Source organism: Talpa europaea (genome assembly GCF_964194135.1).
Source record: "Talpa europaea genome assembly, chromosome: 2".
NCBI lineage: Eukaryota > Metazoa > Chordata > Mammalia > Eulipotyphla > Talpidae > Talpa > Talpa europaea.
In genome coordinates, this window is record NC_140068.1 from 10,569,872 (window position 1) to 10,680,392 (window position 110,521).

At 51.2% G+C, this 110,521-nt stretch overlaps 1 protein-coding gene across 2 annotated transcripts; it reads left to right on the forward strand.

The window, feature by feature from the left end:
* Positions 1-4,820: 4,820 nt before the first annotated feature.
* Positions 4,821-99,922, forward strand: TULP4 (TUB like protein 4; the record flags this gene model as incomplete). 2 transcript variants are annotated; one of them, XM_084229063.1, is made up of 14 exons in its annotated part: positions 4,821-5,072; positions 50,495-50,623; positions 56,979-57,140; positions 69,318-69,498; positions 71,878-72,012; positions 75,304-75,470; positions 85,488-85,712; positions 85,875-86,109; positions 89,295-89,439; positions 89,830-89,974; positions 91,116-91,209; positions 93,740-93,901; positions 95,921-98,379; positions 99,806-99,922. In XM_084229063.1, the coding sequence occupies 14 exons, from the start codon at positions 4,821-4,823 to the stop codon at positions 99,920-99,922; spliced, it is 4,608 nt and encodes a 1,535-aa protein (XP_084085189.1). The 2 variants fall into 2 exon arrangements, with proteins under 2 accessions (XP_084085189.1, XP_084085190.1); XM_084229064.1 differs by having other exon boundaries at positions 93,740-93,883; positions 95,942-98,379.
* Positions 99,923-110,521: the final 10,599 nt, after the last annotated feature.

Genomic DNA, 110,521 nt, shown 5'->3' on the forward strand with positions numbered 1-110,521 from the left:
ATAGTGGAGACAGTCTGACCTCACCCAGGTATGTAGTGGGGAAAGGAGGTGTCTTCTCAGATAATCATGGAGCTTTTTTCTCTGATACTGGATCCCAAACCCGGCAGGTGGTTAGTATCATGAAGGTTAGTAGCAACATGGAATTTGTACCACATCCTGAAATTTTTTTTTGTTGTTCTTGTACCTTGAGTGGTTCTTTCACCCAAGCATACTTTGTATCATCATCCATTGGTCATTTTGAAAAATACTAGTCCACCAAAGTATGAGAAGCTTCCAAATTTTGCCACGCTGTGTGCTATGAAACACAGTGTGAAAGCATCACTTTTTACCAGTGCCCCCTCTGGCCGCACATGGAAGGTCTAAGTCATGCGGAGCCATCAGACTCGGGGATAGAGGTGCTTTTCCTAAAATTCTGATTTTAACTTGAAAGCTCAACTTTCATCATCACAACCAGTGCTGCCCGTGGTTCCCCTCTGCTGACCGGCTCACTTGGGGCATGTTGAAGAACTGCCTGCCAGAGAGAGACCCAAACTGAAACCCCACAGTCTGCTCTTCTCTCCAGGGCACGTGGGATCCCCCGAGAAAGTACCTGTTGAGCTGGCAGGTCACAGCTGTGACAATGCCCCCCCCCTCCCCCACTCGCTGGACGGCTGGAGTCCAGGACATTAAACGACTGTTTACTTAAGGATCTAGGTTAAATAAAATTATTGACTCTTCCTGCTACATCGAGAACCTTCTCATGTGAAGCTGTGTTTATTTTAATCCTGCAAGCACGGCAGCTGGGCCCCTGCCTGGCCCCTCTCAGAGTGCTGCAGCCTGACTCTGACTGGTACCTGCCGTGCGGCTGTCACACGGCCGAGAAGAGCATGACGTCTCAGTGTCTCCGGGAAAGGGATTTTGACCTTACAGGCCCCCAGGAAGGCTTCGGGGACTGAAAGTTTACTGCTGTTTAATGAGGATGCTGTAATGGTTTTAAGGCCCAGGTGTCTTAAGCAGCCACGTTTGTCTTCCCCGCGGGGACACTGCCCCGAGCGGACGGGGCCCTGGCGGTGTAGCCTCCTTGGCTTTTAGGAGAAACAACAAGGCCTTAATGTGAATTTCACAGCTTTTGTTTTCACTTCTCCCCCAAGTCCAAGTGCTTCCTGAGAGAATGAGTGTTTGGATTTGTAGGCACATGTGGAAAATATGCACGGGGCCTCACCTGCATTAGGGCATCTCGAGGGAATTGTGTGTGACTGCTGCCTTGGTCCCGCCTGCCACCACCTCCAGATACCTGTTGAAAACCTAGAATGTGCTGGGCCCTGGGCTGGGGGTATGAGAGGCCGAGTCCCCGGGGCAGGGGAGATTTTGGGGAGCGAGCCACCAGGGTGGAGATGTGAGGGGAGGGAAGGACACAGTCCTCAGGGCCCCAAGAGAGGGGCCGGCTGTGCTGTGGTGACCCCGCTGGGCGAGGGGGGTGGTGGGAAAGGCACACAGGTGCAAACCACTTGTGGTCTTGCTTTGACTCGGCCCTGCAGGCTGGGGCTCCCAAAGTCTGGTCCCCAGGGCAGCTGCCTTAGCATCTCTTGGGACTTGGTTTGAAATGCAAGAATCTTGACTCTGCTTCAGTGTCAAGTATTTTGGGGTGGAATTGGTTCACTAGCCCTTCGGGGAACTGGGGAGTCCCTGCCCAGCCTGGGGGACAGCATGCCAGGCTCTTCAGACAGCCTCCAGGTTTGCTTTTTTTGGGGTAAGTTTTATTTTTACATTGGAAGATCCTCGGTTGATGACACTGCTGGGACTCAGAGGTATTGGTTCACGCTTCTTCAGGTGTGCTAGCTGCACCACGCCCGCTGCCATCCTCATAATACCCACCCCCGCCCACTGTGGCCCACCGTCCTTCCCCTTCTGGTAGCCTCAATTCTACAATCAGATTTCTTGGGTTGGTTTTGGTTTGATTTTGTCTGACCCTTTATTTTGTTTCTTGATATTTCACACATGAGTGAAACTATTTGTTTTTTGTTTTGTTTTGTTTTTTCTTCTGATTTATTTCACTTAGCTTCCTCTCATTCTATCCGTGTTGTTGCAAAATGGCAAGAGTTCATCATTTTTTATAGCTGAGTAGTACTCCAGTGTGTATACATGCCCCACCTTCTTGGTCCACTCCTCTGTCTTTGGGCAGCCAGGTTGTTTCCATAATGAGCTATTGTCAATAGTGTCAAGCCTTCAGTTTTAGAAAGATCATTTTGAGGGCCCTCCGGAAATTGGGGTGCTGTGGGGAAGTTAAGGACCGTGCCGTCCATTGTCTTTGCTGATAGGCAGTGGTCTTGGACCAAAGATGGCAAAAAGGAAGAGAGGAGGGCTTTGTTGGAGGGAGATTTTCTCGGACTTTATTGCTGGTAGAGGACTTCAAAGCTGAGAGAGCAGCTGTGCCTCACTGTGCCAGCAGGTTCCGGGGGTAGGATGGCCCTGCCACCTTGCGTCTTGAGGATTCCCTTTACTGACAGTGAAAGCTTCAATTCTGGCCACTTGCCAACTTGCCCAGGCCTCCTGTGTCTCCCTTTTGGGGATCTCTGCTTACACCAGGATGAAGGCCTTTCCGAGTCAGGATTTAGTCTTTAAAAGGGCAGTGCTGTGTGGAAGAGTGGAGCCGGGGCCCTCGTTCAGCTGGGCTGCGCCTCGAGCAGGTCTCGTGAGGCGTGCGTGGCGCTCACAGTCTGTCTGTACGTCACATGTGTCTGTAAGGGCGGAGGGGGCACGTGGCCTTTCACCGTGTGAATCTGTGTCGCATGTTAGTGTAGAGGTGGGTCTCCAAGTGCACTGACAGCCATTATTCTGTGATAACCTGTGTGGAGTACTTTAAGGTGTTTTTAAAAATAGCCTGTTTTCTTTTTACAGATTTGTAAGACTCCGGGGCCTTCAAGCTGTGATCCATCAGACAGTTCCTGAGATGCCTGGGAGGGCACCCCTTGCGCCTGCCAGCTGAGGAGTGTGTCCATGCACATTTAAAGCCACCTCCTTAGACAGACACATCGACACAGAAGACGGGCTCCTTCTTGCGCACAGTGGAAGAGCTTTACAACTGATGAAAATTAATTTAAGAATCAGATGGAGCAGCACGGCACCTCCGGGCTCAGGTGCCCGGGGAGAGAATTGCGGCAATAATCACCAGCTCCCCATATGGGCGTCACGGGTGAAGAAAGTTTGTAAAAAGAAGAGAAAAAAAAACTTGCACAGACCAAGCCTCAAAAATACCTCTCCATTTTAAAGCGAGGAACTCAGTGAGAACGTGACGGGGAGGAGTGTGGCTTCCAGCTCCACAGCGGGGAGTAGGCAGTGATTTTGCACTTTATTTTTCAGTGGGTCTGGTGATTTGGACAGATTTTAAAATTCTGGACTTAAAAGTCACTCTTGCCATCTGGGTTCTGACTGGAGGAAAGCGAGTTCAGGTGTGCTGGGGCACATTTGGGTGAAAAACTGATTCCTTTGCCATTTTTTAGTTAACTGTGTTTGAGAAGTTTTAATCTGTCTCCCTTCTCCTTTCCCACATCTCTAGAATAATCTCTTGAGGCGGTAAATCAGACCGATAGTTACAAAGTAGACAGCAAAGAGAACCTGGGCAAAGCTGCTTGGCCTTGGCCTGTCCATGGGGCGTTTGGAAAGAGTCCCCGAGGGTGGGCAGGAGCAGGGCTGCCGCCTGGGCGAGGCCCACGGACTCTGTGGGGAGTAGTCGGGGCAGGGCCTGCTCTTGCCTGTGCTCTCGTTTTAATGGATTCTCTTCCCGGTTGAGTCCAAAAAGATTTGCCCATAAGAGGACTTGATGGACTTAATTCTGACGTTACCGTTTTCCCTGCAAGATGGAAACGTCTAATCCTTAGGAGCAGGAAAGGGAGAGCGTCTAGGGGAGGGAGGAAGGGACTGGAGGGGCCTGGGGCTCGGGGCGGCAGGAGGACCAGGGCGTCCTGACGTCAGCACTTGGCTGCTCAGAACGCTCTCGGCTCTGTGTGGTAAAGGGCTCTCCCGCCCCATGGCACTAAGGGGCGCTTGGGGCTGTGGAGGGGCAGTCGAGTGGGGCCCTGCGCTCTCTGGGGACACAGCCACTGGTGGGCAGAGCAGGCTGGGCTCTGAGGCGGGAAGTTTCTGGTTCTCAACAGTAGGGAAAGTTGTTTTTTTTCCTTCCTAAAATTTGACTGCTGTCTGCACAAACTCTGGCCTGTTCTGCACGATTTGTGTGCCTTTCTTCCCTTATGCAATCTTTTTCAGCTTTGGCAGCAGAAGTTTGTCTAGTTGAGAACACCTGCCAGAGGGTGGCCTCGGAAGGAAGATGCCCCGTGTGCTCCGTCTCTGCATCTGAACTCGTGAATTCCAGCTCGAGGGATTCTTAAAGCCTTAAGTTACTTGAAATCTATGTATTTGCAGCCCTCTGTCTCTGGAACCCCATTCATTCTAAACTGGAATCTCAGGCTGAATGAGAATAACCCAAGTCGAGAAAAAAAGAGGAGAACTCAGTCTTTCCGCCGCCACTTATCTCCAAAGGGTCAGCCCTCTCTTCCTCTAAGGACTTGAAACTGAAAATGGACCCCACTTTTTTTTAAGCATTGCCTTTTCTTAGCAGACTGCCATCATCTTTTATAGAGGAATTTTTTCACTATGCACTTGGTGGATCTTTATAAAACACTGACCTTCTAATTAGCTTCAGGTCAGTCCTAATTGAAGGCGGTCAGGGAAAGCAGCGCCAGCAAACCACAGAAATCAAGCCCGTTGCCCAATGAAAGGAATAGGTTTAGGGTTTTCGGCATTTGGCGTTGCTGCTTAGGTGGACGAGCCTGGTGGCGAGCAGCATGTACGCGGCGGTGGAGCCGGGACCTGTGCTCTGCAGCGACTCCAACATCCTGTGCCTGTCCTGGAAGGGGCGTGTCCCCAAGAGCGAGAAGGAGAAGCCGGTGTGCCGGCGGCGCTACTACGAGGAGGGCTGGCTGGCCACGGGCAATGGCCGGGGTGTCGTGGGTGTCACGTTCACCTCCAGCCACTGCCGCCGGGACCGCAGCACCCCGCAGAGGATCAACTTCAACCTGCGGGGCCACAACAGCGAGGTGAGCGGGGCTGGCTTCCTGGGGTCTGGGTCCCCAACCTTTCGGGGCGTGGTCTTGAGTACCCCCTCCCCGGGGTGCAGGCTCACAGCTGAGTGAATTGTGTGTCCTGCGTTCCCTGGGAAGGTGTTTGGGTGACGTGGCTCCTGGCCTGTATCCTTCCCCATGTGTGGTGTGTTTCTCGAGCATCCTTGTCCTCCTCTCCCAGTAGGTGGCGCTTCCTGGCGGGGGCAGGGGTGGGAGAATGGGGGGCTTTCGGAGCAGGGCCAGAGGTGGGATGAAAGTCCCTACTCACCTGTCACAGGCTGGACTTTGTGCGGTCCCTGGGCCCATGGCCGAGAGTCAGCAGTGGTGGAAGGGGGGCGTTGGCCCCGCAGAGCCGGCACCTGCTTTGCTCTGATGCTGCTCCTGCATGGGGCTGCGGCTCTTTTCCGGGCAGGTGCACAAAGAAAGGAGCTGGACAAAGGTGAGAGAAGTGATCCACTGGGCCAAGCGGCAGTTTTCCCAGCTGTGGGGTATATGCTATTGAGACCGCTATGCGGTGCAGATGTACACAGCCCTGTCCAGGCTTCTAAAATATGAACCGTGTCTATCTCTGTGAAATTCACGCATCGCGGCTGTTGTGGCTTTGGCATGGGGTCCCCAGCCTAGACCGTCATCGGTGTGCGGGCCTCACAGTCACTGGCTTATCTGTATTTTCTGATGAAAAGCACATCTGGACATCTCACTCGATGGTTATTGACTGTTAAAAAGGAAGCAGAATGGTTGCGAAGTGCAGCGTATAGTGAATCGCACTAGTTTTAAGTGTACACTTCAAGGCTTATTTTACGGACATGGCCGCATCGTCACCCACATCACCTCCAGCCAGATCAAGTCAGAACATTTCCATCACCCTCACTGGGACCTCGTCAGGCTCTGCACCCCCCAGACAGGTGCCCCAGCATGCTGTCCCCAGGGGTTCATCCCAGTCGCTCTGTATCCAGCTCCCCCTCTCCACATGGGGTACACGAGTCCCCCTGTCTGTAGGTCTGTGCTTGCTCCTCTTAAACGATACTGGGTTCCCCTGCAGGAAGAAGCCGATTTCTGTTGGTGGTCTTTGGGGTCACTCCTGGCCCCGCTGCTCGGGCCCTGCCTGCGATGGGCATCTGTGTGCATGTCTTGGCTCTGAATCATTGCACGCAGAGGGGAATCTCTGAGTCAGGCAAACAAGCCTTTCAGGGAGAGCGGCCCAGCTCTCCTGAGCCATGGCGTACTTCACGCCCCCCACCAGCGCGGGCAGGTTTCAGTTTTGTGAGAAGCTTCTTTTGAATTTTTCAGGTAAAGGTGGGCTTTATGTGTGGAATTACGCTCTTTAGACACTTGCCTAGTTCCTGTGCACGCCCGCAAGCACATGTACATCCGTGTACCTGTAATTTTGAAGTGGGTGCGCTCTTTCAAGGTATCTTTTTCTAATTCTGTACAGTGGTTTATAACCACACCCCCCACCTTTTACCTCCCAGAACCGGTGGTCTGGAGTCTGGCTTGGCGTGGCTGGACCCTTGCTGGGGTCTCATGAGCCCGGCGAACACGGTGATCTGCCGGGATGGTGGTCCCGTCTCCGGCTGGTGGCAGCAGTCAGCTCCTTGCCCTTGCAGCACTGAGGGCCCCCCGGGCTGGCCCCGCCACCCACTCAGCAGACCGCTGTGTTGCGGGGCTAATGCTCTGCTTAGCCATCTGCTTGTGTGGTTTGGTCACACTCCCCGGGCTTGACTTGCTTACCTCCCATTGTTTAAAATGTCATTTAGTTATTTTTATTTCCTTTAACTCCTTAGGCCACCTGCCTGGCCCCTTCCCCACCATTTTGCTGATGCCACCAGTGCCTCATTTACACCAACCCGGTGTTCCTGGAGCCCCAGGGTCTCAATTGTGCTTGGCGACTCGGCCCCCGGTGGAGCTGAGGTGCTGCTGTCTCACTTTCCCGAAGACCACGCGCCCCCGCCTCTCCCCCTCCCTTTCTGACCTCTGCTTTCCACCCTTTCCCATCGCTGCCTCTTCCTGCCTCATCTTCAAATGTCGGAGGGCCCCAGGCATGTCTGGTTTTCTGCACCGTCTCTCCAGGTTGGCGTTAAACCCGGCTACATGCTGCGGGTTCTGAGTGTGTGTCTCCTGCTGGCCGCCTCCCGGCCTGAGGTCCCACGCCAGTGGGGTACGTGGCTTCTGTCACGGAGCACCGGAACCGGGGGCTTGCTCTCCCCCCACCTGCCTGTCCACCGCTCTGTCCAGCCCAATCTCTTCTCTATCTCAGTGGGCACCGGAGACCAGCCAGGTGGGCTGTTAGTCAGATGCCATCTCCATTGTCTTTCTAAGGAAGAATTAAGCCCTCAAATTTCAGGCTTGCATGTCTGTAGTGCAGGCAGCAGGGCAGAACCGGCAGGGGAGAGTCCTGGAGCCCTCGGTGGCTTTTCCAGGCTTTTAATTATCTTTCTACACCACTTGTAGTGAGGTAACCAGGTTCAGGGCAGGCAGGGGAACTGGGGAGGGGCGGGGTGGGAGGCTGGCGCATCCCCCTCACACACCCCCCCCCGCTCCCCTGCTGGGTCCTCATCCTCTGTGACCCGGTCCTATATACCCAGCCCCCAGGCCCAGGTGCGCCCACGCCCACTCAGGCATGCCCACACCACACTCCAGGCATCCACCTTCAGGCGTGCCTGCCCCAAGCCCATAGTCCCAAGCTGCAGGTGATAGCCACAGAGGCTAGCGGTGCAAAAGCCTGAGCATCTTCATTTACCCTACAGTGTCTAAAGGTATCTTAATTCTGCTTTCATGCTTGATTGATAGCTTGGCTGGGTTTAGTTTTCTAGGTTGGTTCTGTCAGAATTTTGAAGGTACTTTTCATTGTCTTCAAACTCACGGAGTTACTATCGAGAAGCATGGGGTTTAAGAGCTCGGGTCCTGAGCTAAATTCTGATTCCCAAATTTTCACTGTATTATTTATTTATTTTTTTACTAAAATCTTCTGATGTGAAATGGGGTTTCTAAGTAGTACTTTGCTCCTGCGAGGCTTGTGATGAGGACTGAGTTAATATTTGTACTTAGAGCAGTGCCTGGCACATCATGTTGGGGGGCTTGGTGACATTGGCTGTCCTTCTTATTTTTATGTAAACATAAAAAGTACCTGGAAGTTTTGGCATCTGCTCTTTATCCTAGATACTCTGAAATGTTGTAAGCTGTTTAAACATAATGTATTATAAAACTGGAATCTCTCTGTGTGCATGTGTGCATGGGGGAGGGGTGTTCAGCAAATGGGCTTTATCGTGGAATAACCTGGGGGAGAACCAACTGTTTTGTTGCCACCTGCCAAATGCCGGCATCTAAGCATATTTTTCTGGGGTTGTTCAGTTCCCAGTTTCTTTCTTTCTTTATTTCTTTATATTTTTATATATTTTTTTAATTTTTTTTTAATAGAGGCATGTTTATTTATTTATTTATTTATTCATTTTGTTTTGTTTTTGTTTATACATGCACTGGGTACAGTCAGAAGCACGGGAGGGTGAGAGAATTCACCAGAGCCAGAGCGGGGAGCAGAGCAGGCAGAAGGACCGAAGTACACTGCTGAGGGGAGCAGCGGGCGGCAGGAGAGGTCTGCGCGCCATGTGGGACCCTCCTCCAGTGGCCGGGGAGCAGCCGGGGATCGAACCGGCGCTGCAGAGGCTGCGGGCAGCTTCGCAACCCAGCGCTCAACCGCTGCGCCACCGGGGAGGCCCAGTTCCCAGTTTCTTTAGATAAGGCCCTTTCTGCACTATGCCTGTGAGTGCGTGTGTGTGTGTGTGTGTGTGTGTGTGCATATGTGTGTGCGTACCCATTCCAGCACGCTGGGGAGAGGTAGCAAAAGTAGAAGCAAGAGGAGGCAGGAGTGTCTTGGGGTGCTTGCTGTGCCAGACTGCCTTCTCGGAGCTTTTGCTCATCTAATCCTGATGCAGCTCTGTGATCTGACCTGCTCGTGTCTTTGTCGATGGGTCAGCTGAGGTAGAGACGCTGAGAACTCACCCAAGGTCACACAGTATAAGCCCGTATAATGCTGCACTTGACAGATCTGAGCGCGAAACTGGGGACTCTCAGGTTATATGCGCTAACCTCAGAAAGTCACCCCTTTTCAGTTCAGTTCTTGTTACTGACTTTGTGGTGCCCGGTGTCCCCAAGACTGGCTTCTGTGGTTCACTCTTCAGGGAATATGTCGTGGGTGCCTGGTGCTGGGGGATCCCTCCCCACCCAGGGACAGCTGTACTGCTGGGAAGGAGGAAGCAGGGTCTGGCAGCGTCAGGGGCGTGCGTGCCCTGAGCCCTCCAGTTTTAGTCTGCACTGCCCCGGTCCCTGGAGCCTCCTCCTCTCGGCCCCTTGCTCCTGGCCAGCCCCTGCCGTGGAGCTGTCTCCACGCCCATCCACCCGCTGCCTCCGCGTGGGTGGCCTTGACGGTGGCGCCTGCTTGTTTTCATTGCTGTGCTTTTTAGGTGATTTCTAAGAAGAGTGTAGGCTCATCTTTATTTTGATCTCTTAAATCAGAAGTCTCCTCTTCAAAGTCTAGAATATAATAGATTTATATTTTATTAAGAAAATAGAATTATCAAAACAATGCCTTTTTTGGTTTTCTTGGTTTTTTTCTTCTAGCAATTTGTTTTAATTTTTCCCTCTTCGTAGAAATGAATGGTGATGTTTGCAAGTAACTTGGACATATGAAAAGCATTGTCTTTTGGGGTATTTTTGCTAGAGAGACTGAGGAATGTGGGCACAGGCTGTCATTTTTGGTAACAGCTTCCCAGGGAGGCAGCTACAGGCTGCCTGGCATCAGCATGGGCGAGAGCGGGATTTTGGGGTACTGGGCAGCATCTCCTGGTGCTCGTGATTTATTAGCAGGTGGGCCTGTGGCTTCCTGTGCCAGGCTGCTTGCATTTGAACCCAGCCTTCCCGCGTGATTTGGGACACGTCAGCTCGCGTTGCTGTGGCTGCCATCACCGGTGATGCAGCCCCAGCCGGTGTGCGTCGGTGAGCTCACAGCGTCCTAGTCCTCACTCCTTAGCACACTTCCACCCTTGGTGTTGTACCCTCTGCGCTTCCTTTTGAGTTTAGTAGTGGTGTCGGGCTCTCTCTGCTGAGAAGTGGCCTGGGGATTGCAAAGTATGGGAGTGGAATGTGAGGTGGAGGCTGGCCAGGGGTGGGCAGGTGGGAGGTGCCCCTACTGGGAGGGAAGTTGGGCTTGTGCCACAGTTTACTTACAGGTTTGGGATTCTTGACTTGGGCAGCTAATCTGTGTCCTTATCTCCCTGGCATTCTTGACATGGTCTCCAACAGAATCACCGTCCACCTCCCTCCACCCAGCCCGTGGCACCTGGTGCGAGTGGCTCCCGGGTGCATTGCGGGCTCGGGGTGGGGGGGCCTATCATATTCTTCTTGGGAGTTTTTGTCTACAGGTGCTGAAAGTTGGTTCTGGGATGTGGTCTGGGATGGGGGGAGGTTGTGAATCTGTTCTGCGCAATAGCTTGGTATTTCTAATTGGGGCCACCCACAGGCTTGACTCCCAACTTCCAAAACAAACACACCCATGCCTTTTGCCCAAGAGTGTTCTGCTGGGTGTTTTTATTGTACCTTCTGGCAACCTACATTTGGTTCTGTTCCTTGTTGTTGCTGGTTTCCAGGGTTCTTACTGGCATTTGTTGAGTTTTCCCCTTGGCCTCATTAGATCTGGTCTCTGTCCTCGGAACCTTTCTTTATCCTGAAATAATCCTGCTCAAGCTTCCTTGAGACCTTCCTCTCTGCGCCCTGTGTGTCATCCGATGACAACGCATAATGCAAAACCTATTTGAGTTTTGTGGTGGCAGGAAGGCACAGAGCAGGATCTCTATGATCCGGGCAGATGGGTAAAGGAGAGTCCTGGAGCCCTTAGTGGCTTTTTCAGGCTTTTATTGAGTTTTTTACAAGGCAGGGGGACCTGGCAGTCTCCCGGCCCCTGGCGAGTCTACTCTTTCTGGGCTCTCCAGCATTCTCTCCTGGTGGTCTCTGCTTTCTGTTCTTATTCTTCTTCTCATTCTCTGCTGGCATCCCCGTGATGCCGTCTTTATGAGCCCAGTCTCAGCCCAGGTGTGCCCACCTATGCATGCCCACACCTACTCCAGCTGCCCGCCATCAGGCATGCATGTGGGACCGCAGGGATCCATCATTAATGCTAATGGTGGGAGGGCAGAAAAGCCTGATAATTTCACTTACCCTACAATTCATTCCCTCAGGGTTTTCCGCCATACAATCTATACACAACTTTCCCTTGGCGAATATGAACACTGCAGCTATGACCCACAGAAGTAAACAATACAACTGAATATATCAATGCAACAAAATTCAACAGGATACAAATAAGCTCGGGCTGGACACCAACCTAGTGGCAAAAGAAGATTATTGGCACCAGCAGATGATCTTACTAAGTCTGCTTCCGAAGGCACTGCTCATACGAGGGAGGGAACTACTCACGGCATCTGCTGTCACACGCCAGGAACCTTCGGGCTTCCTGGCCTTCTCTGGCTGTAGTCTCAGCCACAAGCCACATACCACATCCACCCCCAGGACACGCTCACTTTTGGATTGGCAATTCTGTACTCTTTGTGGGTAATCGCCCAATGCTCAGGGTTTCTGTCTGCGGTCACTCCAACACTCGGCTGTCGTGGCCACTAGTGCGACACGCAGACCCCTGCACTCAGGCCAACCCTATGCATATGGTGCGGGTATCCGTGGACACAATCTCCACATGCGGTCTCTTGGGCCCCCTCTTTGGCTGTGGGCTTCACCATAAGCCACGTTCCCCACCCATCCCCCAAGGACAGGTTCCTCAGCTCCTCACCCAACAATGAACAGGGCATAACCTGCAGGTGATTTTAAGAGACTCACTGGCCTTCTTTAACATACCTCTGTTGCTTAACAGCCCCTCAGCACCAGCTTGTGCCTTATCTAGGTTGGCTTTTTGATACATCTCTGCCTGGCTGCAGGGAACTGGGCGAGGGCTTCCTCCCTCAGCCAATCTTGGGCTCTTCTAAGCCTGCCCCTTCTTCTACTCTGGCCGTTGCCTTTCTGGGCTGTGGCCCATGGATTGCTGGGCAGTACACAGGCTGCTTTTGGCCACGCCTTGTTTTTCATCCCCTGTGGTGTACAAACGATACCATCCTCCCCCAAGGTCCCCAAAACATAACATCAACCTGCCAAAGTTTTCCTCCACCTTCTGGCAGTCCAAGTCCATCAGTTTTTTTTCCTCGGTCAGCACTGGGCAAGCTCTGGATGATGAGTCGTGGTCCTCTTTCTCCTACGATTCTGCTGCCTTGGGGTCCTGGCCTGGTCCTCGTGGGCCATCTCCTCCTCCACTGGAGGTCTCGTCCACAGCTTCTGGACCTTGTTCACCTCCTGTGCTCCTGTAGTGTCTTTAACTCTTCTGGAAGCTCCTGGACTCTGTTCACCTCGTGTGCTGCCATGGCACCTCCAGCATTGTGTCGGGCTCACGGTCTGCTACTCCTCAGTCCCTCCCAAGGTCTTTAGAGGGCTCCATACCTGTCTGCATCAGATCATCCTGCCAACTCTATGTCAGTTAGAGGCAGGAAGGCACAGAGCAGGATCTGGGCAGATGGGTGACCTTGGTGGCTTTTCAGGCTTTTATTGAGCTTTTTACAAGGCAGGGAGTCTGGGGGTCCAGGAGGCTGGCAGACCTCCCAGCGAATCTTCACTTTTTGTGGGCTCTCTGTCATTGTCTTGGGGTCTCTGCTTCTCTGCTCTCGTTCTTCTTCTCATTCTCCAGTGGCATCCCCGTGATGCCGCCCTTATGAGCCCAGTCTCAGCCCAGGTGTACCTACCTATGCATACCCACACCCTACTCCAGGTGCCTGCCATCAGGCATGCATGTTAATGCTATGGCGGGAGGGTGGAAAAGCCTGATAATTTTTCACCTAGCCTACAAGTTTCATCTTCTCTTTCTTTACTTTTTAAAATTACAGGGCTTAAGGAAGAGTTAGAACAGGAAAATAACTTGGAAACAGCACTGTTTCCCGGTAGCAGAAATAAATGTTTAGTGACTTTACTTGCAAGATGCTATAAGTTAATGTTTGGAACATGGAATTGATTTTGTTCACACAGAGTTTGAAACCAAAAGTGTAAAAACCATCTATTGTCTTGGTATTCTCACAATTTCAGATGTTTATTTTTTTCCCCTCTTAGGAAATTTACCACAAATGGCAATTGGTGGCTAATTAGGGAATTAGACAACATGACCGGAGAGCGCTTTCTGGTCTCCTAGGCCTTAAAATTTTTCTTTTCCCTTAATTCTACCTTAAAAAAAAAAAAAAAAAAAAAAACAACTAATTATCTAATTATCTACTTATTACAAGATTACAGTCACCTTGGGGGGTTATAAATTGACATTTTCCCCTAGTGTAGGGTAAAAAGTATCAGGCTTTTCTGCCCTCCTGCCATTAGGATAGTTGATAGAACCCTGCGGTCCTGAATGCATGCCTGATGGCGGGCACCTAGAGTAGGATGTGGGCATGCGTAAGTGGGTACTCCTGGGCTAAGACTGGGCTTTTAAGGGCGGCGTCACGGGGACACCAGCAGACTCAGAGAAGCAGAGAAGCATGAAGCATGAAGAACCACGAGAGCAGCAGAGATCACTGAAGAGCCCAGAGTGAAGACTTGCTGGGGGCTGGGAGGCCTGCCAGCCTCCCGGCCCCCTAGTACTCCTGCCTACTATGTACCTGGTAAATCCCAATAAAAGCCTGCAAAAGCCACTGAGGGCTCCAGGACTCTCTCCTCCTTTACCCGGTCTGGTGTCTGGTCTGCTGGATGAGAAAACCTGCTCTGTGCCATTCCTGCCCCTATACCTAGTAATGAAATACTTGTTTGGGGAATCAACATCTCTTTCCAAAAAAGCAGTGTTATTTTGTTTTAGATCACCACTGTGTATAATAGAAATATAATAGGAGCCCACGTGTAATTGAAAAATTTCTAGTAGCTGCAGTGAAAAGTAAAAAGATGAAATTATTTTTAATACTACATATGACTCCATGTATCTAAAATATTTCAACATGTAATCACTATAAAAACCATTGTAATAATTTATATTCTTGCTTGATATCAAGCCTTTGGAGTCTGGCACGTCCCAGTTCACGGCCATATCTCAGGTGCTCACCTGCCACACGAGGCCAGTGGCTATCACGTCAAACTACATCATTCCAGATATTTCTATTTTTGAGGATTGTGGCAGGTCTGCATGCTTTCCCCAGGGGGCTTATTAATGTGTGTCTTAGGAGGTTGGGTGAAAGGCATCTTAAATGCTTTTTACTTGGAAATAATCTCAAACTTACCCCAGGCTTGACTCCAAGCTTCCAAGACACACACACCTGACCTGTTGTTAACCTGTGCTCACTGCTCAAGATTGCCTGCCTCTCTCTGTCTGTGTGTCAGCGTGTCTATCTGTCAGTCATCTGCTTACCTATCATCTGTCTGTCTTCCCTTTCCAGTCCTTTTGAGAATGTACTTCTTGATCTTTTACTCTGGAATACCTCAGCATGTGCCCTGGGAATAAGGACATCAGTCACACAAGCACAGCAGACAGTTGTCAACTTGAGGAGAGTTAACATTGACTCAGCACGTCCACGTGCTGTCTATATTCAGTTTTGTTGGTTATTTCCCCCAGTACAGAGTCTACACACCCATTGTCTATACGCCCATTGATCCGCCCATAACCTGTCACCAGCATGAACTCACAGATTTCATTTTCTTCAGTGCTTATTTTTAATTTTTCAGACCAAATTTTTCTCAGATTGCTCCAGATTTGGCCAGTGGAAGCCCCTTCAAGCTGTTGTGTCCTTTCGATGCACCCCAGTCGATGAGGCTCCCTCTTCACCTTTAGATAGAATAAGATCTTCCAGCCCCTCTGGTACTTACCTAGCCCAGATCTGCAGAAAGCCACTCCTCTCAGGACTGCCATTGTCTTTGCGGGCGGTAGCGTTTCCAGCCAGGAGCTGGCCTCTAGACATGCACGTTGCTAGGAGGTGTCTTAGCCACTGGGCCCTTGAGTGGACACACACTTTGCCCACTCTCAAGACGCTGGGCACCATGGGAGGCCTTTCCTCATGCAGTGCCCACTCAGTCTGGAGAAAGCTCTGCGTTCATAGATATAAGAGAGAAGAACTCCTTGTAACCACAAGATACAAGGAGCCATGATGGGCCCCCAGGACTGAGGTCTCGAGAGGACCCAAGGAAGGATGAGTTCCTTTCTGACCAGTTGGCCTAGCTGGCCTGGAGCGGGTCTAAAGGCTTGTGAGGAGCAGCCCCATGGTGTGCAGTTCCACAAAACTTGTATCTAGTCAAATTTATCAGTCTTCTGTTGTATCTGGATTTCGAGCCATCATCAGAAAACCTTTTTGCACAGCTGGGCTCGAGATGAATTCAGCCGTGCTTTCCGTGGGCTCAGGAAGGGAGTCCTGAGAAAACTGCGAGTGAGGAAGTCGGCTCCTGCCTTGTGGGGTCTTCCCCCAGGCTTCCTGACAGCAGGACACACGGTAACCAAGCACTCTTAGACTGCCCCACAGTTTGGTTTGAAATTTTTCTGTAAGTTGGTAAACTAAGGAACAGCGGGATTACCGTTCAGGTAAAGTTAGAATTTTAGGGGCCTCCCCGGTGGCGCAGTGGTTGAGCGCTGGGCTGTGAAGCTGCCCGCAGCCTCTGCAGCACTGGTTCGTTCCCCGGCCCCCGGCAAGGGTCCCAGATGGCGCGCAGGCCTCTCCTGCCATGCCCGCTGCTCCCTTCAGCAGTGTACTTCATCAGTCTGCCTGTTCTGCTCCCCTCTCTGGCTCTGGTGAATTCTCTCACCTTCCTGCACTTCTGACTGTACCCAGTGCTTGTATAAATAAATAGATAAATCTTTAAAAAAAAAAGAAAAAAGGTTAGAATTTTAGTCCATGGCAGAATGGAGACTCTCGCCCTTTTTCCCACACCTTGATTTCCTGCTGTTTTCAGCTAGTCCCTGAGAGGGTCACTGCTAGCTGGGTGCTCTTGGTGAAGGTGCCCTTGTCTTGCTTCCAGAGCATTTGCCCCATCTCAGCCGTGTCTTAGAGCCAGGAAGGTTACAGGCCAGGGCAAGGCTTAGCCTGTCCTCCTCGACCTCTGAGCAGACACTGCGGTAGCAGTGCCATCTGTGGGGGCAGCCTCAGGCCCCAGTCTCCATGGGGTATCTGTGTATTTGTGGAAGGCCCTCTCCCCACACAGCGCACTGCAGCCCAGAGGCCGGGAGCCAGTGGGTTTCCCTCTGTGGCAGAAGAATTGAAAGCAGTGCTGTAGTAATTCATTCCACAAGAAATGAGGGTGGGCTCTGGCACCCTGCTGGCTGTTGTAAATCCCCCACCCCTACCCCCAGGATGGCCTGCGAGGAGGGAGCATGGTGCTGTCCGGCCTGTAGGAGTCTGTCTTAAAACTCAGGTGCTCTCTTAGAGCTCCCCCAGCTCTAAGGTTCTAGATTCTTCTAGTTTCTTCTATTGCCTACTGCTAAAATATATTTGTTGTGTCCCCCAAAACTGCTAAGTGCATTTGAAAGACTTTTTTTTTTCTTTTTAACCAAACAAACTTTTTTGAAAAAACATTCTTGCTCTTACAAGTATTGGTCAAGTAAGTTGAGTGGTACTTGACATTTTGTCATTTCTCTTTGAGTGTGAGCTCCACGGGAGCAAAGACATGGCTTCCGCATCTTCAGTGGTAAATCGAGGTTTTGTGACAATAGGGTTGGCCTTAACAGTTCCGGTTTATCGTCAACATACACCGGTAACTTTGCTTTGAGGGTCCTAAATTGCACCCTTCTGCAACTGTTGGCCAGAGGTCATGAAGAAGATGCATTGCTGGGTGCCGACAAGGCGGGGTCAGGGTGAGGCGCCACCTTCCATGTTCATCTCAGAGACTTGAGAGGCTCCTGCAGCTGTGGCAGTGACTTCACAGTGAGCCTGCCACCGTTCTCCTGCCCCCCAGTTAGGCTCTGCTGTTTCCCTCCCGTAACAGGATTTCCTTCGTGTCCGAAGAATGGAGAATTTAATTATTAAAAAGAAAATCCATTCTTAGCTGGTCAGACATTCATTAAGAACAGCTAACTTATTTTTCTTATGTGGGAAAAAAAGAGCCAACTGAATTTTCAAAGATGTGGCCAGGTGTGCTCTTGAGTCAGCCCATATCCCTTTGTCGCCGTCAACAGTACAGGCCCATTTTTGTTGCCACGTAGCATCAGCGGTCACAAGACAACTGAGTAGCATGGCGGGGCCTTTGGATTCCCTGGAGGCACGATGGCAGCTGTAAATGCAAAGCTTTTCCAGATGAGACTAATACCTGGAAAGTCCACTTTTTATATTTTTTCCTAGTGAAGATGAATTATGGTTGTTCTACTATTGACATTTAAATATATATATCCACGAAGTATTTTGACCCCAAATTTGAAAAAAAAAATCATTAAACCTCTTTGTGAGCTAGCTACTGTGCAGAGCACTGTAGAGATTGGGGAGGAACAGGATGAACACAGATTTTATCAATTGTAATGTATTTGCTTGTAAGCTCAGGAAACCTCGTCTTGGCTTACGCAGTCAGTGAAGGAATGTCTTGGCTCGTGGAACTAAAACCATCTAAGGGATGTCGGGTTTGAGTCACACTCGGCCCATTGGGGTCTGGTATTGCTCCATCTCTGCTTCTGTCTGAGTTGGCTTCACTGCAGTCTCATTCTGCATGGTTGCTCTTGGCAACCCCAGGCCCGTAGACCCCAGTTCTCTCTCTAGTGAAAAAGAGAGCCTGCCCTTCCCAACAAAAGTGCCAGACTTGAGTCCTAGAGTGTACACTTAGTCAAGCGCCCAAGCCTGCCCGTTTACTCTGGCCCATGGGAGATGAGGCTCTGACTGGCCAGGCCGGAGCCAGGGCTGCAAAGAGTCATCCCTTCTCCAGTGTGGTTGCTGAGAATAGGGAGTGGTGTTCCCGGGGGGACATCCTGGCTCTGCCCTGGACACACAGGCCGCAGCCTAGTGAGCTTGGGACGTCCACGGCGGGGACGGTCAGGTGTGAGCTCTGGGAGCACCGGCTGCTGGGGGAGCAGCTGGCAGGAGCAGCTCGGGACCAGCCTTTCTTTACGGTGGAAGGAGCAGCTGTCAAAACGGACACTTAAAATGACATGTTTAAAGGAAACATGGTTTGTTGAAGGAACGTGGAAATAACCTTATTTTGGACATTCTCAGGCAGCAGACCTGCTAGTCAGCGCCTGCCAGCTCTGTCTGGGCCAGGGCTGCACTGGAAAAGACTGGCTGATCTGTGAACTGCTCATCTATCTCCATATGCCCTCGTGTCCGACAGCCCGTGTGTCTGTGTAGTGGGGTAGGGTAGAGTCAGCCTTTTTCCTGGGCTGCCCCTTCTGTGGGGGGATGGTGTGCTCTGCACAGGGCTGCAGTCCTGGACCCCGCCAGGGCAGGGAGAGGGGCGGGGGGCTGGGGTGGGGGAGGGGCTGGTAATACTTCCTGGGCATGTGGCTCCTGGGTTGGGCCTTGATGGTGACAGTGGCCCTTCCTGGCTGGGGGCCCCCTCACTTGTCTGTGACACCAGACTTGGGCCACATGAGGTGCTGATGCAGCCTCTCCAGACTCAGATTAACTCACTGTACACGCTTCCTTTTCTTGTGTTTCTGACAAGTAAATACAACTAGAGAGGATCTTGATGAAGCAAAGACTGTCGGCTCTTCACTAGCCTATTTTTTGGGAGGAAGAAGGAAGGTCTGTTTGGACAAATGGTTTGACTTAAAAGGAAAATACAAATAAGATGAATTACATGGAGAAAGTATTAATAAATTAAGTGTGTGAATTATTTCTGTCTTTTTTAGCTTATCAAATATAAAAAGGATCTGTAATATCACACTTGGGCTTCTTTTACTACTGAAAGTTCAACATATTGGATTGTTAAAGATTTAGTGAGGTAGAGCATTTCAGAATTAAGGCTGCCCTGGACTTTGAGGTTCTGGAAGCACAGTTCCCCAGCCTTTCCTTCCTTCCTTCCTCAGCTGTGAACACGGCTGCGTCTTCACCCATTCCTTGCTGCTGCAGTCGTCATGGGGCTGCAATTCTCTGATCTTTGCTTCATGCCGATCTGTATTGACTTTAAGTTTAATGTGTGTGCATGTTTTTCCCCAAGTTTGAATATAAAATATGGCCATAGCTGTTGCAGATGTGCAAGGTGAAGTTCATTATGAAACTCCAGAATCTAGAAATATCAGGTAGATTTTTCTTTCTGCCAAATAACTTTTTGTTGTACTTAAAAAAAAAAAAAGCCATTTTAATAAAATACGGTTCATACGGCTTTCAGTGAATGGAAACCTTCCTTTTCTGCACTGCAAGCATAATTGATATGACTAATCTGATCATAAGGCATTAGAGTATTCCAAAGTGTCTTCTGAATCATTAAAGAAAAATTATCTTAAGCATATATTTTTAGTGCATTGCACTTTATTGCATTCTAATTAATTGAAAAGCAGAGATCTGCATATTTCACATGTAAGAACTTTATCATTTGAAAAGTAACACACAACCCATTTCCATATATATCCACGTGTATAAAACTATAAACACAGAGGTAAAAGTAAATGTGCACATTCCTACTCCAGTTCTCCAGTCGCTTTTTACCCTCCCGCTGCCCGTACCCCCACCCCTGTCTCTCTGTGGTGGGGGTTGTGGCGTGACCTGAACCTCCCCTCCTTCTCCCCTGCACTTCCCTTGAGTCTGCATGGCAGCGGGACAGCTTTCCCAGCACCAGCCAGTCCCTGCAGTGCTCTGACATGACTAGCTCTTGAACTGCCTGGCCTCTGCCCTCCCCCTGCCCTTCCTGGGGCGCAGCCCTGTGCCCTGACCTCCTCCTAGGACCTGGGGCCATAGACCCCACCTTATTTAAGGTTGCTTCCCCGATCACCAAGTCATGAGCTGACCCTTCTGTAGCCTCCTGGCCTGTCAAAGTGAGATTTTTTTCCCCTGAAATAACATTTGGATTATAGTACTCGCTGATGAGTTCACACACAGGGCAGGACAGAAGGTCTGGGGGAGGAGGGGAGGCATTGGGATGTTTGGATGATGGGATCTTTTTTTTAAAATAAGGCTATTTTTTTTAAAAAGATTTATTTATTTATTTATTTATACAAGCACTGGGTACAGTCAGAAGCATGGGAGGGTGAGAGAATTCACCAGAGCCAGAGCGGGGAACAGAACAGGCAGACCGACGAAATACACTGCTGAGGGGAGCAGCGGGCGGTGGCCGGGGATCGAACCGGTGTTGCAGAGGCTGGGGGCAGCTTTGCAGCCCAGCGCTCAACTGCTGCACCACCAGGGGAGGCCCTGGATGATGGGATCTTGATTGTGGCTATGGTTGATTGAAAGGTCCACTTTTAATACATGCACTTTATTACTTGTAAGTTATACCTCACTGAAGCTGGTTTTTAGATATTCAGGTGCAAGAGGGAACTCTGGGCTAGAGATAAGGAGACATTTGGGAGTTAGTGGGGTGTAGGCCGCAGTTGAAGTTCCAGGAGTGGATGAGATTGTTTAAGCTGAGTCTGAGGATGAAGAAAGCAACAAAGAAAAAGCCCAGAGTGCCCTGCTTATGGCCAGCGGGAGCCTCGAGGGGTCTCTGGGGTAGAGCCTGGCGCTTAGGGGTGGGTGATGGATGATGGGTGATGGGTGGATGAGAAGATAGTGGTGTGATTCCCGAGGAGACGCCCATGGGAGGAGGAAGCAGACGTGACATGTCTGTCTCCAAAAAGGTGTGGAGCTAGGGCACTTGGGCTGGGCACTTTCTAGTTTGTGGCTTTTCAGTGACGTGGGGTCAGTGCAGACGCCAAGGGTGAGGGCCAGGGCCGCTGGAGACCACGGGAATGGAGGCTGTAAATGGGGCCAGGGAAGCGGGACAGGTGCACTAGGGGCTCAGGGATTCTTTTCAAAAAGGCCAGATTTTAGTTAGAGGTAGTTGATGACAGGGTCTCAGCAGATTAGAGGGTCAGACTTTGCCAGCAGGAGGGAGGTGGAAGGTGTGCAGGTGTGGGTGTATTTACACAAGAATGAGGGGTGGGAACGGGGTGAAGGGGGAATCGGGCTCAGGGAGCAAGGCGGGGCTTGCAAATAGGAACCAGGCCGGGGTCCCAGCTGGCAAGGCTGCCGTTTCTCCAATACCCAGAGTTTTGGAAAAGCAGATTTCTCCCTCTCATTCACAAACAGGAGAGCCAGTTCAGCATGGTTTCTGGACTGGTTACAGGGAGGCTCTACTTTGGGGGTGTCAAATAGTCTCCATCTGTAGACCCCAGCTCTTGGGGTGCAGTGTCACCCCGGAGGGTGGGTCTCTAGACCCTTTGCTCCTCCCCCCCAGGGGCTCCCTCCTTCTCTGGAGGTAGGGTTAGTAGGGGTTGTATTTGTGGTGGGCTTTGTGGCTCTCCAAGTAAAGGTTTTGGGTGGTGGAAATCAGAGCCCTTTGCCTGAGGAGAATATGCCCCCTCACCCCCCAACGTTGCTGAGATGTGATTGACACATGATGTGTGTGGGTTTCAGGCGTACAGTGTGGGGCTCACAGATGTAACCCCTGTGGAGGGTCCCATAGTCAGGTCCTGAGCTCGCTCCTCCCAGGTCCAGCTGTGCCTAGGCTGTGGCAGGCGCCCGAGAGCCCGTCCTGGCAGCTCCCAGACGCCCACTCCGCGGTGCTGGTCAGAGGCAGCGTGTTGCCCATTATGGCCTCACCTCAAAACTGGAGTTTGTGCCCTTGATGACCCCCTCCCCGCAAGAATGTGCTTTCCTTGCTGAAAATACATGGATGGACTAGTGGTGGGTGTTGCAGTTGGGCCATGGCTCACATCGGGCCTGGGAGCCCGCTTAGCGGGGCCTGCAGTGGCCTTCCTGCCGCTAGAGCTGCGCTTGGCAGCTGCTGTGGGGATCCCCCTGGAGCATTCTCTCCTGGGATCCTTGCTGGCACCTGGGCACACCTGCTGCACAGAGGCTCCCCCATGTGCTTGCACCCCCAGGTGCCGGCAGCCCCCCCAGATTCGGCAAGGGCCGTGGCTTCTGCTGTTGTTTTCACTGGCTGGGCAAGCGACACCTTTTGCTGTGATCCTGTGCCCAGGACAGGAAACGTCTCCTGGAACTTGGAGTGTTTGTCTGGTGCTGAGTCTGGCCTCAGTCTGGCCTGCTGCCATTTTTCCAGGAACCCCTTGACGTCTCTGCTGCTTTCTGGACTCTCTGGCTCTTGATTTGTTGCTTTGTGAAACATAGGACCTCAGTTATGTTGTAAATGAACGAAGCTGGGTTTCTGCCTGGAGGGGCTGTGTGGTGGGTGTGGAGCCAGGCCGGGCGTGGGCTCCGGGCACTTGCCCGTGGCAGGGCCATCCTGCCCTCCCATGGGAAGGCCCTGGGCCTTAAGCAGGAGGGTTTTAGCCAGGCACTTTGACACGTGATAACGTCCTCAATTCAGAGAAGACCCCAATTTTCAGCTTTTCTTCGTCTTCTCTCTTTATTGTTAAATTGTTTATGTTCAGAAATGTAGCTCATGCGACCCGGAGCAGTCTCCCAGATAAGGGCCTCTGTGGCGCCATGGCCTGGACTCAGCACGAAGCTTCCAGGCCTTAGTCTCAGGCATCCAGCTAGGCCTCTTGTTGCCTCTTCCGAAGGCTCGTTCACCCAAGGGTGAGAAAACTGGGTCCTCCAAAAGCCCCACAGCTGAGAGTTCCCCGAGGCTTGGAGAAGAACTTTTTTAGAATGAGTTAAACCCGCCTCAGGCTGTGACTGGGGGGCTGGCTGACGGGCAGGGCCCCATGGCCTGGCTCCTCTCACCTGCACTCTGGAGATGGAGACGCAGGTGCCTTTCTGAAGGAACAGACCCTGGAAACCCTGTTTTTTGTATAGCCTCACTGCCTTCAGATTTACAGAGAGAACTGGAGTTTCCAGCCTCTGGGCCCTTCCCATGCCACCATAAACCAGTTCTCACAATGCCTATAAGGCCACATGGGGGTCAGGAGGGCCGAGGAGAGTGAGACAAGAAGGTAAAGACTGTTCTAGCAAAGTAATGACATGGCCACATAAGCTGTTCTTACAGGCAAAGGGCTCTAGACTACGTGTGCTTGGCTGTGCAGTCAGAGTGGAGCCCAGCAGCCCCCCGCACTCTCCTGAGCGTTTCTGTTGACTTAAACCAGCTGGTCAGCCCTGGCCTGGCAGGGCCCTGTGTATAGCACTTTATTTAATTGAACTGATCCATTTGGGCAGAACGCGCTGACGCGCGTGGGTGTCTGGCTTGTGCAGGCGGTGAGCGCCTGTTCTGCCACAGGAGCTTCGGCTAAAGCGTTTCCCCGTGTCTTTGTGTGAGAGAGCAAGTGGGTCTTTCAGGTCTTGCCTTATGAGTGTCCTCCCAAGGCTGCCGCGTCTCCTTAGTGTCGGGTCTACCAGGGCCTAAGAGAGATGCTCTGCACTCACGAGGATCTCACTGGAGGGTGGGGGCACAGATATCCCGAGAGCTGGCAGACGCTCGGCTCACCCCCTACCGGCTGTCTCTGACAAGGATGGCAGCATCTGCCCAGAGGGTGCGCTGCTCCTTGTTGCTCTGTGTGCCTTTGGGGTCATCCTTCCAAGCTGATGCTGTTTCTCTCAGCGTTGTAGAAGATTGGGCAAAACCCAAGGTTGTTGGCCTGCGTTGGCAGCAGCTGGGATATGGCGCTTCTGAAGAATTGGATTCTGTTGCAAAGCGAGTGGGTCGTGATAACAAAAGTCGGGTAGAAGGGAAAGAAAGAAATCCCCGTGTTTACCTGCAAATGTTTGCTGCGCGTAGGTTTACTGAATGCCAGGAGAGACACGCGTGTGAGGAGGCTCACCCCGCACAGGCGCTGGAGCAGGGAGGTAGGCGCTGAGCCCTGAGCACCCTCAGACACCACCGTCTAGCAGGACGTGGGCCCAGACCCCTCCCGGCAGACCCCGCCGCTGCCATGTGTCGCCGGAGCAGGATTGCGTCCGACCTTACGGTTGGCCTCGGGGCTGCCTTCGTGCCGTTTTCTCTTTATGAGCCCTCTTCTTTTTTCTTCATTTTTGTTTTTTTGTTTCCTCTAATCCTTCGTTCTGGCCTTCTTTTGTGTTGATTTCTCTTCATCTGTCTTTGTAACTTCTTCGTTGGTTTTCAGTTCGGTTGCTTTGCAGTGTGGGCTTCGTGGCTACTCGCTGGCCTGTTGCGGCACACAGGAGGTGAACGTGGGGTCACTCCCCGGAGGCCCCCGGTGCATGGCAGCTCCTGGCCCAGTCCTTGTGCCGCCAAAGAGGCACCTGCCTTTTGCTCTGGGCGAGGCTGGAGCATCGGGAGTTTTGCGCAGACAGGTATCAGGGGTTCCTATTGCTAGTCACTGTGCAGCCAGAGCCACTGATTATTTGATTTGAGCAGCATTTAATTATAGTTTTCATAAGGTTTAAGAAAATTAATGAGCAGAATGTTTTTCTCTATTTAAAAATAGCAAAGCGTTGCCCCTCAGCAATGAGAGACGAGGCTCAGGTCCCAGAAAGAGCACCTCAAAAGCCCATTTAATCAACGTGCCAGACTGTCTGCCTTTTCATTAGTTTTTCCTGAATCGGGGGATTAGTGTTATGTTTCATTTAATCAAAAGTGAGTCCCTAGCTTGGAGCTTGTTCCTCAACTCTGTTAGCATTTGAAGTGCTTTCTTCTCTTGGAGTGCAAGCCGCTTATCTTCCATTTAAAATGAATACACGTGCCGCCTGCTGTAAAGGCTGGTGCGCTAGAGATGTGGGGTAAATGTGGGTTTCCCTCCCAGAAGGGCCATGTCAGAGAAGTCTCGAAGCCTGTGAGGAGTCGGCTGACTGTTAGCACTTCCATGTTTATTGCTGCTTTTCTTTCTAATAAAGACTGTGTACTCCAAATTATACGACTTCCTCCTGATTTTAGAGGTTAACTTACCCAGGGCCTGTCTCTTCCAGCTATTTCTCCTTATGGCTTAGAACATTTTCCAGTCATCAACATAAAAATTTTAGGTGGCTCACTCACTTTGCCTCCAGAATAGTCAAGCTGTGTGGCTTTGAAAATTCCTGTAGCACTTGAAAGACTGCCTTGCGATCGTGTCCCCTAGCCCCACGCAGAAGGCCTCCTGGCATCCTGGCAGTGGCTGTGTTGCATAACTGTCCCGGCCTAAAAATAACAGCGGAGTCTCATCAGCTTTTGCCCAGGGGTCTGAACCGGGCGCGCTCAGTTATTTGTCCTGCCTCCTGACCACAGTCTGGCTCCCAGCGTGTCCTGCCAAGTGCTGCTCTGCAGAAAGCCCCAGGCCTGACCCAGTGAAGTCTGACACCGCCGTAGGCCCCCACGGCACAGCAGACAGACTGAGCTTGGTGTCTGTCCAGGCCTGACTTGCCAGCACTGAGGAATTTCCGTGACTGTATTTATACTTCTCTGAGGTCTTCCCTGTCTGGAGTTGTCGATGGTCGTAGCTGTGCTTGATCCTACACACAGCATGTTGTCATCAGTCTTGCTCGGAAGGCATCGGATGCAGTCACGGCCTGTGTGTCGGGTCAGGTACTGTTTCGAGCTGTGTGCCAGCTGTTGCCTGTTTTATCCCAGGAAAGCTGTAGACCCTGCCCACTGGCCGTGCCTGTGCACAGGGTTACATGGGTCTACAGAACCACCCTGCCGTGGGGGGCTCAGGATGGAACCATGCTGCTGGTGGCGTGACACACCTTGTTTGTACCTGAATCACTGCCACCCTCCAGGTACCTGATTGCTTTATTCACTTGACCACCAGCTAGATTTTTATCTATTCTTTTTTTTTTTTTAAAAAAAAAGATTTATTTATCTATGCATACAAGAGCTGAGGCACAGGCCAGAGATGTGGGGGATGAGAGGATTCATCAGAGACAGAGTGGGGAGCAGAACAGGCGGAATGACCAAAATACACTGCTGAGGGGAGCAGCGGGCGAGACAGGAGAGGTTTGCTTCACCATGGGTTTCTCTCTGGCCGGCTGGGGATCGAACTTGTGCTGCAAAGGCTGCAGATTGCCTCATAGTGCAGTGCTCAACCCTTTGTGCCACCAGGGAGGCCCGATTTTTATCTATTTTTATATCAAGTCCTATTTCCATTTCAATGAAAGATATGGTTGTAATGTATATAATTGGTTTGAAAAATCTTCCTTTATAAATGTATATTGAAATGGTGAAATAATGTCACATTAAGAGAAAAATGCACTGTTGTTTAGAGATGCACAGAATTCCCCGTCATTTAGTTAGAAATCATAGACAATTATGAAATATCACGTTTCCATTAGGGGGATCAACCGTTGTCTGTGCTGAATACGGAGGAGGTGGAGCCCAGGCTGAAGGGCGGAGGGTTTGGTCAAGGGACCATGCTGTCAGTGGAAAGACTAGGAGCGAACTTCCCGGAACTCTTCCTCCTCACAGCCACGCTCCAGGGATGCCTTTCAATTTAGAAAGGGGAAATGAGACTGAATATTGTGAGAAATATTTTGGTAATATCTGGGAGCTGTCAACTTGTGGTTTTATATCTCACTAGAAGTTAAAATATGAAAATGTGAACTTGAGCTCAGAGGCAGAGAGCTAGCTGAGAGGAGGGGCTACAGGGTTGGGAGTCAGCGCTGGGTGCCCCGCATCAGGGACGTGTGAAATCTAAAACCAGTCTTTTATCCTCTTGGCTCCTTGGGTCACTTCCCTTCCCTTTGTGTTTTTAGATTTATTTTTACTGAAGTACATGTCCTCTAGCGTCTCTGTGCTAGGTGTCTGCAGGAGGCCCATCCATGCATGGTTAGCCGTTGCCCCAGGCCCCTCGTAGAACCGATAACAGGGTCAGGCTCCTGTCCCACCCTTGGCCAGCTTGGCCTCAGCTCTGGCTGCTGCTACTCAGGGGTGCTGTGCTCCTATGGGTGTCAGCTTCGTCTCAGAGTGCTCCCAGCGTGGTCAGCCCACCGGCACAGAGTGCTTCCTCTAGCTATGTGGCCTATGCAGCCAGGGCTGCCCTGAACCCTTCGCCCCAATTCCAAGAGCCGACTGGCCCGCCATGCACCCCACCCCCAGCTGGCCCTGCTCTGATGGGCCGGGCTGTGGCCTCCACCCCTCTTGCCGGCCTACATTTTGGTTCTACGTGTCTAGTTTCTCTTGCTGGTTAACGTGAGTTCCTCCCTCCCTCCCTCTCTTCCTAAAAGTATTTGATCTATCACTGCTATTGTTTGGAGTAGTAAGTGGTATTTAAAATCTGAACTCACAAGGCATCCTGCCCAGAAAATCTTTGTCTTGACTGAGTAATCCTGAAGGTCCCTGCTAACTCCAAGAGCTCCAGCCCTGCCCACGCACCATCCCTGGCCTCCCATGGGGTCAGGTGTTTGGCCTCACTGTGACCCAGTGACTTTGCTGTTGCAGGTTGGGGCCAGCAGGTTCACAGTGGTCCTTGACACCAAAGATGCCCAAGTCCTGTGGGCCTTGCGGAAGCATTTCCAGTTGTTATTTGCCTCCCCAGTTACTGTTTTCCATACTGGCCTCTGCTCTTGCAGGAAAAAACAGAAACACAAAGCCTTTTTACCCCGCAGGAGCCACGCCTGGGCTCCTCTGGGCCAAAGCCGGTGGCTGTGGGGAGGTGCCGTGGCCTCTGCTGTGGGCCTCTCCTTCCCCTGGCTCGGCTCAGAGACCCGGGTGCTTCCAGAAACAGCTTCTTAAGAACTGAGGGCTTGTTTTCACTTCCTACTAGGAAGTAATGATAGGTTGTTCAGCAACCTGACTGTTCTGGCAGGGCCCGAAAGGGCCTGGGGGAAGGAGAGGGGCTGCTGTCGGAGGTGGAGTGTACTTTTTCACAAGCTTCAGAAGTCTCTTCGTGGGTGAGTGCTAGAGATGTTTGTTTATGTTTTACAAATAATGTTTAATAAAGAACTGCCAAAATTGCAGTTAACTTTTTTTTTAAATAAATAATTTAACAAGGAAGCAGCCATATGGTATCTGTTTAAAACTGGAGGTGCAGCCTATTTAAAAAAAAGACCTAGAAAAAGTCTAACACAAACTGAAAAACTCTCTCTACTTCCATAACAACAGTATTTAACCATTCGTGTTTAAATTTTAAAATTGGAATTAAGAATTTAAAACTTTTACAAATAGCATATTAAATTTGCAGGCAGAAATGCTGAGGAAGCACTTTTGAAATATACATTTGATCAGGCATGGTGGTTCTCAGTCATTCTTTACTGTACGTCTTCTATGGAGAAGGAAGAATTACAGGTGACTGCAGTTTTGGGGAGCCCGGTGCTACTCGGGGAGAGTGTGGGGACAGGGCTCGGCAAGAGGAAGGAGGGTCAGGAAGCAGGTGATAATGAGGGGAGAAGACGGTCCTGACCCTGGGCCTGGAGGACTGCCGTGCCCTGCGTGCCCCACATGCCCCTGGTGCAGGACTCGGGCAGATCTGTAGGCCCTCAAGACCAGTGTCCCAAGTGGCAGCTCAAGTCTCAAGTGGAAGCTGGAGCCATCCATGCAGTTCCTGTGCTGACTCCGGTTACCTCTTGACTGGCTTGTAAAATAAAAGGGCCTGAAGTCATGGAACTTTTGCATGAAAAATTAATGCTGAAATGATTTGTAATGAATTGAATTGTTCTCTACAGCTTAACAGCTTCATTGTGTCATGTCTTAGCCCCTTTGGACAGCGTCAGACAAAAGATAGACCTTTTGCCTTGTGCTTCAAGCCTATCAAGACCCCATCCCTAATTGTCTGATGGCATTTGTGAGCTAGGCTAATTAATTAGCTCAGTTGATTAAAACACTGCTGAAGAAAACAGCATATTGCTCAGCCACCGCTTCCTCATGCGTCCTGAGCACAGAGCCGTGGCCAGAGGAGAGGACTGGACCCCCAGGACCCCGTTGCTGCTGTGAAAAGACTTCAGGGAGCGGGACTCCGGATAGGGTGTGTGCGTCAGAAGCACGTTTCATTAAAACACACACACACACACACACACACACACACTTTTTTTCTTAAGTACATAAAAATTATGTAGCTGCTGTTGTTGAGATAATTTTAAATAAGTTTTCCTCTCTGCAGTATTTTTAGTGTGTAGCAGGTTATTAGTTTCTTTAGTATAGTACAGAGAACCCTTGTTATGTGGTTCTGGGTCTCTTATGATCATAACCTGGCAGAAAAGAGTGCCATGGTGAAGCTGTATCTGTTTTGAAGGGATTGTCACAATTACTTGGATTTTACGGCTCCAGGAGCTGTTCAGTGCCAAATTGCAGGAAGTGTCTCCAATCGTTTTCTTTTTTTTTTTTTTTTTAAAGATTTATTATTTATTTATACAAGCACTAGGGTACAGTCGGAAGCACGGGAGGGTGAGAGAATTCACCAGAGCCAGAGTGGGGAGCAGAACAGGCAGTGATGAAATACACTGCTGAGGGGAGCAGTGGGCATGGCAGGAGAGGTCTGCGCGCCATGTGGGACCCTCGCCGGCAGCCGGGGATCGAACTGGCGCTGCAGAGGCTGCAGGCAGCTTTGCAGCCCAGTGCTCAACCGCTGCGCCACCAGGGGAGGCCCTCCAATCGTTTTCAAAAATACAAATAGATTTTCTTTGAAAGGCTGTGGTGTCATCCACAGGATCACTCTGGTTTTGTATGGCTTTTGTTACAGTGGCTTGTGAATGTCATTTTATGGGGGAAGAAAATTTTGTGTCTGGAGATGCTGAGTTAGGTGGGGCCTTGGGAAGAGAGCCCAGCGCGGGGTCTTGAGGCTCTGGGCACCCACCTGGATGGGGACTTGATCAACAATCTGTCAGGACAGCTGAGCCAGAGATTTTTCAGAGGTGGAGCACCCAGTGAAGGGGCAAAGTGCAGAACAGAGGACACGGTCGTCTGGGAGGTCCTGACGTCTCGTTTTCGTCTTGTAGATAATAGGGGATAGGGTAGACAGGTTACTTTTGATGTCCAGTATCCATCTACCCTTCAGGCCAGCCTCCCCTTGCCTACCAGGGTCGTGTTGGGCTTCCTGTGCATCTGCGGAGGGTGGACTGAGGACCCAGGACCTAAACGTTACGTTTCCCTGCCCAGGGGCAGCAGGGGCTGGCTCCAGAGAGGGGCATGGCCTCAGTAGTGCCAGTGAATCTTGAGATGTGAGCATGTCTCAGAAGGAAATTCTTGCTTTTCCCCACTGACTTGAATGAGAAGGTGTTTAAAGCAGCAGGAACTGCAGAAAATGCCACCATGGAAGGAAGCCTGGAGCCCGAGTGATTGCAGTTGGCCTGGCTGAGGCCCTGGCTTGGCTTAGCATCTTGTCAAGTATGTCAGGAAACAAAGTCCCAACTGGGGTTGGGTGGTGGTCGTCGGGTCACTGGGTGATTAGATGGCCCAGGACCTGTGGTGAGAAGCCACTCACACGTCACTCTCGACTAGTTCTAAGGTGAAGCTGCAAGAGGTGAAGGCTGCGTTCACCCCTGAGCACAAAGGGGCTCGACTTCTATCCAAGACCCAACACTCTCGGGTAAAATACGTCTCTTTGGTGGATCACAACCAGGAGGCGCTAACTCCGCTCAGGTTCTGCAGCAGATTTCATCTCCTGTTGTTTTCTAATTGCAACAAAGAATACAATACCAGTCTGTCTGCTCCTTAAAAAAAAAAAAAAAAGAAAAAAAAGAAAGCTGTGCTGGATGACTTTAAAAAAACCCAGGGGCTCAGCACCTGCGGCAAGACCAGCACTGACGAGGCCTGCGGAAGACGCACCTCCTGGCTGGGCGCTGCTGCCCTTCCCCATCCTCCAGGCAGAAAGGCAGGAACAGGTGCGTGCACAGGTGGGAATGTTTTCTTTCTTTTTTAAAGCCGAGTTAACATTGAGCTGCAGACCCCACTGGGCCACATAAAAGAAACATCACTGTTGGTTTTCTGACATCTCAACACTCTCCTGAAAGTGCCGCATGGCATATTTTTTGAAGATGAAATTGAATTAGAAGTCAGTTTCTATTTTGAGAATTTGAGTAGTGTGAGATAATTGCAAAGGCCCTGGAGTGTTTTAATAATGGTTGAGAATCATTGTTCTTAATAACACGTGTACTCTGAAATGACAAGCATTTTATACACTCTAGCTAACCTGATTTTTAAAATAAAAGTGTTTCTAATGTGTATGAATATGGAACATGGGGTCCCCATCTGCTACAATCTAGACACCCCCCCACCCCCGACGTCTACACGATCATCTCATCCCAGACACCATTTTTCTAAAGTGTTGTCTTTCTTATTCTCAGCATATACCACATAGAATATATGGGCTTTTTATTCCCGTTTCTGCTGCTGCACAACGTCCATGTCCTGAGAAAGCAGCACACACGGCGTGGCCTATCAGTCAGGCATAAGCACCGAGAACTAGGGAGTCAAGCTTGTACTTGGAGCATGGAAACTGCCGCACATTCTGCTCAGCAGAAACAACCTGAAGGTGGCCTCGGTGCAGAGTGAAGGGAGGGGGGGCAGAGCAATGAAGAAATGCTGAATCGGGCTCTCACAGAGAAAGTTCTTCTATATGAGTGAAAACATCGCGTCTGATGGTGGCTGTAGGAGGAATTCCAGCAGCGGCGTTTGCACTTCACAGCTTTCATGTGTCCCAGGCCTTAAGTTGTTGGCTCCTCCTGCAGCCTGTGCAGCCGGTGCCAGCCCAGCCAGCCTGCAGTGCCAGCGGCCATCACGGCAGGATGGGGTGCCTGCTTCAGGCTCTCGCCACCCCTCCCGTTCCTCGACCACCTCAGGTGATGCTCTGGAAGCTCTGGATGGAGAGCGGGGCCGCACCTCGGACTTCCTCCTCAGACGGCCAGGCATCTGGTCCGCACTTGAACATGGCACCAGACTTGACAGTGTGTGAATTCTTGAGAATCAGTTGCTTCATTCCCACATATAGTTACGGAGTTTACCTCCACGTGTTGATTCTGTCCTAAGGAAATCCAGGATTATCTTAGATTAAACAGGTCACGGCAACACCAGCTGAATGTTTGGATCTTCCCCAAATCTGCCTTTAAGTTCCTCACTCCACACGCATTTTCCCTTAAGACTTGTTCTCAGTACTTGTCGCACGGCCTGTTGGCAGTGATTTTTCATGGAGACACCTCCCACAGCGGTTTGCGGCTACTAGAGAGAGGATTCAAGAGCACCCGGGTGGAGAGATGGGACACGGCTCAGTGCAAGCAGCACACGTGGTTGTCAGAGACCAGGGAGATGTACTTTTCTGTGTTTTGTAAGATTCGCCAGACTAGGAAACAGATTCTCCACGTTGACACAGCCTGTTATTTGGGAACCTCGGTTGAGAAGAACTCTCGGAAACAGAGTCCTCAGTTTCTGGACTTGAACAGTGCCATTAGGATTGTTGACTGGAAATATAATCTCGAATAAGAAAGTTTAGCTAGATAATCCAAGTGAGGATTTGGTGCAGTACCAGCCCATTCTACTCTGTGGGAGTTGCTCAGTCAAGGAGCTTGAACAGATAGGAGCAGTGAGCCATTGACATTAAGAATCTATTCTTTTTTTTTTTTTTAAAGATTTATTTATGCATACAAGAACTGGGGTACAGGCCAGAGATGGGGGGGGGGGTGAGAGGATTCACCAGAGACAGAGTGGGGAGCAGAACAGGCAGATCTACTGAAATACACTGCTGAGGGGAGCAGCGGGTAGACAGGAGAGGTCTGCTGCGCCATGTGGGTCAGCTCCCTGGCCGGCCGGGTATGGAACTCATACTACAGGTAGCTTCACAGCGCTGTGCTCACCCCTTGCACCACCAGGGGGGCCCAAGAATTTAATTATTCTTGATGGAAGGGGCTTCTAGTTGTTCCCACATGTGGACAGGCTGTATGGATGCTACAGGGGCTGTGTCGGGTGTGGCCTCTTTCTAAAGCACGCCCTACAGAGATGCAAAGGCTGGATAACCATTGTTCAGACTTTTTTCCTTTAATCTGAGAAGACTGACTCTCTGGTAGCAGGTGCCTGCTCAGGGATATACAGCCTGTGCAGCTGGCCGGCTGTGTGCTTGTTTGCTAGATCAGGGGCGGGGCCTCCAGAAAAGCGCATAGTATGTTTACACATTACAGTTAATGACACAGAAATGCAGAGGCCTATCTAGATGTAAATGCCAATTAGAAGTAAAGAGCAGAGATTTCTTTCCAACAGTGAATTGGGAGTGCAGACATATTGCAAATGCAGATGGTATTTTGTGGGTTACATTGATTGTCCAAAAATGGGGAAAAATCAGCGATGAAACTCAAAGATGACTACTTTGTTAGTCTTCTAGATCAATCCCCAATTTTGAATTTTTTTCCTGGGCGCTCTGCCAGGAGGGACCAGGTCTGGTGGCTTGCCATCAGCCTGCTCCTGACTCAGGCTTATTCCCCAAGTTCTCCGTGGAATCCCAGACGTTCACTGTCTTGCATTTTAATGTCGCAGAAGCAGCCAGAGTTGTTACAAGAGCAGCGTCCCTTCCAGCAACACCCACCCCAAGGCGGCAGACGTGGCCCCTGGCAGTCGCCCTCTTTGCGTGCGGCCTCCGCCTCTACTCTCCAGCAGTGAATGTATTCCTGGGCGTCACCTCCCAGGGCTCATTATGGTTTTGTTTTGAAACAGTTCTCACGTACAACGTTCCCCTAAAGTCTCTTGTTAAGGGTATCTTTGGTGTATTTGTGTAGTTACTAGGCCATTATTTCTGTCTTCAACACCGGCCTTGCTGCTGTGCTCGCTACTCTAAGAGTTCAGGGCGGACTTACACTTGTGCTCTGGGCTGACGCTGGAGATGCCTGTCTAACCTCTGTGTGGAGATGTCCAGTCAGCCGTTTCTTAAAGGTTCTGGAGTTCTAGGAGGAGATTCAGGCTGGAAATTCAAGTGTGGAGCCCTATATATAGCTGGTATTTAAAAACAATTTAAAAAAAGCCACTGAGTTGGGTGAGGTCACCTCAGGGCTACTCTGACAGTGATGAGGGGCCGGGGCAGGGTGGTAGTGGGAGGAATAAAGAATGAGAAATTCAGGAAATAAAAGAAGAATGGACAGACCTGGTGATAGATACGAGGCTGTAAGAAAGGCAGGATCAGACATCTGGATCTCTGAAGATAAAGCGACAGGCTCCTGCTGTCCCTCCCTTTAAGGTCTTGTCTGCATAGGGCTTATTTTCCTGTCTGCTGTACATGGAAGCTGTGGTCTGTGGGTTGGAGCATACTGGAGACCCTGCACTTGCTCGGCCAGCTCCATGCTCGCCTCTCACAGGTCCTGGGGTGCTGGCCTCTGTGCTTGGTAGGGGCGTGAGCTAAGGAGACAGCCATGCTGAACCAGTGCTGCTCAGCTCAAGTGGCCTCTGTGTTTTGCCTCCAGCCCCAATGATAAGAGCCTTCTGTTCTGTCTCCTACTGTCCAAACAAGACAGAATGCACCTGGCCCAGGTGGGCGGGGTGGGGCTCTGAGGGGTAGGACCCTTCCTCAGGTGGGCTGTTTGTAGCCAAGGTTGGGGTGACTCCACGGAGCCCAAATGATTTCTGTTCGATGCAAACCCTGGCTTGATGCTGGGCTCCAGAGAGAAAGACAGAGATGAAGACAAAGACAAAGACGCTCTTGTCTGCGGGGGAGGAGGAGGTGACATGGCGGTGGCATGTTGGACGTGCCAGCCAGCGGGGCCTGGAGAGCCCTTGTGGTTTGGCAGGCCACAGTCAGGAGGGCTTCTCAGAGGTGGTGTGTTGGAAACCCCTTTGTACATTTTTCTCTGATTCTTGGTGACTCAGGGGCATGACTGCAGACAGATCAGTACTTGTTTTTTGTTGTTTTTTTTTTAACTTGACAGCGAGTTTTCTCTCTCACAGCAGTGTTCCTTTAATTTCTGACTCCAGAAGACAAATTTAGCATTCCAGTTTTATCCGAGACTGTGTTTAGGTTCTGAGTACTTTGGCTTTCATGGTGTGCGACATACAGCATGCAGAGGCTGGGGCGTCACCCGGGGTCACGGCTCTCCCGGTGGAGCGAAGAGAGACTTCATGGGCCACGGCCTGTGCAGAGCACATTTTGTAGCCAAATAAGTCAACTCGGGTTTTGCCATCAGAGTCAGAAACATTAGATTTTCCAGGCATAGAGCTCTGCTCTTTACCTCCTTCTCATCTTGTGCACGTGACGTTCCTGATGGTTGTGTGGCGTGTTTGAAATAGGGGGGTGAAGTGACAGCTTGCAACTGGCTGTGCAGGGTGAAATCTGTGTTCTGAGCTGTAGAGTAAGGGAGTCATGTGTGTCAGGGAGCTGAAGTGGGAAAACAGACCTTCTAAGACTGAGGTCTCTGCAGAGATGTCTCCCTACAAGAGCCCGGCGGCATCTCTCGTCATCATTTTCTGCCAGGCGGTGGAGTGGGGAGAAAAGAGCTTTGGAGTCCAGCCAACTGGACATTGAATCCTAGAACTGCCATCCCTTCCCTTCACTTGTCATTTTGGTGAAATTACCTTAAATCCCCGAGGCAGGCTCTCACCTCTGAAATGAGGAAGATAACTAGGTTAGGCCTGCAGCAAGGATGAAATGAGGAACTTCCAAGACTCGGTTAACCTGGATGGATGCTCACTCCCTTTCATTGCTGACCATCCCGCTGTAAGTCAGGAGACGTGGCGCTCACTAGCGCTGGCATTTATCTGACAAGTGGAGCTGTCATTGCAGTGAGGGTTGACATAGTAATTAGAGCCATGTCCCTTTCACATAAGCGAATCAGATACCATAATAAATGCCATTAATCTTGGGAAGCCAGAAAGGAGGTCCTGAGAAACTAATGAGGCACTGCTAAAAATGGAATGAGAACTCAGGTTCAAGAATCAAGGTCACAGACAATTTAGCCACCAGTAGGTCATAAGAATCCTTTGCTGAAGTAGTTCGGAGTAGGGGTATCTTGCTGAATCTGGGACTAAATTCAACCAGCGAATCAGATACCATAATAAATGCCATTAATCTTGGGAAGCCAGAAAGGAGGTCCTGAGAAACTAATGAGGCACTGCTAAAAATGGAATGAGAACTCAGGTTCAAGAATCAAGGTCACAGACAATTTAGCCACCAGTAGGTCATAAGAATCCTTTGCTGAAGTAGTTCGGAGTAGGGGTATCTTGCTGAATCTGGGACTAAATTCAACCTATCTCACCCTAAACCATTCCGCCCAGCATCTACCTTAAAATAGCGCGGCCGCTAATATGTAGCACCTCGACTGGAACCCTGACTTGTGAGTCTGTCTCCGGGCTGCTTCCTGGCGCCCTCTGCCACCTCGCTCTGACTTAGAATGACCCCTGCCTAGTGGACATTCACTCAGTGCCAGCGATGGTCAGAGCATTAGCTTGGGAATTGCCTGCAGCGGGGGGATGGTTGTATCTACTTCTATGGGATGCTTCAAGTAAAAGTCGCAGCCACATCAGCTTACACAGGTGGTAGCTTTGCTCACGGTGTGGGTTTATGCCGTCTGGGCTGGGGTAGTGTCTGTTCTCAAGGTCCTAGATAAATAATCTGGAGATGAACCTGGTGAAGGTGAGCAGAGATGTGCCATGAGGATTGTAGGATGACCGGTCACTTACCTACACCTGGGGCGGCACCAGTGAGTCCCTGATGGCCGGAAACTGCGCCGTGAGCAGGGCTGGGACAGGGGTGTTGCAAGCAGGAAAGCACGGCCAGCCATCCTGAGCCATCAGCTGGAGTCAGAGCCTGGGGGTGCCTTCCCAGAGCCCACAGCGCACGCACGTGGTGGTGGGGGGGCAGCCTGGGGACCTGCCGTGGGAGTCGTGCGAGAGCTTCAGGCAGGGTGACGACTTTCACTGGGGCTGACTGGGTGGACACACCTGGTGACCCCCTTGTAAAGAGTTCCTAAGGCAGTGAATGCCTTCTAGGAGTTGAGTGTGGCCTGGATAAGGCCTCGGAAGGGGAGGAGAGTTAAGAAAATGGCTAGATGTGGCGGGGGTATCGTGGTGGAGGAGTCACGTTTAACCTAAGGCTGGCCAGGGGAGGTAACTAGCAGTGACTGCCAAGTCCGGTTGTAGGACGGGGATGATTTTGGTTACGTTCTGTGAGCCCTAAATAGTCATCTCAGATATTCTGAACACAGTTATTTTGCTAGCACATAAAGCCAAGTCTCTTATTCCCTGGAAGCAGTACACATCATGACGAGGTAATTTAATTTTGAAAATTTGACTTTAGTATAAGGACTATATATGCTTGTGTAGCATTTACTTCTGTGTTTGATATTGGTTGGCGGGCTCTATCCTTCCCAGAGGCCAAGCATTTTAATTTGTCTGGCAGGTCACTAGCCAGCTGTCTGGATGGGGTTGAGGCACCCCGGTCACCCCAGCAAGGATGGCCTTTGTTGGTTGTGGCTGAAGGTCTCGGGGAGCAGGCTGTCTGGGCCTTGGGGGCCGAGGGGCCCGCTGGTTCAGAGTAACGTCAAGGACTCGCCTCATAAATGCTTGGAGAGTGTTTAGCACGAAGACGCTGCACAGCCACAAAGCTTGGAAAACTTCCCGGAGGCAGCTTAGAGATTCTGAATCAATTCCAGACTGTATCTCCCAGTACCCAGCTCCAAAGTCAGCTTTCAGTTGGCGAAGAGCTGGCCGGCTAAACTAGACAGACGCTTCCATCCGGGAGGCTGTTGTTCCCGCCGGCCTTGGCGGCTGCTGTTGTAAGTAGACGTTCCCTCTTGAGTGTGCCACTCAGTGGCTACAGAAAAATGGGGAAAGGGCTCCCACTGTCTGGGTAAAGACATCAAGATCTTAATGATGAGAGACTGGCCAGCAGCCTAGCTGACCTTGTCTTGCGTCCAGCCGCCACGGCGTTGCTTCCGCAGCGGGGGCCTCCAGCTGCAGCCCCTGCAGGTGGGGCGCCCTATAGGCGATAGCCACGGTTGTGGTTTAGGTCCAAACCAAAACAAACAAAGAGGCAGAAAGGAAATGGACTCTGGAGAAGGCCACCTCTGACTTAAGATCCTGCCTTTCAGTGCCTGTGTCACCCTGAGCAAAGGGTGCTTTCAGCCCCAGAGCCTGCCTCAGAGTCATGAGGATAAGGAATTCATGTACTCAGTGACACACAGTGCACACACACGACGATACACATGCACAGCCTGTAATTATTTATGTGTCAGAATGTGCACGATCTGAGTAGCACATGAACCAGCAGTTTTTCCACCCGTTCGCTGTGTGGACACTGTGGTGGTTTTCCATGTCCAAGCCATGTGCTGCCTGCTGGGGAGGGTTCCAGTGGGACTTCAGAGGTTCTTACACACACACACACACACACCCCTACAAACACAGTTGTTATTTTTTTTTCCCCTAAACAGTTTTATTGAGCTATAATTCACATAACCATATAACTCACTTATTTAAAGTTTTGGTGCACAACTTAATTTATTACATGCACCTTTTATGTGCAGGGCTTGGAAAGGAAAACGGGCAGCGCATATACACTCTGGAGTCTCAGCTCTAATTTTTTACAGTTGTAGCACCTTTACTTAATTAAATTGCCTTTATTGAGTCTTTGCCAATTTAACTTAGTTTTCATAGCTACATTTATATTCACAAATGTGCATGTGAACAGCTCCACTAACATGAGTTGTGTGATCAGCTCGGCTGTCTTACTCGGTGTATATTAACATATGTAACCCGTGTTACGGTGTTATTGTAAAATTGCTGCTTTCACTCTCTGAAGGGATTTAGCTAGAGTAAGTAAATATAATCATGTCTTTTGTTTTCTATTATAGCAGATTGCCAAATTCTACCTAATTCATACATGATAGGAACTAGTAATTTCTATGCTTACCCAGCACATGATTAGCCTTGAAATTTTGTCTGTATAGAAGACTGGCAATAAAATTGGTCTTATTTATCATGTAAGATGCTTGCACAAAAATAATAGCCTGGTTTTCTGATGGATCAAACAAAGCCCTCATCAGAGATACAGTTTTTCTGTACAGGTACACTCATTGAACGAAGCAGTCACCTGAAAAGTAAAATTTCCCTCTTAAAAATTTGTTTTCTGAGGTCATAAGGTTGAGAGAGCTCTGTAAGTGTCGTGGTCAGTCTCCTCACTGACATCTGAGAGCTGCTCCGCCTGGCCCGCCCAGGCCACCTCACAGTCTTAAGTCCTGTGGTGAGAGCCCAGGTGTCTCCAGAGACTTGTGTGGAGGGTAGGAAGAGTCATTACTGTCCCTGTCCCCACAGGTGGGAGTCAAATCACAGCAGGGGAAGGGGGCAGACCCAAGGCAGCAACGGCAGCCCATGTGCCAGCCCTGAGAGGTCAGATGCCTGGGTCTAGGAAGCTCCTAGATGGGTGGCTTCACGGAAATGGAAAGCTCGGACTGAAGAATGTCAATCAGTTGTTTTATTCTGTACAGCTACTATGTTCATTTTACAATGGGAATAGACTGGAAGTACTTGAAATAGTACATAGCGCAGGCATGCTTTTGATGTCATGGATTTTCTTGGGGAGTGTTTAGGTGTTCATATTGGGGAGGGAATGAGAATGTTGCCTTTTGGGGGGTCAGATTTCAAACAAAAACCATACAGAAATATTTTATGAGGAAATGGAATGATGTGGACATCACTTGAATTATTAATACATACAACTCTTGTATACAGCAAGGCTGCTACTTTTCTGTTTGCTTTTAGCAACTGCCTTTACAGAGCGTGCATCGTGCCCGCTGCATGGGGTAGAGAGCTGTGCCCGAAGCCAAATGAACCATTAGCAATAGTTTATGGTCAGCTTTAATTTATGAGGCTTCTCTTAGAAAATTTAAACACACACAGGCAAGTTTGGCAAATATTTCTAAAAGCATTTTTCTCTTAGTAATGACATGTTTTTCTTTAAGATAAAATTTTAAATAGAACAGCAATAATGGTTGGCAGGGCTTCCAAATGAATTTCCCTGACCTGTATAAAAGACATGTAATTCCTGGATAAGGGCTATTTAGAGACATGTGACTTGCTTGATTTCTAATACAGTGTTGTGTTTGAGGGTAATAACAGTTTTATCATGTCTTTGCCAACATTGGGTATTCTATTTTATAATAACTTTTGGTCGTTACTGCTGCTGAATAGATACTTTGTGTTATCTGTATTGATCAAGCTTGCTCTCCTCTGTGGTTCAAGGGGGGCGCTATGAGACCAAGGCCTTTTCTCTTTTGCTCCCTGTTTTGGTAGAGTCTAGGCCTAAAACATGGTAGGGCACTCAGTGAATATCTTTTGGATGAAGTAACAAAATCTGCCTAACTGCAGCCTATACAAATTGGAATTTGAATCGCATAATAGGAAGCCCAGAGGCAAATGACTGCTGCCATTTTTCAGGAGCTTGAGACAGCATCTCTACAATTCAGTGGCCTTTTCCTCAGGACCACAAAGTGGCTGCTGCTGCTGCTCCCTCTACCTCAGACAATTTTAAGGCAGGAGAAAGCAAGTTAGGGCAGATTTCTACTCACATGTCATTGGGCAGAACGTCACATGCCCAGACCTGACTACTGGGATTGAGGGAGCATGGAAATCAGCAGGAGCAAACAAGAAGGTGGCGTGTAGGGATTGGATGCTGGGTAAGCCATCTGCCGTCCTACACTGCCACTGTACCTGTGTGTTTAAAGTCTTATTTCTTTGCTCACTAGGGAAACCGAGCATTTCCATTCATTCATTTGTTATACTTGATAGACACATTTCCCCTAGTTTGTTTTGGCCTTTTAATTTTACTGATTGAGTAATTTCATCTAGTATTAAACACATTGATCTCAAACAGAAACTGAATTATTCCAACAACAAAACAGATTTATTTGAAAACTTCCAATAGACAGAATGCAGATTGGAAAACGCTGGTGGTGAGACCCGCGTGCACGATGTCCCCAAATCCAGGGCTGAAAGCCCCCGTCTGATCCTGGCTGGGCCGCCCCTCCATTCTGCCCTGGGGAGGCAGCGTCGACTGCCACGGGAGACACTAGGCGTGTTGGGTCCTGCAGCTTGCTGGCTGCAGCGCGCTCTCCCAGCTGCCCATCTCATTTAGATAGGAGTGCACTGTGTTGATGTTCACAGTTACATCTCTTGCTTACAAGTTGCATAAATGCCCCTGACTTGATCATGTGTGAGGGCAGAGCAAGTAAGTGAGAGTGGGGGAAAGGTTTCACCATTTTGCCAAGCCCAGCCCAAGGCCAGCGACACCCCCATCTTCAGCCACCCCGTGTGAGCCCTGGGACTGAGTGGCTGAAGGCCTCACCAGCTCCCAGCTCTTGGGATGCCCCGACTGGGAGGAGTGCGTGTGGGTACTTCTGCCTGTCCCCTGGGGACTCTTCGGATCATCCTTCCAGGGGACCAGAAGCTGCTTCTCTTAACACTGGCCTGCATCTTACGCCCTTGAGTGCCGCCCCCTTCTTCCAAGGGCCTTTCGCTGCAGGCGCCACTCAGTGCGGATGCTCAGCTGATGGGCCTTGCCCCCAGACACAACAAAACAGGGTTCACTTATGAGACCTCCGTTCCCATCGGCACTTGTCTAATATTTCTGTTTTTAAATGTCTTAACAAAAATCACAACACCATCATGGCCCCTCAGGGACCTGGCTTTGATCGGATTTGGTCATGACACCCTAAGTGACGAGCAGAACATCTCTTTCAGGCAGGTCCTGTTTTTCACTCACCAGTCAGGTGAGTGTGTGCCCAGTGGTGTGTGCAGGTGCGTGCAGGTGTGAGCCGTTGCCAGTGTCTGCACCTGTGTTCTCTTTTGAAGTAGATGTCTCTGCCTCCGTTTTGCAGCTGTACAGAGGAGTCCCTTGGTGGGGATTTGTTTGGTGAGAATCTGAAAGGTTGGCAGTTTGTTCTAGGACTTTGAGCTCACAGCACAAAGGGCAAGAACTCTCTGATTTCCTTGGGCTTCTGCCAGGCGAGCACAACCTTAGGGACTTAATTAAACGTGCTCCCTGAGCCATCTCGAGTGGGTGTTTTGCGGACGCTGAGTGGGTCATGCAGTGGCACCTTCCTGCTGCGGCTGAGCGGCCCCAACACCCAGTTCTCCTGCCCACGTGGCCTCCACCGAAACCTCATGGGTGAAATCTTCTTGACAGAGATTCTGATCCACGGGACTGGGTTCCCCAACCTTCGGCACTTGAACAAGCTCCCAGGTTGGGCGAGGGAGCCCAAGGGTCACCCGTGGAGCCTGGGGTCGGGGATGTGCCGTGTGGACCTGAGCTTGCAGGCTGGCCTCAGGGCAGGGGCCCAGGGACGCCAGGCCCCCTCCCGCCTGGGGGACCAGCGCTGCACGAATGTCACTGTAAGAGACACCTGAGCTGGCCCAGCGCTGCTGTGTGCCCAGGACTTGCCAGGGAGCGACTCACACAGTTCACTCGTGACTGCTCAGCCCACAAGCCAGTGCCTCTGACCCGAGAGCCCTGAGCCGCTCCCGGCCCTTCAACTCTCAGCCACTGAAACCAAGGTGGCTGCAAGTTCTCAGCCCCTTCCCTGCCCCGTGTCCCGCTTGCCCTTAGCCCGTGACGCCAGGGGTCACTCCAGCCTGGCTCTCACACACGTCTTCCAGCTGTGATTTAGCAACCAGCTTGCTGTGCAGACCATAAGCCACATAGCAGGGTGGAACGTCCCCAGCATCCATTTACTGAGAGTTGCTATTTTGATAGTCTCTCAAATTAGTTTATCTGTAAACCTTTTAAAATTTGCTGAAGTGATTTAATCTTAAGACATTTTTCTGCGTAGACATGATCGACACACTTTGCACACATACCCCTGTCGGTGAAGTCATAAGCATGTACCCTCCAAAATGGCATGTTTACTTATGTTCCATAAAATGTACATACACTGTAAAATAAACACAAGAAATGGTGAAGGCTGAGATGTCAGGGTAGTAAAATGGAGCGTGACAAGGTCTGGCCGGGCTGGCAGGTTTGCTCTGCCGGGAACAGACTCCGCGTGGGCGGCTGTCGTCACCACAGCTGTGCCCGAGACCCCACCTCCAGCGGTCTTGACATTCCTTTCTGGCAGCTGGAAACACAGGCCACGTCTGGTCAGATTGTTCAGGTGACCTTTGTCCTTCCCTCTTGTCTTGGCTGCTGGCCGTCTGCAGCCCGGCACCCCATCCCCGTGTGCGTGTGGGTTCAGCTTTTCCTCTGAGTGTCTGGCCTGTCACTTGGCTTGTATCGCCCTTTTGAGTTAGGGACCAGAAGCCCCTGCTCTCATCCGTCCATCTATTGAATGTCACTCAGAGTTCCCCCTTACTTGTAAGCAACTGCAAGCTGAAGCGTGTTTTCTGCCCACTTCCTGATGGCCTCCTTACGCACACCCGAGGGGGTCTGATCAGTGGGATCCTCCACCTCCCGAGTTCGGTCACAAGCGTTCTCACTCTCACAGCCTCCCTGGAGGAAGCAGCTTCTGTCCCTGGTCCCAACCCCTAGGCTGTCCCTGCGGGGACGCCAGCCTGTCCCGCCACTGACCTTTACCTGTGAAGGGGACAGCTCCTGCTTTTCACCACAGCCTGCGAGCATTTGGCTTTGTCCTCTGGGACAATGACCTCACGTTCTAAATGGTCAGCTCTCCCCAGGTGTGCCCTGCCGCCTCCCAGGACCAACCTTGGGGCCCACCGGTGACGGCGCTGTTCAGCCTCGGCAGCTGCAGACGCCCCTTGGCTTCATGTAAAAAGTTCATTGTACAGAGGTCGTCCGCTTTTCAAGCCCATCCTCTGCTCTTACCAAAAGATTTTCAAGTGAATCGCCCCTGTCTTTCCACACTACAGAAGTAGCTGCATACCAAATACGAGTATGGATTTCGGCTCCACTGCCCGCGCCCTTGAGAACCCCCCTACCCTGAGCACTTGGTAAAATCCAAATTTGCTTTTCCAGACCTGGAGCTGAGCATCGTCCACTCAACGCACACGGCTGCTCCCTGCTTCAGCCGGCACAGTATGTTTCCAGGCTCACAGCCTCCCAGAGAGCGTGCTGACAACATAGACGAGGCCCCAGCCCAGACTGGGGGCCTGTCGGGTAGATGAATTATTCAGGCTTTTTGTGCCACTGGCCTTTGTGTCTATCACCTGCGGCCTTGATTGTGTTAGTGCAGAAGGCGTGTGGACATGGGGAACATGTGCCTGATTGTGGGTGCCTGGAGCATGGGCATGGGCATGGGCACGTGTGAGTGTGCACACCTGAGCCTACACAGGCATAAGCAGCGTGAACACAGAAGAGGTGAGACTATGAGGTGATTTAAGAGAGAACGTCAGAGAAAGAGCACAAAGATTCGTGGGGTCTCAGTCGCCTCCATGCCTCCCAACCCCCCTTGCCAGCCTCCCTGCATGCCAGCCTCCCTGCCTGGTGTGCTGTGTGCTTGGCTCCCGAGAGAGCATTAAAGCCTGTAAGATCCACTTAGGGCTCTGGGACTCCCCCTGTCTGCCCGAGGTGGTAGTGAACTTGCCCTGCGCCTGCCCCAGAACTTGAAACACTTGGTCTGTGGGGGCCTGAGAACATGCATTCCTCTCAGGTTCCCAGGTGACTGAAGATGGTCCTCATCACCCCAGAGAGGTTTTATGTGAGGATTTAAAGGGCTAGGTCTGGAGAACCCATCAGATGGTCACTCCAGAATGAGCGGTAATTGTTCTATGTGGCGGTCTCTCTCTGCAGCTATCCCATGTCACAGATGAGGAGACTGAGTCTTGGGGGCGAGCCACACGGCTGCAGATGGTGTGTCCTGGCTTTGGGGACAGAGCTCTTGGTGGGATGGACTGACTCTTGATTTTACAGTTTAGAGGAGGATTAATTCTTTGACTAGAGCTGTCTTCGAGAATTCCCCTTGAAGAGACGCTGTGTGCACCGGTACCAGGCCGTGGATGTGTGTGCAACAGTGGGTGCTTCCACCAAGTGGGCGCTTGACAAGCTGTAAGGACTAGTAACATACCCGAATGCAAATACAGAGTCGCTAAGAAGGAATTTAGGTTAAAGAATTCAGAGTGCCCTTCAGGCCATTTAAGCTACAGACTAAGAGCCAACATTAAGCTAGACTGCACGTATACAGAAAATCCAGTACTGAGCAGTATCTTGACAGGGGAAATCCTAAGTGTTAAATATGTTTGGGAATGTGTGATTATAATTTTCTGTTTGCAGCTGTTAATAAGCCCACCCCAATTTTCACTCTAAAAGGGGGAATGCTGGGCAGAAGGGAAGTCTCTTGCCTACTTAAGGAATTCTAGATAATTAGTATTTTAGCAGAGAGTGCTGGAGCTCCTTGGCACTGAGTGTTTGGAGACATCTGAAAATACCTTTCTCGTAGACGCGGGTGACTAAGGATGACGTTCCACTCTGTCTGCAACGCGCGCGGGCTCCCTCCCCGCCTGTGCTCTAGCCAGGTGCTCAGCTCAGCGTTGCATATTTGCTTACCTGCTCACCCCTTCCTGGGTGCCTCTCCGGTGTGGGAGCCAAGGGCCATGCTTAGCTGTCTCTCTGGCTCCAGCCTGGTGTCTGGCAGAATAAATGTTCAATACATGTAACCAGTGCCTTTGGGGTCCCCCGGATCTCTCATGCATTTTCATTGGGTCATAGCCCAGAGTCAGTTGCCTGTTAATTCTGCAGTCTAGCCAACTCAGTACTTTTTGTAAATAATTGCATTGTTGGAAGATGACTTCCCTCATCCCAGGAATAGTCTTGGTAATGCAGAATTTCATTTTCTAGCCTCGCAAAGTATGAAAGGATCATAATTGAGTTTGATAAGAAACACAGCTGGATCTTCCCCCAGCCCTCCGTAATTTGTATTTTGTGTATTTAAACCTCTCATCCACAAAATTGTCCGGGTGTCCTGCCACAAAACTGTCACTCTCCATTCATGCCGTGTCCCTCTTCAATTTCCCATGGTCAGTTCATAATGTCCCCAGGTTATTATAGGCCCTTAAAGACCAGAATACAAATTGTGTTTCATTTGGCATCTCTTCTGAACAGAAAGATCTTCTGTGGGTAATCCTGACCCTGCTGCACAAAAACTACATTGGCAATGGAAGATGGTAAGAGAGGGGCCTTAGAATGCCAAGTGTGCTCATCTGGTGGTTGGGGTGGGGAGTTAACCTCAGAACAGTCATGTTTCAGAAATTTACATGTTTGTTATACATTGACAGACTTTATATTTCACTGCTACTGAATTCCAAGTCACAAAATCTTCCAGATGACCTTGAATGAAACTGACATCTAAACCCTTAATTTTGAGCTCTCCTTCCATTAACAGTGGAATTTACTAGAATTTCCCTTCTGCATTATTTCTAAAATTCTAAGAAGAAACTACTAATTCATATACCCAGAGGCCTACACATAAAGTAGTGCACTTACATGAAGCTAATACACACTAATGCCAGTGGACTGACACCACTTGTAGCCCATCAGGTACGTTATTGTATTTCAGTAAGCCTATTCCTTGTATAAATTTAAAAAAAAAAAAAAAGATGGCTAAAAAATACACAGCCACTATAATATTCAGGCTATGGGAATTCTCAGGCTTTTGCAATGTCCAGATGTCTGGTCGGAATGAGTTCTGTTCAACAAGGAGACAGTAGATTACGTGATGCTTATAAAACTGCAGGATCCCAGCTTCAGTGCATCGCACCATTTGAAGTAATGCAACGCACCTCCCAGTGGCTTCTGTTGGGACGGAGCACCTGCCAGGGGGCGTTGCAAAGGACAGGGTGCAAGTCACAGCTCTACTGGCCTGGGAGGGGAGTAGGTGGCCAGGAGAGGAAGATGCTTGCTAGTGGACCAACATCTTGTTGTTTTTCTTTCCACTGTGACTGTTACTGATGTGGCTGCATTCACTGTTGAGACAAACGGGGAACTGGTTTCGGTTGATTCCTGTAATTCTTCACAGGCATCTAGTACTTGTATCAGCATATGATTGTTGCCCAGAAATTGATTGTCTGGATAAAATAAGTGATTACCAATGAGAATTGTGTTAGATAGAATAATTGCTCTCCAGAGACACCCGTCTTAACCTCTGAAGCATGTGAATATGTTGTATTACATGAGAAAAGGATAATGTTCAAAGACCTGAAAGTCAGGGAGATTTTTTGATTATCCTTTGGATCACTGTCGTCACCTGAGCCCTTCCCTGGAGAGGCCTCTCCCAGCTGCTTCAGGGTACGGGAGCAGCGCTGGACATGGCCGCGGTTTCGTTGGGTGTGATCCGCTGGTCCCCGACGTCTGTCTCTTACAAGATGCCACCGGCTTAGAAAACCTGATCTCCATTGGGTCTCTTCATTGCTTACATGTCGTGTGTTACCCCAAGGGGCGTGTTAGGCAGCTTATTCCTCTGAATTTATCTTGAATATAATGTTGCGTTGCTTTTGCCCTCCTTGTGACAGTTTCCTGTGCTCTTTCTCCTGTTTCTCAGAACGCCCGTCTCCTGTAAAGCCCACTGACTGAAGAAGGAGACCCTTTACTATTTCCTTTCTTGCAGGTTTCCTGTTGGTGAATCTTTTAAGTTGCTGTTTGTGTGGCAGTATCTCTCTTTCATCTTTAATTATGAAAAAAATTCCTACAAGGTGTAGAGGCCGGACTGGTTTTAGCGTGTTGCAGACACCTCCATGGTGAGCTCTTCCCACTGGTGCTTCTCATAGGCCATCTGAGCGAAGCATCTGTGTGACCACTCTTATTTTGAACATTGGTGATTCTGGTTATTCACCAGGTAATTTCCTTCTATTTAAAAAAAAAAAAATTATTTATTTATACAAGCACTGGGTACAGTCAGAAGCGCAGGAGGGTGAGAGAATTCACCAGAGCTAGAGCAGGGAGCAGAGCAGGCAGACTGACGAAATACACTGCTGAGGGGAGCAACGGGCACAGCAGGAGAGGTCTGCGTACCATGTGGGACCCTCGCCAGCAGCCGGGGATGAAACCGGCGCTGCAGAGGCTACAGGCAGCTTTGCAGCCCAGCGCTCAACTGCTGCACAACCGGGGAGGCCCTGATTTCCTTCTGTTCCTGTAAAGTATAAATTGTATTTATGTCTATTAAGACTGTTCCTGCCTCAGAGATGAACATCCATGAGATGGGTCAACTAACACTGGCTTTCATCTCCTCCAAAATAGTCGTGGGTGTAGAAAGTAGAATAGCTTATTTAGGGCATTAGGTTGCAGCCCAGAGAGGCTCTCAGCAGCCTTGCCCTATCTTTCTAGTCTCGATTTCTCTACTTTAATAGTTCTCAATAAATACTTATAACAGTAACTGACAGACCATGTCTTACTTTGGAGAGGGTGACAGGCTTGCATTTTTTTTTAATAATCTAAGGCCTAGATCTAAGCTTAATTGTCCTCTGTCATTTTAGTAGAACAACAACACCCTTAAATGCTAAATCCTTTTGCTCCCATTTTTCTTTAAAAGGCTGAAAGCTGTGCCTTTGAATGCCTGGGCACATGCCAGCTCCCTGCCACCCTCACCTTGTGGCTGGCAGCCCCGCTAGCCCTGCTGCTCATTCCTCAGTGCTCTGGTATGTCCTCGCTTTGCCAAATAACTGGAAGATTTGGAGAACAGGAAATAAGCTGCTGGGAGATAAGGCGGGCAGCTCCAACTGGAGACGAGGAAATGAGAATCCCAGCCAGGCAAGCGACATTAGTAGTTAGACTTTATTTTTAAACCAAGAATCACTGGAAAGTACCACCCCCCCCCCACTCCCCTGTGTAGGGGAGCAACCCGCCCATTCAGTCACATGGGTTAGAACTCACAGCAAAGAAGTGTGCAGACGGGGCTGCATTTCTGTTTCCTGCCGCATCACAACCTGTGACGAACTACAGGAAGGGCACATGGAGTCTGAACTTACCTGTTCAGCATCTCCTCTGTGTTGTCAATGGCCCGGAAATCCTTACACTAGAAACGCCTTCACGATACCTGCTACCACTGCTTTGTGATCATGTGGGGCTGTGACTGTGCAGGTGGTTTTTATGAAGGTAGGGGGAGGTGTCTATGTTAAGTGACTGTGCAGCTGTCTCCAGCCGTGGGTGGGAAGGACAGAAAGGCGAAGGCCAGGGAAGGTGACTGACCTCTAGGCTCCAGAAGGCGAAGGGAGCCCTGGTGCGGAGAGCTGGTCATGGAGTCCAGCACAGCCTTAGTTGTCACATTTCACCCCATGGAGGCAATTCTGAGGCACACCCGCCATCCTGGCCATCACTGGCAATGGTGGCTGTGGGGGCTTGACTGGCCGCGTGCACACTGTGCCCCAGGGCGCTCAGCGCAGGCCCTTCCCAGACCTGAGAGGAGCTCGTGACGCTGGTGTTCATGGGCCCTCAGAGCCGGGGACTGCCGGAGTGCCCTGTGCATCCGTGGAAGTTGACTTTGGCCTGGGACTGTCACCCAGATCTGGCCTGGCTGGCAATGGCCAGGCCTCCAAAGATGGCAACCGTTCTTTGATTTTTGAAGGTTTTTAAAAAGCACTGTAGTAGCCTTACTTCTGAAGTGGGTGATAAGTTCCTCTTGGAAAATCATACTCTTGCTGGCTGACTAAGTCAGCTGGTTGATGCACGTCCATCGCTGTCCAAGTATCCAAGGGTGTCTGACTCCAGCTTGACTTCTGGCTTCCTGAGGCCTCATCCGCTCCCTCTCCGCATCGGCCATGTAGCACCTCACATGTGACCCCAGGGTGACCGATGGTCTGGCTGACTTCATCGGTACTGGTCACCAGCAGGGCCGTGGGTGACACTCATAACCTTTGCTGTGTGCTCCCGAGCTGCAGGGCGGGGGGCTCCTGGTCTCCGGGGGGGCCACCCCTCAGGGTCCTGCGTCATTTGATCCCACAAAGCACCTACCAGAAGGTCTGCCTTTTAGATGAGGGAGTGACTGTTCCAGGTTCAGGAGTTTTTCAAGTTAAGTTTTTATCTACTCAAAATTTTTGAAGCTCAGTGTTTCTTCATGTGTCTTCTGTGACAAACCTGAGAAAACGTAAGATATTTCCACTGTGTATATGCTGAATTATTTGGAAGTAAGATAATCTAGAAAAGACAGAACATTTCACTTAGGGAGAAAAATGAAATCAAATAGACCCTTCGCCAGAAGCACCTCGGAGGATCCAAATTGAACATGGAATCATAGCACCGAGCGTGTCGACCCACCCTTTCCTCTTCTGATGAAATAAATGTGATGCCCTGATTAAAGTCATAGCAGAGTGTGTGAAAATTGTTTTCCTAACGTGTACTCGGCTCCTTGCCCTGATGCGAGGCCGGGCCGGGCCGGGCCAGGCGGGCTCTGACTCTGTGTTTCTAAGGCTCAGGCATGTGCTGCATGACAGAAGCCATGTCCTGTGGGCCTGCCCCTCAGCGAGCCCCACATCTCCCCCGGCCTCCCCACCACCACACGTCCTCCTTGCTCCCGAGTGGTCGGTCTGCAGCGGTGCCCCCCACCCCAACTCGGTCCCTGCTGGTGGTAACTGGCCTCGCTGTCTTCCAGGTGGTGTTGGTGAGGTGGAACGAGCCATACCAGAAGCTGGCCACGTGCGACGCGGACGGCGGCATCTTCGTGTGGATCCAGTACGAAGGGAGGTGGTCGGTGGAGCTGGTCAATGACCGTGGTGCCCAGGTGAGTGCCCCCCATGGGGTGGCCGAGCGGGAGCGCAGACCCGTCGTCAGGGGAAAAGGAAACTCTTTCCAGAAATAGGTGGAGCAGAAATAAGTAAAATTAGAATCCCGTGTTTCATCCCTCTTGAGTTTAGCACTAGATAAAAAGAGGAAGCTCATACTTGCTTCTCTTTAACTGCGCTGCTGTGGTGAGAACTCTCCAAGTTTTAAGCCTTAATTAAATCTGTGAAATCATCTTTTTGCCACTCAGTGTTGTGATTACATGTTAAATTTGGATCCTCTGAAGTGCTTCTGGCATCTCACTTTTTTGCTCCCTCTTAAAAGGTATTTTCCCTGCGCTGTGATCTCGCACAGGGACACCACATGACTGTTTCTTGCAACCTCCTCACCAGGCTGGGTTTTTAACACTCTCTTCTATCAGGTTTCAATTAGCGTGGCCACCTGTTGTCAGCCCTTCGCTCTTCCGTTCCGATACCAATTGTCACCGTCCTGAGGAAAACAAATGCTTCGGGGCCGCCCTGTTGAGCGGGGTTATTTTTACAGCTGCCTCATGGATCCCTATGGTGTGTGGTCCAGCCCCAGCTCTTCTTCCCACTGGAGGCCGGTCCCTGGAGGCCGGGGCCCCTGGTGGCTGGGTCCCTGAGGGCTACTTCTCCTGCAGTTAGGGACACAGGTCCTGTCCTGGGGCTGTGATAGAGCTGCCTTCAGAGGCACATCCTCAGGGGACCTTCATTGATGAGGCATCTTTTAGATTCTCTTCGCTCTGCAGGAGGACATTTCTGAAGGACTGGGTTCTCCTCTCTGTTGCTTAAATAAGCCTTGAGCTTCTCAGCTTTAGAAAGTACACACCAGGGACGGGACAGAAAGCAGCCAGTCCTGAACTGTGGAGATGAACAGTTCCTGTTAGCCAACTAACAGGCATCAGCACATCGTGAGACATCAGCACAAAGACAACTTCTCGGGTGAGAGCAGTTATTCCTTTGTGACTGTCTAGCTGGGTGTAGGTAACGGCATTCAACTGGCTCTGGAAAGGCCTGGTCAGCTTCCTGCGTATCTCCATGGAGGGGCAGAGGAAGTGACCGGGGTTCCTCCATGATGACTGCCTCGTCTTTTTGAAATTGAGCTGCAGGTGTGGGGATCTCGGTCGCTGTGAGACATTCGTGTCACCTGGGGGTGGGCCGGCGGTGAGGGCACACACTGGAGTCAGCTGACATTGGCCAGAGTTTGATGCCATGACATCTTGAAGGAAGAGCCTTAGCTCTCTGTGCCTTGGTTTCCCATCCGTTACATGGGGACCCCAATGAATTCTACCTCAGAGGATACACTTAGAAGCATCTTCAGAATAAGATTAAATATACAAAATGCTTAGGCACTGTCTGCACCGGTCCTCTCTGGATGTCGAGACGGGGCCTGTGGTATCAGGAGCAGGTGCTGCTGCCCCTGACGAGCTGCCACGATGTCGTCCCCACAGGCAGCCCCAGGCCTGAGGCAGCACCTCTTCAGGGCCCCGGAGGGCCTCAAGAGCTGTCACTCTCCTGCCCACCCAAGTCTAAATCTCTCCCTAGAGATACCCAGCGACAGGATGAGGTGTGTCTTCAGACCCTGGATGGCAAAGGTCCCCCACAGGGACCCAGGACAGCAAGTGCTCGGCTTTCTCCCAGCTCGCTCTGATCTCCGCGGGAGTCCAGATGGTGTTGTCATCCTCAGTGAATGGAAGAAATCGCCCAGGTCATGGTTTCTCCAAGGAAGTTCATGGACGGCAACATCAGAGTTTGAACCCTGGTTTGAGATGGAAATGCCTTGTACCACACCGTCTCACCCACGTGGGAGACACTTCTCATTTAGTGCCACTGCCTGTATTCACAATATATGCAAAAGAGACGTCTTTCCTGGAGTTGGCCCTCCTGCCCAGCGGCTTGGCCACCATGCACCTCCCCTATCATAGCCTCTGAGGAGGAGACTTCTGACACCTGCACGCGGCTGCAAAACCCTCAGCTCCTCTGCTTATTGAGCGTGTGGTACAAACAGGATGCCAGAAGTAAGTGAGGATGAATCCAGACTTGGTGCTGAGTGAGCAGTCATGGCCCGTAGAGCCCCTGGAACCTCATGCATGCCTCTGCCCTGCAGGCTCAACCAAAGTGACCACTGTGTCGAAGTGACCATCTGTCATCCTGGAGGCATCAGAACCCACCAAGTGGTTGTCACTGTTGGACACTAGCCTTGGGGAGGTTTTTTAGCTTTTAATTGTGTGGGAGTCTGATCTTATCTGAGACGAGACATGGAGATGATGACCCGCTGGTTGAAGGAGATGGGGCTCTGGGCACCTGAAGCCCTACCTGGTGGAGGAGGGACAGAGGAAGAGCATCTTTGAAATCTGCACAGAGCAAGAGAATACTTACACAAAAAAAAATCACAGGGGTCCTGTTCTAGAGGCTGCCTTTCGTTGTCACAAAGTAATCAACCTTTTGGCAAAAAGCAAAGCGATGTTTTAACAGTGTCTTTCAGGAAATGGTTGTGAGTCCTTTGTTTCAGCAGAGAGCCTGGAACACGCAGGCCTTGTGTCTTGGTGTCAGTCACCCCGGGGTGGCTGTGCCAGGCACGCGCTCCCGGGGCGGACTGAGAGGAGTGGCCATGGCGGCGGGCCAGCCAGGTCTCTGTCCAGTGGCTGTGCACCCACGTCTGTGTACCCTCGCTGGCCCTCAGTACCTGACCACCAGAAAGAAGGGGCTTTCTGCTGATTCTTTTCATTGATACTTGTTTTTCCAGATGTGACATGCACTTATCACTCTGTGCTGATCTAATTTAATAAACCCAATTGGTTCATGTAAACATCCCCTGTTATTTTTGTGACAGTAAGATTCATGGTGTCTGGAAGAACCTCCTTTTCAGGGCTTTGCACTTTAACCCCCTGTTAAGGTGTTTTTTCTCTTTGTACAAACCTGTTCAATGACAAGTGAGTTAACATGCATGTAAATAAGTAGTTTCATCTTTGCAAAGTGAAAGGAGGGTTGACATTTTTTTGCAGAATGCAGTATATTGTCCCTAAAAAAACGTTTTAGGTTCTTAATAAACACTAGGTAATGTAATTGGTGGAAACGCAAATCAATGAAACCAAGGTTCTGTGTTGAACTATGGAAACAGCTTTTTCCAGTGACTTTAGTCCCGCTGTTGGAAAGCTGTCTCACATATCCATCCTGTGGTCGTGACGGTGATGTGGCTGATCCCTCAACATAAACCGTGACCCTGGTAGGAAAACACCCAAATTTCATGTCTTTGGGGTGTTTGTTCATTTTATCATCTGAAATGTGACGTATCCAGTAATGTACAAATTTTAAAGAAAGTTTAACTTTTCTAATTATAAGCAATAATGAGATAGAGTTTTTTTTTTTTAGTTAGAAAAGATAAAGAAACAAAATATAGTGCAAACTGAAAAAGTAAGTTAAGGTGATAGAAATGGGACCAAATATAGTAACAAATAGGATAAATGCAAAGGACTAAATTTACCAATTAAAAGATAATACTTGATGAATTATATTTTTGAAAAATACAGCTAGGGTGAGTCCTTCGAAAATGTCATTTCATCCAGCATCATTTTATTATACTGTTGGTAAGAAAAAGACAGTTGATTCCCCACCAAGGCCATGTCTGTGTGGTCATTCTGGCACATTCTCCCCCTTGTCTGGGTGGGTTTTCTGGTCCCCTCTCATGTTCTAAGGATGTGCATGTAAGGGTCTTTGGTGTCTCAGTTGTCCCTGCCTGATTGTGTGTGTGTGGGTGCGTATGAGTGTGTGTGCATGTGTGTGCGTATGAGTGTGTGTGAGGGTGTGTGAGTGTGTGCATGTATGTGAGTGTATGTGAGTATGTGCATGTGTGTGAGTGTATATGAGTATGTGTGCATGTGTGTGTGTGTGAGTGTGCCCTGCTGTGGAGGGTGTTCTGTTCAGGGCTGGCTCCTGCCTGTGCCCTGAGCTTCTGGGATGGACTCCAGCCCCTTCTGACTCTGAACTGCAGTGATCTGGTTTGAAAATGAATGAATGAATTCAAATAATTGTTTCATGTTAGAAGTATTTTTGGTCTTTATTTGTAAGTTTGGTAATGTTTTGTGAGCAGAAATATGCTGTAGGAACTTAACTCTTTTTTATATTAATTTACACATTATAAAATTGGTTCCTTACTAAATTGTTTAGCTTAAAGTCACAGTTTCCAAGAACCTATCAACTATGTTAGATGGGGACTTATATATTGCTATTAAGAGCTACATGTAAAACTTAAAACATGTAAATGGGACATGTTTTAAAAACATGTAAAACTTGTATGTACAAGTGTAAAGTGAAAGGATGAAAAAGGTAATATTGGACAAATAGCAAGGAAGAAAGAAAGATAAGGCAGCTAGTATTTTTATCAGATAAAACTAGCTTAAGGACAGAAAGCAGTTTGGTTTATAGAGTGTTAGCACATAATAATAAACTTGTCGTTTACCAAGAGAATATTTATTTTTCAAAAAAAAAGATTTATTTATTTATGCATACAAGAACTGGGGTGTAGGCCAGAGATGTGGGGTGGGGGGTGAGAGGATTCACCAGACAGAGTGGGGAACAGAACAGGTAGATCTACTGAAATCCACTGCTGAGGGGAGCAGCAGGGAGACAGGAGAGGTCTGATGTGCCTGGCTGGGATTCAACTCAGGCCATAGCGCTGAGATGTAACCCATGTAACCTGGAGGCCCCAAGAGATTATTTTAAATATGTATCTATCTATTAATAATAGCATCAAAATAGATGAAAAAATGAGAGAAAGGTTTGATAAGTTCATTGACATGCTCAGAGGCTTCAACAGCAACAAAGATCACAGAGACACAGGACAACCCCCATAACAGACTTGATCTAGTGGACTTTCATGATTTGAATCCATCAATTGGAAAATACACATTTTTCTCAGATGCAGACATGACATCTACAGGCGTGCTCTAGGGCTCCACAGGCTCTTGTGATAGGACGTGTAGTACATATCTCAAATTTTGTAGACTAGGAGCTGAATTTGAGGGTATCATGTAACAACTTTATAACAAGAAAGAAAACACGTTTCCAGAAAACTTTTTATTAGTGAAATTAAAAACCAAATGGACACTACAATTAGAATGTCGTGTAATTTCACACCTGGCAGAAGAGCATTGTTCTGTTGTTACTATTTTTCCCCCCTAACCATTTAAACCTGTCCGTAGCGTGCAAACTCTGTGAATACAGGCGGCAGGACAGAGTCACCTCAGGGACCACACTTTGCAGACGCCTGTTTTAGGGCATAAATAAAATCTGAGCAGAGCTCAGGTGGTAGGTGCCGTGATTTCTGAATACAGGGCAACTAGGTAGAAGTTAATAACAAGGTGCATGAAGACATTCTTGCATATTTGTTAACTTTTTAATGCATTGTTAAATAGCTTGCAGGTTAAAGAATAAATTTAATGGACTTTGCATAAACCTAGCCCAGATGATAATGAAATCATGTCATAATTTATGAGCTATAGTTAAAGTGGTGACATAAGAGAAATACATACCTTAATTATTTAGATTAGAGGGGAATAAACTAATCATTCGTCAGGTAAGTGTCAAATCTAATGAGGAAAGTTAGAAAAGGTACTAAAAATAAAAATGGAAATTAATGTAGTAGGAAAAAAGTGATTCAGTAGAGATCAACAAATTCTTCTATGGAAGCAAGCTAACAGAATAGATAAACTGCTGGTGAGACTGATTAAGAAAAAAAAGAAAATACCTAAAATGATTTTGTGAATGAAAAGTTGATTTTGAAGGGAATTAGTAAATGCCTTGGATAAAACTCAATACCTAAGTTTAAGTAATGTTTTCCAGTTAGAGTTTTGTTTTCTCTTTGATGGAGGGTATATTATTAGACTGAGTAGGGCTTATCTCCAGAAACAGAGCTTTGTTGCTTTGATAAATGACCAAGAGACTGATGGCAACTCTGTTACTCTCCATAGTGGGAGGCTGCCGAGCAGTGGCTAGAAGCAGGGATCCTGGAACCCCAGGGCTCGGTCAGTCTTGGCCGTGCCCCTCCTCCATCTGTTTTCTCTGTAAACGGGCATGATGGGGCCTTCGGGGAGTGGGGGGGGGGCGCTGAATTATGCGTGTCAGGGACTTAGTGCTGCAGCGACACGCACTTTTCCAGCACTCTTTCATGTTGTATGTTAGTGCTGTGACGTGTCGTACATTGCACATGGGTTTTGTGAGCGTTCTTCCTAAAGCCATCTTGGGCTCAGCCAAGGCTAAGCTGGTGATTGCATCTAGTCTTTGGTAGCGATGTGTTTCCTTCCAGATTGACTTCTTTTTGTCTGTGTGTGTCTCAAGGTGAGTGATTTCACGTGGAGCCACGATGGGACCCAAGCGCTTATTTCCTACCGAGATGGGTTTGTCCTGGTTGGTTCTGTTAGTGGACAGAGACACTGGTCATCCGAGATCAACTTGGAGAGTCAAATCACGTGTGGCATCTGGACTCCCGATGACCAACAGGTAACGTGGAACCCGTGAGTGTTGAGGAGGAAATGAGTTAAATCCCCTCCCCTGGGGGATGAAGGGGCTGGAGGGGCAGCTGCTCAGGAGCCTCTTAAAGATTCAGAGAGGGAAAGACAGTGAAAGTGTCCAGGAAAAATTACAAGGGAAATGTGAAATGAACCATAGGCTGGAGAAATAATATTTCCCAGCTATCTGGTAAACGTCGAGTTAACGTTTTAATTATAGGAAATGTTCACACACCTTCTCTTTTGAGTCTGTGAGTGGGTGGAACCAGCATAAACAGGAACAGCATAAACAAGCTAGAGAGGCCGGGCGGTGCGGAGAGAACGGGGATGAGATGGGCCGGAATGCCCAGCGCGGGCTGGCGCTTTTTGGCGATGACCCCCTGGGTAGTTTTTTAAAACCTCATTTTAAAATTTTTTTCTCAGGTGCCTGTTTTACTTTCATGATAATTTATATAATCACCTAGTGAGGTTATTTATTGATTATTCATCTTTTAAATATAAAAGTTGACTAGTTAAATCCTTCTAAATAAAAAGCTCACGTTTTCCCAGCACACCAGAACCCACGGGCTGCCAGCGCGCCCAGGACCTGTCTGGGTGGAAGCAGGAGTGCGGTTGGGCTGGGGCTTTGTCTTGAGTGACTTTCCTGTTTCACTGAATTGCTTTCTTTCTCCAGTCACTACATGTTTCTTTCTCTTTTTTTAATTTATTCATGCATACAAGAACAGGGGTACAGGTCAGATGTGTGAGAGGGTGAGAGGATTCTCCAGAGACAGAGCTGGGAAGAGAACAGGCAGATTGACTGAAATACACTGCTGAGGGGAGCAGCGGGTGTGACAGGAGAGGTCTGCCCCACCATGTGGGTATCTCCGTGGCTGGCAGGTATCGGACCAGCACTGTAGAGGCTGCGGACAGCTTCACAGTGCTGCGCTTAACCACCTACACCACCAGAGAGGCCTAGTCAGTCACTGCATATTTCATGTTTTTATTTTTTTCAAGTAAAAGTGGTCAATATTTTTTTCTCCTCTCAAAATGACTGTTATGAAAATTACAAAAAGGTTTTTTTTTTTTTTAAAAAAAAATTATTTATTTATTTATTTATACAAGCACTGGGTACAGTCAGAAGTGCAGGAGGGCAAGAGAATTCGCCAGAGCCAGAGCGGGGAGCAGAACAGGCAGACTGATGAAAAAATACACTGCTGAGGGGAGCAGCAGGCACGGCAGGAGAGGTCTGCGCATCATGTGGGACCCTCACCCGGCAGCTGGGGATTGAACCGGTGCTGCAGAGGCTGCGGGCGGCTTCGCAGCCCAGCGCTCAACCCCTGCACAACCAGGGAGGCCCACAAAAAGATTTCTTAACCCCAGGCCTTCCTTGCCCCCTCACTAGGGTTGTGAGCATGCGATGCCATTGGGTGGATGTTTCACGGAGGTTTATCCACAGATTCTCTCTGCCACACTATCTCCTCCAGGGGAGGGCTTAAGGTCCAGTAGGTAATCTTGTGGCCATCACCTCTCCCCACTGTGACAGGGTGTGCATTGTTTCCTGCCTACTTCCTAGGGCTTTGCAATGATCAAACGAGGCAGCAGCTGCTTAAAGACACTTCCGTGCACAGTGTGGCTTTGCATCCCCTTACCTGGGGTGGAGGCTTATGCCCCACTTCCCCTGATGAGCCAGGTCAGCCAGTGTTCCCACAGACTGCACACCCGGAGGTGACAGACTGGGACCCAGTGATGCCAGGAGTAGGATGTGGCCCTGCTTTCAGATCACAGGGTCAGGTTATGGGGCGTTTGGGACACAGACGCGTGTGTCAGCGAGTCCCTGGGTAGTGGCTGGCTGGTGTGATGGCTTGAGGGGCGGAAACTGGCTGCAGCTTCAAGCCCTGGATGCACTTGGACCTGGGTCTGGAGACCTGTCAGGCGGCCAGTGGGCAGCCTGGCAGGTGCTTAGTCTCCTGGCCCCCCTGCCTGTGTGCCAGTGACCACAGTTAGTGGTTCTGAGGGTTAACAGGAGGGATTTTGGGCAAGGAAAGTGCTCCACTGCCTGTGAAAAGGGGTCACAACCACTGAGGCACTGAGCCTCCCCTGAAGGGTTTAACAGAGAGATGCAGCTATTGGCCACGTCTGAACTGAAACTTGGGAAAATCTTCCTCCTCTGCTTCAGCCATTCTCCTCTCTCTTGCTTGTTTTGAAAAAATTCTCTATGATGAAGCAGTAAAGGCGGCCTGAGGTTGGTCGTGAATCCTGAGCTGCTGTGTTGGCGGTCGATGACAGGCGGGGGTGGACATGAGGGGCCGGGCTGCTTCTGTCTGGAGATGCTCCTGCGCTTAAGGTGGGCTCAGCAGCCTCCAGGACCAAACAGATTGCCTTCTCTTTTTTTTTTTTTTTTTTTTGGTGGGACCCTCACCAGCGGCCGGGGAACGAACCGGCACTGCAGAGGCCTCAGGCAGCCTCACAGCCCAGCGCTCAACCGCTGTGCCACCAGGGGAGGCCCCAGATTGCCTTCTCGTGTCCTGAGATAGTTCTGCTCTCAATGGGGCTTGAGGCTGCTTCCTATCAACTTCTTAAAATACAAGCAGTGCTGACTTACACGCAGGGAGTTTGAAGTCTAGCTGTTTTCCCATTACTGTCTTCACTTTAGAGTGATGTCCCTTTTGGGGGTTATGAATTTATCAGGTGGAAGTCAGGGGCCTTCCTGGAAAAACGTGTCCATTACAGACACGGTGACCCTTGTCACTTGGGCCTGAGGACCTGTCACTTTGCATAAAATTTGGGAGCTCCTAGGAGTCCGTCCACGGATTCTCTCTCTTTGGGTCTGGATCTTGATCATTTAGAGGCAATTCTTGGGGTAATTGTCCCCAACTTTCTACTGTGCACATGTTCAGATATTACAAAGAAGTTGAGAGAACACACTGTCTTAAATCCCTCCTTTGTGGTCTCTCTCCCTGTCTCCCTCCTGCTCTCCCTCCCTCTTCATACACCCACATTTTTTATAGTACTGTTTTTGAAAATAACTCATAGACATGCGTACACCTCTAAATACTTCAACAGGCGTGTCCTAAGAATAAAGCCCCATTCTCACACCTAAGAAATTAGCAGTGATATTTTCTATCCTGAAGGCTATTTTAATGTTCATAATTGTCACAAATAGAATACTGCCTTTTTTGCTATTTGAAATAGGGACCTGGTTTGGTTCCTATACAGCAGTTGGCCATTAAGTTTTTAGTGTACAAGTTTCCTCTTTTTAAAGCTTTTTGCGACACTGCCTTCTGATGAGTTCTGAGTATACCTGGTAGAATGTCCCACACTTTGCATCTGTCTGGTAGTTCACGCGTAGTATCACTTAATTACTTCTTTCTCTAGTCCCTGTATTTCCTTTATTTTTTTTTTAAGATTTAGGTTTATATATTTATGCATAGAGGAACTGGGGTGTAGGCCAGAGGTGCAGTGGGTGAGAGGATTCACCAGAAACAGAGTGGAGAGCAGAACAGGTGGATCTACTGAAATACACTGCTGAGGGGAGCAGCAGGGAGACAGGAGAGGTCTGCTGTGCCATGTGGGTCAGCAACCTGGCTAGGGATTGAACTCCTGCTGTAGTAGCTGGTGATTGCTTAATAGTACTGAGACTTTAACCCCTATGCCTCCAGGGATGCCCCCTGAATGTCTTTTAAACTGGAAGCTAAATTTAAATTACAGTGGTATTAAGCAATTTTGGTAAGACTAGATTACAGGTGACATTATTTATACTGAATCACATTAGAAGGTATGGTGTATCATGTTACCTCACTGTGAGGGTTGCTGAGTTTGACAGAACATTTGTGAAAGCAAAGTTTTATTTTCCCCAGCATGTTCTTAATTTCATCTATGCTTGTAACTCAGTTTTTCAAGTGTTGTATTTCATGCCAGGCCAAAATGTGTCTCCCATTAAATTGCAAGAAGGGATCCAGCTTGATGTTGATATGCTAGAGGAGGACTCTTAGCCTTGGGCTGCCCGGGCTGCAGTCATAGAACCCCACAGGCTGGGCCTTGGACAACAGACTTCGTGCTCACAGCCATGGAGGCTGGGAGGTCAAAGTCAGGGTGTGTTGGCAGACCAGGTATCTCACGCAGCCCCTCTCCCAGGCTTGTGGACAGCCACCTTTATGCTGCATCCTCACCTCCCTCTTAGGTGGACTCCAATCCCATTGGGTCAGGGCCCAACCTTCAGACCTCACTTAACCGTCATTACCTCTTCATAGGCCCATCTCCAAATATGGACATTAGGGGCTAGGGCCTTGACTTAGAAGTTGAAGGGAACACAGACATTCAGTCCTTATGAGACTCATGAAAATTATTTTGAATTATGGAAAATTCATTTAAGATAATGAGATAAGCTCAGTTTGGTAAGCTTGGCATGTACTTATGAATAGAATAGTACTTGTAGGTCTTGAGAGAAAAACCAAATGATATAAATAGAAAATGTCAAAGACATGAATATAAATATAACTAGAAAAAAAATCTGTAGGTCCCAAGTTGATTAGGAGTAAAATGCAGTGGTGGAACTTCTGTGATGACTCAGAAATGCCCAGTTCCCCCAACATTCTTACGGGGTCTGTTGAGTAGCGTTTCTCTCTTGCCCCAGGAAAGTGCTTGGATCCCGCATCCTCTGAGCCTTAGCTGAGTGAGCTCTGTTTGAGAGCCTTTCGGCTGGAGAAAGGCTGTTGAGAACCTGAGATGTGGTCCATCCAGAAGGGCCTCCTGTGGCCACCCTTAGCTCCCAGGTGTGGGCACACCGGTATTTCCCGGTATCCCTCGTGCTGTGGGCTGGGCGTCTCCAGTGCCCGGTCACTTGCTCTCCCAGCCAGGACACGTGGCACTTCCCGCTGTTCCTTTGGTTCGAGGCCATCGGTCGGTTCTTTGATATTTTTTTTCTTTTTAAAGATTTATTTATTTATTTATTTATTTTAGGCTTTATTTATTTATACAAGCACTGGGTACAGTCAGAAGCGCAGGAGGGTGAGAGAATTCACCAGAGCCAGAGCGGGGAGCAGAGCAGGCAGAAGGACTGAAGTGCACTGCTGAGGGGAGCAGCGGGCGGCAGGAGAGGTCTGCGTGCCGTGTGGGACCCTCCTCTGGTGGCCGGGTTGCAGCCGGGGATTGAACTGGCGCTGCAGAGGCCGCGGACAGCTTTGCAACCCAGCGCTCAACCACTGTGCCACCTGGGAGGCCCCAAGATTATTTATACAAGAACTGGGTCACAGGCCAGATGTGGCGGGATGGTGAGAGGATTCACCAGAGACAGAGCTGGGAACAGAACAGGCAGACGGACTGAAATACACTGCTGAGGGGAGCAGCGGGCGAGACAGGAGAGGTCTGTTGCTCCATGTGGGTATCTGCACGGCTGGCGGGGATCAAACTGGCACTGCAGAGGCTGCGGACAGCTTCACAGTGCTGCGCTGGACCGCCTGTGCCACCAGGGAGGCCCTCTTTGATATTTTCTTCTCCATTTTGTTTCTTTTCTCTTCCTGGAAACCTTGCTATATAGATGTTGTTCTTCTAAGTTGATCATCTGATTTAATATCCTCTCTCCCAGTTCCTTCTCTTTACCTCCTTGCCCTTCTTCCTGGATGGGCTCTTGAGCTGTAGCCTCCAGTTTTTCTTTAACTTTGAAAAAAATTCACACTATGTCATTTTTAATTTTTAAGAGTTCTTTTTATTTTCCTCTTTGCTCCTGTAAAAAAATACCACTCAATTCTTATTTCTTTGAGGACAGAACAATAGGAGGATATTTATGTGATGTCTTGAGGGGTTTGTCTATAATCTTCATTGTGTTTTCCTGTCCTTTCTGGTTTTGTTTTGACTTCTTTTTCATAGGAAATGCTTTTTTCCAGTATCTGATGATCCTTGGATGTCTGCTCATATTTAAGAGGTAGACACTGAAAATCAACCTGAACCCCTGTGTGGGGGCGGGGCGGGGCGGGGGTGGCTGACAGCTGGGAACCTGCCCAGAGTGTCCTCCCCAACCAGCACCGTGTCCAAATGCTACCACTGGACCTCGCCTGGTGGCCGGAGTGGGCTCACCCTCAGCATGTAGCGGACAAGTGTCCACCACACCTTCTGGCAGTCTCTCCCCACCATGGACCTTCTGTTCAGCCCCTCCAGAGAGAGACACACACCTCCTGTCTCCGTGGTGGGAGCAGAGACCTGGAGGTGTGGCCATTCTTTCCTTTCCTAAGGCTCCCACCGAATCTCCGTTGTGATGGCGCAGCCGTGTCTTACGTGTTATGCTTGACCTTCAGTTGTAATGAGTAGCCAGTGGTTTCTCCATTGGAATGTTCTGTTAGGGGGAAAGTATCACAAACTTGGAATATTTTAAGTTTTTTGCTGCAGAAGTTAATAGTCCTAATGAAATAGAGACTATTACTGTATAGACGTCATTTTATGTGGTAGATGAAAAAAATGTAACAGAATTGACCAGCATTGTAATCACGATTATATTTTAAATATCTACATAAGGGGATCTTCCCTGTTTTAAAAAACAGTCTGTAGAAATTGCCCTTGTTTCAAAGGCATTTGTTTGGTGTGAGAGGAGAATTCTTCATGTAATATATCATTTGGCTAAACTGCACTTTAGTTTTCTGTAAGTGCTGGTAAGTTTTACTTATAAACACCAGCATTGTTAAATAGACCTAATATTTCTTTTTCTTAGGGACGACTTCAGATGGAGTAGAAAGAGTCTAGGTCCATATGGCTTAAGCAGCCCCAAGATACGAATTTGCATTTTTGTATCTTGCACCCACAGGTGGAAGGGGCTGATATCTCTCCTGCCCCCATACTGATGTCTGTGTTTTTTAGCCTAGGAAGAGATGAGGTTTATTCTCTTCCCTTTTGCATACACAAGGTGGGTTTTATTTTTACCATGTCTATCCTGATTGGCTGGCTGGTGTCTGCTGATGGGCTTGGTGACCCTCAGTCTATCCGTGTTTGTGCAGTGACATTAAATCTTGTTGGTGCTGTGGTGGGGACAACATTGAGAAAAATGAAAGTGCCTGTTGTACCACTGGGGCGTCTATGAAATAAAAGCCATTTGTAGGTGTATATACTTTGCAAGAAATCTGACCTTCATTTCCCCTTGGGAGTGTGGCAGCCAGGACTGGAGCAGTTAGTGTGGCAGGATCCTTGAAGGGACATTGCAGTGCTGCGTCTTCAGAACATTAATCCCAGCAGTAAAACAAGTACACATTTAAAATCACTGTACAGTCTTCTCAGAGATATATACTGATGTGGAAGGAACTGCCACATGCTCAAAACTTTAACACGAGTCAGTTGAAAAGAAGAGTTATTCGTTTACTTTTTAACTGTAAGGTTATGATCGAAGGACTAACACAGAGCTCAAGGAGAGCCACTAACTCCCCAGGAGCCTCCTGGTAATAGGGGACTCATTGGGGTTTTACAAATGTTTGTAATTTTAAAAAGGGATCGTAAAAAAGTTCAGTAATAGATCAGTAGTCACTGGAATGAACAACCCACACATCCGCCACCTTTGCTTTTTTGCCCCTCTCTGCTCTTTTCTTTGCTGTATTTAAAGCAGATCCCAGATGGCATGTCCTTTCCCTGGAACATACTTCAACATAAATGTCTTCAAAATGTGGCTTTTCCTTCCAGAACCGCAGTGCCATTATCACACCGCCTCTTTCCTTTGAAGACAGTTCTTGTCAGATTAAAATAATTTGTTTGGGACTTGGATTAGCCCATGGCTTTAAAGGACATCTCTTGCATGGGAGATCAATTCTGGAGCTTTTCTCTGTCTTACACTATAAGATAGGAAATGATTTATAAAGGAGGCAACAGATAACAGTGTAACTCTTTGCCTTGTCAGCTAAAAACATGTTGTTGTCATCACAGTCTTATGAATGAAAAGTAATTTACTGATACTTGACAGACGGGTCATGGTTATGATCGAAGTGCTTAAATCAGGTCACTCCTTGATAGAAAAAGTCAAACGTGACAAAACCAAAATATATAGAATCATGATTTTTTATTTGTAAGGAATTTTTTATTCACTATAAGGAAATGTCTCCTCCTGGTCCCTGAATTGCTGGTGTTTGGAGTAACTCAGCTGACTACCTAAACACCGTGTAGGTATTGTACGGGGGCAAATAGACTTTAAAATGGGACAGAATGTTCTAGCAATGGGAATCACTTAATATTAAATTCTATGCCTAGGCAGATAGAATATCTCCTCCTCTGAAAAATTTTAAATGTAGGATATTCTCATTTTTGTGGGTTAGTTTCTATGTGGTCTTTTCTGCCCTGGAGAGATGAAACAACTTCAAAATTACATGTTCAGCCCAAAGGTACAAATTTTTTATTATAGACTTTTTGGGTGAGATTTCTTTCCCATATTTATCAGAATAAGTCTTAAAATAGCTGTTTTAGAAATCATTGTTATAGTCAACTGTGAAATTACATTTCACCTTTTTTTTTTTTCAAATATTCTGTTAATCTAGCAATTCTGTCTGATATCAGCAACAGTTTCTCTCGTGCAGGATATTCAAATCTGTCCTTGAAGCACATTTGAAAACTAATGTTCTGAGACCCATCCAAGAGGTCATCGAAACCAAAGTGGTGCCTCAGTGGCAGCTCAGGACCAAGGTTCCTCCTGAGACATCACACTTGTCCTCCCTTCCCCCCACCGCCAGGCTGAGGCTGCTGGTAGGGATTTGTACTCACTTTTCTATCCACCCCCACCCCAGCTTCAAATCATGAAAGCAAATAAATGGAGGGAGAAAATCAGCTCCTTCTGGACTAGTCCCAGCCCTGCTCACCAAACTGCCGCGAAGAGGTGAGCGTTAGGGGAGCGTGCATCTCTTGTAGTTGAAATTCCTACTCTGGTCTTTATTCAGGAGTCGAGGTTCGAGTGCCAGTGCCCCAAGATAAGGTACTGAGGAGATAGCACTGCTGCTTCCAGAGCACAAGTCTTTTGAATGATTTTATATCCTCTTCCTACCCTGTTGGGTTTGTAACTTAGTTCAGTTTAAATTACTGATAATAATTGTTATATTTTAAAATATGGAAATGCATCTAACAGTAGTAGTGGAACACACCAAAGTGAAGAGATGATAGATATTAAGTGATACTAAAAACTGTCCTGCAGTGACAGACAGATGGCCAGAGGGCCCATGGCTTCCTACCAGCCTGCTCAGTTCTTGGGCGGGCAGCTGGGGAGCAAGCACTGTCCCCGCCCTCACAGCCACACGGCCTGCAGCCCTCGTTGGAAGCCGCGGGAGAGGCATAAGACAGGGATTTTCATCATCTGCGATCGGTTTATAGTTGTAGGTAGAAGGAAAGGCGTTGCTCATTTGGGAGTAAGCTTGAACAGAGGCCAGTGCTTCAGGCAGGCCTCCTGCCGCACTGCCCTAAGCGGGAAACTTGTGCAGGGGCGGAGCGGAGTTCAGGGTGAGCTTAGTTCTGTGGAGGCCCCAGCCTTCACGCACGATGTCTGCAGGTCTCTCCAGGACCTTGGAGATAAAACTCCCACCATGCCTGCTGGAGGAGAGCCTGGTGTGCCATTGCGGGAAGGAGGGGCTCGTGCGCTGCTCCCGCAGAGGTCCATTCTGGGGGCGTTTGACACGCGGGTGGGTAGTTGACGTGTGGTCCGGAGCTTGGGGGGGTCTTGGGCGGGGAGAGGTGGGAGGGGGCGGGAGGAGCTGGCTGGATGACCAGAGTACATTCGTGACTGACGGGATTGACGGAGCGGGAGGAGAGAGAGCGGGCCGGCCTGGTGGCTGCACCGTGAGGATGGTGCCTTGTGCCTGTGACGTCTTTGGCTCCCCTTAGTCTCATCTTCGTTGGCTGTGATCAGGCACGGGAGAGCTTGTAACCGGAGATCTTTAAAGTCCGATTTCATGTCGCATCAGTGCTCTTCAGTTACCTGCAACACACTGTTCCAGACAGGGTGGCTCACGCCATTGCTGCTGGACAGGTATTGCTGCTTGCGCGAGCGTGGCCCCCCCGGGACCACAGTGCCTGGGACTGCTGGCGGCCCTGCGGGGCTGGCAGTCTGTCCTTTTCTGCGTCTGTGTGACATCGAACATGGGGAGCTCATCCAGTCCTTGGTTCCAGAATAGGATGTATATGTTCTGTTGTCCAGTGTTAGTTCCGCTTTAAAGCGCGGAGGTGTGAGCGTCACCCGGGGCTCCGGTGCATAGGCATTTTCTCCCCGTGACGGCCTGGGGAGCAGGGCGTGAGCAGACATGCTCTGTGTCCCCAGAAGTGTGCCGCCTGGCATGGTCAGTGGGAAGCAGCTGCGGGGCACTGGTCATGGGAGGGTCGGTACCTGGTCAGGAGCTGCTATCTGCTGACCCATAGACCACCATGGGTAGTCTTGGTTAGAAGCCGGAGTCCTAAGTGATGATACCCATGCCCTGGCATCAGAGCACGAAGCTGCCCTTCACCATGCCCTTCAGCAGGTGAGGTGGGGAGCAGGGGGAGCCCCTGCTGCTGGGGGTGTCGCCTGAAGTGTTGGCTTAATGGTGGGCTTGCCCCCATACTTTTTCCCTTTTAAAATATGTAAGTCGAGTCATGTCCGTTGTTTGTTACTGTCGCTTATGAATGCGTTGGACACCTGCCTCCTCCAGGGCTTGAGCCGCTGTGGCCACTGCGGCCGCTGCTCCCTGCACTGCCCCCCACCATCCGTGTCGTGCAAGGTCCTGTGGGCGGTAGATCCTGCTCTCTGTGGACACCCCCACACTCCACTTGGCCCAGAGTGACTTCCCCGGTGTGCCTCATGGCCTAGTCTCTTTTTCCTTAAGGGGGTGAATACTGAGATTCATCAGCCCTGGAAATTCTATGTAGATCATGTTTAAAGGGATATGGGATAAAGCAGTTGATTTACTCTAGAGTAGCTCTAAATTCTGTAAATCCCTTACAAAATAATCTACCTTTACCATCCCATTTTGTCCTAAAGTTGCCTTTTAATTATTACTGACTTTCATGTAGCAATGAATATTTACTGTGTGCATACTGTGCACCCCAAGCTCTGTGAGGAGCCGGGGTACAGCAGCAGGCAGCTTAATGTCAAAGTCTTAAAAGCAGAAAGAGGTGAGGACCTAGAAGGCCGTCGCTGACTCCCTTGTGCAGGCCCCAGCCTGCTCGCCCTCCCGTGTGCTCACCCTGCCTGGCCTGACCCCAGCTGAGGGCTTTGTCTGCTTGCCTGTCCCCTCACAGCTAGTTTCTGCGCCTGTGAAATAGAAATAATTTGTGCCATTGTCTCAATGAGTTGCTTAGGGATAAATAAGTCCCATTCAGAACAGAAGATACTAAGCTTTTAACACGCAACCCGCCACACAAGACAGGAGAGAACATGGAAGCTCCGGGGGCAGAGGGACCCCGCTTCCTGGACCATCCAGGGCTCCTGGTTAGGGACACCCAGCTGGGTGACACCCTACCTGGCAGGGAGACCTCCAGCAGCTGTGAACACTCTTCTGCCCCTCTGATGGAGGGGTCCCCACACCCAGCCTTCCTTGGCCCTGCTGGTCCCTCTGCCTGGCCATGTGCCCTGTGCCTCGGCTGGGGCTTTCTCCTGAGCATCCTCAGCCGGGCCTCGGCCCACCCACGCTCACGCCAGCAGGACAGGCGTTTAACTCACAGGGTTGTTCTGACAGCTGGTGGGGGAAGGCCTGTAGTATAGTGCCCAGCTCAAAGTAAACCTCACTGAAGCTACGAACATCATTAATACATGATAACATTAGCCGGTCATTAACACCATGCTTGTTCTCCGGGAAATAACACGTTTAACGGCTCCAGGAGCCTCTCTTCCAAGTGCAGTTAGATAACACATTTACATAACAGACACATTTTCCCTTTGGTCAAACATACACCTACCTTTTTTTTCCTTCCAAATCTGAGAAATTTTTAATAACCAACCTCTGCTGCTGCTTTCTTCCCCAGAAACAGGAGTGAGCATTCTTCCCTTCTTTACCCTCTGCCTCCAGCCAGAACTCAAAAGCAAGGAAACAAAAACGCCCCAGCAAGGAGGCAGTGGCTGAGTCAGTGTCACTGGGGAAGGCCCGTCCCGCTTTTCGGCATCTCGGGGCTCCCTGCTCCCTGGGTTACGGGCCTGTCCTTCGGCGTTCTCAAGCCCGTTGGGGCGATGTGTTTCCCTTGTCAGTCAAGGGTGCTATCCTGGTTGCAGGTGCTGTTTGGCACGGCCGACGGGCAGGTGATCGTCATGGACTGCCACGGCCGGATGCTGGCCCACGTGCTCTTGCACGAGTCCGCAGGCATCCTCGGCATGTCCTGGAACTACCCCGCCTTCCTGGTGGAGGACAGCAGCGAAAGCGACACCGACTCCGACGACTACTCACCCCCGCAAGGTAGCTCGCTCCGCCAGCGGGACCAGAGGGCATGGGAGGACAGTGACCCCACTTCCAGGAGGAAGGGCAATGCCCCCGAGTCCCCGTGCCCCGCTCCCTCCCTTCCTGGGGGGACTTCTCTAATAGGAGGTGTTGGAGGACCGGCTCATCTCCATTCTTCTTTGACTGTGTTTTCTGTTGGGCCTTTTCCCAAACCCCCAGTCAGGTTGATGAAGCTCCGTTGGCTTCGGTTTTCCGAGCTATAAATGAGACTTATGACCCTTTCCATGTCCCTGGGGTGTTGTGGGGCTTAGCTGCTTAGTGAGAATAAAGAGAGCTGAAGATGAAAAATGCTGTGCTATTAATATAACTTAATATGTGCATTCCAAATCCCTAATGTTATTAAAGCTGCAGCCTTAGTTATGCAAGGAAGGGATTAACTCAGCCCGTGGCGAAGGCGAAGGCCAGGGTGCCCGGCTGGTGTCTGTGCCCCCATCTTCTTTATTTCAGGCAGACACTTCTCTTTCTCAGCTACGAAGGACACCCCCCATAAGCTAAAAGCCTCGCAGCAATATCAGCTTCGATGAGTTGACATCCAAGTTTTTTAACATTTGGACTGATAATGAAGGGTTATTTCAGACTTAGTGGGGATAATTTCAGACTCCTGCCTCCTTCACCCCTTGCAGTGTCTTACCCCCAAAAGGGATCCCCCCAAAGCAGAAGCCTTTGTTGTAAGCACTGGTCACCACCGGGGTCTGTCTGAGCTTGGTGCGGCCCACTTGGAGCCTCAGCCCATCACCAGTGCCTCGCCCCCGCCTTTTTCTTAAAAAGGAAGCTGAATTGTGAAATAGTGACAGGCAGCTGGCTAGGGTGCCGCGTGGCTGCAGTATGGCTGTCCTCGGCCCCATGACCACACTCCAGGCCGTCTGGTTTCTGCCTCTCCTGGACACTGGCACATGCTCACCCTACAGTGGGCCCATTCGGGAAAGATTTAAAACTTCCTCCCCGTGAGCGCCTGCTCCAGTGGTGCCTGGGTGCATGCCTTTTGTCTTCTCCCTCCTTCCCCAGACGAGATACTATCTTCTGCTTCCCAGCAGCATGCACATGCGTATTTGTTTGTTTAAGGAGAAGTCAGTGTTCACCCATGAAAAGAATTCAGAGCCTTGACAGAGTTTCCAGACTGATGAGTCTGGAGAGGGTGTTCTTAGCACTGTCAGGCCATTGGAGAGGTAACGCCCTCCTAGGAAGACCCAGCCTCAAGTGAGGTGTCCGTCATTTCTCCAGCCATGTAGTAAACAGTCAGTGTTTTCAAACGTTGGACATAGCTTACTTTTAAAACAGGACTTTACTAAATGGAATGTAGATTCACCTACCCCCATTCATTACTGGAAGGACTAGGATCCAGAGACCCAGTTTATAAAGCAAATGCAGAGTGAGTCTTAAGAATAGAATTTAGTTCTGGCCGCGCCCGGTTGCCCTCCATGGAAGCAGTAGGGCACGTTGGAGACAGGATTTGCTTTTCAGGTGGGGCAGGGTTTTCCTTGGTGGCCTGGGGAGTTCAAGCACAAGGTAGATACCCCGACGACCTCACGTGAGCACAGGAGGGCATGACTAGCTCCTCTGTGGGCGAAAGGCAGGCCCCGGGGTAGTTGTCCGAGAGGAGCTCGGAGTGGGTATGAAACCTGCAGGAGCCTCCTGATTCTCCCCAGGCCTGTGGGAGAGCCTGACTTCACCCTCTGAAACAATACAAGGCAGAATCTAGAACACGTCCCTCGTGGCTCCTTCCTTGATGCCAGTGAGTGATCTTGGGCTCGGGAAGCAGGCCTCTTCATGGTGGCTGCGTGCGGCGGGTGTAGCGTGGTTCCTCCTGAGCCACATACACCCTCAGCCTTCTCTCCAGATTTGGGGGCTCCTGTGGTAAAAACCAGAGAGAGAGCCAGTGGTGGGCGCTGAGGCTGCTCACTGCCTGTAACCTTCAATGAGAGAGCACTTCGTGTTGGAAAGCAGCTCGTCTCTGTTGGACTAGGATTACGAAAATATTTTCATTCCTCTTCACACCATCTGTCCACGTGATGGGACATTTAAATGATTTACCTGTATACGTCATTATAAACACAGACCACATTAGCGCTCAAGTTAATGCTTTGCACACACATCCTCCACCACACATGAGAGCCCAGGAGTCCCGCCCCGCCCTACCTGCTTCTCCTCCCAGGGTTTTCTGGTCAGCATCTTCTGGGGCCCATGTGGCTCCCGGGTGGTGAGAGGGCTCCTCGTGGGGTGAGGCCCAAGTCAGAACCTGAGCTCAGAGTCAGGGAACTCTGCAGGATTGTGGCCCTGTCGACACGGTGTGGGGTGTGTGCTCGTGGCCCCTTTTTCACGCCACGATTTTGTCTGCAGATGGTCCAGCTGCGTATCCCATCCCGGTGCAGAACATTAAGCCCCTGCTCACCGTCAGCTTCACCTCAGGAGACATCAGCTTGATGAACAACTACGACGACTTGTCTCCCACCGTCATCCGCTCAGGGCTGAAAGGTACAGATGCGGCCGCTGCACCTCGCTGTCTGGCCGGGGGCCACTCCTGCTTGTCAGCACTGCCCTTCGGGGCCAAGTGGAGTCTCTTAACAAAGGTCATTTCCTCTGCTCTGCTTGTCTGACAAGGCTTGTCTTGAGGAGCCCCTGGTAGTCACCCCTTCCCACTGCGATAGGAGTGACCCTCTGGTGTGGGTGTTGGCCCGGGCGTCCACAGGCAGGGCCCGCACGGTCTGCGTGTTAGGGCTGACCGAGGAGCTGAAGTGCAGTCAGGTCCCCCGCGGACGGCGGCCCACTTGCTGCGCCGAGGCATGGCGTGGTCAGTGGCTGGACGTGCGGCTGCCTAGTGGATGGATGCTGCCACCACAAGAGGACGTGGGCACTCGGGCCTTTGTGGGAGTCTGTGCTTGGGGGACTCATACCCCGGGGATCCTGAGGAGCTCTTTGGAGGAATAGTTCTGTTACAGTTTGAACAGAGCTCTCGGTGGGGACTCCCAGGCTGGCGTCAGCCTTCCTGTCACGGGGCCCCTGTGACCCCACTCTGATCTAGTGGGGCCGGACCCCCACAGCCGTCCTTCAGACCAGAGAGTGGGGTCTGGTGCTGCGTGTCCTCCCTGGGTGATCTGGGGAATCAGGTCCATGTGCTTCGTGCTGGCTGTGGCTGGACTACGCCCCCTGCCTGAGGTGCCCCTCCCCGGGCACTTCTGAATTCTATTTTGAGACAGTAGAATGGTTTTAGAAAAGCATTATACTGCTTTGGGGGGGGAGGGTGTGTGCCCCATTTTGCTGCTTGGACTCTGCTAGTCGGGAGCTGCTTGGTCCCCCCCCCCCCCCAAGGGCCGTGAGCCGCAGGGAGGCGCTCCCTCACGCCACCGTGGGCTGTCGGGTGAGTGCGTGGTTTTTCTCTGAGTTCTTTTCTGAGTTGTCTGTCTTTCATGGTGCTGAACGACTGAGATGGTCACTATAAATTCGCCCATTAGAGAAGCGACAACTAAGAGGAAGAACTTTACGTGTCTAGGGCAGGAAACCAGTGACGACGCGGAGGGCCAGTGGGACACAGGGCTCTCGCCGAGGTTGGCAGGTGGAGTCCTCGTGGGGTCTAGAGAGTCTCCTGGGGTCACTTCTGTCTTCTGGGCGCTGGCGGCAGGGCTAGGTGGTCCTCAGTCATGTCCCTTTGTTCCAAGTTGGCCAGGATTTTTTCCTTCTCATCAAAGTTACAGCAAAGCAACACTGAACAAAATGATGTTATTTGAGAACCACTGTGTTTGATTTTCCCTTCATCCGTGCTAATTTGTGAGGACGTTAGCTTCCAGCCCTATGGATTCAGCCTCTGCAATCTCTCACGCACGCCTCTGGCTGGCTTTGGACAGTCCGGGCTTCTTCTTCCTTGCCCGCTCCTGCGTTGTTCTCTCCAGGGCGCGCTGAGAGGACCCCAGGACTGGCGTGGGTGAAACATCACGGGACCCCACACGTGTAGCTGTGCCCATTGATGCCGCCAGGCCCCTGATGCTCAGAACAGGAGACAGCACTTAGGTGTGGGATCACACTCCCTTTGAAAGAGTGACTTGCCTTGTGGGTCACAGCCCACACAGCTTTGTAACTGAAATATAAAGAAATCCCTGAGCGTTTGTGAACGTTCAGACTCATTCTTCCCTCAGACGGACGGCGCTGAGCTGGCGAGCAGACTCCCCTGGAGTGCCCAGACTGGGCTTTGTTCCTCTTCGGGCAATCTCTGAATGGGCGGCGTGTCTAGGTCAGCCCGCAAGGCAATGACCCACTTTTTTTTGGTGGGAAAAACCATCTTGTGACAAAATTCAATGACAGAGCAGTGCCTGTAATCGCTTACCCACTGACCACGCGGGCCAGCGGAGGAGCTGGCACCAGAGTGCTGGCATCCCAGAGTGGCCGTGATGGCCCCGTGCTGGCCAGGCCCTCCCGCTTCAGGTTCCCAGGTGTCTTGAGTTTCCAAAGACACGTCTCACCGTCAGGCTTTTCACCAGAGCATGGGGGACCCCCTGGGCCCCCAAAGCGCACTCAGCTTCCCCTCTCATCTGGTAAAGAAACCTACATACCTGGATATTTCTTTCTTTCTTTGAAGTCATTTTTTATTTTCTGGTTTATGCTTAACCTTAAACCTGCCCCCCGCCCAAAAAAAAAAAAGAAACCCATACATTTTTATTGATACTTTCACTGTTTTACTTGTGGCATTTCTAATTTGGCTTCGTAGCTGCTTCGGCTCAGGCTTCTGCCACATCCATCTCCCTGGTTTCTGTCTGGGCCTAGCTTGAGGAGCAGCTTCGCTTCCTTGGGTCTGGACAGCCAACAGGGACTGCTATCTGCTTTTCATAGGACGTTAAGGACATTGTGACTCAGAATATGCTGGCGTCAACATCAGAGTCAGGTGTGCTCACCCATGGGTGATGGCGCTTGCAGTCACCTGCACCCAATGGCAGCAGCTCTCCAACTCCAGACCCAGCTGGGAAATGCGTCCTCCCTGTGTGAACATCTTCAAATCCCCCTGGCCTCTCTAGGGACCTTGGCATAAGCAGATACAGTTTCAGGGCCATGGGGAGAAAAACTATGTTGTAAATCTTATTAGTATGAATAACTTGTTTTACGAGCAAGAAATAAGCAATTTCTTCACGTTGAGCTTGGATAAACCATTTACTGGTTGTTCTGTGTCAGCACCGCAGCTGGTAGGTGGGCGGAACTCCAACAGCACTGCTCCCACAGAAGAGTTTCTCCTCCAGGCCCCCCAACATCACTCTGTGTTGGACAGAAGTCAGGGCCTCCACATAAGGCATCCCCTCACCTGAGCACTCAGCCCAGCGGCATGCAGAGGTCATGTGAATGTGAACTGAGACTTTGCTCTTGGTTTGCCTTTTACTTCACACATTCGCACATGCTCTGAATCTCATCTGGGGGTGCGTGTGGGAAAAGCTGTGGGAAAAGCAGGTACCATGTCCTTGTAGGTTTATCCCCTTAAAGACCTGTGCTCTCCACCAGCAAGGCCCATCACAGAAGTGCTGCTGCTGGAGAGCGATGGTTAATGTGCCAGCTTTCTGTAATCTGTGGTGTTCACCTGACTGAGTTCTGTTTTGGGGGAACTGCACCCCCAACCCATGTAACAAACCCCTATTTTCAATAGAGTGTGTATTTAGAGAAATAGCTGATGGCCGGTTTCAAAAAACAACCTTTGTTTTTCTCAGCATCTCTCTCTGTTTTGAAACTACCTACGTGGAAGCTGGGAGTGGGTCGCTGCTAGTGCTGACCGTGCTCACTTCTGTGTTTCAGAGGTGGTGGCTCAGTGGTGCACACAGGGCGACCTCCTGGCTGTCGCTGGTGTCGAACGACAGAGCCAGCCTGGTGACCTTCCCAACGGCCCCCTGCTGAAGAGCGCCATGGTCAAGTTCTACAATGTTCGCGGGGAGCACATCTTCACACTGGACACGCTTGTGCAGGTAAGGATGTGTGCAACACAGCTCTGTGTCGGTTTCTCCATGAAACATGCGTGTGTGAGTGATAGACCTCGTGATTGTCTCTGACAGATGGTAGTTTAAATTTTGGGGTACAAACCAGGAGAAGTGAGGGAGACTTTCAACCAAAATACGTTATCCCATTCCCCGGCCCAAGCAGAGCCCCCGGGTGCCATCTTCAGCCTGCAGTGGGAACCACAATGTTTTTGTTATATCAGTAATGTACATCCACATTTCAGCTAAATTGCTGTTCAACAAGAAATCACAAAGCTCAAAGTTTTTTAAGAAAGCATTGACAGGGCCTCCCCTGGTGGCGCAGGTGAGCACAGCGCTGTGAAGCTGTCTACAGCCTCTGCAGTGCCCATTCGATCCTGGCCAGCCAGCGAGGATCCCACATGGTGTGGCAGACCTCTCCTGTCTCCCCGCTGCTCCCCTCAGCAGTGTATTTCATCAGTTTGTCTGTTCTGTTCCCCACTCTGTCTCTGGTGAATCCTCTCACCTTCCTGTGCATCTAGCCTGTACCCCGGTTCTTGTATAAATAAATAAATAAATAAATATAAATAAATGAATGAAAGAAAGAAAGAGGAGAGGAGAGGAGAGAGGAGAAGAGAAAAAATTGACAGGCAGCCCCTTGTTACATGTTTTCATTCCCCAGAAACTGCTGTCCCAGTCATTCCTGGCCTGGGTCAGTCATAGGGATGAAACCCTCAGCTGCAGTGGAGACAGGTCTGGGAGTGAGCTGAGGGTTGGTGGGTGATGACAACCCGGAGATACATCCTAATGCTACCCAGCTCATCAGGGGCAGGTGTGCCAGATTTGGGGAAATTTGTAAGTAGCTGCAGACATTAATTAACTCTGTGTTCTTTTTTTTAATTGTGGTAAAATACACATAAAATTGACCGCTTCACCATTTTAAGTGTACCGCCCAGCAGTGCATGCTGCGCTGCCACGTGAGCAGTCTCCAGCCCTCAGCCGGCGGAGCCGCATCCTCTCCACAGCCTTACCCCACCCCCCTAGCCTCACCACCCCCAGCCTCCTTCTCCTGCTGTTTCTGAATCTGACTCCTTTGCCCACTTCATGCAAGTGCTATGGTGCAATGCTGTTTTTCAGTGACTGGCTTGTTTCACCTACCCCAGGCTTTTAAGATTCACCCACGGTGTGGTCTGTGCCAGTTCCCTGCCTTGTTGAGGGTGATGTGATGCCAGTCCACATGTCGACCACATCCGCTTGCCCACCTCCTGCCGTGGACACTTGGCTGTGCCCCCTGTGCTGTCGTGAATGGTGCTGCTACGTGTGGGGGTGTGCTTGGCGCCCCCGGAGACCTTGCTTTCAAATTCTTCTGGATAGATAACCAGAAGGGGGGCCTCCCCGGTGGCGCAGCAGTTGAGCGCTGGGTTGCGAAGCTGCCCGCGGCCTCTGCGGCTCCAGTTCAATCCCCGGCTGCTCCCCGGCCACCGGAGGAGGGTCCCACATGGCGCGCAGACCTCTCCTGCCGCCCGCTGCTCCCCTCAGCAGTGTCCTTCGGTCCTTCTGCCTGCTCTGCTCCCCGCTCTGGCTCTGGTGAATTCTCTCACCCTCCCGCGCTTCTGACTGTACCCAGTGCATGTATAGACAAAACAAACAAACAAATAAATAACATGCCTCTATTAAAAAAAATAATAATAACCAGAAGGGGACTCTCGACCCCAGTGTTTGTGCTGCCTTAGTGTCCCCACAGCAGCTGCACATTTCACATCCCCCCAGCAGTGCAAGGCCCCAGCCTCTCCACGTGCCTGCCACATTTGCCGTTTTCTGAACTTTGGATAGACAACCTCTTCACAGTGGGAGGTGGAGTCTTGTGGTTTTGATCTGTTTCCCTGGGGAAACAGTGATGCTGAGCAGCTCTTCACGGGCTCATTGGCCATCTGCATATCTTCTTTGGAGAAATACCGATTCCAGACCCTTGCCATGGTTTTAAGTGGGTTTTCTTTTGTTGTTGAGTTGTATACATGTTTGGCAGTATGGGCTCTTGGACAATTAAGCACGTAGGTCTGTTCAAGCGTGTTGTCCGGCAGATGTTTTGGGGCGGCTGGTCCTGCACGCTGAGGGCTGGTTATGGGAATGTGACAAAAAACTGCAGTGAAGGCCCAGTTCCAGTGGAAGCCGGACGGTGTGAAGGTAGAGTGAGCATCTGCAAGCCGAGCCTTCTCTCCACCCCTCAGAGGTGGAAGTACCTAGGCTGTCCAGTGAGAATTGGGAAGGTGGAATGTAGCAGAAAGGCAGCTGGAGGAGTTCAGGGGCTCACCAAGCATGCTGTGGGGTGGACAGTGTGGAATCTGGGTGCACAGGAGCTTTGTGACGGAGGCTGGGAGGGGCACAGTTGTACTAAGGTGGGTTCAGGAGGAAGTGTTGGAAACAGGATGCAAAATGTGGTCTGATGGACTGGTCAGCTCCCTGTTTTAGCGGTGATATAGTTGTGAGTGTTGAGGTAGCACCGGGAAGAGCTAGAGGGCAGTACAGCTGAGGCCTTAGTCTGAGTCTGGGGTGTGTGTCACAGGTGAACAGAGATTTCAGCATCTTGCAGATGGGGCTTGAAGGACAGATCCCTAGTGTGAAATCATGGCCCTGCAACCAAGCGTTCGCTGGGTGCTCGGTGAAGCGGGTTGGCAAATGGACAGTTGTCAGCACAGACTTCTTGAGTGCTTTTTGTTGATGGTTTCAGCAGTAGGCCTCGGACCCCTCTCAGCCAGGTCTCACACTAACTTCCCGTCCTGGCCTCACTGAAGACCGGGGTGGGGCAGCTAGTTTTCAGTTCTGCTTAGTGAGACTTGTATGTCAGTCTTTGTGACTTGAGTGCTGGAGCTCACCCCATGTGCACTTGGCGTGCCCCACGTTCAGCAGCAGTCTCTCTGGGGGCGCCCTTGCCTGACACTGCCGTGCCAGGAAGGCACGGGGCAGGTTCTCAAGGGATCCGGGCAGAGGGGCAAAGGAGAGTCCTGGAGCCCTCAGTGGCTTTTTCAGGCTTTTAATGATCTTTCTATGGCACTTGTTGTGCAGCAGCCAGGCTCAGGGCAGGCAGTGGGGCTGGGGGGCCAGGAGGCTGGCAGGTGAATCTTGCCAGCACCCTGTGAATATAGCCCCTGGTGAATCTTGACTCTCTCTGGACTCTCTGGTGCCGTCTTGTGGTTCTGCCGCTCGTAGCCGTTGTCTCCACCACACCATCTCCCCACCCCCCCCCCACCTCCCCACCTCACCCCAGCCCTCCGCCTTGTGACGCGGCCCTAATATGCTCAGCCTCCAGGCCCAGGTGTGCCCACTCACACACACCCATACCACACTCCAGGTGTCCACTATCAGTCTTGCCTGCCTCGAGCCCACACTCCCAAGTGCCTCCTGCATTCAAAGCTGCAGGTGATAGCCACAGAGGCCAGCGGCACAAAAGCCTGAGTATCTTCATTTACCCTCCTCTCCCTGGGCCCCGGCTGTGCCTGGTAGTTCTGCTTTGCCTTTTCTAGCCCCCTGTCCTGTTTTCCTGATGTCACACACCTCGTGTCCTTCATGTTCCTGGTCCTCACTTGGCCGAGAATGCAGCAGAGGTGCGAGGGTCTTAACCATCACAAAAGTTATCGCCTGAAACTAACTCAGACCCGAACTTAAACTGTTTGGAGTTCTGGGGTGAGAGAGAGGCTTGGCTCATCTTCCTTTGTTGAAAAATCGTCTATGGCATCTCGGCATTTTAATAAATCTTTGGATCTCTGTTTCACTTGAGGGTCTGTTTCAGCCATTTAAAAAATTGCCTCAATAATATGAAGTTAAGTGATGATGCCATTAAAAATCAGATACAATATTAGTATGTAGCACTGGCATAACTCTTATCCATGCTGATCTCAGGCCACATGTTCTCCGTGCTACGCAGTTCAAGGCATCCAGAGACAGGGACATTTTTATAGCAGGAAGGAAGTTAGGCGATTTATTGGGCTGTTTATAAAAAGAACTAAATGCAGTTTAGATTGGATAATTTATCTCCCAGTTAATTAGATTGTAGGTTATTGCGTACGAAGCCGTTGCCCAGCACGAAGTTGCAGCAGCTGTGACTTCAAAATTGATTCTCCTGATTTACTCCTAGCAGCAATGCCTGTGGCTGAGACGCTTATAAGCAAATATACTCTCATTTATTTTCCTTTCCTTGTTGTGCTTTAAAGCCCTATGATTTATCTCCCCCGCTGTTATCTTGACCACCTGTGTGGAATTACAGGTCTTTGTGCGGTCACGCCACTGACTGAAGTTTGTAGGCCTCAGTAATTTGGGCCTAGATTTTTTTTTTCTTTTTTTCTGTGGGCTGGTTTTATTTTCCTTATGACTCTTTCTTTTGCATTGGTGGCAAGTTAGTGGGAAGGTCATCTTATATCCATTGAGGTTCAGTTGTAGATGTGAGATACTTGGGTAAAAAACTAAGACGGAAAGGAAGAGGTTAAGTGTGTGAACAGAAACTTAAGAGGTGGTGTTTAGGGCCTCCCTGGTGGTGCAGGGGTTAAAGGCTTAGCACTATGAGGCTATTGCCAGTGACTGCGGCCTGAGTTCCATCGCCGGCCAGGGAGCTGACCCGCAAGGCGCAGCAGACCTCTCTTGCCTCGCCCGCTGCTCCCCTCAGCAGTGTACTTTGGTCAGTTTGCCTGTTCTGCTCCCCACTTTCTCTGGTGAGTCCTCTCACCCTCCACACCTCGAGCCTACACCCCAGCTCTTGTATGAATAAATAAATTTTATTTTATTTTTTTAAAGATTTATTTATTTCATACAAGAACTGGGGTATAGGCCAGATGCATGGGAAGGTGAGAGGATTCACCAGAGACAGAGCGGGGAACAGAACAGACAAACTGATGAAATACACTGCTGAGGGGAGCAGCGGGCAAGACAGGAGAGATCTTCCCTGCCATGTGGGACCCTCGCCAGCCTGCTGGGATCGAACTGGCGCTGCAGAGGCTGTGGACAGCTTCACAACTCAGCACTCAACCACCTGCGCCACCAGGGGAGGCCCAATAAAAAAATGTTAAAAAGGTGGTGTTTATGGGCAGTGATGTCTGTGCTCCTGAGAATCCTTCAGCCAAACATATACATCTCTGGTCAAGGGTGAGCTCTGCCTGTTCTTGTGACGCTATTGGCTTGCGCTTTCCACCTGTTGGCTGTAAACAAATGAGAAGTCTTTTCTGGGATGTCTGCTTACAAAACACAGGAGTGGTATGTTCTTGGAAAACAGATGTGTCTAAATTCTGAGCTGGCTTCTGTCACTCCAGCTGTGATGGGGACCGTGTCCCTGTGACCCGAGAGTCACAGCTCCCCAGGTCCCCACTGACACTGCAAGATAGTGAATACTAGCAGTTTGGCCTGTTTGAAAGGGACGCTTGTGTAGCCATCCCAGGCCAGGAGGCTCACTGTGGATTCGGGCAGACGGGGAAAGGAACCTTGGAGCCCTCGGTGGATTTTCACAGGCCTTTAATGTTGGAGGAGGGAACTGGTACACAGGCACAGTACGCAGGGGGTCCAGGCAGGGGCCTGCGAGGCTGCCCCTTCCACCTCCCAGCCCCTGCAAATCTCCACGCTCTCTCAGCCTCGTGTCATCTCATGGTCTGAGTGATGCCGCCCTCTCATCCCTCCCCTTCTAGGTCCATGTGTGCTCACTCGCACACACCTTGCTCTTTAGGCCCAGGTGTCCATCATGGGAGGCATGCAAGACCGCAGGTACTGGCCATGGAGCCAGGTGCGGGAGGGCATAAAAAGCCTGGTAACTTCATTTACCCTACAGGGACTATTCTAGAAGACTTGCTCTTTGTACACACTCGCTCAAACATTAAGTATCCCTTTAGCCGGGTGCTAGTAAACACTCCACCTTCTTAGGGCTCTGCAGAAAGGAGGGAAGGGTGCCGAGACATTCATGGGGGCCAGCTAGACAGTCCTTGGCCCAGGGCCTCGGCCGACATGAGCTGGACAGCAGAGCCAGTTTTGACTCATTTGTTATCTGCCCACTTTAATCCTGCTGCAACAGGATTCCATATTCTCTTTAATATGGAAAGGACACCCTGCTGTTTATTCCTCTTTAATTTTTTGTGGACTTTATGCTACTTACTATGGTATATAAAAATAGTACCATAGTGAGGAAACTTCCAGTTTCAATTAAAAGATAAATATCTCCTGCTCTCAATCAGGCCTCTGTTCACCTTCTCTACCCCACCCACCTCCACTCTTCGCCCTCACACATCTCCAGCCGTTTCTCCTCCCCTTCCACCTCAGAGTGGAAGCTCTGTGGGGGTGGGAGTCAGTTTCACCCCATGCCAGTGCCCGACACCCGGGTGCAGTGGCTGCTGGCTGCACTGAGCAGTGTCTACTGACTGAGGACAGCTCCGTAGATGAGGGTGTCACTGCTGGGTGCATGGTGAGTGCTAGGCAGGGGCAGGAGAGAGGGTGTCTCGTATGGCCACGGACTAGGGAAGGGAGCCCTAGATCCTAACACATGCTCCAGAGACGAAGTGTGTTATCTTGCCCCTTTACCTCAGATTTCAATGTGGAAAATATGCCAGCTTCCCTGCGCAAAGTAAGATCGAATGCTGTCAACTTCGCAGCTCTCTCTAAAGAGTGTTTCTGTGTGGTTTGCGGAGGAGATTAGGTCCACAGATGTGCAGCTGGGTCTTTTCCTCGCAGAACACAGCTGTTCAAACCCGATCGCAGGTCTCTAGGCACTAGTTTGTGTGCCCCAGTGTTCCTGGGTCTGCTGGACTTGAACGTGTGGCTTATTTCTGCTCCGCCACGGCAGCAAAGCTAGAGCGAGAAGCCTGGGAGGACAGTGGCTGAGCAGGTAGGCAGCCTGGACCACGGAGGGCAGAGGTGCCGGCGTGGAACGCAAGTCAGGGCCCCCAGGTGCATATGCACACGTACCTGCAGCAGGTGCACAGACCTCGCCTGATTCCCATGCTGTCAGAAACAGCAGAGCACCTCAGTGAGGGTCTGGTAGCTGCAGTGCTGGCAGGGAGTGTGGGGCCTGAGGTGTGGAAGACGGGGTCGCGGGGTGTGCACCTATACATGCATGTGTGTGTAGCTTCTTTCCTGTTCTGCTGGGGTAGCTTTGACGTAGATGCTGCGCAGTCTGACTCGGTACACTTGGATGTGGCCATGTGACCACACTTCCCTCATGTGACAGCGTTCAGGTGGACTCTTCTAGTAGCTTTCAAGTATTTCTGCAGTTTTGCTCATCATAATCGCCATGCGGTGAGTTCAGTCCCACAAAAAAGGACTCTGTAGGTTAGAAGGGCTTACAGGGCTCCTGAGGGGTCGTGCCCCCACATGGTGATACCCTAGAACCTCAGACATAAGGAGCAGCTCACGCTGTTTGTAAATTCGTCCTTACTTTTTTAAGACAGCCTTAGAGACTAATACTAACATGACCAGTGAGCAGTATTCATTTTGCTGCTTTATCATCTTTCACGGCACGTGCTACGCAAAGTAGGTGAGTGTGCTGCCCCCCACTGCTGGCATCAGCTCACTGACTTGGCATGTAAGGGAAGGCTGCGCCCCGTAATACGCATCTCTGCTAGTGTTCTTGTCCTGGGGGCCTCGCTCTGGGGGTCCTGCTCCAGCGGCAGTTGCCCTCAGCCCCTGCGGGCATCACCTCTTCAGGCAGACTGCTTGCAGCCCTTCCCAGGCCTAATTCCCTTCTCCTGCAACCGTGCAAGCCCTGGCACTGCTCCTGGCCCAGAGGCTCAGCTCTCACTGCTGCCTCGTGGGGGCACAATCTTGGGAGCGGCCCTGGACAAGTAGTGAGAGAGAGAGACACCTAGAGAGGTCACAATATCTGGAGATGTGACCACTTCCCCCATGGCAAATCCCATGTTTACTTGGGGGTCAGATTCAGGCAAGGTGGGCAAGTCCGTGGAGGAATGTGTGAGGAATGTGCGTGATGGGGATGTGGGTCCTGATGGGGATGTGGGTCCGGATGCATAATAGTCTGGCACAAGCTAGGGGGCACTGAATAGGGGCTGTTGCCTGGGTGGGGGGGGGTCCATTGTTTCTGCTGATGGAAACATCCTACCTCTATTTGCCTGTTTACACTTAACTTCCTGTCAAGGTAGTCTGGCTGGTTATGCTCACCTGGCCATAATGTCTGCCTGCTGTTTTCAGCAGATATCCTCAGACCAAGTCTTTTGTCCTAGTGAAAAGTTCCCTGCCTGACTCTGCATTTAGCTTCCTCAGCAGCGACTTTTGGCACCAAGCAATATCCTGAGTACAAGGGGGCTTGGGGGACCCCACAGTCTTGTGCTCAGGTAATTTCTCCCCACTTGTGGGCCTGCACAACCTGAGGATCCTTTCTTGCTGTGCGGAGTTGTGGTCGTTAACCATTTGCTCTGTGTGAGTCCTGCTTCTCTTTGCCTTTTCGACAGACATATGAGTTTGTTTCTGAGTGAAATAGCCTTGATCAGACGTATTAAAGGGGTGGGCTGGGGGCCCTCACTATTTGTGATGGACAGACCCTGCACTTCCTGGGACTGCAGCGTTCCTAAGCAGCTCTGGTATAAGAGGGGTGCAACTGCGAAGTTGGGGTGAGCAGGAATAGCTGTCCCCACTGACCAGCAGCAAGAAGCCACTCAGCACCCTTAGGCCCATATTCCTCTGGTGGTAGGTGCAGGATTCATGCCTAGTGGTGGAGGCAAGAGGACTGGGTAGTGTCCGAGCTCAGGGAGGTGGTGTGCTGTGGGGGAGGGTGCGTTCTGAAAAGAGGGGGTGGTGATTTTTGTTATGATTGAAGGTAACTATCGAGGATTTTCATCCAGTTTGAAAACCTGTAAAAGGGGTTTAAGTTCCTTTGTGCAAAGATACAAAAGTACACACTTATCTCACTGATAACTTTGTGTATGATGCTCCCAAGATGTGTATCAGTGGTCACGTAAGGGTGGCCCCTATTGAAAGCAGGGTGAGGAGAGGGGTGGGTGATGTCAAGCTGTCCCTGCAGCCCCTCACTGTACCAGGTGGGCGGGCTCCGATGGAATGGGGATTGGGGGGAAGCGCCCGCAGAGCAGTGTTGCTTGTTACTTGAACTCTGGGACTCTGAGGGGACAGGGTGGCGTTGCTTCTTTATTTTTTAAATTTTTTTTAAAGATTTATTTATTTATTTATACAAGTACTGGGTATAGTCAGAAGCGCGGGAGGGTGAGAGAATTCACCAGAGCCAGAGCAGGGAACAGAACAGGCAGACTGACAAAATACACTGCTGAGGGGAGCAGCGGGCACGGCAGGAGAGGTCTGTGCACCATGTGGGACCTTCGCCGGCTGGCCGGGGATCGAACTGGCGCTGCAGAGGCTGCGGGCAGCCTCGCAGCCCAGCGCTTAACTGCTGCGCCACCGGGGAGGCCCCCCACCTCTCCCTTTTCCCCTGGCTTTCTCTGCCCCCATCCCAGGGCCAGAGACTGACAGTGATCTCATATCTGTGGTTGCACCTGTGTGGTGTTCCCAGAAGCACCTGATGCCTCCATGTCCCTCAACCCCCACAATAAAGGAGGCACCAGCCGGGGCTGCTGCAACAGTCCAGGCCACATGGCTCACAACCCCAAATCTGGGTTGACTCAACTCTAAAATGCTTTCTGTGAAGACAGAGGGCTGGACTCTCCAGTCTGTCCCTCACCACCTCATCCCCGGAACCTCCCTAATTAGTTGGGGTCCTGAGAGACAGAGCTTCAGCACAGGGCATGGCCTGTACCCACACTGCTTGTGACTGCCAATTCAAGTGTTTACAGAGCTAAGTTAGATTTCATGGCACCAAATAAAATGAGATAATACATGAAGAAGAACTTTGTAGACCATTCCAGTGCTCGCTTTGTACTCTGGCCTAACATTTCAGTGAAGATACTGAATTTTCCCAAGCCGTTAATGTCCTCTGTTGTGCGTTTTGAAACCAGCATTGTCTGCTTGGGACAAGTGTGCGTGATCTTTCCTTGCCAACCACCGAGTGAAGCCTAAGCCGGTCTCCCTTCTCCCCTGCAGCGCCCCGTCATTGCCATCTGCTGGGGCCACCGGGACTCTCGGCTGCTCATGGCCTCGGGACCGGCCCTGTACGTGGTCCGCGTGGAGCACCGGGTGTCCAGTCTGCAGCTGCTGTGCCAGCAGGCCATCGCCAGCGCCCTGCGAGAAGACAAGGATGTCAGCAAGCTGACCCTGCCCCCCCGCCTTTGCTCCTACCTCTCCACCGCGTTCATCCCCACCATCAAGGTGACCTTCCCCCTCCTTCCTCGTCTGCCCACCTGTGCTGCTCCTGCAGGCTTTCAGAGGGGAGGGTGGAGGCAAGGAAGGCAGCTCAAGTCCAGGGATGCCCGTGCACCCTCTTTCTCTCTGTACTCACACACCCTCTTTCTTTCTGTGTCCTGCCTTTAGCCCCCAATTCCGGACCCAAACAATATGCGAGACTTTGTCAGCTACCCCTCGGCTGGCAACGAGCGTCTGCACTGCACCATGAAGCGCACGGAGGACGACCCGGAGGTGGGCGGCCCCTGCTACACGCTCTACCTGGAGTACCTGGGCGGGCTGGTGCCCATCCTCAAGGGGCGGCGCGTCAGCAAGCTGCGGCCCGAGTTCGTCATCATGGATCCCCGGACAGATAGCAAATCAGGTGGGTCTCTCGGGGACAGAGTGCCTGCTTCTCAGGTGCGGTTGTGGGGTGCTCCTCCACACAACCCCCCAGAGGTTCTGGCTGTTTGGGAAAAGTGAGCGGAGTGGCTAGGGAGGGCCGTCCTCCAAACTCCACTGAGGCTCTTGGTCCTCTGAACATACCGTGCATCTCGTTTGGGAGGAAGGTGGTCGAGGAAGGTGTAACAGGCTGTTCCCCAGGAAAAAGAGAGGTTCCAGGCTCCCTGGAGGGGAACTAGCCCTGATGCTTAGAGGTGGCTGGGCAGGCGGGGGCCGGGCCAGGCCTAACATCTCAGTTCTTATCGGGAGCTGGTGTCGCTTGAGCTGCTCCCGCGTGTGCGGCTTCCTGACCCCTGTTCATGGCTTGCACTTGAGAGGCTGTGCTTGCTCTGTCCCTGCAGTGGGAAGGGGGGAAGGGGAGCCAGTCACCCACCGCCTGGCCTCCAGCACCGACCTCTCTTCAGTGCTCAGCCATTGGCTCGCCCCGACGCAGGCTGACTCACTTGCTGATGATGTGGGGAATTGGGAGTTTATTTGGGGGAATGAGGTGTTTCATTCTTGGAATTAGAAGAATGAAGACGTAGTGAGGCAACACAAATCAAGGACAGGTGCCGAGGGCCCCCACAGCCCGCGTGAAACAGTGCAGGGGCTCTGCTTCCGGGGAGTTTGTGATCTCCTGGAAGTTCAGTTAAAAAGCCAAGATTTAAATTCCTCGACAAAAATAGGAGGTGTGTCATCAGGCAGAACACACCTAATTGTGGATCGAGGCACCGGCTATGACCTGTTCGGGGGAGGAAAAGACTCCTGCCTTTGAGGAAGTGGCCGCTTCATGAGAGACTCTGGTCATGCTGGGCCCCCACATCACTGCCTCTTGGGCTCTGGTCCGTGCACCCTCTGCGCGGAGCACCTGGGGTATTTAAGTGCAGATTCGGAGGCCTGCCCCCTCGGTTGATCCTGCTGGCCTGGGGTGAGGCCTGGGAACCTGCAGCTTGAATGTGGCTGGGTGATGGTCAGGCACGCAGCTGGCGAGCTGCTGTCGTGAACATGCTCTAGGTAACCCCCCGGCGGGGAAGCTTACAGGTGAGTGTGTTCATGCAGAGCAGCGGTCCTAGCAATGCTCTGAAACCCACAGCCTCTCAGAAGCAACTTGCGGTCAGAGCTGTGGACAGAGTGGTGCCCCCGCAACTTGCACTGATGCCCCAATGCCTCGTGTGACTGTGTTTCAGGGGTAATAAAGGTTAAATGGGGTCACAAAGGGGGTGCCCTAATTCAGTAGCAGGGTGGCCACCTCTGAAGAGGAAGAGTGCGCTGACCACAAGCACACCCTGAAAAAGGCCACGTGGGTAGAGCAAGAAGGTGCCGAGAACCTAATGAGACTGTCACCCAGGTGGGGCGACTTCAGCCTCCATGATCAATCTCAGTCTCTCTTCGCCTCTCCCATCTAGAGAGAGATTAAATAGCTGCACAGACACATAAGTCATCGCCAGCCATCCTCTTCACTGTTCTCTGAGGAACCCTCGCTAATCCACAGTTGGTCCTGAGAAGTGGGGTGCCGCTCTAAGAAATATGGAAAATGTGGAAGTGACTTAGGAGCAGGGTAATGGGTTAGAGGCTGGAAGGATTGTGAGGCACACGCTAGAAATAAGGATGTTCGGGCAATCTTGGTGAGGTTTCAGATGGAGATGAAGACCAGGTCAGTAGAAATGAGAGGAAAACAGTCCTAACTTAGGAAACGACAAGGAACTTGGCTGAACTGTGTTCCACTATTGCGTGGAAGGTAAGATGTGCAGGCGGTGAAACTGAATATTTAGCTGGGGAGATTTCTAAGCAGTTTTAAAGGAGCAACTTGGTTACTTCTGGCTGCTTAGAGTGAAATCAGAGGGGAGAGGGGTGGGCTACAGCAACAGGAACTGTTAAGCAAGAAGGAACCAGAGCTTGACGATTTGGAAAATTCTTAGCTTGTTCATATTGCAAAAAGAGAGAGAGCATGTTTTGAAGGGAATCGGCCTCTGCCTGGGCTGTCACGTAATGAGGCGCAGGGGCCAGTGTGAGTGGAAGGGCCGGGGCAGGATTGGGGTCAGGGAGGGCTGCTGGATGGCACAGTGACGCCTCCCGCTCTCAGAGAGAATCCCCGCTTCTGACACCCACATCAGCGTATGTGTTTGACATGCGCCACTGTGTAAACTTAAGGTGGAGACATGCTGCCATCACACGTAGATGCACGTAAAGCCTGTCGTTGCTGTGATAATTGGCACCTCTTATCATGCCACAGAGTTAGTGCTGTGAACACGCTGGAATGTTCTATGGGCGTACCCGTGGGTTTGGGTCCTGGCCTGCCTTCCTTGGCCCGGGTATGTCTAAGCTAAATAATATAAAACCCTGCCCATGGCGTGTGGGCTCATGTGCCCCTTCGTTTGGTCAAACTCAAAGGCGCACCACCCCAGCTGGCTGGACCCTGAGTTGTGCCTTCTGCTTCAGTGAGCATTGTAAGAAGGGGCTGAGGTGGGTGACCCAGTTGGGGTGCCAGCAGGGAGCTGCCAGGTTGTTCTGCCTTCTCTAGCCTCAGGGCATGGCCCACTTTCTGTTTGGAAGCTTAGAGATTAGTTTGGATTAACAGACTCATCCTTTAAAATGTAAACACCCCTGTGGAGCGGTGAAATCACTCACATTCCGTACATTATTTCGCTGTGATTGAATGATGCGCTTTCTGATTACCTGGCAAGGCTCTTGCGCCTCGAGGGAGTAAGGCTCCCATCAGCAGGGCAGAGTGAAAAGCAAGGGCTTCCCATTGCCAGGTCAGGGTGTGAGCAAGTGGGTGAGCCCAGGTCCCCAGGCTTTTTTCTGAAAATTTATTGATGAGCAAATCCCCTGGCCCAAAGGGGTGGAGCGCGGTGTGTACCCTCAAGGCCATGTTGGCAGGAAGCCTGGTGGACCCTGTGTCCTTTCCCAGAGGCGCTCGGGCACCATCCCCCTTAGATAAGGGATATAACTGCCCGCTTTGCTTAGGAAGTGTCACGGTGTGACAATGTAGAAGGACAGGCAGGGCCGTGCTCCCGCCCAGCTGCAGACACCCAGCCATGGCTGCAGCGCTGTTGTCTACTCGCCGCGGTGGTGACATGGGTCCCATCATCTCGTGTCCCCTGAGTGTGCTGGTTGGTGTCCCGGCAGATGAGATCTACGGGAACAGCTTGGTCTCTGCTGTGATTGACAGCTGTGACTGCTCCGACTCCAGCGACATTGAGCTGAGTGACGACTGGGCTGCCAAGAAGTCCCCCAAGATCTCCCGAGCCAGCAAGTCACCCAAGCTCCCAAGGTAACCCCGTCTTGAGGGCGTGCTCCCTTGTTTGTGACTTTGAAGCTGTGTCTGTGCTGTGCGGGCAGCAGAGCCCCCTGGAAGCCCACGGGGAGTTGCTGGTGTAGTTACTCTCTGCCAAGGCCCTTCATAAATGAGTAGCTGATCTACTCTCAGTGCTGATGCTGATTAGAAATTAGTATTTCTAACTGTATATTATTCAGTATCCAATCTGTCCTCCTTCCTGCGTGTTCATAAAACCAAAGCAGGCTCTGGGACCTGACCGCCAGGCAGTGACCTTCATGTGCCTACACACTGAAGTGTGGGACAGGTCTGGGATCTGGCCCCTGGGCCAGGGGTGGCCTGCACCCTCCTGCAGTGAGGGGCCTGACTTAGGGCCTTGTCTCACAGGATCAACATTGAGGCTCGCAAGTCCCCCAAGTTGTCCCGGGCCGCCCAGGAGATGTCCCGGTCTCCTCGGCTGCCCATGCGCAAGCCGTCAGTCGGCTCGCCCAGCCTGACGCGGAGAGAGTTTCCCTTTGAAGACATCACTCAGGTAATGGCTGTCCCCTCCTGGCTGGGTGCTTGCTGGTAGCTGTCCCCTCTGCCTACTCCACGCCCATATGCTGCCGGTCCCTGCTGCTCCCCACGTGGTGGCAATCACCCTCCTCTCTGCCCTCACCCCCAGTCCATATCATCCACATCCGGCGGGATCGCCTCCCATCTTAGGCAATCCCCTTGCACCACCTGAATTGCCCCACAGGCAGCTGGGGCTGGGACATGCCACCCTTCTCACCTGTGCCCCTGCTGGGCTGATGGTGGCCATAGTCTGGCCCTGCCAGTCTTTTTTCTATTGGCACCCTTGGTGCCTCACACCCCCAAGGGGCCACCCCTCATCCTCACTATGTACTGGCCTCTCCTGCTCTACTGTGCTGGGGTCACCGGGGTCATTTGCTCCATCTCCTTGCCCTTGTCTCTGCCTGCATACCTCCAGGCCTGACTTCACCTCCATCCGGAAGCTTCCCTCCCTTGCTCAGCTGCCATAATCCCAAAGCACCCCATTATACTCCCTCATGAGGTTTCCCCAGGATCCTTGTACGCAAATGATGCTATGCCTCCTCTCCATCAGGTTGTAGGCTCTTCGAGGGGCTGTATTTTATTTGTGTTATCACTGCCCTGGCACATGCGTGCCTGCGTGGCCTGTGCGCAGTGCCAACTTTTTTTTTAAGTTTCTGAAAATTTATTGATGAGCAAAGAACTAGACGATTGGGCTATTTCTGGATATAATGCTACCAATGCAGGTGACATTTTCAGGAGAAATGCCAGGGATAAGAATGGGTTCAGAACTAGGCGCTCTCTCTCCCCACTGACAGGGAGAGGGCGAGATGAAGATAGTGTCCCCCAGTCACTTGTGGTGCTCTGCCTTGGCACACCTGTGGGCGCTGGGACACAGCCCCTCGTTCCCACCTTGAGAGGTGTGACAGGTGAGCCCCTTTTAAAAACGGGCGCCTGACACACTGTAGTTCACTTCTAGTGGTAAAACTGGCAGAATGATCTAGAGAATGAGTAATTATGGTCATGCCCACCTGTGACTTTCAAAGCAAAAAGCATTAAAGCGTTAACATTTTTCTTCAGTGATTGCTAGAAAATATAGAAATAGATTGTGATTTTTCTTCCTGTTTCTTTTCTCTCCACAGCACAACTATCTTGCTCAGGTCACGTCTAATATCTGGGGAACCAAATTTAAGATTGTGGGCTTGGCTGCTTTCCTGCCAACCAACCTTGGTGCAGGTAAAAACACATCCTCCTCTCTGCTTGCTCTCCCTGTGGGGCCTCAAGTCCAACGCTTTCAGTTTCTGGTGGCTTAAAGCGGAATGTGAGCTCAGAAGATTAGCCTGAATATAACAAAGGGTCCACTCTGACTCTTAGCTACTTAGAGTTCACCAAAAATTGCATTGTCACACAAATTGGTTTTTTGCCAACGACGCTTTCATTATTTTAATGTAAACTCTGGCTTATATCTTATAAAAGCTCTCATAGGCTTCTGGTTATTTTTGATTTCTGGACTTTTTACTGTGAGCAGGTTTTGGTACCAGTACCTTTAGGTTCTTGAGTCAAAGAAACTCCCGAAGAAAGTCAAGAAAAAGATGTTACAGACTAACAAGTTGGCTGGCTGTTAGTACAGTTCTTAGACATAAATCAGTAGAGAGTTCATTTCTTGTACCAGATGGATGTCCTGCCCATGAGAAGCCAGGGATATGGAAGAATCTGGAACTGGGAGTACAAGCTGGTCGGGAACTGAGAATTGCCTTTCCACTGGTTGACACCCCCACCCCCCAAAAGCATAGTTCTCACTTGCCATCTCTTCTCAGGGACAGGGGTGGGTGCTGGACCCCCTGCTGGGCTGCTGGGTCATTTAACATTGCCCACAGCTTAGCCAGGCAGGGCTCATCTGTGGCTGGTGGCACCATCTTGAATGTACTGTGTGACCTACTAAAAATGGTTTTTGAAAAAATTCTAAATCGGCCTGTTGTTTCAGACACATATCCTTTGAGATAAATCTTGCAAAGCAGGTATTAAGAAAGACCTGTTGCTGTGGCCGCATCTGCAGAGACTTGGTAAACGTGCTGCATTTGGTTTTTTCATGTTGAGCTTTCTCCGGTCCAAGAAAAAGAGGAATTAAAGTTTAACATAAAAAGCGACAATCCCTACCCAGAAAGAACTCTCTTAAAATATTTTCCATGACTTGGAATCCCTCTTATGCCCAGTAGTGCAGTAAAGCCCGATGTCTGTGGTGCTTGCAGTAAAGCCCCAGCTCTGCGGGGGTATCTGCGTGGTGAGCGCTGGGGAAGGTGTTGCAGTGAGCATTTACTTAATGCAGCTTTTCATTCTGCCCTTATTTCTTGAATGTTGACTAGACCCACCAATAAATCCACCAGGACCTTAAGAGATGGGAGTGCCTGGGGGGCATGGGCTGCCCAGTGGAGCACCCAGGGACACGCTTTTTGCGGAAATCTGGCCCCTCCAGGGTCTGAGTCCTTGACCTTTTCAAAGAGTGTTTCTGCTCTTATCATTCTTTGTCAAGCTGGGAGACTTTTCCCGTTGCTCCTACTAGAGAAAAGACATTATTAACTCTGGGGTTCTGGAAGGTATGTTACATATGGCGCCCTGACGAGCATTCACTGACACTGTAGATTTAAGAGGGACACTGTTCCCACAGTGGGTGATTTGTTTCCTTCAGTTAGAATGATCCGACCCGTGAATGTTTTGTGTTTGATATTTATTTTGCATTTCTTGATTTTAAAGACATGGAATAAATTGATTGAATTTACTCTACCCATCACCTATTTTTTTTCCCCCTAGAGGCAACTGATATTATTTTAAGCCCTCCTGAGATTTTTAAACTTTATTTCTCTGTCGATCTGAATGACAAAGAATAGCATTTTAATTAAAGCATTAATTCTTGAGCTACATGAAACCATCCAGAGTTTTTAAGCCAAAAGTCATATTCTCCTTCTCGGGCATGAAATGTGAACTTGTGAGTAAGCCCGAAACGACCGAGCCTGGTCAGCCCAGCGCCAGTGTGAGCGCAGCCCCGGGGGAGGCTTCCACGGTGCCTGCTGTGCCCTCACCCAGCGGCTACATGGGCTACTGCGTGTGGCCCGGGGCCTGGCTCCAGAACACCAGCACCACCGTCACAGCTCCTCAGCACTTCAGAGGAGAGAACACTAAACGGAACAGAAAATGAGGCCCGTTCATCCTGATTTTAACCCACTGTGGATCTTAAATTCATGATTTCTCCATGTGTTCCCTCCCCTGAGTGTTCTAGTCACACTCCAGACCTTCTCTTTAGCGTCCCTATTAATGCAGTTAAATCTTAGTGTTCAGAGACCATGTGGAAGTTCCCTGTATGTGTCTAGCCTGATCATGACACTGAAGTGGAAGGTCAGCAAGAGAAGAATCCAGTCCTGAGTACAAGCTGCATTCACTCCCGCCTGGTCCAGACAGCTCGGATTCCCAGGGTCATCACAGCTGCCCATGGCACTGTGGTCATCACAGCTGTTTTCACTAAAATGATCTGATTGCAAATGAGGGGCTAAAAAAAGTGTGTTTATCATGCCCCCACTTGTTCCAGAAGAGTCTAAGGTATAAGGTAGGTGTTTCACGCTGAAAGTGTATGCGGTTCTGTAGATGAGCGCTGGACTCCAATGAGAGCTTGAACCCAGACCGTGAGCAGGGCAGCTCTGCCCCTCCTCCCGAGACTCTGGGCACCGCGGCTCTTCTCTGGCCTCTCCACTAACCCAGCTCTCCTCCCCCACAGTAATCTATAAAACCAGCCTCCTGCATCTCCAGCCGCGGCAGATGACCGTCTACCTCCCAGAGGTTCGGAAGGTTTCCATGGACTGCATTAACTTACCTGTCTTCAACCCCAATGTTTTCAGTGAGGATGAAGACGATTTGCCAGGTGTGTCCACACCTGCCTGTGGCGAGTGGGTCGCGTTGGGAGCTCTGGTAGTCACCCCGGCCTGCTGCCCCGACGGGGAAATGCTAAGGTCCCCGGGAAGGTGGGTGGGTGTGGTGGCATGTCCCAGGAGAACGTCACCTGCTGTCACTGGTCTGGAGTGGAGGGAGGGGAGCAAGGACAATGAAGGACACAGTGCCGCCTGTTTACATAATCCTCGGGCCTGTGCCTGGACAGAGAGATTAACAGGACTAAGCAGGTCTCAGTAAAATCTGAACCCAGACCCAGTCTCCAAAACCCTGGGTCAGCTCTCATCCTTTCAGTCCTGCTTGGAAGGGGCGTCACTCCCGTGACCCTGGGTGCCCAAGAGCCCAGTCTCAAGCTTCCTCCCTGTGCAGGACATAAAACCTTTACATTTAAATACCTCTCCCGGTGCGCACACAGGGCACAGCAGCCGAGTCTGCGGTGAAGGTTTAGTCCTGGCACATGTTTTGAAAATCCCAGTTTACAGTGTTAGAATATCTGTAGTATCTTAAGTGTTTCATGGCGGGGGTGGGGGGTGGGAGGTGGCCTATTTTGATTAATAGATTACAATGATTTCTAATTAATCTGCCAATTATTTGCATATAATTGTTCTCAGAAGTGTTTTGAGTCCCTACAATTTTAGAGACTCCTCTCATCACAAGCAAGGATCTCAAAGCACGTGGTTTCTTAGCCAGGAAAACCCTATGATGGGGCAGGGAGGGGCATGCACCCCAACTTGAGCTCTGAACTTGGGGGACTTGTTTACCTTCTCTCAGTCCAGTTTTTCACCTGTGGCACTGCACTTTGGATAGGGGCCTGGCGATTCTCGGGTGCTGTGCCTCCTTGCAGGAGTGGACATTCCAGGCCTGAGGTGGCCCTAATACGCAAACGTGCATAGAAACGTGCAGTTTGGTGAAGCCTCACACGTTTGAACTTTATAGCACACACACACACACACACACACACAGTTCAGAACCTCTCAGCCAGTTACAAGTACCTTCTCCACTCCCCTTCATGCCCTCCCAGTTCTCCCAGAATGTGATTAATGAAGCTCTCGCTAAGCTCAACTGCTGCTGGGGCTCCTGTCTGGGGTTCCTGGTGAGAGGAGGGAACGTTTTGTCTTGGGGTTCTGGGGACTCAACAGGGGGACTCTTCCCTCCCGTGGGGAGGGCACCCGATGTCAGTAGCACACACAAGGGAGAGAAAAGCGGGAGAACAGAAAACCTGAGACAGAAAACCCACGTCCCTGCAGCCCCGAGGTGGGTCTCACTAGGGGACCCAGGGAAGTGGCAAGAGCCGGCCAGACACGGGGCTTTGCCTGGATAAGCTAGCTGGCCCCTGGTGTAGTGCCGGCAGGTCAGCCAGGCTTTGCAGGGGCCACACATGCGAAGACGGACAGGAGCTGAGCGGCACCTGCCGGAGCAGAGAGCTGGGGTCGAGCTTTGCGGTGACCTGCAGCGCGTCTGCAGGCTGGGCTCCCGGGGTGTCCTTGGTGTGGGTCGACCTCACCTAATACACAGGCGAAAGCAGGAGTGAGATTTGCTAGGGGAATCCTTTCATTGGTTTCTCTACTGCATCCCACATGGATCTATTCACAGAAACTTAAGTAAAATTCCAGATATCCGTGTGCTGCGTGACACCCCCTCGCTAGGCCCCCGCCAGTCCCCGAGGAGGGCAGACCTGCTGAGTCTTGCAGGAAGACTCGATGGCTTCGTGTAAAAGGCATCTTCAGACATTCAATGGAGTAGCTGCGCTGTACCCGGCGGCCGCGCTGCCACACGTCCTCAGTGTTCGCTGAAAAGTGTTCACGGGAAGGCTGACCTTGCCCTTCGCCAAGGACATGCCAGGCCGCCCTCAGATCCAGCCAGTGGCCCTTCCTAAACGGAGAAACTGTATAAACTGAACAGCTCAGCCTTCCCCCAGCAAACACCTCTCCTCCGTAGCCGTTGCCTCTTGCTCTGGAAAGGGTCTGGAGTGGGCGCGCCCCGTCCGCGTGCTGCCGCTCCTTGTAAGCAGGTGTTTCTCGTTTCCTTCCAGTGACCGGCGCGTCGGGCGTCCCTGAGAGCAACCCCCCCTGTACGGTGAACATCCCCATCGCCCCCATCCACAGCTCGGCCCAGGCGATGTCCCCCACGCAGAGCATCGGGCTGGTGCAGTCCCTGCTGGCCAACCAGAACGTGCAGCTGGACGTCCTGACCAACCAGACCACGGCCGCGGGCGCCGCCGAGCTGGCGGGGGACGGCGCCGCCGCCTTCCCGGTCTCCAGCCGCTACGCCAGCCCGGGGCAGGTGATCTTCGGCGGCGTGGAGCTGGGCCGCGTCGTCCCCGCCCCGGCGCCCCTGGCCCTGCCGCCCCCCGCCCCGGGGGCCGCGCAGCTGCCGGCGGGGGACCCCGGGGACCGCGAGCACGAGCCGCTGCAGAAGGCGGCCAAGGCCCTGCGCCCCGGGCCGCCGCCGCTGCCCGCCGAGGGGGACGCGGTGGGCTTCGGCGCCCCCGCGGAGGTCCCGGCGGCGAAGATGAACCCCCCGCCGCCGTACCCGGGAACCATCCCCGCCGCGCCCACCACGGCGGCCCCCCCGCCGCCGCTGCCCGCGCCGCCCCCGCTGGACGCCTGCGCCAAGAGGGGTGACTTCGCGCCGCACCCCGCGCACTACCAGCCGCCGCCCGGCTACGAGCGCATCACCACCTTCGACAGCAGCGGCAACGTGGAGGAGGTGTGCCGGCCGCGCACGCGCGCGCTCTGCGCCCAGAGCCCCTACACGCTGCCCGCGCCCGGCGCCGCGCTGCGCCTCGCGCCCGCCGACAGGAAGGGGCCCGCGCCCGGCGCCAGCGCCACCCTGAACCGCCTGACCGCGCCGCGCTACGCCCTCCCGCCGGGGGACCCGCCCCCGTACCCCGACCTGGCGAGCCGCGCGGCGCCGCGGCCGGACAGCCTGATCCACGCCACGCTGCGCAGGAACAACCGCGAGGCGGCCCTGCGCGCGGCGCAGCTGCTGGAGCCCCCGCGCGCCCCGCCGCCGCCCCCGCACCCGCCGCCGCCCAAGCCCAAGGGCCCTGCGCCCTTCCCCGCGCCGCGCGCCGCGCCCGGCCTCTACACCTGCAGCCAGTGCAGCGCGGGCGCCGGCAGGCCCGAGCCCGGCGGGGGCGCCGCCGCGCTGCCCCCCGCGAGCCCCTACGGCCTGGACGGCGCCCGCGACCGCGCCGACTACGTGAACTCGGCCTTCACGGAGGACGAGGCGCTGGCCCCGCTCGGCCCCGCCGACAAGCCCCTGCGCCACCCCGCGCTGCCCGAGGCGGCGGGGACCCTGAAGCGGCCGCCCCCGTACCAGTGGGACCCCGGGCTGGGGGAGGACATCTGGGTCCCTCAGGACAGGACAGCGCCGGCCGGGGGGCCCCAGCCCCTGAAGCTGCCCCCGCTGGGCGTGGGCCCGGGCCAGCACCTGGACGTGGCCCGCGGGCCCTTCGTCTCCCCCAAGTCTCCCGCCAGCCCCACTGCCACTTTCCAGACCGGCTATGGGATGGGAGGGCCTTACCCAGGAAGCTATGCCGCGCCCCCTGTACCCGGGGTGCAGGCCCCTTGCTCCCCCAAAGACGCCCTGTCTCCCACACCGTTTGCACAGCAGGAGCCCGCCCTGGTCCTCCAGCCCGCCTACCCGCCCAGCCTCTCCTACTGCACCCTGCCCCCCATGTATCCAGGAAGCAGCACGTGCTCTAGTTTACAGCTGCCACCCATCGCCTTGCACCCCTGGAGTTCCTATGGCGCGTGCCCGCCCATGCAGAACCCCCAGGGCACACTCCCCCCCAAGGCACACTTGGTGGTGGAGAAGCCCCTGGTGTCCCCGCCGCCGGCAGACCTCCAGGGCCACCTGGGTACCGAGGTGATGGTGGAGGCGGCCGACAACTTCCAGGAGGTCCTCTCCCTCACGGAAAGCCCGGTCCCCCAGCGCTCGGAGAAGTTCGGGAAGAAGAACCGCAAGCGCCTGGACAGCCGGGCGGAGGAAGGGAACGTCCAGGCCATCACTGAGGGCAAAATGAAGAAGGAGGCTCGGACTTTGAGTGACTTTAACTCCCTGATCTCCAGCCCCCGCCTGGGGAGAGAGAAGAAGAAAGCCAAGAGCCAGAAGGACCAGCTCAAGTCAAAGAAGTTGAATAAGACCAACGAGTTCCAGGACAGCTCGGAGAGCGAGCCGGAGCTCTTCATCAGCGGGGACGAGCTGATGAACCAGAGCCAGGGCAGCAAGAAGGGCTGGAAGAGCAAGAGGAACCCCCGGACGGCCAGCGAGCTGGAGGAGTTCAAGTGCCGGAAGGCCAACGAGAAGGAGGACGGGCGGCTGGGCAGCCAGGGCTTCGTGTACGTCATGGCCAACAAGCAGCCCCTGTGGAACGAGGCCACCCAGGTGTACCAGCTGGACTTTGGGGGGCGGGTGACCCAGGAGTCGGCAAAGAACTTCCAGATCGAGCTGGAAGGTCGGCAGGTAAGAGAGCAGGGGGTGCTCCGGACGCCAGCCGTCCATGTCCCCAGCCTGGCAGGACCCGTGGCTGCTGCCTGGTCCCTGCTGCCCCGTGAGGGTCTGGGGCAGCTTAACAGCCGGGCGAAGGCTGCGGTGCTCTGGCCTTGCGGGAGCCCGCTGGGGCCCTTGGAGACAGCGCAGCTTGCTCTCCTTGGCGTTTCTAATCACAGCCCTGCAGCCACTGGTCTTTAAAGGCCACTTGGGCTGGGACTCCCAAGAGGAAAACTAGCAGGCCCCTGCCCGCTCCCAGCACCTGCCCACCGCGGCACTGCTCCCAGCTCTGCTTGCTTGCTCCTGGCACCTGCTGCCCTGTTGGGAAGAACATGCTTCTATTCCTTGGCATCTTCCCAAGGAACATGAGCCCCATTCCCAGTTAAGTCAGCAGCCATCATGTACCTTCTCGTGCCAGTCAGTGTGATGCGGAGCTGCGTGGCGTGGTTAACCAGCAGTGCTTGTTCTTCTGCACAATTCTTGTCTAGATTTTCTCCCCTAGACTAAATAATTGCTTTTTTTTTTTTTTAACTAATTTGCTCATTTCTCTGTTTATTAAATCATACCCCATTCTCTGGCAGCATGCGACTCTCCTCCCGGTACAGACACACTTGGGCAATGTGGCAGTTCTGCCCCCGCCTTGAAGGGTGGTGGGGCCCTCTGCATGGCCAGTGTGCTGGACTGCCTTTCTCCACGGCCCTGGCCTTCCCTTTGCCTCACAGACCTCAAGTTGCATTTTCATTAATTGGCTCAACATATACTCCCTGAGCATCTGGCCAGTATACCTGGCCATCCTCTGAGCCAGGAGGCGGCAGATGGTGGCCCCCAGGCCATTCTGGCTGCTGCTGCTTTTTTTGGCCTCAGCCATACCTGTGCACTGCGGCATACCTGTGCACGGCCGCTCTGCCCTTCAGCAGCAGAGTTAAGTAGTTGTGCCCGCAAGTGCATCCCCTAAAAGCCTGAAATTCTCACCATCAGCTCTTAACGAGAGCTGGGCCACCCCTACTCTCAGTGCTGACGCTAGAGCGGTGAGGGAAGCAGACAGTCCTTGTCCTAGGGATCTGCAGAAGCTGGTAGACGGCTATAGGCGCGTGTCACCTGACAGTGCCATAGGCTGTGGCCATGGAAAGTGTGAGATGACAGGGCGGGCTGGGGGTGGAGCCCTGGGGGAGGCCCACTTCGTTGGACCCGGAACTTTGCACGCTGAGACCTCGTCTCCCCACTGTATTGTCCAGCGTGCTCCTCTGACCCTTTATTTCCGACAAACTTGTAGTCAGCTGAGAAGCTTGTTCAGAGTCACTCTGGGTGGCAGACATCTCAGCCAGCGCTGCTGCTCTGTGGGGCCGGCTTCCGCCTAGTACCTTTCATGTCTTTGCTTCACCCCCTCCCACACCCCTAGGTGATGCAGTTTGGAAGGATCGACGGCAACGCGTACATTCTGGACTTCCAGTACCCCTTCTCAGCCGTGCAGGCCTTCGCCGTGGCCCTGGCCAACGTGACGCAGCGCCTCAAGTGACCAGACCGCGTGGAGGCCGAGCGGCGGCCCCGGTCCTGGGCTGGAAGACAGGGCCATACTGGAAGAGGCTCCGCCCGGGAGAGGGCACCGACCTTTATTCGCTGTTGTTTGTTGGGTTTTTTATTATCCTTTATTGTCTTCTTTCTTTTCAAACAAAAACACAGTGCAGGAGAGGGTTGTTTGCGAACAGAGGTGCGAGGTGCCCGGGCTGGGTGGGAGGGCAGCTGGGCTGCAGCTGCTGGGCCTGGGAAGGAAGGGGCTGCGCGTGGCCGGTGCTTTTCACCTCCACATCCTCGCCACGGGCGTGAAAACAAAACCCTTTTCGAAAAACAACCAAAAATCCGGAAGATCCAGGCTCTCTTGGGGGGAACGAGATTTAATTCACACACACGATGTCGCTCCCCCCAAGGTGACTTGCGGAATGAAGGGCATCTGGGGAGACCACTGCTGGGCGGGTACAAGTCACAGGTGCTAGGGCAGGTGAGAGTGGCTTGCTCCTGAGGGCGTGGGAGAGGGCATGGGGGTAGGGCCGGGCAGGAGGAGCCCAGGCCAGTGGGAGCCCCTCTGTGAAGACACCCTGAGGCCGTTAGTGCCCACTGGGTGTGACCACTCGGGAGGGGGCGGGGCAGGGGCCCAGCTCCAGTGCTGGGGGAGCAGCACCAAGCCCCTAGATGTCCACTGGCCTAGCAGCCACCTCTGTTCCCCTCCCCCATGCTGTTTCCTCTGGAAAACGTCTTTCCCGTGAGGAAACACCGACATTTTGTCTCCCAAAGTGCTGAGGGTACCGACTGGAAGTGTTTCCCAGTAGGTTAGAAGTGTAACCCAAAAAATGTAAGCATTTGCCAGGGTATTAAAAGAGTCCCAGTTAACTCTGCAAACCTCCCGCCATCTTCTCTAGGAGAAAAAGTTGTGTACTTGTGCAGGCTGAGGAGGAAAACTTGTTAAAAGTAGAGTGCTTGAGCTAGTCTGCCGGCTACTCTCAGCTGACAGGTAAAAATGCACCGAGACGCTGTTTCTCGCCTCTCGTCCCGGGGCGCCGAGGGCCCAGAGCGCCAGCTCACTTGCTCCCGGGGATGTGTGAGGCAGGAGCCTGGGAGCTGAGCTCAGGCGCCTCCATTTGGACTCCTTTGGAAAGGAGAATAGCGGAAGACACCACAGAGAAGTATTTTCAGAATAATTTTCTACTCCCTTTTTTGGTTTAAAAATTAGAAAAGAGCCCGGCCCATTCCTTCCGCAGCGCGAGGCGCCACCTTCGCTCAGCGCTGCCTCCGGCCCCAGGAGAGACAGCGGGGAGGGCTTTAAACCTGGGGAAGGGCGTCTCCAGCTGATTCCAGGCTCCCATTTTATATTTTAAAATACTGGACCTGATTGTGGTGGGCACGTTCTTCCAGAAAGAATTTAGCAATGTTTTCGGAACTAAAGGATTCTTTCATATGAGTGTCTATAGCCTGATAAGATGTTCCCGTGCTTATTATTAGTTGTGCAATAATGGTTATAGCCTATTTCTGAAACAATAATTTAAATGCAATTCCTGTTTTATTGCCCAAGAGTTAATTATTTATCTTGCTTTAATAGTGTTTTTAGGAGTTATTTTGTTACTCTGTATTGGTGAGTTATGCCCATTTTATTATTTATTTAGAAAAATAGTATGGTTTGTAACGACTTACTGGTAGCAGTATATTTTGCTGCAAGAAATAAAAGAAGATATGATAGAAGGCTTTTATGCTGGACAATTCATGACTTTTCCTGATGGGGAAAATATTCCTGTTGATCCTTCAAAGGTTTGGTTTTTTGTTTGTGTGTTTGTTTGCATTTTGCTGTATTGATTATATATAAAGGAGATTCCTTTGAGATAACACATCCTAAAATAATACATCTTTTGAAAATTTTTTAATTGGAAATGAAAGGTGTCATGAAATGAGGAAGGGACTGATTAGGACGAGAGTGGCAGAGGAAGGAACTGCCAGGTAGTTGGTTTCAGGTTCCAACATTCTGACCTGGGTTTTGGGATATAAAGGCCATGAAAGGGTACACTTCAGAAATTTCATAAGAGCGAATGTAGAGGGGCGAATGCCCGTGTGAAGAAGTCTCTGTAGAACATAATGAAACTTCCTAAACTCTCAGCTCGCTGCCTTAGGCGTCTTCCCCACGTTGAGAGTCCCTTGTCTCGGGTGTTTCGCACACGAGAGTGACCCCAGGTGAACAGCAGCTGCCTGCCCTGCTCTCCTGGCCCCAGCGGCCTCAGGCCACTCAGGGTCTGCGGCTGGAGTGATGCAGGGTCTTCTGAGTTACCCATGACAGTTTTACTTGAAAATCTGTTTTCATCTGGCCTCTGTTACTGCTACTCAGTGCTAGAAGTGGCAGCCTTTTATATACTTTCTAGTTACTAACAGCAATTTATGACTATTAAGATACCTCATTGAATCCCTAAATTTAAAAACAGCCCAATGAGCAGCTGTATAGAGAATCCATGCCTGTTTGAGGGAAGCGGTATGTTAGTGACCATAAAGCCCAATTTTAGGTTTGTTACAACTCAGCCCTCATCAAACCAGAGCCCTCTCTGCACCAGGTGCCCACGAGTAGAGGCCTGGAAGAGCTGGGGCGAGGGATGCAGGAAAGCCGGCACCTGCGGCAGTGTGTGTGAGGACTCGAAGGCGGGGGTCTCCCCGCAGCCACTGCTCCCTTGTCTGGCGCGCCAGGGGGTCATGTAAAATTGGTGACGTCATCTGAGGATTGTGGCAGGTGGCCAGACAACCACCCCATGCCCGAGTACACTCTGCCACAAAAGGGACTCCATTTGCCCTTCTCAGTTGGGCTTGGACAACCTTGTAAACCCCATCCAGCTGGGACAGGTGGAGGGCACCTGGGATGGCACCACTGTTCTGGGAAGGTATGTTCCAAAACACAGCCATTTGCAGAAAAATATAAACCAGTGCATTTAAAACAATATCTTTAGAAGGTTCCCCTCTAGAAACAAATGCATTTGGAATCACATGTGTGCTCATAAGATCACACAAAAGCCCTGACTCCAGATACAATGGAGGACCCTCCCTATGGGTGTGCCCTGCTCGGCGGGCGGCGGGCGCCCTGGGAAACGGCCCTAAGCTAAGACACTCCTTGCCCCAGAGAACAGAGAGCAGGTTGGAAAGGAGTGAAGGGTCCTCCTGGGCCGCCGCTGCCTGCTGCGCTGACGGTGTGGCTCCCCAGGTCTGCAGGGGGCGTGCCCACGCCCCAGTGGAGTCTGTCCCCTGGCTAAGGCAGCAACCCTGAGCACAGTGAATTGGGACAGGTGTGTCGGGCATGGTGTTGGGGTGTTGGGCCACCCCTCCTCGGCGCACAGCTGGAGACCATGTGCCTGTGTGGTCTCCGCACGGCTGATAGAACCCTGAAGGGTCGAGGCTTATTTTGTTTCCATTTCTTTGGCTCTGTGCAATTTTCTTGTAACTTTACTTGTACCTGTATATTTTCTGTTTACAAGTTCTTTTAAAGGGGAGGGAAGGGGTCTACAATCTCGTCGTTTCTTGTAGATAAAACCTTTTTCGTGTTGTAGAAAAGCATGGGTTATGCGTTTGACTGAAAAAGGCACTGTACTATTTACCAAAGGGGCATTGTCTCTGCATTTGTTTATAAATGCATTATTTTGGTACTGTAAATTTGGACATAATTCCTGAGTTTATAACTACTGGCGTTTCCTTTCTCCCTTTTTTTTTTTTTTTTTTTCCTTTTTTACGTTTAAGCTCTAAGTGCGCGACGCAGGTGCCCAGGCCCCAGACCAAACTACACCACCAGCATGTTCTCGTCCACACCGGCCTGGCCCGCTTGTGTGCCTCCGGCTCTCTCATGTGGTTTGTTGGTTTCCAATTCAGCATCCTGCTCTGTTTACTTTCCAGCCAAGATCTGTTGAGATTCTTAATTGCATTCTAATGAGTTTACCCTGATTTGCCTCTCTCTCTTCTTACGTATTTTGTGTATTAGATTGTGCGGGAGGTGTTGTAGAAGGCACTCATGGTTTGCATTCAAAATGATGATGTGGTTTGTCCAAGTTATTTTCTGTCTTTATCACTGAGATGGATTAATCTCATGTTTTTTCTTGATTTGAAGTTGTAAGAGTTGTCCAGCTATTGCTTAATAAAATTTTGCAGATCAAAAAAAATAAAGAAAGAAGTTACTTGTGTGCAGAATTGAGGCGGGCGGTGCCCAGAGAAGAAGTGGCACCTCCCTCTACCTCCATCCCCCCACCTGCGTCACCTCCCTGTGACCCTTGGGTGACCTGCCTCCGGTACCACATTGCTCTTTGGAGAGGTCAGAGGCTGTGCTGTCTTCTTGATGAGTTGGTTTGAGTTTGTGTTTGTCTTTGTTTTTTTCTTTTTTTAAAACCGGATTCAGGCTGCATCTGTGTAGCACCTGCCAGACCAGGGAAGCTGACCCCACGCACACTGTCTTCATTACTATGTAGGGAACTTATTAAAACCAGGTTTTGAGCAACTCCACCCTCAGTGCTCACGGAACTCAACACTTGTGCATGCCCTCCCCTGTGCTGCCCCAGAGTTCCCCCTGACCGCAGGAGGCAAGGAGGCTGGCACTCGGGGACCACAGGGGTTCTTCGGTAAACACTGAGTCACGTGCACGTTTATAGACCTGCCCTCTTGCTTCCGTAGACAGAAACAGACGTGATCACTCAGGCTTTCGGACACAAAAGCCACGGTCAGCTAACACGTCCACGCATTGGGCTTTGGAATAACCATCGGCTGTATGCGTGTGCCCGAAAGCACAAGTCACGAAGGCTAGCTGACCTGAATGGTGTCTGCGTCAGAATGCCTCTCGTTGAGAACATTTGTGAAGATCACGTTACTATTTGTTTTCTTCATCGCTCTACGTAGCAGAGAGACCTGGTGAGAAATAAACCCACTCTCCCTTCCCCCAAAAAAGCAAGAGACCCAAAACCTGAGAGCTGGGCTGTGTCTGGGTCGGTGTCCAGAACCCACGTGAAGGCCCCTTTCTCCACCCGCTCCCCAGGCAGCTTCGGGGCTGTTCCGTGTGAGTCATTGTCTCCAGAGGGCTTTATTTTTAAAGCCCTTGGTTCAAAAACAAAAACTTGAGCAAATCCCGTTGGTTCTACAAATTTAATGTTGAAAAAGATGCATGCTATTTTTATTTGGGTGTTGAGTATTCTTTACTCGGTTACATTAAAAGAATAGGGAATCAAATCAGCTCTCACATCTCACCCCCAGAACCCACTGCCGAAGAGAAATGAGCTGCTCGTGGCGCTTGCATTGCAGTTTTCCAAGAATGCCCAGCTCCACTCTGCACCGGTGTGTGCCTTCTGCCTGCCTTTCCTTTCAGAAGAACGTTGAAGCCTCGAGATGTTGAGACGATTTCTGGATTCCATAGACAAAAAACGAGCCTGAAATAGAAGCCAGGATTTCTGGGTCACATTAAAGAATAGACCCGTGTTTCATAATGATTTGCCAGCTATGAGCTACCTAGAATTAGTCATCTCCCTCCGAAGGAGTCTTCTTGGGCGGAGGGGAGGGGACCTCGCCTGCAGGGGAGCTCAGGGCTCCTCAGCTGAGAGGCTCTGAGAGGGTCTCGAGTTTCAGGAGGCGGGTGTGATGTGCCCCCAGGCCGGGCCCCACTGCAGCCTCCCCAGGAGCAGTCTGCAGAGCTGCTGCTCTGCAAATCCTGGAATCTGGGCCCTGACCCTTGCTGCCACACAGCTTCAAGCCAGAGAAGGAGCCTGGCAGAGGAGCAGGACTCCTGCTGGAAGCTGTTGGAGGTGAGAAAGGCTCGCCCTCACCCCCACTCCCTGTCCCACCCTCACTGGGGAGCAGAGGCAGCTTCCAGTGGCCTCCCAGGCCCTCTGGAGTGGGCACGAGCGCCCTCGGTGCAGTTTCCAGGCTTCTCCCTTGAAGCCTCACTGCTGAGGGAGGGAGGCATGCCGGGAAAGTCTAAAACCAGAGCAGAGGTCCCTGCATGTCTTTAGGACAGACAAACCTGAGGCCCCTCTTCAACTCCAGCTGCCTGGCAGGGCAGTGCCCACGCACTCAGCAAGTCCTTTCCTCTGCCCTGGGAGGTGGCGGTGCCTCTCCCAGGCCCATGGACCAAAGGTCCAGCTGGCCTGCTGGCCTCTTAGCTCTCACTGTTCCAGGCCTTTCTGAGCTCAGCGATTGTGCAGAATTTTCACTGCCCAAATAGCTAAAGCTCCCTCAACTCCTCTGCCCCCACAAAAAAAATGGGGTAGCTGGATGATGAGGGCTAGTCATGTAGGAGGATCGAACTTGCTTATCAGCTTTCCTTCTCTGAGTCACGCCAGCTGTTCCCACCATCTTGACCCATCAGGGCGTGGAGACAACCGGTGTGACTCTACTCTTCTCCAAAATGGGCAGGTGCCTGGTCTTGACACTGCCCCCACTGAGGCCAGGCACCCAGGCCCCGGGTCCTCACTTTGGCCTCCAGCTCTTTCACGCGACCTGTGGTTTCTCCTCTTCCCTGAAGTAACTCCGGGTTTCCTGCCTCCCCGGATGTCACCCTGGGAGCAAACCTTGCCCTTCTTCCCTCAGTAGTGGGTGCAGCCCTGGTCTTACCCTGCCTGGTGCCCCCAAAACCTGGACTTTGCCAGAGTGGTGTTTCTTCCTCCCCACTGCCTATCCCCTCAGTTCTGGACACTCCTGTCCGGCACGCACTCCTCTCCCTGCTGGTCAGCTTCCCATCGCCATGAGGCCCGAGGGTTCTGGCTTCTCTCTAGCACTGTGGTCTGCCGTTTTAAATCCTGAGGGGAGCCCCCCCTCTGATTGAAGGGAACTGTCTCACTGGAATAACCACCCTGGGCATGGCTCTCACCACATGGAAGAAAAGCTGCCCTCAGGCTCCCATGGTGGCCTGGCCCCAGGTCAGAAGGAAGGGAAGTTGCTCCAAGGAGGCAGAGCGCTGGCCTCATGGTCCTGTCCTATTTACTTCTGCGGGCTGCTCCTGGCTTCCTGGGCTTCCTCCAGCGGAATGAGCTCTAAACATCCTCTTGTCCAGCTCCCACACTTGTGGGCAGGTGCTGAGCTCCTGGGAGTCTGGGGGAGAGTTGGGGAATAGACTGGCCTTCCCTGGGCCACCTCCATGTCACGTGCCAAGGTTACAGGTAAGGGGTGAGGGCTAGTCAGCAGAGTCAGGGCATCAGTTCCAGGCATTTTCTTGGGACAAGTTTAGATTTTATTAAAATCTTCTAAGGTTGTCGTCTCTTTAACACGCTCACTGTGCCTGGGTGTCTCATAGCTGCTCCCTTTCTTGAACAAGACCACCTAAACTTGGAGACTACCTGGTTGGCATTGATGCCTGCCAGGGCATCACCCAGAAGCAGCAACGGTGCAGTAAGAGCACTTCTCTGGAAGCGGTGAGGTCAGGTAGCTCCTGGGCTGTCCCCAAAATTGTGTCACTCATCTCCAGGCTTCATTTCACTCAATGAAAAACTGGGGAGCTCAGACACAATTATTATTTTCCAAGGCCTATCCTGCACTCCCCTAGTAATCATGCACACCGATCAGAGTACAACAGGCCCCCTATACCTCAAGATGTTCCAGAAACTTCACTATGGATTGGGCATTCCACCCACCAAGGAGAAAAAAACAGCACAGTGTTGCCAACGCTTTAGTCTCAGCATCCTGCTTCAAGGGGACATCCTGTAGAGCCAATGATCCAAGGAATAAATAGGCTTGGGAAAATTGACCTGGATACTCTCCAAATCCTCCTCTACGTCAGAGTTGGGTGCTTCTATGATTTCATAGCAAACCTGAAGCACTTTCTTCCCAACCCTCCCCACCCCTCACCCCCCACCTTCACCTACCCCTACCTCCACCTAAGAGCCCAGCGCTATGTCTGCTCAAGTAGCAGGAGACCCCGCCCCAGTCTAAAGGGCTAGCTGAGCTGGGACTTGTGTTGTTCTGTTCTCCTAATGTACTTTCTCATGAAGCTGAGCTGTTGGAAACAAAAATGAGCTCTTGCCCATCAAGACCAACCAAGATGCAAATATTTCACTTGCTCGATTTGCAATTCTAACTCATGCAAATATAGCCTCCTGCAAGAACTGAGGTTGAGGAGGCCAGGCCTTTCTGACCTAGCTCCTCTTCTATTCTAATCACTGCTTTGAGATTTCTGCCTCCCACTTAATTGGGGGCCCTAGATACCATCTTTCACTCACTTTAGGAAAGAGGAGCCCTGTCAGGTCATCCGGGCACTCATCTGGGTGGAGGCCAGTGGCTGATGCGGGCACCCTGCTGGGGTCTGTCCAGGGGCTGGGAGTTCATGTCCAGAAATGTGGTCAAAAATAGAACACCAACTTGCTGGGCAGGTGATTTACAGAAGTTGATGTCTCTCCTGAACTCTTGCAAAAGACTGCTTGTCATCTCAGTTGCCAAAAATAAAGAGCCAAGGGCTGAGAATATTCGTCTAACCTGAAAATCAGCAAGTCCTCTCCCCTGGGAGCTCCTGGGGACACCTAAATGGAAGGGGGCCAGCCTCGCCGTGTTCCTGGGACGTGTCCAAGCCCCGGCGTCCCGGGGCCCACAGACACCACCAGAAGGATTCTGAGTTGTGTCCACTGGTGCCAGGGGTCGGGTTGCCTCAGGATAATCTGGGGGCCTCTTTTTTGATCAACTTTTGTGGACTTAAATGCTATATATTCTGAGCTGCTCTGGCGGGTTCAACCGCCATTGCTTGCATGGGGGCAAAGAAGAGAGGCAGGCAGAGGAGCGGGAGGGAAAGCGTCTTCGAGACAAGGGACAGCTTCACAAGTGCCCGGATGGAGGCAGTGGGCACGATGCTGGAGGCTGCCTGGAAGGGGTGCCCATGTGATCACTTAGGGGCCCATATTTGCCCTTTCTGGTTGGTCCTGCATTGGAAGCTGGGACTAAAATTGGGCAAGTTGCCAGTTATTGATCAAGTCCTGCCCATTTGGGGCCAGTTGTTACAGGGATTATTGTTTGACTTTCTGGATTGTTGCTAGAAGTAGGGTCTGGCTTCCTGAGTCTGACATGGAGCAGCTGGCTCCCCGGGCTGGTTACTGTAGCTTGTGAGTCAGAGTTCTTTTCATAGATGGTGTGGCCATTATCCATTTGCACATTCAATCTCTCCATTTAAGGGAGCAAATTTCCAATTTTCCTGAATTTCAGCATTAAAAGAATGAAGCCAGCCAACCCCCAGTGAGCAGCATATCCGCTGATGTCAGTAATAATATCATATGATTGCACAATTATACTTTTACATGGATAAGAAATAACGAGCGATGGTCAGAAAATGTGCATCTTGCCCTGGTTCCATTTACCCTGGCAGAGATGGATGGGCCTGCTGAACCGCACACATTTTCCGAAACAATCACAAGGAAGAAAAAGCATTTTAGAAGCCAGTGGAAGTAACGTGGGAAGGTAATTACGCAATAATGTGTAGAGCATATTCTATTTACAATAACAATTTATCATGAAGGTCATTTGCATTTTATTGCCTTAGTTCACCCTCAGGGAACACAAAATAGCCCTACCAGTGCTCGTGGTGAGCCCCAGGCTTGGGGTGGTCCCTGTGGCTGAGGTGAATGGTGATTCTCTTCACTGGTAGAGATGACTTCAGAGAAATCAGGCTATGTAATTGGGCAGTGCTGTGAGCTACTGGGCCCTTGCTTTTAAAATGTTTAAATATGGATTCTCCTACCCTCGAGGGGAGCACCAGCCTGAGGACAGGCATAGTTCTGGATCCCCTGGGCCAGGGTGGGATGGGGGCTTGGCACCTTTGAGAGAACTTAGCCAACTTGTTTGCAACAATTCATGCAGCATCAAATTCCCTACTGATCTGTTCTGCATACCCCCCAAGTCTCTGAGTAGGGGGGTAATAAGTATAAAATGTAGGTGGCGTACCCACTTCAGTCACTCAGCCTGCCCACGTCCTGGGTGCTGGAGAGATGTGTTCATCTCTACCTTGTCCATGCAGGTTTTCTCTTGTTTGACGCTTGTCTCCTTCATGCTGCCCTCTTTTTTTTTTTTTAAGATTTTATTTTATTTTTGCATAGAAGAGCTGGGGTATAGACCAGAGAAGCAGGGAGTGAGAAGATTCACCAGAGACAGAGTGGGGAGCAGAGCAGGTGGGTTGACTAAAATACACTGCTGAGGGGAGCAGCAGGCAAAACAGGGAGAGGTCTGCTGAGCCATGTGGGTCAGCTTCCTGACCAGGAGCTCAGGCTGCAGCGGTGATAGCACTGAGACTTAAACCCCTAGGGCACCAGGGAGGCCCTTCATGCTACCCTCATTAAAGGAATAATACTTTCCAGCTAAAGGTTGAGCTGTGGTGTGCTAGTAGGTGCTTAATCACCAGCTCTCCAGAAACAACAAAACCCTGAATGCATAAAGATACACACAGATGTATTATAAATTGTAATAACATAAAGGATGTCGACCACACAATTACAGGTAAAATAGACAGTGTTCTTAATTATGATTCCATACAGTCAATTGATTTTCATAGAATGCTGTGCTGATTATTTTCCAAATGCTTATATCCATAGTCAGCCTGTGGTTGCTGTTGACACACCAGTGTAGTTCCTACATGAATGTTGACTGATATTTTCAT